General features: G+C 42.1%; 1 protein-coding gene across 1 annotated transcript; it reads right to left on the minus strand.

Moving 5' to 3' along the window:
• Positions 1–1,538: 1,538 nt before the first annotated feature.
• LOC126168709 (protein obstructor-E-like) lies at positions 1,539–90,304 on the minus strand. The gene is made up of 5 exons (XM_049920580.1): positions 90,186–90,304; positions 25,729–25,947; positions 21,903–22,097; positions 10,070–10,259; positions 1,539–1,792 (listed from the first exon to the last, which is right to left on the minus strand). Exons 1-5 carry the CDS (start codon positions 90,232–90,234, stop codon positions 1,708–1,710), a joined length of 738 nt encoding a protein of 245 aa, XP_049776537.1. The 5' UTR covers positions 90,235–90,304; the 3' UTR covers positions 1,539–1,707.
• Positions 90,305–144,179: the final 53,875 nt, after the last annotated feature.

Raw genomic sequence — 144,179 nt, forward strand, 5'->3', positions numbered from 1 at the left:
GGGAATTAGATTAGGAAATGAGACACTTAAAGTAGTAAAGGAGTTTTGCTATTTGGGGAGCAAAGTAACTGATGATGGTTGAAGTAGAGAGGATATAAAATGTAGACTGGCAATGGGAAGGAAAGCGTTTCTGAAGGAGAGAAATTTGTTAACATCGAGTATTGATTTAAGTGACAGGAAGTCATTTCTGAAAGTATTTATATGGAGTGTAGCCATGTATGTAAGTGAAACATGGACGATAAATAGTTCGGACAAGAAGAGAATAGAAGCTTTTGAAATGTGGTGCTACAGAAGAATGCTGAAGATTAGGTGGGTAGATCACATAACTAATGAGGAGGTATTGAATAGGATTGGGGAGAAGAGAAGTTTGTGGCACAACTTGACCAGAAGAAGGGATCGGTTGGTAGGACATGTTCTGAGGCATCAAGGGATCACCAATTTAGTATTGGAGGGCAGCGTGGAGGGTAAAAATCGTAGAGGGAGACCAAGAGATGAATACACTAAGCAGATTCAGAAGGATGTAGGTTGCAGTAGGTACTGGGAGATGAAGAAGCTTGCACGGGATAGAGTAGCATGGAGAGCTGCATCAAACCAGTCTCAGGACTGAAGACCACAACAACAACAACAACAACAACATATTACCATTAATGTCTATTTTTGGTAGTAGTAAACTGTTTTTACATACCCAAAATCACATAAAATTGTCTTTTTGATTTTTGGAGAAAAATGCATGTCATGGCTACGGATTATCGCAGTAATAGACACTCTTAACCAGTGTTCACAGTGGTTACTCAATGTTGCTCATAAGACTCGAGCATAATTGTAATTAGAGTTTTAAGAATAGTTTGTGATATTTTAAACCAACCTCTGAATTGTCACATAAGCAGGCACCTTGAAGCAGAATGAAACTTTTTGTTTTGTGGATGTTTTTTTTATGAAAAACTGGACATTATTATACAAATATTGAGTGTCATTTAACATGTGAAATGACATAGTGTGACAGAATTTCTCATTTGGAGGCCAATAAACAATATGTTATATTTCACAAACATACCAGACATTTCTCTTCAGCATGCTCTGTATCCAAACCATAGAAAAGAAATTGTTATTCTATTGCACATTAAGGTGTATACAAATGCAGGACAGCAGTACAATAAATGTAGCAGTTAAAGGAGCTTGCAAATCAAACACTGTTATATAAAATGCCATACATAGTGATGTACTTAGTTTATGTGAAGGAGATGTGTCCATTATCACTTCAAAAATGCTGTTTTATTGTGGACATCAAATAACATTTTTTATAGTACATAGTCTTAATATTGTGTGATACTATACAACCATAGAAATAATGTTTATATTCATCATTCAATAAATTATGATATCACCATACATGTAACAGTTTAATTTTGACATATGTACAGTATGTCCAGTTTTAGTTTGGGCCACAGATTTATGTTCAGTTGCTTTGCAGAACATACGTGCTCATGAATTGCAAGATAAAAATCAGCACTAATTATATATAAAAAATTGAAATACAATTTATATTTTGTTAAATTTATTCAATATGTAGAGATCTTGATACACAATGTTTACATATTGATGTTTAATCAGTAATGGTTGTACTGATGCCCAAATCAAGAGGATGTTTATAATGGCTCATTGTGCTATGTTGATGAATGCTTGATGGAAGATATGTCACATAGAAATTTAGCCTTGCTTGTATTGATACTGTGTTGGCAGTCCTATTGGTTTTGCTGTTGTTGTTGCAAGACGAAGATTTTGCTGATTGTTGCTGTGGAAAAATGTACTGTTATTTTATTTTGTAGCTTTACAGAATCTAAGTTTTCTATAAATCTCTTATAACTGCAGATATTTGTAAGCATTGATGTTAAAAATACAGGAAACAAAAGTGCTTGAAATTCTGTACATATTCTTAATATGCATTTTGACTGCTGAGAAATATGTTTCAGATTAATAATAAGAAATGGCAACTGATGACACTGACATAGGAGGAAGGGAACATTCAGTCGACACAAAAGTCATCATTAAAAGTGACCAACAAGAGAAATAAGATGTAAAAATGTTGGAGAAAATTATGTTTTGTGAAAGAAATAAAGAAAAATAAATTGTACAATGAAAGGCAGAAAGATTGCCCGGCTTGAATAATTTAAGAGTCCAAGAATAGAGCATTGCACATGCGCAAGTTCAGAAGTGCCGGTGTTCACAACTCTAGCGGTCTGTGGAGCTTCAGCTTGGTGTTTACATCATCAAATAGGAACAAAGTAATAGTTAGGATAAGTATATGTCGAGATTCATTGCAAATTAACTCACATATCACCTCTTTGGAAAATCTTATTTGAGCACATAGAAATGATTGAAATATAAGAACTCCACTTCAGTAGAATTACTACGGTGATGAGCATTTCGCGTCTTTTTCGATGGCTGAGTGGGTAGGCGGGCATTTTACAAACATAAAGGATGAGCGTTAGAATCTAACTGGAGTAAACTGCCTTTTTTCTTTATTTAGTCCTGTGCAGGTAATATTTTAAACTTTAATCACTACAAATTGTGCAGTTGTAGGTTTTTCTAGGTTCCGCATTCTTTCAAAAGATTTCATTTTATAATAGTTTAATCTTTAAACAAACATATAAATGATCACAGTAAAAATATTGAAAATGGATGTATTTATTTGTAATTACTTCGACTACCATCTGGTGGTGTCTGTAGTTTCAGCTAAGAGAATCAGCTGATTGGCTTTTTTTTATTTAAAGCCATTATGCACAGTGTAAATGAGCGACGAATGTGCGTCCCAGTATCTGTTATTTCCATTTTAATGTGTGTTCAACTGCAGTATGCTTATTTGACTGTTACATTAAAAAGCAGAGCTCTGTAACTATTTGGTAATGTGTTAGCTCATTGAACTGGTAGCTACAGTATGTGTCAGATTGAATCTCATCGCAGCCCTTTTTTTTTTAAATGTCATCATGCTTTATTTACTTTTTGTTATTAAATTATATTTTCTTTTTTCTTTACTTTTTTATCATTCTCTTCAGTGAATTGCTAGGTATGGTTTGTGAATTTGATATCTAAAAATAATCTTCCTAGGAATGTATTATTTATCTGACCTCCCACAAAAATACAAATATTGTAGTAGCAAGTAGATTTGTATTTTGAAATTGATATTGTAGGGCTAATAACCATTTAGGCCTTTTACAGAAAAATGAAATAAAATAAAATGAAGAGTAGGCTATGTACAGCTTCAGTATTTTGTACACATGCCATTGGCATCAAGAACTGCTTGGATCCTTTGATTCATAGAATTGACAAATCTAAGGGAAAAGTCCTCATCCCTCGCAATTCTGTCACACGAAGAAGGACCCAAATGCCATAGGGCATTCACATTCACAGCTCCCAGAGGGGGAGGGGGAGGGGGGGGGGGGGGTCTGGCAATTGTCTCGCAGAGTCTTCTTAAGCTGAACCCATACATGCTCTTTGGGATTGAGGTCAGATGACTTTGGAGGCATCAAATAATATTCTACCTCTTTTGGAGCCGGCTCTGAATTCTAATGGTAGTGTGTGATGGATGATTGTCATGTTGGTAAGTGAGACATCATGCAAGGTACCAAAGTCAAGCTCCAGGGATGATTACATTTTCGAGGAAAGTTCATAGCATGCTGATTTGAACGTGCCAGATATGTTCGAAAGTTCCTACACCCATCACAAAGTGCACGTCATATCATTGCCCATCTATGCGATAAACAAGAGCAAGACCTCTGCACATGGACTCAGTTGTGCGCTCATAGGAGAAAATGATTTTCCTCCAATCGTCATCTTCCCAGGAAATCACAATTGCTCGTCTGTATAGGGCTTGTTTGTCAAACAATGGTTATGTGATGAGAGTGTGACAGGACCTGATTCTGTGGTCCTTTAATCTTCTGAGAGCAGCTCTCGACAAGCCTGAGTAATGTGAAGCTCTCCTCTTAGTTCTCGGATGAGTGACAAAGAAGCATTCTGGGACACCTTGACCAATTTTCCATCATGTCTCCGTATGGGTACTGGATGTCTCACACCCTCACCTTTATCTTTAAATTGTGTAATAGTTTTCCTTGCTGTGGAAGCGTAAACACCATAACGACGTCCTGCCCAACACTGTTTTCAAAGAGAGCAATTGTTCACTCAAGAACATTCACATCAGTCCTTTTGAAGCAGACCTATGACATATACCAGTTGGCTGGTATGTTTCCCTTAGCTGAAAACTATAGACACACTAGGCAGCAGTCGAAGCAGTTACAAATAAATACATCCATTTTCAATATTTTAATATGACCATTTGCCTGTCTGTTTAAATATTAGACTATTATAAAATGGAATCGTTTGAAAGAAATGGAACATAGAAAAGCCTATAGCTGCACAATTTGTACCGATTAAAGTTTAAAATACTACCTGCATAGATCTTAATAAAAAAAAGACTATTAACTGCAATTTGATTCAAATGCTCATCCCTTGTTTGTAAAATGTGAGCCTACCCACTCAGCCATCGAAACAGATGTGAAGTGCCCGTCGTCGTAGTAATCTACTGACATGTAGTTCTTATATTTCAGTAATTTCTATGTGCCTCAAATAAGATTTTCAAAAGAAATGATATACGAGTTAAATTGCAGTGAAGCTCAACATATACTGCATCATAATTATTATATTGTTTCTATTTGATGATGTAAGCACCTCTAGAGTTGTGAACACTGGCACTTCTGATCTTGGGCATGTGCAATGCTCTGTTTTTGGACACTATATTATACAGGCTGGGCAATTTTTTTGCCTCTCATTGTACATAGTTAACTTCATAAAGAGAGGAATGGGCTGGCCAGTGCTTAGGAGTTCAGTAGGTGCAACTCCAAACGTAGCTAGTGGAAACATGAAACAATACTCTTAGCTTTCAGCACCACTCATTTCTTCTTGATGGAGGAAAATTAGACCTGGAAGAGGGGCAGGTGCCAGAACCACCCTTTTTAGCTACATTCAGGTGTTTGTATTGCTTGTTCTGGGATCTGTCCTTCCTGAAAGTTAAGTACTGGCTGGCCCATCTAAACATTCTGGAATTAAAAATTTACTGAAAGAAATTACCTTTCTTGTACAATTAAGTCATAAATTGAACAATGGGAAATCAAGGATGGAATAGCAATATGGAAAGTATAGATTGCTGCTCAGTACATAAAGGTGGTGTTGGGTAACAGACAAACACAATGAAAAAGAACTTTTGAAGTATTCAGTTATCAGGGAACGTTTGAAGTATTCAGTTATCGGGCTAAGTCCTTCAAAAAATATAATATGGGCAGTTAAAAAAAACATCTCACCATGTGGCTGCAGGAGACAAGAGAAAACACATGAAAGATATGGAAACATATGAGCTTTTAGAGACAGTGGCTCCTCCTCCTTGCAGAAGGGATGAAGGGAAAGGAAGAATGATGAAAAAGAGTGGAACGGTTCAGGTACACGCAAGAGTTAACGAGAGCAGAAAACTAAATGCATTGTCCGTGAAAGACAGTTGAGGGGAACAATACACAGGTCAGAAAGTAAAAATTAAAACGAAGTGAAGAAAAGGAATAATTACTGAGAAGAAATTCTCAAGCCACAGAAATTAATGTAAATTTAGGTGTGTGGTGAGAACCAAGCACATGAAGCCAGTTTCCACCTCTGAAGTTTGAGGAACTGGTATTGGGAAGGAGACACCAGATGTCGTGTGGTGAAACAGACACCGAGATAAAGACTGTCGTGTTGTAGACCGTGCTCTCTAACAGATTAGTGTGTGTTGCTGATGTACACCCTCTGCCCTATGACCATTCATCCATGGATAACTTGGTGGTAACCATACCAATGTACTACTCAACCACAATGTTATTGCACTTGGCCATTATCAGAAACACTCAATGATGCTACAATAAACAAGTGCAGTGGTGAGTAAGGGAAAAGTGTGCTATTGTCAATGCTTTCAGATCAGTTGTGCATATACTATCAGCCCTAATTATGCGCTGACTCGTGATAAGGCGACCGAAATGTCCTGACTCCTAGATGCAACAATACGTGGTCTAGTAACGGAAGCCTGAACAGTGTTTACATAACAGTGATATGTACCAGCTGGTACATGACATTGTTATTTAAACACTGTTCAGCTGGTACATGACATTGTTACATCACCTGTCTATCATGTATAATGCACTTAGCTTTCTGTTCTTATTAAAACCTGAATGCTGTTTTATCAGTAATACCTGTGTTTTTTGTTACTCTATGTTTCAACTTTAAGTTCTCAGGTTTTCAAATCTTTTCCGTTGTGGGTATCAACAAGTAATATTTCTTTCTCACGCAGTCCAGGAAGTCCCCTGTCTCATGGTTCACACCAGTTGTTTTCCTTTATCCCTCTTCTTTTTCCTTCAATCCTTCTGCCGGAAGAAGGAGCCACTGCCTCCAAAATTGCACATTTCTGTTTCTGTTATGTATTTTCTCCTGCCGCCACTTGGTGAGTGGTTTCTTTATCTGTCCATATTATTTTTTTTTTATTCATCTGGTTAAGGATTTGGTTTTTATATTTTGACTATTTCTAGCTTCATTTTCATTGTGCCTGTCTGCAACCTGACACCTTCTCCATGGGGTGAGTAGCAATCTGTGCTTTCCATATTGTTGTTAAGTAATAAATTGATTAGAGAAAAGGATGTGGAAAAGAAAGGAAGCAGTTGCAGTATACGAGGCGGGACCCAAAAGGAACCGGACTCCGAGGGCACTGCCACTCGTAGACGTAGTGCAGGGTTCTCACACTAGATGGTGTTAGTAGAGACCTTCATGAAACAGCTGTGCAGACGGCGTCAGTGAGGAGCTGAATATGCAAGTGTGGTACTGTGTTTCTCTGACTGTTGGCGGGTTACCTCTGCGAAGTCATTATGGCAACTTTAAAAGAACAAAGAGTGTGTGTGAAATTTTGTTTTCTGCTTAAAAAACCTGCAATGGAGACACACCAAATGCTTCAGGAAGCTTTCCAGGAGGACGCTACGAGCTGCACACAGGTTTTCAAGTGGTTTGGGCGCTTTAAACGTGGTGAGATGTGTGTTGAAGACGAAGCTCGTTCTGGACGCCCTTCAACATCGCGAAATGAGGAGAACATTGAAAAGGTCCGCCAAAAGATCAACAAGGATCGTCGCCAAACGATCGACCAAATTTTAGCAGTGACAGGAATCAGTTGGAGCTCGTGCCAGCGGATTTTGAGTGAAGATTTTCACATGAGATGTGTTGCTGCTAAATTTGTTCCGCGCCTTGTTACACAGGAGCTAAAAACCATCCGCATTAATGTGTGTCAGGACTTGAAAACAGAGATTGCATGTGATCCAAACTTCTTGAACAAAGTCATTACAGGGGATGAGAGTTGGTGTTACGGGTATGACCCAGAAGCCAAGCAAGCGTCAAGCCAGTGGAGGACTCCCAACTCTCCCAGACTAAAAAAAGCAAGGCAAGTGAGGTCAGATGTGAAGATGATGATGATTGTCTTTTTGGATGTTTGTGGAATTGTGCATCGGGAATTCATCCCCCCTGGCCAGACTGTTAACCAGCACTTTTACTTGGATGTATTAAGGTGTCTGCGAGAGGATGTGAGGAGGAAACATCCGGAACTTTGGCGATTAGGTGACTGGTTTCTGCATCACGACAACGCTCCAGCACACACGGCCTTACAAGTGACCCATTATTTGGCATCTCAGAGGTGGTCTCGTTCCCCACACTCTGTATTCACCGGACCTAGCCCCGTGCGACTTTTTCCCATTTCCACAAATGAAAAAAAAAACACTGAAAGGGGAGCGTTATGACAATGTGAAGGCAGTAAAAACAGCTTCGCAAAGGGCACTGGACAATATCAAACTTGAAGAGTTCCAAACATGCTTCCAACAGTGGGAAAAGAGACTTGACAAGTGCATCGCATTTAATGGAGAGTATTTTGAAGGTGATTGAAGTAATTTTGTAAAATGGTTCATCAGTAAATTTTTTATGACAACAACCCAGTTTCTTTTGGGTCCCCTCTCGTATATTTGAATGTAAACATCAGCTGATGAATGGTAAAAATTGGAAAGTAGCTGGCCTTTTTTTCCCCTCCATAGTGGTATCCTGTTTTAGTAGTTTCCTGTATTTTGTGTAGAAACAGAATATATGTTTTTGATATCTATTACAAGAACAAACTATCATTAATTATACATGGTAGTCAGCATAGTACACACAGGGTGAACCTGAACTTCATTGGCACAACTTCAGAAGTTGTGTAGGTATGTTTTCCGAGTATTTTGGTATAAGGAATCCATGGCCTCCAGTGGTCATTACTGAGTAATATAAATAATGATTTATTCAGTTTATTAGTTACCTTCTTCACAACGATGAAAAAGCAATCCATTACAAGATGGAAGCATCTTTTTTCACAAAGGCACCTATGTATAGGTGCAAAATTATTGTGATGTAGATACTGCTGTGTATCGCAGTTAATGTACACCTAACACTGCCAGAAAAATAAACCATAAACAGAATTGAGCAGTACTGGAAGCAAGCTTTAAAGTGATCTGTAATGGGCACATTACTCTTGTTAACAGCAATTACCATGAGTGAAAGGAACAAGTTTGTTTCCAAACAAGACACAGAGCAGACCATCGGCATTTGCATAGTTGTGTAGATATTTTCAGTGCAATACAGATACAGAGATAAGGTACGAAATCAAATGAGATGAAAATACTCAGTAACAAGCCAATGGAGTCCACAAATTCCTTATAGCAGAACACTCAGCAAATTTTCCCAAAGAAAAGATTTTGTTGATGGGAGTTTGGGTACATCCTGTAGAACCAATTTAAAGTGGCCAGTTTTCTCCACTAATATAATCCTTTGCACATATGTAATTTATGGGATTCTTTATATGTGAATCTGTTTAACACAGAGCATTGATAAATGAATGTCGATAACAGGAAGCTGTGTATTTGTGATTTGTTGTGATCTATAAAACATATCATCTATATTTTTGACTGTAGGAGATGGCTGAAATACTTGACTAAATATTTGTTGTTCACTTCAGCAATGGCACAATATTTGAATCCTTAAATGCTTGAAGCTATTAAACTACTGTTACGTGGAGTGTCTGCAAAGAGGAAAGGAATTCTGGACATATTTCATTCATTTGGCCTTACTTAGATGAAATATGGGAAGACTTGGACAGGATCCTTGAATGATCAGTTAAAAAGCTTACAGATAAGTATTGGACAGTCTTAACAAGTTGACTGTCATGAGGCTGCTGGAGGTGCAACAGTCACCTGCTGTGGCCACTAGAGGCCACATGCTAGTCAATATGTTGCACGTAGCAGAGACTGCAGTTCTGCAAGGGATGAGCATTTTGGAAGCTATTCAACAATAAACAATGAGTTTTAATGAAGGAACATTATGTGGATGTTATGTTCTGTTGTGGGAGGTCAGCTGTGCAACATGGGACTGAGCACTGCAGGTACATAGTATCTAATAATATATGAGTCATCTAATATCTAATAATAATGCACAGTTGAGTTGGGCAAACAGGACTGATTCTCCACAGAAGGTATAGTGGTTCAGATGTCACTCTTAAACTACTGTGTTTCTTCCAATAACAGAAGTCCATACCAGTTATGTAATAATAATTCCCAAGTTAAAACATCTTCTAATGCTAATGGCAGTGATTAAAACAAAGATTAAGTTTAATTTACCTGTTGATTAAAGAAAATAGGAACATGATACTGTAATCAATACCTAAGGTATTCTTTTGTTGAAAATTAGTCAATGGGAAAGAAATGACTGCAGAAAATAATAATAATAATAATAATAATAATAATAATAATAATAATCAAATTATATACTTATAAATTTCTGAATGAATGAACAAACAAACTTAAATACATGACACAGATACAGTGATGGAAAAATTCTTTGAAAATCATTGTAAAAAAGAGTGTACCTGCTGTGAAGAACTAGCATCAAAAGAAGAATGTTTATTACATTTAAATGTAAGATTTAAATAAAAATGGAAACATACCATGCTGTGACATTCTCTATACCATCACAGCCTCCAAACTCTTCATTAAATGCATCTCCGTCACCACAGCTGTACAGACGAGGTCGACCATTGACACATATGAAATACTTCTGGCAATCTGCTGGACTTCTAAAGAACTGGAAGTCATCATATCTCCCATTTGGTTCAGGACACCGAAAACCAAGGAAGGCTGTGAGGATCAATAAAAACTGTAGATTTGTGCTTCTGTGCATGTCATCAATACAACAACATATAAATTACATAAGCAGCAAAAAAATTATTTCAGTCAGAGATGTACAGGGTGACCCAAAAGTCTTAACATTTCAAAATGCACTAATTCAAGGAGTAATGTAGGTAGAGAGGTAACCTTCGACACACATGCCTGAAATGACATGAAATTTTACTGAAATCAAAAATAGAGTGCAAAAACCAGCCAACAGATGGCATTGGACAGCAACATGTCAGTGATGCTACATGATGCTGCAAGGTATGCCAAAACATTACAGAACCGCATCATCTATAGCCTGACTGATAAACACCTGCGGGCAGGTATAGGTATGACTTTCATGCACGTCAGCACTCCACCTCATATGGCTACGTGCGTGAGGTATCATGTACACATTTTTGATGATGATTGCTTGCCGAGCTGTCACTTCCGTCGTGCTTGGCATCACACATCTCCATACCTCAATTTGTGTGATTACTGGTTGTGGGTGTTACGTGAAGTTTCAAGTCCAACTGTGTACATTAAAAACTCTTATGTTGCATGAATTCTCTGTGATTGGCATCAGATTCAGAACTGAGATGGAAAAAAAGAGTTCAGATTCTTGTCCTATATCCTCTTAAGTTTCCGTCTTCATACTAACGCATTTCAGGTGATAATCCACATTGTCCATTTAGTAGTGTCATGATAAATTCCTTCCTCTATTTTAGCTAGAGTACTGTATGTATAGGTCTCACTGTCAATGAAACTGTTAAATTTTGTGAAAGAATAGTTTTTGGGTTCCTGAAATATGCACCACTGTAACTATGCTGTTTTGTTGAAAACAGCTTATTAGACACTGTTTCTGTGTAATATTTTTGAAGCTGAGGCACTGAGAACATAAGGGCCTGAAGCACACCATCATAAATTTTAGATTTTAGCATATATGCATGCTCTGACATCTGTTGAGCTGATGGTGAACCAGCTTTATATTTGTAAGCCCACATATATGTATGACATTCATATAAATGTATCTCATCACTTTCTTGGATATTCATTTCCATTTAGGTGCAAAGCATATTGTTGTTGCTCTACACAGCTCAGTTGTTATCTAGGTTGCCAACATAATTTAGTGTTTACATTCCATTACATTACATACTTTGTAATAGTACTTTGTAACTGGAGGTAAGGCAGTTTTATCTGAATTTCTAGCTACAGAGTGTGCTTAGTGAAAATAATGATAATGAGGATCAAGACGTGTTGGAATAGGTGTGTGTGTGTGTGTGTGTGTGTGTGTGTGTGTGTGTGTGTGTGTGTGTGTGTGTGTGTGGATCTATCTTTCCCAAAAATGTGTGTCTGTGTTTTGGGCCCTTGTGGTCCAGACTCTCAATTATAAAGTCTGCTATCATATGCTCATGTGTTGTCTTCATTGGTGCAGATTTACTCGAACTAGTTGCATGACCAGTATTTGACATTCTGGAGTTAAAAGATGTATCCGTCTTTTTGCTGATCAGTAATGTATGCATCACATTCTCTCATGCCAATAACATACCCTCTTTCAGAGTCCATTATTTGACTGTACGTTTCATGTGTACGTCTACAAGGCATCCTGCATGTTTGCTCAAGTCATATTGATCCATTACCTTCGGTTTATAGTGACAACGAGAGCCGAAGGGCATTTTACCATTAGGTCGTGTTGCGCTGCAATATAGATGTTGACCTTGGACCAGCAGGCCGACGTGCTTCAAATGCTAATCATTTCTGCAGATAATACTAATGTACATGTCCTTTGAATACAAATGTCCTGTCTAGTCATTCAGGGTGTTCTGTTTTTTTTTCTGAACATGAGTGTAGTTTGCTGCTGCTGTTTGATGCATACACTTCTTGCATGGCATTTTCTTCATTGTAGATACTGTAAGGAGATTACTGGTAGAGTGTAAATAATTTTTGAGGAAAGGATACGACTTATATATAGCAGAAGGGTTGAGTCGTCGACACACACACAAAAAGTATAAAAACTTATTTCTGTGGAAAGTACATCCTCCATGCCAAAGAGAGATTTCTCACTTTTACTAAGAACAATGGCTCTTTCTCTCTCATTTGTTCAGAATTTTAATGATGATACGCATCTTGTATAGTCATTAATATTTGAATCTGCTTATGAGTATGTTCATACTGGTAAGCCATAATGTTACATGCAGGTGGTTTAAATAACCCAAATTTGCAATTTTCGTGTTACTGTCACTGTTTAATAGGTACCAAATAAACCAAGACATTTGGGGAATTTACATCACTGTGACATATTCTACTCAGAATTGGAAGCATTTTGATTTAAATGCAATTCTAGTGTATAACTCCTGTAAATCATTCACTGAGAATCCAGTGCGGTACATTTAAAAAGGCCGTGACAACTTATTTCATAAAATGAAGTGAAATAAACATTCATGTTACCGATCATAAGAGCAACTGAACAGTCATCTGCATAGTCAGTCAGATACATTTTCCCGTACTACAATTTTGCCATTCCATAAGTTTTTCAAACTGTATGTATCTTCTTCTCTTTTCCATCCATATATTCCCCCCCCCCTCCCCCCCCCCCCCCTCTCTCTCTCTCTCTCTCTCTCTCTCTCACTCTCTCACTCTCTCTCTCTCACACACACACACACACACACACACACACACACACATCCCTCTTCACTTCTGTCTTTATGTTTAGGATAATATGAGGAAGTACTGTAGGGATTTTGATCCAGTTTTGACTAATGTATAAATTCATGAGGAAGATTTGTGTGTAATTTATAAATATTTTGTTGATATTGGTTGAACTATGATGAATTAAAGTCTGCTGCTGCTGCTGCTGTTGTAAAAATGATGGCATTGCCAAATAGCAGTACAGCAACCAGAGAACTGTGTAGCTTGAGTGGAATCTAAGTCAGTCCTTGTATTGCATTGGTAAAGCAGCTGTCTGAAAACTGAAAGGTCACGGGATCAAATCACAGTCAGACCAAAAACTTTTCACTCTGTAATTTAACCTAATATTCACCTCATAACCATCTAGGCATTCGATAGAAGCGAATCATGGTTTGGATTCCATGCTGAACTATAGTCTGTGTTGCCACAGATCCATATTGAAGTTGGATGTGGTAGTCTAACAGCAAAGTGATTGCCAGGTAAGCAAAAGATTCCGATTTTGAATTCTGGTCAAACCACAAGATTTTTATATCATGACTTTTTAACCTAGCAATCACCCCTCAGTGATTTGGAGAGACACCAGAAACAAAACGCATTTTGGATTCCATATTAAACTGCAAGTCACATTTCTCTGGTTAGATAACTGGCTTGGGTGATGCTAGTCAATGAACAGGTGTCTAGTTGAAAGAACTGCGTCAGAAGAATGACCCACATAAAATTATTATTGTCATAATCTCTGAAAATGATAGGTTTGTCTTCTAGCAGTGACTGATATTCTCTAAGGAGTGTGTAAAGCCATGGGTCTACTAGAAGTCTATTCTCACTGGCATGAAACACTACATGAAGCCGTGAAATGCTTTACAGTAAAATCAGTCAGACATTTATTTGTATCATTACTTTGTTTCGTGCAGTTACTGTACTCGACATTCCTTTGGCAGAATCACTGCAAAAGCACATACTGCATCATAAAGGACAAGAATTGTCATCAGATGATGTAGAATACAAACAAAATATTTTGATGAAGCTTGTGAAGGTTGAATCTCTATCAGTTAAATATGAAACACATTTTGGTTTTTCTTTACTGATAAATTGAAATATAAATACACCAACCAGTAGGTAGTATTTGCGAGGAACAAATTACAATCATTCTCGCCTTTTACAGGCCATTGAGAATGAGTGTTAGTTGAATCACGAGCAAAACAAGGCTTTCGACTTGACATTGTCATCGTCAGTCAGTGACTACAAAGAGACATTTTTTTTTAGATGCACCTGACAGTGTTGGCAAGGCATTTTTAAGTAATCTAATACTCACCAAATCAAACAATGGAAACTCCAGGTTGGAATTTCGACAATGTTAGGAAAAAATAGCATGCTACTCACTGCAAAGATGGCATGTTGAGTTTCATATAGGCACAACGAAAAATGTGTTACTCTTTCAGCTGTCTTCAGAAAAGAAACCTCACACAAACAAGCGCACATGACCACCATCTGCGGCAGCTCTAGTCGATACTTTTCCTAATATTATAATACTCGCAAAAGTCAGATATGGCAGAAAAATTGACCTCACTGGGCAGGGCTTCTTCTGGAGGCTAAAAGCAATAACTTTTTTTCAGCTTTCTACACAAATGTGATCATTACTAGAATTTTGAATTAATATTCAGCTATCTAATGTTGTTCTCTGATTTTTTTAATGACGACTCTATGCAGCGTCCATAAAGAAAATAACCACTGCATCAGACAATCATTCAAGCGTAGCTACTTAGTGCTAATCGTAGCCCACCCGGTTGGCCGTGCGGTGTAATACACGGCTTTCCGGGCAGGAAGGAGCGCCTGATCCCCGGCACAAATCTGCCCGGCGGATTTGTGTCGAGGTCCAGTGAACCGGCCAGTCCGTGGATGGTTTTTAGGCGGTTTTCCAACTGCCTCGGCAAATGCGGGGTGGTTCCCCTTATTACACTATGTCAGCGATTGCTGCGCAAACAACTTCTCCATGTATGCATACTCCACCATTCCTCTACCACACAAACATAGGGGTTACACTCGTCTGGTGTGAGATATTCCCTGGGGCAGAGGGGGAGGGGGGGGGGGGGATCCACCGGGTGCCAAACTGCACAATAACCCTGGGTTCGGTGTGGGGTGGCGGAGGGGTGAAGTGGACTGCGGTAGTCGTCGTGGGGTTGTGGACCACTGAGGCTGCGGCGTGGACGGAGCCTCTCCGTCGTTTCTAGGTCCCCAGTTAACATACAATACATACAATGGTGCTAATCGTGCATAGCTGGAGTGGGTCACTGGTATTTAATATTTCTTAATCTCTCTTATGCCCAATCATTCATTATTGTATCTTTAACAAATTCATACAATCAGCTTCGTATATCCTCCTCCTGCCACTGCTTCATTAGCTGTACCTTCAGCCTGCCATTATTCGGGCTTAACCATGTTTCTGTTATCTCCACATCTGTAGAATCTCTTATAATTTCTGTCGTATATCTATCTTTCTGATCTTGAATAGTGGACTGTTTCATAATTTTTATTTCAGTCTGTCTCGCCAACGTTATCATCATTTTACATTTGATGTAAGAGATTATTATAGTTCATCCTTTAATTCGTTAATTTTTTGGCTGTCTGTTGACAAAACACTAGAGAAATTTTATGGAAACTTGAAATTTGGATCTTTAGCACCTGTGGTGCTACAAACTACTGCATCTCGGAAATGCATTATATTAGTAATCTCTTATATCTGAGTTCATGTTACTCTTTACATAGAGTTTTTTGTTTTGTTTATAAATTCCATATGTTTGTCATACATAATTTTCCTAATCTTTCTAAAATTCAAGAGGAAATTGTAATGGGCCTTTAGTACACTACTGGCCATTAAAATTGCTACGCCACGAAGATGACGTGCTACAGACGCGAAATTTACCCGACAGGAAGAAGATACTGTGATATGCAAATGATCAGCTTTTCAGAGCATTCACACAAGGTTGGCACCGGTGGCGACACCTACAACGTGCTGACATGAGGAAAGTTTCCAACCGATTTCTCATACACAAACAGCAGTTGACCAGCGTTGCCTGTTGTGATGCATCGTGTAAGGAGGAGAAATGCGTACCATCCCGTTTCCGACTTTGATAAAGGTCGGATTGTAGCCTATCGCGATTGCTGTTTATCGTATCGCGACATTGCTGCTCGCGTTGGTAGAGATTCATTAGCAGAATATGGAATCGGTAGGTTCAGGAGGGTAGTTCAGAACGCCGTGCTGGATCGCAACAGCCTCGTATCACTAGCAGTTGAGATGACAGGCATCTTATCCCCATGGCTGTAACGGATCGTGCAGCCACGTCTCAATCCCTGAGTCAACAGATAGGGACGTTTGAAAGACAACAACCATCTGCACGAACAGTTCGATGACGTTTGCAGCAGCATGGACTACAGCTTTGAGACCATGGGTGCGGTTACCCTTGACGCTGCATCACAGACAGGAGCGCCTGCGATGGTGTACTCAACGACGAACCTGGGTCCACGAATGGCAAAACGTCTTCGTCTTTTTTTTTTTTTTTTTCTTCTTCTTCGGATGAATCCAGGTTCTGTTTACAGCATTATGATGGTCACATCCGTGTTTGACGACATCGCGGTGAACGCACATTGGAAGTGTGTATTTGTCATCGCCATACTGGCGTATCGCCCAGCGTGATGGTATGGGGTGCCATTGGTTACACGTCTCGGTCCCCTCTTGTTCGCATTGACGGCACTTTGAACAATGGATGTTACATTTCAGATGCGTTACAACCCGTGGCTCTACCCTTCATTCAATCCCTGTGAAACCCTACATTTCAGCAGGATAATGCACGACCGCATGTTGCAGGTCCTGTACGGGCCTTTCTTGATACAGAAAATGTTCGACTGCTGCCCTGGCCAGCACATTCTCCAGATCTTTCACCAATTGAAAACGTCTGGTCAATGGTGGCCCAGCAACTGTCTCGTCACATTACGCCAGTCACTACTCTTGATGAACTGTGGTATCATGCTGAAGCTGCATGGGCAGCTGTACCTGTACACGCCATCCAAGCTCTGTTTGACTCAATGTCCAGGCGTATCAAGGCCGTTACTACGGCCAGAGGTGGTTGTTCTGGGTACTGATTTCTCAGGATCTATGCACCCCAATTGCGTGGAAATGTAATCACATGTCAGTTCTAGTATAATATATTTGTCCAATGAATACCCATTATTACCTGCATTTCTTCTTGGTGTAGGAATTTTAATGGCCAGTAGTGTAATTTACATTCTTTCCCAATTTTTTTTATAAATTGAAACTGAAGTTTTCAATACATCTGTCCCAGCTACACACAGGTAGAACTAAGTAGTTGCAGCTGGACAACTCGTCTGGTATAGCAGTACTAAGTCTTATAGGTATAACAGTACTAAGTCTTATAGCGAAATCTTCCTCCTGAATGGAGGTATTTAATTGTGAAAACTGTATAAAATTCTCAAGGTAGTTCCTGAGATTTGCTTTCACACACAGGCATAAAACATGAGGGACTTCAGTTAATCATAGTTCAGCCAGTTTGCAAATGATAAGACTAATATGTTTAGAACCAATGTAAATATTCTGTGTTAATTTGTGTGTGTGTGTGTGTGTGTGTGTGTGTGTGTGTGTGTGTGTGTGCGGCTTTTTCTTTTCTTTTTTTTTATTTATTAAAAAAATGGCATATCATGTATCAGAGATGGCCTTAGTACTCCTGTTGTGGGAGGCACACTTGATCTAGTTGTTTAACTCATGACAGCACTCCTCGTGCAAACCTTAGTATGCACTGATTCATTGTTGAGATTCATTGCTGCAATTTTATTTTACTGGCAGACGTTTTCACCCTGACAAAGATTCATGTTCACACCTTGGTTTGAATGAAGGAAAACAGAAAGCTGAAAGTTTAGTCACCTGCTGCTGCACTGCTGGAAAGAAACTGTCTATGTAAACAAGTGAAAGTTGCATCCCTTGCTGATATAGTTCCTCAGAAAATGTTATTTTGTCAATAAAAAAAGTAAAAACCACAGATGGTTTTTTTCCATGCAGTTGTTCTCAAAGGTTTTCCTTTGACATTTCACTGCCTGTTTTTTTCTAAAATAGTAGTCTTTTTTCAAAATGTGTCCCCAATCACATGTAGATTAGATTAGATTAGATTAGATTTACTTTCATTCCAATTGATCCGTAGTGAGGAGGTCCTCCAGGATGTGGAACATGTCAGAAAAACAACAATACATGACAAATATTTACAACTAAAACAAATAAGCTAATGTACCATTCCACAGGTCCCAAGTGGAATGATCGTCATTTTTTAATGAACACTAAGAGTCATTTTACAAATACTAATGCACTGAATTTAAAATAAAAAGTTTTTTATTTATTTATAAGGTAATAAACATGTAATACAACTACTGTAATACTTATTTACAATGAACACATTACTGCACTGAAATGGTGCAGAAGTTAGATTATACTTACACACACACACAAATTTTCAGTGAACACATTACTGCACTGAAATTGTGCTGAAGTTATGTTGTACTTATATACAAATCAGTTGGTTTTACTACGAAATTCATCAATGGAGTAGAAGGAGTTGGCCACCAATAAATCCTTTAGGCTTCTCTTAAACTGAATTTCATTGGTTGTTAAGCTTTTTATGGCTGCTGGCAAGTTACTGAAAATGTGTGTTCCTGAATAATGCACACCTTTTTGTACAAGACTAAGTGACTTTAAATCCTTGTGAAGATTATTTTTATTTCTAGTATTGATTCCATGAATTGAGCTGTTGGTTTGAAAAAGTGATATATTTTTAATGACAAATTTCATTAAGGAATAAATATATTGGGAAGCTGTAGTTAGTATCCCTAGTTCCCTAAACAGGCTTCTGCAGGATGTTCTTGAGTTCACACCACATATAATTCTTACTGCACGTTTTTGTGCCCAGAAAACTTTAGCTTGGCTTGATGAATTACCCCAAAAAATAATCCCATATGACATTATGGAATGAAAGTAAGAATAGTATGCCAGCTTTTTCATTTTTATATCCCCTATGTCTGACAAAATTCACATTGCAAACAGAGATTTGTTAAGACGCTTCAGCAGTTCTGTGGTGTGCTCCTCCCAGTTGAATTTATTATCAAGCTGTAATCCCAAGAATTTAACACTGTCCACTTCTTCTATCTTCTTGTCATCGTATGTTAGACATATACTCTTGCGACACCCCTTACAAGTTCTGAACTGCATGTAGTGTGTTTTTTCAAAGTTTAGTGACAAAGAATTGGCTAGGAACCAGTGATTAATGTCCACAAATATTTTATTGGCTGATCTTTCTAAGACTACACTTGATTTGCTATTTATTGCAATGTTTGTATCATCAGCAAACAAAACAAACTTGGCATCTGGTTATGTTACTGATGAAAGGTCATTGATATACACAAGGAAAAGTAAGGGCCCCAAAATGGAACCTTGTGGGACCCCAGTTGGATGATGCCTGATAGCTTGATGCATGTCTCTAAGTCTTTCATAATGATCTGTAGTCATCTGCAAGGAATTTCTGAATCCTATTCCATCCTGCATATTTAAGGTGTCAAGAACACTGTGCCCAAGTTTGTTTCCTTGTTGAATTTATTAATATTTATGAACACGTAAAAGTGAAATTTGTTAACCAGTCTTTATTATAATTTTGGTGTCCATAGATTTAATATGTGAATATGTTAAGTCTCATTGACGCAGACCACACCAAGCCAAACACATGCTACCTGTTGTCGGTATATCAAAAGGAAGCAGTGTGTTCTTGTGTAATCAGTTTGACCATGGCTGCATCATACTGCATAGAACTGTGGTCCCAAGTGCTGTCATTCCGCCCTAGAAGCCAGTGGCATCATTTTCACAATGGTAGGAGTCTAAGTTATTAAAGTTCTGCAAATTTATGTGAAATATTGACAAATTACAAGCATGAACCCTCCTTGTGAATTAGTCTATCTATCAGTGGAAACCAGATCAAAAGCCCAACAGTAAGTCCTGAGATAGCCCAAAAATACAGACAGAAGAGAGCAGGCAACTTCAGTTTGCATACAGGGTGGTCAGGAACAGTCTGAAAAGCTTGGAAGGTTGTTGCAGAGTAGGTTGTGCTGAGAAATAACTGTCAAGAAGAAAAATCGATGTTTGCATGATTTCAGAGATAATTAGCATTGAAGTTAGCCAATGAGCCTGCTGTGTGTGCAAATTCAAGCAGCTCGCTAGAGACCCCATTCAATTTCCTAAAACTGAACAAGAGAGCGATACAGATATTGGACATAGGACAGTAGTAAGAATCACACCCGTGCCAAATGCTGAGCAGTCTTATGGGCTATCATCTATGCCATGAGAACAATGGACAGTAATTGTATCTGGCAGATGCTTGAATTTGCGTGCACCACAGCCTGAATAGCTAACTTCAATGCTAATTGACTCTGAAATGGCACAATGTATCAAATTTTTTTCTTAACTATTATTTCTCAGCACAACCTACCCTGGAACACCCTTACAAACTTTTCAGAGTGTTTTTGACTATCCTGTATAGAGAGAGGAGGAGAAGATTTATCGTTACGCATTCTTTTTTCTACTCGTGTTACTTTATATTTGTAATAACATTGGTGTAATTCAGGTGAGGAAACTATGCAAGTCACACATTTTATAGAATAGTCTCTTCTCTAGGCATGAAACCCATATTCTCCTTATTATCCAGCTGTTTGTTCTAGAATTGCTCCTTATGGTTACAATTTTCTATAGAAATGCAGCGTGTGAAACTTATGGTTTAATACAGTTATGAAGGTGTAACATTTTCATTTAGGTCATTAATATTATAAATGTGTGACAATTTTTAGTTGTTTAGTAATCTGTTGAAGTAGTTTGTTTCCTTACTGTGTCATCTATGTTTGGTTCTTAGAGAAATGTTCGTCCCAGTACAGCAGTTTACTTATAGCATTGTGTTTGAGCTAGATGATCATTTAAGCCTGCAATTAAAATTTTTGCTGAAATATTGTTTAAACTCATCTTGACTAGAAACTGATCTAATGTTGTTTTGCAAATATTTGTTATATTTGGTAGTGCATTTAAATTACAGGATGTAGCAAGATCGAAAAGGCCCTCTTTGTTTACACTCTTTGTTAGGAAGTCAATGTTAAAGTCTCCACAAATTATCAAATCATATTCTATTTATACAGTTATTTGTAGCAGTGATCCTAGTTTATTTAACTGTAGCAGTACGTAAATTGAACTTGATAATTTTTATAGCTGAAGTATCACAGTTTTTTCATTCAAATTAAGTCAGATTAACAGTAAAATCTATATTTTCATTGAAATAAATTGCTATCATACCCTGTCTGTTACTTTTTTGGCAATAGTGGAAACAGAAAATGAAATACATTATTGTGTATGTTGAGTTAATTCAGGGTTAGAGCAGTGCTCTGAAATACTTGTTACTGATATATTCTTTATCTCAGCTCCTTCATTTGGGAAAACATATTTGTAAAGTACAAATATCACATTACTCAACCACACTACAAATAAAATATTCATAATTTAGAATGTTTATTAGTACTCCAGTGTGTATTACTAAATTTGGCTTTTTCCCTCTGATTCTTGAGGTGTCTAATCCAGCCAGTTATATGGAGATCTATGATTTAAATGTGTAGTTTGCAGCTCGAAACAAACACTATATTTCATAAACAGCTTTCATAAACGCAAATTCCATATAAACTTTGTTTTACATGGTACAGTTGCTTAAATGTAGTCACATAATCTAAAATCTGTCTTGGGAAAATTTTTACTCAGAACTCAAACAAAGTGAAATTCTATTGCAATGAGCAATATTCTGTCATATTTTTAATTTATTACTAAATATTTCATTCAGCAGAAGTTTTATGTGCAATACTGACCTTCTGCATCACAGGTTGGCACTTGGTCAGGCCAATCACAAAGAAGGGTATCTGCATTAAATGCTAGGCCTTCCGGGCAGTCAAATTCATATCCAACACCAGCGGCACAGTTAACAAACTTGCCACAATTTGAAGTATCACCGCGAAGGAAGTAGCCGTACTGCCTTGGGCAGTCCTCTGTTGGTTGTGGTGGCTCTGTATGAGAACATTAATTTAAAAACCTTGGAGATGATTATTGACATGAAACATGGTCTCTACAATAATTTTGTTAAAAATCAAACTATTCCTTAGTGTTTTATGAAGTCATTATTCTACAATAATTCCACATTGCATATTGATTTCATTTTTTTATAAAAGTCAATGAAAATTGTATACTTTTGCTACTGAACAAAACTACAATGCTGAGAAAGCATTTAATGTATTCAGTGTAAACAGTATATTTTGCATATCATTAAGCAGGCCTACTGTCAGATGGGGTGCTTTGACTCCGTGTTTTACTTTGACCAAAAATTATGAAAAAGTTTCAGTGGCTCACTTAAATTTCTGAATGTAGTCAAGCACAGTCTTGTTGCTGTCTTTCTACATGTATTCACTTGATGTCAGCACAAAATACATCCACCAAAAGCATTCATGTCCAGTCTTAGCTGGCAGATTTATTGGATGTTACATTCTCTTTACTTTCATTGCCTAGCTAAATCTAACTGTATCAATAACATAAAATGTGATTTCCCTGGCTGTTATAGTGAGTTAATGTAACTAATGATAATAATAAATGTAGTATTTTGTTTAAAAATTGATGCATAAAATGTTAAAATTACATTTTATTGAGCACTGCATGTTTGTTAGGTTTTGTGGATGATGCCTTGACTAGTAGTCAGTGTATCCCTGTCACACAAAAAGAACCATTTCAGTGGCATTCCTGATGTCCAGGCAGAGCTTCAAGGAATCCTCAGAACCTTAGGCCCCCTACAAAACCTTTCACCTGACTCCATCAACCTCCTGACCCCACCGACACCCCGCACCCCTACCTTCTACCTTCTTCCTAAAATTCACAAACCCAATCATCCCGGCTGCCCCATTGTAGCTGGTTACCAAGCCCCCACAGAACGTATCTCTGGCTACGTAGATCAACACCTTCAACCCATTACATGCAGTCTCCCATCCTTCATCAAAGACACCAACCACTTTCTCGAACGCCTGGAATCCTTACCCAATCCGTTACCCCCAGAAACCATCCTTGTAACCATTGAAGCCACTTCCTTATATACAAATATCCCGCACGTCCAGGGCCTCGCTGCGATGGAGCACTTCCTTTCACGCCGATCACCTGCCACCCTACCTAAAACCTCTTTCCTCATTACCTTAGCCAGCTTCATCCTGACCCACAACTTCTTCACTTTTGAAGACCAGACATACCAACAATTAAAGGGAACAGCCATGGGTACCAGGATGGCCCCTTCGTACGCCAACCTATTCATGGGTCGCTTAGAGGAAGCCTTCTTGGTTACCCAGGCCTGCCAACCCAAAGTTTGGTACAGATTTATTGATGACATCTTCATGATCTGGACTCACAGTGAAGAAGAACTCCAGAATTGCCTCTCCAACCTCAACTCCTTTGGTTCCATCAGATTCACCTGGTCCTACTCCAAATCCCATGCCACTTTCCTTGATGTTGACCTTCACCTGTCCAATGGCCAGCTTCACACGTCCGTCCACATCAAACCCACCAACAAGCAACAGTACCTCCATTACGACAGCTGCCACCCATTCCACATCAAACGGTCCCTTCCCTACAGCCTAGGTCTTCGTGGCAAATGAATCTGCTCCAGTCCGGAATCCCTGAAGCATTACACCAACAACCTGACAACAGCTTTCGCATCCCGCAACTACCCTCCCGACCTGGTACAGAAGCAAATAACCAGAGCCACTTCCTCATCCTCTCAAACCCAGAACCTCCCACAGAAGAACCACAAAAGTGCCCCACTTGTGACAGGATACTTTCCGGGACTGGATCAGATTCTGAATGTGGCTCTCCAACAGGGATACGACTTCCTCAAATCCTGCCCTGAAATGAGATCCATCCTTCATGAAATCCTCCCCACTCCACCAAGAGTGTCTTTCCGCTGTCCACCTAACCTTCATAACCTCTTAGTTCATCCCTATGAAATCCCCAAACCACCTTCCCTACCCTCTGGCTCCTACCCTTGTAACCGCCCCCGGTGTAAAACCTGTCCCATGCACCCTCCCACCACCACCTACTCCAGTCCTGTAACCCGGAAGGTGTACACAATCAAATGCAGAGCCACGTGTGAAAGCACCCACGTGATCTACCAACTGACCTGCCTACACTGTAATGCATTCTATGTGGGAATGACCAGCAACAAACTGTCCATTCGCATGAATGGACACAGGCAGACAGTGTTTGTTGGTAATGAGGATCACCCTGTGGCTAAACATGCCTTGGTGCACGGCCAGCACATCTTGGTGCAGTGTTACACCGTCCGGGTTATCTGGATACTTCCCACTAACACCAACCTATCCGAACTCCGGAGATGGGAACTTGCTCTTCAATATATCCTCTCTTCCCGTTATCCACCAGGCCTCAATCTCCGTTAATTTCAAGTTGCCGCCAATCATACCTCACCTGTCATTCAACAACATCTTTGCCTCTGCACTTCTGCCTCGACTGACATCTCTGCCCAAACTCTTTGTCTTTAAATATGCCTCCTCATTAGTTATGTGATCTACCCATCTAATTTTCAGTATTATTCTGTAGCACCACATTTCGAAAGCTTCTATTCTCTGCTTGTCCAAACTATTTATCGTCCATGTTTCACTTCTATACATGGCTACACTCCATACAAATACTTTCAGAAATGACTTCCTGACACTTAAATCTATACTCGATGTTAACAAATTTCTCTTCTTCAGAAATGCTTTCCTTCCCATTGCCAGTCTACATTTTATATCCTCTCTACTTTGACCATCATCAGTTATTTTGCTCCCCAAATAGCAAAACTCCTTTACTACTTTAAGTGTCTCATTTCCTAATCTAATTCCCTCAGCATCATCTGACTTAATTCGACTACATTCCATTATCCTCATTTTGCTTTTGTTGATGTTCATCTTACATCCTCCTTTCAAGACACTGTCCATTCCGTTCAACTGCTCTTCCAAGTCCTTTGCTGTCTCTGACATAATTACAATGTCATTGGTGAACCTCAAAGTTTTTATTTCTTCTCCAGGGATTTTAATACCTACTCTGAATTTTTCTTTAGTTTTCTCAAGATACAGATTGAATAACATCAGGGAGAGGCTACAACCCTGTCTCACTCCCTTCCCAACCACCCAGTATCATATGGCATGCATAAATATAAGATGCCTGTAGTATACAGAACTGGAAATTGTTTTGCAAATATTATTTTAAAATATCCTGAAGCTTTAGCAAGTTGTTCAAAATTACTTAGATCATTCTGCATTCTCTTGTCCCTTTGGTTCACCTATTTGTGCACATTTTATTTAGCCAGTGTAATGTAATTTACTCTTTTTTCATAATTTTACTATGGTGTATTGTCTTTCCTCGTAATTTAAGAGTAAACAATGTGACACAAAATTTAGTGCACTCATTCCATATTTCTGAAACTACATTTTCAGTTTAATATTTACATTTTGTTTGTGTAACTGTTTTTGCATTAAGGAAATATATTTTAACAGCAAAAGTATGAAACAGTCAAACCCAAAAGCTTAAAACTAACACAAAAAATAGATAGGTAGATAGAGATAGATAGAGAGAGAGAGAGAGAGAGAGAGAGAGAGAGATACTCACGTAGAGCTGATCTTCCTTCACAGTCAACATTTACAGGATATTGACAGGGATATGCGAAGAAACGTGCCTTTGGATTAAAAAGGAGCCCATCTGGGCATAGTTTTTCTGTTGCAACACCTTCTTCACACTCAATATATGCATCACACTGCTGTGGACTTGGAAATCGTCCATTCTTTTCTGGGCACGTGAACCCACCACCTCCACGCAGTTGTCCTAAAACTGTGGAAGAGAGAGGAACTGAGATCAGTGAAAGATAATAACTAACATGTAAACTGTACAGGGTGGTTCATGAAGATACACAGGTATTTTAGTATGTTATTCTACAAGTAAAACTAAAGAAAGAAGTTCATATAAACATAGGTCCACAAATGTTTAGTTGTGGAGTTATCAACTTTGGTAACATGATGACATGATTTTTGTGTATGGGGATGAATGAAAGACATAGTTTATCAGGACAAAGTCAATACACGTGAGGCATTACTTGCTCGTATTATGAATGCAATACACAAAATTAAGAACAACCCTGTGAAACTGAAACGAGCAACAAAATCTGTTCACATGTGCAGCTAAATGCATTGAACTTGATGGAGACATGTTTGAACATTTATTGTGAATGTATCATAAAATTGTATGTACACTGTATAACTTCCATAACACTGAGCTTTGTTTTTACCTGTTTAACATGAATTCGCATGTGCTATGGTATTAATAAAAGCAGATTATCTGATACATTCATACAGTTTCAGTGAACATTATTACCATCATTTTTCCAAAATTAAATTCTCTACAACTTCTCTTTCAAACTTTGTGCAGTTGTCTGTAATTAAAAAAAAAAAAAAATTGGGCCAAGCAGTTAATAAATTAAAAATTTTATGAACTTACATCTGTGCTTCTCTGGATGTTCTGGCAAACTACTGCAGATACATGTCTGGGACATGTTTTATTAGATTATCCACATCAATAACAACAAGATAAATGGAAATTGTGCCTTACTTTAATCTCGTACAGTTTTGCGATGGCTCCATATTAGTGAAGTTGCTAAATTTCAAGCAAAAGCTTTTATTAGCCGTAACTCCGTAACTAAATATTGGTGGACCTATGTTTACATGAATTTTTCTCTTTACTTTTACTAATAGAATAACATAAAATATTTGCATATCTTCGTGAATCACCCTGTATATCAAAACGAATATCTTTGTGAAATACATTTATAAACAATTTATAAATATACTCTTAGACAAGAAATAAAAACATCTTATCAGGCACTGTAGCAATGAATTGAGATTTCTGATCATGGACTTTGATAATCCTACTTAGCATGAGCTTCCCTACGATTTTTCCCATCATACCGTAAGGAAGAGTGCTACTGCATGCCATATTACATTTATTATACATTTCCATACAAAACTGAAGACTGTAGAGATACATGGAGGGGAATAAACTCTACTTGTGTCCAAAGTAACATGCAGTATTGCATGCCTTCCTTGAAAATGGTGAAAACAGATTGTAAATTTTCCTGTGCAGTTCACTTTTGCCAGTCATAAATTGTTGGCAGGACAGAATGACTGGCCACTGTTGACCTCATATTACTGGGTAGTTCTTTTTAAATGAACACAGTATTTGTAATTAAAACTTACAAGAGCTTCTAATATACTTTGAAACTATTCAGTTGCAGCTCATCCCGTCTTGAACAGTTGGAATTTTGGGCATGTATATGAGATTGTTATGTCAAAGGAATAGGGAAAATAGAACTTCAATATTGTGGGAAACAAAAATGGAAGAAAAACAATTATAGGTTTTTGATTGTAAGCTGAAAGTTGATTTTGAAAAATTTCCAGCAAAAGTTGGAATTTCATTTAAATAATTCCACCTTGAAATTCAATTCAGATGAAGTATCTGAGATGTTTATTTTATGCTGAAGGCAGAATTAAAACTATTTGAATCAATGAATATATGAAAATCAAAAATAGTGTAATTGCATTTCAGTGGTGAAAATTGTTAATTGTAATATTTTCAGAAGTTGAGTTGTGTTGCATGAACTTGAGCCAAATAAGTAATGAGAATTTGATCTAGTTAACACTAAAACATTACTGAAGGTATCCACAGCATGGACAAATAAAGGTATGTGAGTGCTAAACAAGTGGAACAAAATGACTGCCAGGTAAGATCGAACCATTACAAGGTTGCAGAATGTCTTGAGGTAGCTATGTACAACTGGGCATTGTCTAGCGAAAACCTCCTTGCAAGTAATAAGGCCAACAGTGTGGAAAGTGTCTGACCTAATTTATAAACATAGTATTCTTTTAAGGTATCTGGAATCATTGTTGACATAGTACCATCTCTTCAAGCCATGTGTGAAAAATTATACACAGTGGTAAGATTACCCGGGCACATAAATTTGCTGGTCATCTATCGCTAGACAGAAATGGATGATTTGGTATTTGTAGTAGGATAGAGTGATGATGGTATCTATGCTGTGATACAGGGTGACAATTACTGAACTAAATGATATAAAATCATCACAACTTCTGAACAGTTTGCGTTAGGACATTCAAACTGCAGGGTTGGATATGGGGCATGATAGGAATTAGTGTGCGCATGCGCATGTGCCTTGTCATCAGCCATTTCCACGTGAAAACATCATGGTACAGTGTGCTTTTGCCTCTAGCAGCTATGAAGGCCTACTATGCGAGCAATAACAGCCTAGCTACAGCTCAAAGGAGGTTTGCGACCAAGTTCAAGCTGAAGACAACCAGTCCAAGTGTGCTAACAATCAAGAATGTCAAGAAGACGTGCCGTGTTTCAAACCAGCCCCAGCAAATCGATCAGGAACCAGGAGACACTGCGACAAATTGTTTTGAAGACCTTCCCATACAAAAATTCAAACCCATCAGGCACTAAGCCCCAGGGCCGTGGAATAGCAGTTGTGTTTCGCCAACACTATTGTCCAAGAATTGACAAACAGAACTTGAATGTGAATATGGTTTGGTTTAGTGCCAAAGCTCATTTTCAAATGGACGTGTTCATCAGTAAGTAAAACGAGCACATCCGGGGGGCTGAGAATCCGCATTTCATGGTCAAGAAGTCTCTTCATCTTCAACAGATGACTGTGGTGTGCAATGTCCAGTCACGGAATAATTGGTGCAATATTCCTTGATGGCACAATGACTACCAAACAGTATGTGAAGGTTTTGGAAGATGATTTCATCCCCATTATCTAAAGTGACACTAATTTGGACAAGGTGTGGTTCATGCAAGACGGATCTCATCCCCATTGAAGCAGGAGAATGTTTGGTGCCCTGGAGGAACACTTTGGGGACCACATTCTGGCTCTGGGGTATCCAGAGATCACTGACATGGGCCTCAGTTGGCTGCCATATTCTCCAGATCTGAACACGTGTGACTCCTTTTTGTGGAGCTAAAGAAAAGATGTACAGCAATAACCCCAAAACCATTGCTGATCTGAAAAAAACCATTCATGAAGTCATCGACAACACCTGTGTCCCTACACTTAAGTGAGTCATGCAGAATTTCGCTATTTGTCTGCGCCATATCATCGTCAATGATGGCAGGCATATCGAACATGTCAAAACCTAAATTCGAACATCTGTAGTGACGTTTACATGTTGAATAAAGTGTGTGCATGCTGTAGTTTGTAACTAATTTACTTTTTTTCCGTATAGTTCAATAATTGTCACCCTGTACACTATCATCCAGTTTGACACTTCAGAAAATAAAGAGAAGTATTGCTGCCATGTAAAAAAGCATGACAATTTTTTTTAAAACTCAAGATAGAATCATATTAACAAAAAAAGTCCAGTTGTCATCACCCTATATGTGTCTGACATGTACATATATCTTTTACAGCAGGTTGTGTAAACTTTTCAACACACATTTTGGAAAAATGAACTCGCAAATTGCGATTATGTTCCTGCATGAGCTGCAGAATATTTCAGAAGAAATGAAGATTTGTGCTGGATTCGGACTGGATCCCAGATTTGCCAAGCGTCACGAGCTGTCCACTTCATCATTTTAGCTATCCAACACATACTTCCAGGAATGGCCCAAATCTCCAATTTTCTTGGTTCCTGCACAGGGTGACACTGTTTTCTGTTGTCATTGCCGTGCTAGGGCATGAAATGTTACAGCTGTTACAAAACCATAATTGCAGTTTGCGAGTTCATTCTCAGTGCAGCTGTTGATCGTTGATGTAGTGTCTCAGACACTGCACTGCAAAAGTTTTGAAGTTTTGGTGCCAGACAAACATCTGTGATGATGATGATGATGATGCAGTTGGGGTGTATTGCTATGACTTATGAGTTGTCTCAACAATCACCACTTGTTAGGGGAAGCTGTAAGTCCTAGTGTCAAATGTTAACTGATTCTTCCATTACTTCTGGGTGGTACAACTTATAAATGAAAAGCACTGAATTGAGGATGTTCTAAAGTACTGATTTATTTTGTTAACTGGTTTTTTACTTACAAGGCCATCCTCAGACTTTTAACAGTTGAAGTCTGATAACGGTGTTATAAGCCAAAACCAAATTAATGAAATAAATTAATACTGAAGAACACCAAAAATTAAGTGCTTATCATTTATAACTAATGTAAAATCCAATAGTGGAAAGTCCAGCTCAGAATATCAACAATTATGAAAAAGATAAATTGCTATTTACAGTAAAGCTGACACAATGAGCAGCAGACAGGCACTATGAAAAAGACTGTTACATGCTAATCTTTTGGCTGGTGTTTTCTTCAGTAGGGAAAGGAAAAGACACACACATTCATACCCTGCAGGCACACACATGCATCCACGGCCACTATCTCCAGACTGCAACTGTTGCATGGAAAAAAAAAAAAAAGCAGCAATCAGGAGTTGGGCAGGGAAGAGGGAGGAATAACAGAGGGCGGTTGGGGGAGAGAAGAGAGTTATCTGGCATAGCATGCAGGGACTACTGTAGAAGGCAGGGTTTGGGAGAGAGGAGATGGGGGGGGGGGGGGGGGGGGGACGGAATAGAAAAGTAGGAAGGAAAAGACTGGTGGGTGCATTGGCAGAGGGGTGACGCAATGAAGATGAGGGGACATGAATTTGTAGAGGTTACAGGACAGAGGGGGCAGAAACTATTGGGTGAAGGGTGTGGGGACAGTAGATTGAGATTGTGATAATCTTGGGAGCACAGAATATATTGTAAGGGTAACTCCTGTCTGTGCAGTTCAGAAAAGCTGATGATGGAGGGGAGGATCTAGAGGATCCAGTATGTGAAGCAGCTATTAACCCTCGAGTGGGTGCTCCTATGTACAAAGTGCGCCAACCCCTGTTTTGTAGCATTGCATTGTTATTTTACAATTTCAAGCCCATACCTGTTCCTTCATCATTGTTCAACTAACACTGTGATAATTTGTTTTGCCATACGTCCAAGTGAGCAGCAATAATATGAAATAAACAGCAAGCTGTCTGCCTACACACCCACCTGTCTTTTCCTCTTCTCTGCACCTTTCCTTTACTGCTCCCCTTTCCTCCCCATCCCACCCTAACAGTTTCCTGATGTTGCGCTTGGCAACTTTTTCCTGCCATCGTCAAGTGCCTGCACACTCTGCCAGGTAGTGCTAATTTCTCTCCCCCTGCTATCCATCCTACATCCCCACCCAACTTCATATTGCTGTTTGTGTTCGACATGACACAGTTGCATTCTAACCGAAGTGGCTGGAGATAGTATAGCAGTCATGTATGCATGAGGTGTGCTTGCTTATGTGAATGTGTGCGAGTTTTTTTCTGAAGAACTGAACTTTCCAGTGCTTCAGTGATATTTTTTATATTTACAACAGATTGGTGGATGTACTTACACGGTGTAGTTAATATCACGTGTTTTAAACATACCTTTACAATGGGCTCAGCTACTGTTTTTGGTTATGGCTCTTTTATGTTGTTTGTAAACCATGTTAATATTTTGTGCATCTATTCCCCAAAAAAGAATTCCATAGCTAAGATTTAGTGTACATGTGAATAGTCTGTAACTGAAAGACACTGCTGTTGCACACTGATGAGAAAGGATTCTTAAGGACATAACATGCTGTTAGCAAGTATCCTTGTGCCACAATGCCACTTCAGCTTAGATTCAATATTCATTTCCAGATACTTTGAGTTTGTTATGCACTCTGTATAGGTGCCATGCACATTTAATTTAGCAGCATTGTTCTTCCTTGTCAAACTAAAATTCATTTCATTTGTTTAATTTACTTTCAATGTCACTTTATTGCATATTGATTAATTGTAAACTTCATTGAAGGTTTCTTTTTCTTTTTCCGGAAGGAGTTCTCTTTTTTCCTCAGTGGCTATAATATGGTATTACTGTCATCAGCAAAGAGAATATTTTCCCTGTGACTAGCACTATTGGGAAAGTCATTGATAGTTTAGATTTATTTAAGGTTTGTGTTATCTCTACTTATTGCACTCTGTCTGCTAGGTTTCATCACAGTCAGTCATTAGCTATGTGTATAATACACTTGAAATTAAATTTATTTTTCAGTATGAATTAAGGTTTTGTTGATATACAAAAACAGATCAGATTGATCATGTTCTCATACATCGCAAACAAAGAAAAACGTTTAGTGACGTATGATTCTTCCGAGAAGCTGAAATGGGGTCAGATCATAATCTAGTAATAAGCACAATGAAAGTCAAGCTGAAGGCAGCACCAAAAGTGAAATCCAGACCTGAAAACATGAACAGATTTGATTTGCAAAATGTGATAGGAACAGAAGGAATGATGAAGTACAAAGTTGAAGTTTCAAACCGGTTTGAGGCCTTAAGTAATATGGTAGAAAGCCTTGAAATGACCAGTGATGAATACTGGAACACTGTAAAAGAAGCCATCCTCACAGCTGCTAATAATAACTTGCAGAGAGCTAAGAAAGTCAGGAATAAATGGTTTGATGAAGAGTGTGAAGAAGCTGAAGACAAGGTTATGAAACAACAGAAAAAATGGTTGCAAACAAATAAGAATCCTGAAATAGAACTTGCTTATCGGCACCCTCAAATGCAGACAAACAACATTAACAGAAAGAAAAAGAAACAATTCCTAAAACAACAGACTGAATCTATTCATGAACATCATTGATATAACATCATCTGGAAAATGTATGGCACAACAAAATTAGAAAAGGTTTTAATTACAAGGCCAACAGCCTTGGGCATCAAGGCATCAGGGCATCAAGATAGCCTATGTCCTTGGGTTGAGAAATAATCCACAAAGGCGGAAGATCCAAAGATGGACAGTGGCATAGGACACCAAGGGTAGGTGGGACACTTTGAGCCGTAGTGAAGGCAACTCCCCTAGGAGAAAGCTACTCTGATCACGTAGTGGGTGGCACAGAACCATGGATGGCAGCACCATCATAGCTCAGGTTCAGAAAGCCGATAACCTAACAGCCTTAAATTATGAGATCAAAGAAAAAGGCAAAAGATAGTACCAGACTGATCAAAATGTTGATGACAATGGAATGCTTGGTTTGCGAATTGGAACTTGAAATATTAGATCATGACAGGAGAAATGAAACAATTGGACACAGTACTAGGCACCTATAAGTGCCTCATAGCAGCTAAATAAGAAACAAGAATCCCCCAAGGAATCATGAAGGTTGGAGATCACTACACATTATTCAACAGCAATGAGGATTGGCCAAATTGGTTCTCTGGAGTGAGATTTGCTGTTCACAACAATATGTTCCCAGCAATTAGTAAATGACCAACAATAATGGTATTAGGCTGATAAATTTTGCTGACCTTAGAAGAATGATCATTAGTAGCACATACTGCCCATGGAAAGAGATGCATAAAGCTACATGGATATCACCAAATGGTAAGATGAAAAACGAGATTGATAATGCATTGGTGGATGGAAGGCATTGTGGATGCATCGAACAAGTACAAACATACCATGGTGCTGATATGAATTCAAACCACTTTTAAGTAGTTTTGAATATCTGTCTAAAAGAGCAAGTAATACAGCAACACTAAGATAGTAACTGGCTCGCTTTTGTCAACAGAGGCCCCGGATAATGTAGAAGGAATATGGACACAATTGATGGAAGTGGTTATTCAGAGTGCAAAGAAAGAACTGGGATGACAATCTAAACCTAAAAACAAACCATGGTTTGATGATGAATGCCAATTGGCTGTTAAAGATAGAATGGAGAAGAAATTAGAGTGGTTAAATCACCAATCAGAAGATACACAAGCAACATACTCAGAAGTGAGATGACTGACAGACAGGTTCATTACGAGGAGGAAAAGAGAATATGGGAAGAAACTATTGGTGGCAGTTGAGGAATCGAAGGAGACACCGCACTCCTTTTTCAAGTTGACATGTTTTGTTTGAGGCAATTATAAACAGCAGACATTAATCCTAACAGATGAAGGGAACGTGGTACCTTCTATGGACCAAGCAGATCAGTTTGGAAAGCATTCCAGAAGGACTTAAAGAACAAGATTGGCAGTTAAGTGCAGAGGAAGAGGAAGTACCTGAAACTGAACCTGGAAGAGATAAGAACAACTGTAGTCACTCAAAAACAATAAAGTGCCAGGTGGTAGTGGTATTAGTGCAGAACTGGTTAGAAATAGAAGGGAAGTTTTATTGGAGACACTAAGACAGCCTATTGTCAAAATCTAGTCATCAGAGGAGATCCCGGTTGAATGGAAGAGAGCAATTGTGTGCCCAATTTTTAAAAAAGGAGATGCCACCAAAGTAGACAATTATCGACGAATCTCGCTACTTGAGATAGGTTATAAAGTCTTAACCTCCCTGTTACTTAGTCGCCTGAAACCTGTTGTACAAGAGATCATAGGACCATATCAATGTGGACTCATGGCAAGGTGCGCAACCATAGATCACATCTTTATGCTACGACAGCTAATGGAAAATTACTATGAATTTGATAGAGAATTACACCTCATATTTATAGATTTCCAACAGCATTAATTGGACTGTATTATGGAGGATAATGCAGGAGCTGGGCATCACAAGAAAATACATCAAAGTGATTGAAGCATGTTATGCAGATACAAGCTGCCAAGTATGGTTTGGAAACAAAATGTCAGAGCCTTTCACTGTTTAACACAGTTTGAGGCAAGGAGATCCTTCGTCCCCAGTGCTATTCAACACTGCATTGGAAAAGGTACGATGTGAAATTGGTAATGACAGGGAGATGGATATGATTGGAACTGCCACAATCTTGGCCTTTGCCAATGATGTGGTGATTATGGGAGACTTACTTAATCAGATAGTGTCTGATACCACCAGGTTCATGAAAGAGGCAAGCAAAGTCAGATTAGTTGTCAATGATGAGGAAATCAAATATATGATTATGTCACGCTAACAGGATTTCCCTACCCCTATCAATATAGGTGGACACAATTTTGAACGAGCAGAGAAATTTAAGTACCTGGTATTGATAATATCTAATAAAAGTGAGATTGGGAAAAAGATTCAACAGAGAATAATTAATGCTAATTGCACCTTCTTTAGTCTCAATAACTTATTCGAGTCATGGTTGGTCTCACAAAACAGCAAGGTCAAACTTTACATGGCACTGGTAAAACTGGTTCTGTTAGTGAGACATGGGCGACTTCACAAACACTTGAAGAGCACATTTGCGCATTTGAAAGGAGAGTGCTCAGAAAGATCTATGGGCCTACATTCAACAGAGAAAATGGAAGATGGGAAAGGAGGGAAAAAGAAGACTTGTACCAACGTTTTGGAAAAAAACCAACGTTGGTAGGACCATCAAAGGATGATGACTCCAGTGGTTGGGACATGTCGTAAGAGCTTGTGAATCTATCCCCAACTGAGTGTTGAATTCTCAGCTGACTGGAAAATGTCAGAGAGGTCATCCAAGGACTAGGTGGAAAGATAGGATGACAAGGATGTTGCAGAAGGTAGAACCATCTCCGGAAGATGCAGTGAACAGAAGAAAGTAGACCAACATCTGCCAGAAATACCTACAAACTGTGATCATGACAATGTTCCTTTCTGTGTCACTGATTGTGTTAGTGATCTTTGTATAGCGTATTATTCTGTTTTGTAATATTTATTTTGCTTTCTGTCATGGGCCTTTATGACCTGTTATGTACAATAAATGATGATGATGATGAAACAAAAGTAATGAAGGCTTTAACTGGCAATATGATGATTGAACCAACAAAAAATTTAGTGACAAGCAATGAGTATTTTGACAACCTACTGAATTGTTCTGATCCAGAAGCACCAATTACTAGTTCCAGCAACAGTAACAACTGTGAGGAAATTCCAGAACCCACATATGAGCAGGTGGTAGAGTGTATCAAATGCCTAAAATTGGTAAAGCAAATGGCAGTGACAGCATCCCAGCTGAGATACTAAAATGTGGAGGAGATGCATTGCACAGACGTTTATTTCATCTTATACAGATAATCTGGAAAACAGAGAACATTCCAACAGAATGGAGAGAGTCATTAATAGCCCCTATACATAAAAAAAGGAGACAGGGAAGATCCTGAAACTGTAGAGGAATATCATTAGTCAATACAGGTTATAAGATCTTATCTTGTTTATTGCTATGCCGCTTAAAACCATGCGCGGAAAATATAATTGGGGGTTATCAAAATGTGTTCTGCAAAAACAGATCCACCACTGACAACATACGTACAATCAAATCAATATATGAAAAAGTTTGGGAGTATAAACAAAATATACATTATCTGTTCATTGATTTCATGAAAGCTTATGACTCCATCCATAGACAAAGCTTGTAAATGTAATGACTGAATTTTGTTTCCCAATTAAATTGATAAATCTCTGCAAAGTATGCTTGGATGAAAATACAAGCAGGGTTTTACTAAATGTATTAAAGTCTGGCCATTTTAAAAATGAAACTGGATTAAGACAAGAAGTTGCTTTGTCACCTCTTCTCTTTAACATAGCTTTAGAAAGAGTTGTGTGAAAACTCAAACTGATTCCTGCTGGGATCCTCCATAAAAGCAAAATTAACATGTTAGCATATGCAGATGACATAGTGCTCATTGGAAGCAGTGAAATAGAGATTAGGCAATTATTTGTGGAGCTCGCAACAGAAGCATCAAGACTGAAATTAAATGATGAGAAAAGAAAATACTTGATAGTTCAAAGATTTAGAGATCAATGGGATAACCAATCACATCGTAATAGTTGGTGAACACAAATTCAAGCATGTTGAACATTTCATATTTCTGGGATCAGTGATAGATGAACAAAATCAGAGACAGGCAGAAACAAAAGCGAGACTGCAAAATGCTAACCAATCCTATTATACAATACAAAATCTCTTAGGATCCAAACTGCTGACTAGGAAAACTAAAATAAAGTTATATAATACAGCCATCAGACCAGTTCTAATCTATGGGGCAGTAACATGGAGCCTAACAAAAAAAAACACCACCATTTATAAGTGTTTGAAAATAAAGTTTGTAGAAAAATCTTTGGTCCACATTATGACAATGAATCACAATGCTGGAAGAGAAGACACAGTATAGAAATCAATGAGCTATCACAACAACCAATGATAGTAAACATAATAAATGCTAGAAGATTGCAATGGGCTGGACATCTGACAAGAATGAAAGACGGTCAAATTGCATTAAGAATATTCAGGGAGAAGTCATATGGCAAAAGACCAAGGGGGAGACCAGGAGTACTTGGCGCAATGAAATTGATTGCATATGTGAAAGATTGGGAATAAATAACTGAAAAGAGGCAGCACAAGACAGGAGCATCTGCAGGAATCATGTGAGATTGGCATGGAAGCTTTGAGTCCCTTAGAAGCCTACTACTACTACTACTACTATTACTACTACAGAAAAATGACAACACTTGTCTATTATGTGGGAACAGTGTGTCCACTGGCTTATATTTCTTTTATCTCTCCTCCTTAAAAGCATCTAACATAGCTTTTTCTCTTATGAATTGCCTGTTGTATGTCTTGATGAGTGACCAACAATGATGTTGTCTTTCTACCACACTGATGTAAGAGCACAGCCAATGTTTCTCACCGAATTTACCAACATTTTCTGGAAAAAAATCATGGTGAATGTTCAAAAATTGAATCTCGAGACTCATCTAATAGCCAAGTTCTTGAACTTTTCCAGTGTATTGATTACAACAGAAATATTGCAGATCCTTTTTGTTGCCTAAGAATTTAGTTACAACTTCCTTTTATTACACCCAGATCTCCATCTCACTCAGTGAATCCAAATGTGCAAAATATGTAGAGCAGTAATATTATGTACAGACTCAGTGGCATATTCTCTAGTGTGACAAGAAATGTTAATATTATATGAAATTCAGCCAATGATAGGCCAAAAGTTGAAACTGAAGCGTTAAATTAATTGCCAGTATGCATTCTTGTATCAGAGGTCACAGTATGTTCATATGAGTAAGTTTAAGCAGGGCAGAGTGGTTAATCTCCTCAAAATAGGTTTATCATGCCGTGACATTTTAGTTTGCACAGGAAAGTGTCTATGGAACCACTGGATGGAAGGAGGTCACATGCAGTGGTGAGTGGGTATAGCATCAAACAATCTGACTACAAGACAGAATGACCATCCTATTGCCCTCATGTCCCTGACAGATCAAACAAGCTTAATTTACAGAGGTAACTCTGTGTTGGAGCACTGTAACAGGTGTGGACCTATCTACAACAATAGTTCAGCCTAATCTGATGCGAGTTCAACTGGTTGCATGCACACATGGTCACCATTATTGAGAAGTCACAACAAACACCATAAAGTCATACTTTAGCACTCCAGTCGATACAGTGTGTGATTTTGACTCGTACATTGAGGGTAATCAGAATAACTACATATTAGAAAATTTTAGAGTCCATGGTATTGATTGCTTTCAAGGCAATTCCATGTGTCATATTTCAGTACAATAATGCACAGTAACCAATGCAGAGAAATTCTGAACATGTTTAGTTGGCAATGTGTGTGTCATAGTCCTGCAGTAACCTTTGTTGATGCTGTGTAGGTTCTCATGCTATGGGGAGAGATTCTGCAAGAATATGCTGGAACCATCATTCTTTCCCAATTTAGAGGCTTCAAATGTAGACTGGGTTTTCACACTATGCCAGAATGTATTCTCAGAATCATAGATCATATGCCTTTCAATAACCTCAACACTATCAATTAGTGCCACATTAATGTTTTGCTACGTAATATATGATGTGAAAGTTGAGTTCATTCACATGTAACCACCTTGGTTTTGCAGTTTTCACTAAGTTAGTGTATTTCATAACTGCATATGCTTCTGTGGTAAAAGTCAATTGGCATAAAAGTGAACAGAATGAAAAAGACTGAGGTCCTAAAATATTGAAATGGGAATTGGAGAAAGCATTTCTGCAGCTCCAAGAGGAGACAGCATTGGGCTGTGACAGAATACCATGGGAGGCAATGAAAGTTGTGGGTCCTAATTCAATAGCTAGAGTGTGACTGAGATAGTGAATGGAATTTTTGACACTGGAATTTTTGCCTCAAGATCTACTTAAGACCATTCTAGTCCTCTTAACCTAAAAAGTGAAACTCAAAAGAATGAAAAGACTGGGGGACAATTAGATTTATCAGTCATGTTACAAAGGCTGTAACAGGAGAAATGATGAATATATTGGGGAAGACCAGTTTGGATTTAGAAAGGATCAAGTATGCTGCTAAAAATTTGATAAATATTGTTATAGACTGGAAAGATAGATGGTTAGTAAAGGAGATGTACACAAGGCAAAAAGTGATGGTAAGACTAGGGAATGAAGAGATGAGCATTAAAGAGATGTAATGGAAGGACACTTATTGTTACTGAAGCTGTGCAACAGAAGTGGAGAGTAATTGATAGGCAAGGACACACAAGGCAATGTAACTGGAGGAAAAAAGGATAAACCCTACAAAATACACAGATGATCGAGCAGTACAGGTGCAATCAGAAGAAACAGTTGATGAAGAGTGTTGCAAGAAGGGGAAAGGTGTATGAAATGAAGATAATTATAGGAAAGACAAAAGTGATGAGAATCAACAAGAAGGAAGCACCAGTTAACATATTGTTTCTTCTGTTTTAATTTAATAGCAGCCATTGTTGAATTCCATGCGGCGCTTAACTGAAAACCTGCATCCATGTTAATAAGATTGTCTACCTTACGGATATGTACGGCCTCTAAAAATACCGTCCCATAAATACACTCCTGGAAATGGAAAAAAGAACACATTGACACCGGTGTGTCAGACCCACCATACTTGCTCCGGACACTGCGAGAGGGCTGTACAAGCAATGATCACACGCACGGCACAGCGGACACACCAGGAACCGCGGTGTTGGCCGTCGAATGGCGCTAGCTACGCAGCATTTGTGCACCGCCGCCGTCAGTGTCAGCCAGTTTGCCGTGGCATACGGAGCTCCATCGCAGTCTTTAACACTGGTAGCATGCCGCAACAGCGTGGACGTGAACCGTATGTGCAGTTGACGGACTTTGAGCGAGGGCGTATAGTGGGCATGCGGGAGGCCGGGTGGACGTACTGCCGAATTGCTCAACACGTGGGGCGTGAGGTCTCCACAGTACATCGATGTTGTCGCCAGTGGTCGGCGGAAGGTGCACGTGCCCGTCGACCTGGGACCGGACCGCAGCGACGCACGGATGCACGCCAAGACCGTAGGATCCTACGCAGTGCTGTAGGGGACCGCACCGCCACTTCCCAGCAAATTAGGGACACTGTTGCTCCTGGGGTATCGGCGAGGACCATTCGCAACCGTCTCCATGAAGCTGGGCTACGGTCCCACAACCGGTTAGGCCGTCTTCCGCTCACGCCCCAACATCGTGCAGCCCGCCTCCAGTGGTGTCGCGACAGGCGTGAATGGAGGGACGAATGGAGACGTGTCGTCTTCAGCGATGAGAGTCGCTTCTGCCTTGGTGCCAATGATGGTCGTACGCGTGTTTGGCGCCGTGCAGGTGAGCGCCACAATCAGGACTGCATACGACCGAGGCACACAGGGCCAACACCCGGCATCATGGTGTGGGGAGCGATCTCCTACACTGGCCGTACACCACTGGTGATCGTCGAGGGGACACTGAATAGTGCACGGTACATCCAAACCGTCATCGAACCCATCGTTCTACCATTCCTAGACCGGCAAGGGAACTTGCTGTTCCAACAGGACAATGCACGTCCGCATGTATCCCGTGCCACCCAGCGTGCTCTAGAAGGTGTAAGTCAACTACCCTGGCCAGCAAGATCTCCGGATCTGTCCCCCATTGAGCATGTTTGGGACTGGATGAAGCGTCGTCTCACGCGGTCTGCACGTCCAGCACGAACGCTGGTCCAACTGAGGCGCCAGGTGGAACTGGCATGGCAAGCCGTTCCACAGGACTACATCCAGCATCTCTACGATCGTCTCCATGGGAGAATAGCAGCCTGCATTGCTGCGAAAGGTGGATATACACTGTACTAGTGCCGACATTGTGCATGCTCTGTTGCCTGTGTCTATGTGCCTGTGGTTCTGTCAGTGTGATCATGTGATGTATCTGACCCCAGGAATGTGTCAATAAAGTTTCCCCTTCCTGGGACAATGAATTCACGGTGTTCTTATTTCAATTTCCAGGAGTGTATGACGCTATGGATAATACTTAAGGCTTCTCATAAAACATGCTATGTCCCATGTCCAGGCAATTCTCTGTTACCACTGATTTATCAGGGCGCCCCAGGCGTCTATGACGATGGCATTGAACACAGCGTTCTTGCACGGTTCGGTATATCTGCCCAGTATGAGATTTCCTGCAGACATCGGGATCTTATATATGCCACGTTTCCTAAGGCCAAGATTGTCTTTGTCTGAACACAACAAATTCCTCAGTTTTGCTAGTGGCCAAAAAACACACTTGATGTGGCTCTTGATGATTCTTTTTATTCTTGAACACATGCCGTCAAAATACGACAAGAATGCAGTTGCAAAGCGTGACACCGCATCTTCGTTTACATCTCTGCTCTCAACTTGCTTAGAACGGAATGCGTGGCATATCTATACCCCCCCCCCCCCCTCCGGCAGGGATCACTATGAACGCCGCTTTCCTCCCAACTGCAAGCGTTTTCCTGCACACGTGTATCAACAAAATATTGTGGGATTTGCGCAACTGATCCGGCAGCAAACTCTAGAACTGTAGTTAAATTTTACAAAAGACATTGGTTATAATTTTCGCACTTGAAGCTTCTTTGCTCGGTATGAGAAAAGTACTTACGTCATTTACAAATAAGGACCAATTATGCCTCCTTATTTAAGTAAAATGGCCGATCATTAAGATAAGTAAGAATAGTGGTCTCATAGTGGAACTCTGTGGAATGCCCATTGCAGTTTCTCTCCCTGCAGATGATGTGCCATTTCTTTTGTGAATTACTTGAACGGTCCATAGTTTTTCGTCATCCTTTTCCTAAACAGTAACGAAGCCACGCATATGCTGAACCATGTATTCCATGAAGATGTAACTCCTCTAACATAGACTGTAATCATCGACACAATAAAATGCTTGAAGAAGGTAGGTGCCTTGATCATGATATGGGAGTAAGATGAGTGGATTACGCCCACTTTCAGCGTGTGAAGCTCGAAAAATCGTGGGAGATCTGTCATATCTGAAGCCGCGCTTTCTTGGCGTTGTTCCCGACGGCTAGCATTGCTAGAGTAATGGTTGGGCTTTCCAATTTAATTTTGTTGGGTGCTTTCCCTGCTCATCATTCTTCGATTGTTCTATATACTGATTTTGTATTTATGAATTTTCTTTTACATTGTCCCCGGTGGTCAACCCTAAAAATTCCGTTGCACTATTGCATTATTCGAAAATCAGGTACTGGCTTGGACTCTTTTTATCAGGCTTCATCTGCCATAAGAAAATTTCCCACCTCTGCATAGACGACGTGAAACGAAAGAGGACGAGAGATTTTTCCGCTGTCCATAAAAAAAAGCCTTCTCTGGGATTGGTTTCAACGGCTATTTCCGACGCAGTGGACAGGTCAAGGATTGCGGGTTCCTCTCACTTACTGGTCACGGCTACAGCCACTCATCTGCTTCGGCAGCATTCTTACTTCCCAAGGACAGCGGACCTCCCGTTTCTGGAGACGTATTTAATTGTTACGTGCAGAAGCTCCAGCTACAGAAGACAGCGACAGTTAGGATTACCATTGCCCCTGTATGCACCTGTTATCCATGCACATCTTTATTCCCAACCTGATATTCGCCATTTCCCAGTATTCTTACCTGGTGCATTCTCTTTAAATTTCCTTTTCCCAGAACTCGCTATATCAGAAAACGTCTGTTTGCACATCTACAAATTCTTCTTCTATCTACCACTATTATTATTGTTATTAATGTCACAATTATTGTCATTACTACTATTACTACTACTACTACTACTACTACTACTACTATCACTATTAGTGGCAGAAGCTGTAGCAGTACAAGTAATGCCAGTATCAACTTCATCAGTTCATAGTACAATTTACTCACACTGCAACTTCAGACATGCAATTCATTTTCATACTAATTGTCATATTAAAATTGTTATTTACTAGGTAACTATGATCTAATAGATACTGTACGTGTGAAATCCTGGTCTGAAGGAAGAGAGATCCGGGGGGCCCTAATCAGATCATTAAATAAAAAATAGAAGGCACAGGCAGATGCTCATCATCTGCTGAATACTGAATTCAGCGGAAATCGAATGTTTTGTTACACTGAAAGGTATTTGGAATAAACGCCGTTATTTCGATTTGAAACTATAGTTTAGTATAACTTGAATGAAGCTTACAATTTGAAACATATTGTCCTATCTATATGTTTCAGAACATTGTCGAAATATGATTTTGTGAAAATTGCCATACCAAATACACACATGACTGGAATGAACTTCGACTTGCAAATTAGGAACATGAGAGACTGTGGTCTCTACATCATCTGGACGTCCAACTTGTGCTGTATCAACGAGCCAGCCAAGGATCACCGGACTAGGTTGCCGTCATGTTGTAGCTAGGCAAAAACTGAAGTCATCAGAATACGAAAGGAAATACTTTTCGAGTCCGCACTCTATTGAATCTATTAAATAAGACGTTCGAGATTTCTAGAGATAGCAAAAGAACTAAACAGTGACAGTTGTGCTATGTCATTTCAAGCATCCAATATGATACAAACATTAACAGGCTGGTCAGAAAATTCTGCTTCATTTTCAATTATTATTTATCCTTTCATTCCATTGCTGACCAAGAATTTCATCATATGCAGTAGAAATCGATAAATTAGATGTGATGTTAACTATACCTTTGAATGCATGTAATTCCAAAATAAAGTGTTCCAAGAATGCAGTCACCTCTTGAACAAAGTTGACGTCGTTTGCTAAGACATGTCACTACTCGTGATAAAAATTACGAATGAATATGCAGATACTCTTTAAGGTAGATGTCAGCATGTGCAGTGACATCTAATTCCCTCTTACAGTGGATGGGCATGAAGGATAATCCTTTCTGTGACAGGCAGAAAAAAGAAGAAGTAGATGCAAATCATTTGCTGTTTTCCTGCAGTTTCTTCGAAGCACAGCGAAATCTTGTAAAATGGAAGTTGTCCATTCCAACAAGTACTCCTTTTTTATTACACATTTCACAACAAAATTAAAGGATCGCTTTTTCGGAACACCGTAATTGTCTTTCATTGCAATACTTAAGTTTGTAATTTGGCTCAAAGTTGCCTACATCCTTCTGTAAAGGTGCAAAAAAGTACGGCTCCCTGTGAAGTCACCCTCGGGCTCAGCGACTCTTTAAACAGTAAGGTATAGATCGATACATGCTACAAAAAGACCACAGCTCAGAAGTTCATGTGACGTATAAGGGAGGTTGATGATGTCATAATGCCACAAAATTTCGCCACAATTCTGCCCAAAGCCATCGTGGACGTGGGGAGTTCGTCAAATCCCCTTTCAACAAGAACCGCGACAAACGGAATTGAAATCACACAGTTTTCTTATGGGTGACCGGGAAAGACATTTCAGACACTCCGCCGCTCAAAGTCGACACAAAAAGCCCTCAAGAGGTGGCATAAAAGGCGTCAATGCAAACTACCTCTTCCCTTGGGGTATTGATTCCCACACACCGGGGTCGAAAACGACAGTTTGGAGTGCGGTGAGCAACAGAACAACGTTCTTGATACCTTTATACACTGTTGCCACTCGTTGGAGTATTCAACACTAAGGATATCGTTGCGTTGGAGCCCCATCGAACGTGGTCAGGTCCCTTTGAAGTGTAGCAAGATTCCAATTTTCGCTCTGGTATACAGAGTGGAACCAATAGGTGCGGTCAACGTCAATCTTCATCTATATCCATACTCCGCAAGCCACCTGGCGGTGTGTGGCGGAGGGTACCTTGAGTACCTCTATCGGTTCTCCCTTCTATTCCAGTCTCGTATTTTTCGTGGAAAGAAGGATTGTCGGTATGCCTCTGTGTGGGCTCTTATCTCTCTGATTTTATCCTCTTGGTCTCTTCGCGAGATATACGTAGGAGGGAGCAATATACTGCTTGACTCTTCGGTGAAGATATGTTCTCGAAATTTCAACAAAAGCCCGTACCGAGCTACTGAGCCTCTCTCCTGCACAGTCTTCCACTGGAGTTTATCTATCATCTCCGTAACGCTTTCGCGATTACTAAATGACCCTGTAACGAAGCGCGCTGCTCTTCGTTGGATCTTCTCCATCTCTTCTATCAACCCTATCTGGTACGGATCCCACACTGCTGAGCAGTATTCAAGCAGTGGGCGAACAAACGTACTGTAAACTACTTCCTTTGTTTTCGGATTGCATTTCCTTAGGATTCTTCCAATGAATCTCAGTCTGGCATCTGCTTTACCGACGATCAACTTTATATGATCATTCCATTTTAAATCACTCCTAATGCGTACTCCCAGATAATTTATGGAATTAACTGCCTCCAGTTGCTGACCTGCTATATTGTAGCTAAATGATAAGGGATCTTCTTTCTATGTATTCGCAGCACATTACACTTGTCTACATTGAGATTCAATTGCCATTCCCTGCACCATGTGTCAATTCGCTGCAGATCCTCTTGCATTTCAGTATAATTTTCCATTGTTACAACCTCTCGATATACGAAAGCATCATCCCCAAAAAGCCTCAGTGAACTTCCAATGTCATCCACAAGGTCATTTATGTATCTTGTGAATAGCAACGGTCCTACGACACTCCCCTGCGGCACACCTGAAATCACTCTTACTTCGGACGACTTCTCTCCATTGAGAATGACATACTGCGTTCTGTTATCTAGGAACTCTTCAATCCAATGACACAATTGGTTTGATAGTCCATATTCTGTTACTTGTTCATTAAACGGCTGTGGGGAACTGTATTCGACGAAATTTGAACGTCATCCGAAGCAGCAAAGTATGTTTATGCTTTCTCAGCTGTCCCCCCACCCCCGTTTCACGTCCTCCTGCGGCGTGATCGCGGTCTAGCGCCTGAGGGCAGGCAAACCCACTAAGCCCGTAGAGGGAGTATGACAATCTTCCCATCGTGTCACAATGATGTTGGGCAGAATTATGATGAAATTTGGTGCCAACGTGACATCATTAACCTACTTTACAACTCAGATGAACATTTGAGCTGTAGCCTTTTTTTTTTTCGCGGATGTCGATATCTTGCTGTTTGAAGCGTCACCGAGCCTAAGGGTGACGTCGCAGGACGCCACGATTTTGCACTATTACGGAGGCAGGGCACCTTCGAGCCAGTTTTCAAACTTATACGTCGCAATAGGAGACAAAAAAGTGATCCTTTAGTTTTGTTGTGCGTAGTATACTGAAGTTCCTCAAAACACAAAGCCCTTTCTTCAGATACAGTGGAATTACAGACATGGCCTGCCAGCAGGCATTGATTGAATTCAATGAGGAAAGTTGAAAATCTGTGTCAGACCAGGATTCGAACCTGGCTCTCCTGCATGCTACGCGGATGCTATGATCACTAAGCTATCCGGACACTGTGGTCATCGCACCTGCTCTAGCATGGTCGCTGCCAGACTCAAATTCTCAACTTATCCACACACTACTAATATAGTGCCCCTTGTCCATTATCCTTGTTACTCGTGGCATTTCACAGATTCCTGTAACAAGAGTTCGAGTCCGGTGTGTGTCGGCACCAAAGACTCCATTGGCCATCTCGCCTTAATTGTATATGTTCTTTCGGACATCCAGCAGCCATTCTCAATTTCTAGCATTATATACACAGCGTTCCAAAAGACTGGAAAAGGGCACAGGTCATCCCCGTTTTCAAGAAGGGACGTCGAACAGATGTGCAGAACCATAGACCTATATCTCTCACGTCGATCAGTTGTAGAATTTTGGAACACGTATTATGTTCGAGTATAATGACTTTTCTGGAGACTAGAAATCTACTCTGTAGGAATCAGCATGGGTTTCGAAAAAGACGATCGTGTGAAACCCAGCTCGCGCTATTCGTCCACGAGACTCAGAGGGCCATAGACACGGGTTCACAGGTGGATGCCGTGTTTCTTGACTTCCGCAAGGTGTTCGATACAGTCCCCCACAGTCGTTTAATGAACAAAGTAAGAGCATATGGACTATCAGACCAATTGTGTGATTGGATTGAAGAGTTCCTAGATAAAAGAACACAGCATGTCATTCTCAATGGAGAGAAGTCTTCCAAAGTAAGAGTGATTTCAGGTGTGCCGCAGGGGAGTGTCGTAGGACCGTTGCTATTCATAAGATATATAAATGACCTTGTGGATGACATCGGAAGTTCACTGAGGCTTTTTGCGGATGATGCTGTGGTATATCGATAGGTTGTAACAATGGAAAATTGTACTGAAATGCAGGAGGATCTGCAGCGAATTGACGCATGGTGCAGGGAATGGCAATTGAATCTCAATGTAGACAAGTGTAATGTGCTGCGAATACATAGAAAGAAAGATCCTTTATCATTTAGTTACAATATAGCAGGTCAGCAACTGGAAGCAGTTAATTCCATAAATTATCTGGGAGTACGCATTAAGAGTGATTTAAAATGGAATGATCATATAAAGTTGATCGTCGGTAAAGCAGATGCCAGACTGAGGTTAACTGGAAGAATCCTAAGGAAATGCAATCCGAAAGCAAAGGAAGTAGGTTACAGTACGCTTGTTCGCCTACTGCTTGAATACTGCTCAGCAGTGTGGGATCCGTACCAGATAGGGTTGATAGAAGAGATGGAGAAGATCCAACGAAGAGCAGCGCGCTTCGTTACAGGGTCATTTAGTAATCGCGAAAGCGTTACGGAGATGATAGATAAACTCCAGTGGAAGACTCTGCAGGAGAGAGGCTCAGTAGCTCGGTACGGGCTTTTGTTTAAGTTTCGAGAACATACCTTCACCGAGGAGTCAAGCAGTATATTGCTCCCTCCTACGTATATCTCGCGGAGAGACCATGAGGATAAAATCAGAGAGATTAGAGCCCACACAGAGGCATACCGACAATCCTTCTTTCCACGAAAAATACGAGACTGGAATAGAAGGGAGAACCGATAGAGGTACTCAAGGTACCCTCCGCCACACACCGTCAGGTGGCTTGCGGAGTATGGATGTAGATGTAGATGTATACAACTTTACACTTTTAATTTAAATTTAATTTTAATTTTCTGTTGCTATTTGTAGGAACAAAACCACAATAGAAACTGTAAAATTCGTAACTTATGTGAAGAAAAGAATTATTCTGTTTATGTGTGGGTTATACAATGAAGTATTGCAGTTTTGTGTTGATCCAATAGTTTTCACCTTCGGATACTGTTGTCAATGACGTGAAGTTTGCAACCAGAGATTAGTAAATAGTGCTTGATCACATACAGATTGATCGAAAATTTTTTGCTAACTACAGTACGAAGACGACAGCAATGTGCAGGCACGTCTGAGTTCTACGTTCCAAGGACGGTGTTCTCCATCTTGATAGAATAAAGATCAGTGATAATAGCACACACAAGATAAGAATGAAATTTTCACTCTGCATTGGAGTGTGCACTGATATGAAACTTCCTGGCAGTTTAAAACTGTGTGCCAGACCGAGACTCGAACTCGGGACCTTCGCCTTTTACGGGTAAGAGCTCCTTACATACGAGATTGTCTTTGACTTTGAGAATTTTGGATAGTGCGAAACCCTCACACATTGTAATAAAATAGTACGACATCAAATGGGACCTGGATATGTTTGGGGGGAATATCCCTCCAGTTGCTTTTGTATGCATGTCCATAAAGCTTCAAGAGTGGTCGCTTTTCGACTAATCAGATCCCAGATCATTCAACGGGAAACATGTCAAGTACCAGGCAAGCAATGACATCCACCGTGCTTCGAAGAAAGCTTGCTCATTCATCTCCACATGTGGTTGTACATTGTTGTATCTGCGAAATTCCGAACCTGTAGTTTTATTTTGGACCGTCCGTTCTTCGAGCTGATGTAGCAGAAGAGATAGTATGTTGTATCCAACGCCATCCCAAACCACAGCTCTTGAAATTTGACCACTATGCTACTCATCAATACAAGCTGCCTGACTACCATCACAACGATAGCAGCCAACACACATGCCATGCAGTCGTAGCAGGATAGGTTGAAGACAGACTTATTTTGTCCTCCAGCACAGGAACAGTATACACGTTTCAATTGTTGTCCAAGGTGTTCGTGGTTCCTAAGCAAGGGAAGCTGATGCAAATGGCATGTGCACCACCAGTGCAGCTGCCAACAGACTGCTTAGAATTAACTTTAATTTCATCACTGGTGTTGTACCTTTAAATGTCCGGAACCGCATATACTGCGTTCTTTTATTTATTAAGACAGAGACCAGCTGCAGAAAACTGGGCCTATAATTATTTTAAATATATTATTTACAATTTTCTTTACTGCTGCATGTCTATTGGAATCGATTATAATATTTATGTTAACTCAATAAACAAAAAATTCTGCTTCATGAGTATTAAATGGAAGATCATTTTACAAATATGAGAACCAATAATCGACCACCGCGCGAGGTGGCGCAGTGGTTAGCACACTGGACTCGCATTCGGGAGGACGACTGTTCAATCCCGTCTCCGGCCATCCTGATTTAGGTTTTCCGTGATTTCCCTAAATCGTTTCAGGCAAATGCCGGGATGGTTCCTTTGAAAGGGCACGGCCGATTTCCTTCCCAATCCTTCCCTAAACCGAGCTTGCGCTCCGTCTCTAATGACCTCGTTGTCGACGGGACGTTAAACACTAACCACCACCACCACCAATAATCGACCTAATATTGAACGTTGTGTAAATCCATTAATTATTTCTCCTCCGTCAAGAAAATATTCTCCCTCTACTTTTATTACATTATATAATACAACGTTCTCGATTCTTTTTGTTAAGTATAACGTGAAATTTATCGTTAATTCCATAAAAACTCAATTTTTATAACAAAATATTGCGGTTTATGTTGACAAGTGCCCTTAGAAAATAATAGCTGGTGCGGTTTTGTTATTTAATGTTCTTGAAATTTGGTGGACAAATGTGTAAATACGATGCGTATGAGAAAAGTAAAGCTTTCATTCCCAGAATGATTTTCACTCTGCAGCGGAGTGTGCGCTGATATGAAACTTCCTGGCAGATTAAAACTGTGTGCCGGACCGAGACCTGAACCCGGGACCTTTGCCTTTTAGGGGCAAGTACTCTACCAACTGAGCTACCCAAGCACGACTCACGCCCTCTCCTCACAGCTTTATTTCTGCCAGTGCCCCGTTTCCTACTTTCCAAACTTTACAGAAGCTCTCCTGCGAAAATCCTCCAGGCTGTGGCTAAGCCATGTCTCCGCAATATCCTTTCTTTCAGGAGTGCTAGTTCTGCAAGGTTCGCAGGAGAGCTTCTGTAAAGTTTGGAAAGTAGAAGACGAGGTACTGGCAGAAGTAAAGCTGTGTGGACGGGGCGTGAGTCGTGCTTGGGTAGCTCAGTTGATAGAGCACTTGCCCGCTTAGGCAAAGGTCCCGAGTTCGAGTCTCGGTCCGGCACACAATTTTAATCTGCCAGGAAGTTATAAAGCTTTTATTTTTCCAAATAACACATTGTTTCCTTCAAAGTAATCTCCTTTGGCATCTATAAGTGGGCAGAGTCGTCGTTCCCATTCTCCGTAGCAGTGCTGAAAGGCTTCAACTGGTAGGGTTTTTAAAATGTCAGTCACAATCTTTTGCATGTCGGTCACATTCTTTTGAATATTCTCCACAGTTTCAAATTGACGTCCTTTTGAGACATTTTTCAGTTCCAGGAAAAGAAAAAAGTTGCTAGGATTCAGATCAGGTAACTAGGGGAAGAGGGGGGGGAGGGGGCTCTGGAACAACAGGAATGCCGTTTGAGGTCGAAAACTTCATGAAGGAAGTGGCTGTGACGTTGCGCATTGTCATGACGCTGCATCCACTTGTATGCAATGTTCAGTCTCACTCTGTTCACCCTTTTCCTTAGCATTTCAATCACATCTTTGTAAAACACGTTGCTGACAGTTTGTCCTGGAGGGACAAATTCTTAGCTGCGCGGGTAGCCGCGCGGTCTCGAGCGTCCTGCACGGTTCGCACGGCTCCCCCCGTCGGAGGTTAGAATCCTCCGTCGGGCATGGGTGTATGTGTTGTCCTTACCGTAAGTTAGTTTAAATTAGCTTAAGAAGTGTGTAAGCTTAGGGACCGATGACCCCAGCAGTTTGGTCCCATAAGATCTTACCACAAATTTACAACAAATTCTTTATGCACGATATCCGTACTGTCAAAAAAGCAAGTCAGCATTGTTTTGATCACTGATTTGATCAATTGAGCTTTCTTTAGTCGAGGAAATGTCTCAGTATGCCACTCCTCACTTTGCCGCTTTGTTTCATGATAGTGCTAAAAAATCGAGGATTCATTACCTGTGATCACGGACTGAGCCATTCATGGTCATTGGACGTCTTCCATTGTCCTTCTGCTGAGTTGTGAAATTTTTTGGCACAATTTTGGCAGAAACATTTGGCATCAGCAAATCTTTGATCAAAATTTGAGGTATGGTGAAAGTGCTCAAATTTAACAGGTCACCCACCATCGTTGTTAAACGTTGGTCTGATCTCACAAGGACATGCATACATTCGACGTTTTCAGCGTTTTTAGAAGTTGAAGATCTACCTGAGCGAGGATCGTCTTTAAAGTGTTCTCAGCGTGTAAAAATGATTCGTGCCAGCGAAAAACTCTTGAAAAGGAATGTTCCCCATAGGCTTGCTTCAGCTTTTCATATGTCACTCTCATGGTATTCCGCAAGTTTAATACAAAACTTGATGGCGTAACATTGCTCTAAATTCCACTGTTCCATTTTCATAACACACAACAAAAACACAATTTCACTGATGGCGGTCTCAAAAATCACGTGATGGCTTTACAGAGCTGAAACTCGGACTGAGCATCCGAAAAGGATGAACACACCGGTTTTCACTGGGAGAAGAGCACAACATTGCCAGATTGCTTGCAAGGTTGGCAGTCTACTTTTCTCTCACAGCTCGTAGCATTATCAGTAGAGGAATCATTCTGAAACTAATTCGTAATGGGTTTTAATAAAGTGAATCATTAGGAGTTATGTGGATGAGACATGCACTCTTATAAATATTTTCGAACAGAACTGCCGACAGTCATCTAATTATTACCAGATGTTAACTACGTGACAGTGCTCCAATGCCAGAGCAGACGCTGTTGTTGTCTCTTTCTCTGTATTTCTCGCTGAAAACCTGGCGCGCTACTGTTGGTACTAGTTAACCTCCACTCTGCACTGTAACAGTGGCTTACGGAGCATAAATGGAAATGTACTCGTAGGTGCAGATGCAAATATAAGTGTAGACAGTTCTGCCACTATGACTGGGACAGCAGTTCGCCTTGCCGGGAAATAATTCGTCCGATTTGGATGAATGTAGTGAGTGCATATAGTGTTTAATGTCGTATTTGTTTTCTTAATGATGGCAATGTAACAGAGAGACTGCTGGAAAACAGACAAGTTTGAAAAGTTGCGTGCCAGCCTTTACTAGAGCGGGTCCAGCGGAGACACAAGAAAATTAAACTGTAACGAGATAGCACTCAACCTTATAACAGCGTTTCTTTCCGTTCAGAGGTACAATGGCATGTTGTGGAACAAAGCAAAATCTGTGAATTTGCAAGTGAGGCACATAACAGTGGTGATACTGTCAGAATGTAAAGACTAAATCGTGTTCTGAGGAAACTGCTTATTTTCGGGAGAATCCAACGAAAAATCTCATTGATTTGGACAGAAGTGGAAGTAAAGGGCATGTCGATCGCAGGACTGTTTATTGTGCCTCCTTGACACAGAACGTCCGTAATGGAAGAACCTACAGCAATTAAGTGACCTCAACAACAGAGGTTTCTCAGAATGAAGAGAAGTGAAACATATGACTCTTGAACTTCAGTTTCCACGCCAACGTCTGGTTTAAAACCCCACATATGTCATTACTGATAATACATTGTGGAATAGAGCACTTGACGAGACTCGTAATAGGCAGGGGCCGTAAGAAGTGGGGACCTCAATTGGTGTTTCTTCAGAGAATGACTGGAACGACAGTACTAAGCTTTCTGAACATACTTGTACTACCACGAATCCGAATTGTTACAGTTAAGTCATAATCTCTCACATAATTCATCAGCAGAGATACACAATACATATAGTGTGTAAACCCTCTTAGTTACACGGCAAAAATTCCATTTACAGTCCCTCACAATGACTACCATTAATGGGTGAAAGCAAACCGCAAACTTACATTGTTTTGTTAAGACACGACAACTAATCTTATTGATTAAGAAGATAGTAGTCCAGTACATGACAGATTAAGATGGAACACTTTACAGAATGAAAGTGCTATCTTGCCTCTTAGTTATTCACAGACTCTCTCGCAGTGCGTAAGTTCCTGTTTCCGGATCAAATTACCCTTGGCGCTCATTTTTCTGAGTGCAGGGTAGGGATGGCGCTGCGGTAATCTTCTGTTATTGAGGTGCAATGAGAAAATATTTTCGGAGACCTTCTGCTCTAGACGAAAACATGCTGTCCGCGGTTGCTTCACGTTGTCTCCGTTACATTGCTTTGTTCACGCTGCCTCCCAGTACATCATGGGAGAATCATCGTAACTAGAACCACGAGGCCCTGAAGAACGGAGGATTTGGAATTGAAGTTCTATAACAGCGAGGTCATTAAAGACGGGGCACAAACTTAAATCGGGCAAGAACGTAACAGAACATCCACCAGGGCCTTTTCAAAGGATTCATGCCAACATTCGCTTGGCTAACGAAAGTTTGTGCTAAACCGTGACGTTGTTGTTGTTGTGGTCTTCAGTCCTGAGACTGGTTTGATGCAGCTCTCCATGCTACTCTATCCTGTGCAAGCTTCTTCATCTCCCAGTACCTACTGCAACCTACATCCTTCTGAATCTGCTTAATGTATTTATCTCTTGGTCTCCCGCTGCGATTTTTATCCTCCACGCTGCCCTCCAATACTAAATTGGTGATCCCTTGATGCCTCAGAACATGTCCTACCAACCGATCCCTTCTTCTAGTCAAGTTGTGCCACAAACACCTCTTCTCCCCAATTCTATTCAATATCTCCTCATTAGTTATGTGATCTACCCGTCTAATTTTCAACATTCTTCTCTAGCACTACATTTCGAAAGCGTCTATTCTCTTCTTGTTCAAACTATTTGTCGTCCATGTTTCACTTCCATACATGGCTACATTCCATACAAATACTTTCAGAAACGACTTCCTGACACTTAAATCTATACTCGATGTTAACAAATTTCTCTTCTTCAGAAACGCCTTCCTTGCCATTGCCAGTCTACATTTTATATCCTCTCTACTTCGACCGTCATCAGTTATTTTGCTCCCCAAATAGCAAAACTCCTTTACTACTTAAAGTGTCTCATTTCCTAATCTAATTTCCTCAGCATCGCCCGACTTAATTCGACTTCATTTCATTATCCTTTTGCTTTTGTTGGTGTTCATCTTATATCCTCCTTTCAAGACACTGTCCATTCCGTTCAACTGCTCTTCCAAGTCCTTTGCTGTCTCTGACATAATTACAATGTCATCGGCGAACCTCGAAGTTTTTATTTCTGCTCCATGAATTTTAATACCTACTCCGAATTTTTCTTTAGTTTTCTTTACTGCTTGCTCAATATACAGATTGAATAACATCGGAGAGAGGCTACAACCCTGCTTCACTCCCTTCCGGACCACTGCTTCCCTTTCATGCCCCTCGACTCTTATAACTGCCATCTGGTTTCTGTACAAATTGTAAATAGCCTTTCGCTCCCTGTACTTTACCCCTGCCACCTTCAGAACCATTAGGTTATCTGAGCAGAAGTCAGTGAAGTTGCAATGATGTGAAATATCAGCGAAATCTGTTCAGAAATGCGCAACCTGCGACCTAATGAATACGTCATGTCAAAAGAATTTAATCCAGTTAAAATGCAGCCCTCTGACGTAGTAATACACCGTTCTCCACAAACTCAACTGTTCCAGTCGCTCTGTCGCCACGTATCAAATGGCTCTGAGCACTATGGGACTTAACAGCTGTGGTCATCAGTCCCCTAGAACTTAGAACTACTTAAACCTAACTAACCTAAGGACATCACACACATCCATGCCCGAGGCAGGATTCGAACCTGCGACCGTAGCAGTCGCGCGGTTCCGAACTGCGCGCCTAGAACCGCGAGACCACCGCGGCCGGCGCCACGTATCCTGTGGGAGAAAATCTTGTATTACTATTCGCAAGTCATAGGAGCAAATATCAGGGAAAATGAAAGTTTTAGTCAGTCTTGGAGGCGTGTCCAATAACGTATTGGTAGAGGCAACTGCTCACGAAAAGCAGAAAATTCTGGGTCGTTTCCCGGTGTCATACTCATGACATATTCATTACAGTGCATGTTCACTGATATAATTTCGTTTCATTTAGGTTTCATTGTTTTCATACCCATGCATTTATTCACTACCTTTCGGTGAGTCTAATTCAACTGCTGGACACTGTCTGAAGACAAATATCGGGGCATCCCTCTGCTACGCGTAACTGACCGCTAGATGTCACGAGAAGCGGCCCCGCCATTATGAAAGGATTTGTGTTGACAATAGAGATTCAGTAACAGCGGATTGGGTCGGTCAGGAGAGTAGCTCAGTGACTCCGAACGCGGACTAGTCCCTGGATGTCACCTGACGACGGAAACTTCCCATCGCACCCCCCTCAGATTTAGTGATAAAATGGCCCAGCGGACAGCCCGCTAAGAACTGAGCACAGATCAAGCATAAAAACAGGAAGAAAGTGTACTGAACTGTGAATAAAGAAGAAAAATACTTTGGTGTCCGAAATTAAAGCAACAAGCGGAAATTTTGCAAGGTTGTGGTTATTTTGCCACAAAATGTCATAAACAAGTGATAATAAAGTAGAAACAATGCAAAGAATGCACAACGTATACAACTGCCATATGCTTAACGGTAGACAAAAATGTTTTTTGTTTTTTCAACTTAACGGATTTGCACACACGTTCCGACAACTGGTTAATGTGCTCTGTATGGGGTGCGACCGCCTCTGGCAGCAATAAAGGCCTGACAACGGTAGGGCTTGCTGTGAATGTTATCATCAGTCACATATTGAGGCAATAACGCCCATTCTTCCTGGAGAGCTTCTCACAAGCCATGGAGAGTGGTTGGTGGACGCTTAAATAGTGCAATCCGTCTTCCTAGTGCACCCCAGACAAGATCTATGGGATTCAAATCGGAAGAGTGAGCATACCACGTAATGCGTTAAATAACTTCCGTTTACAAGAAAACATCAACAGCTCTTGCTCTATGAGGTCGATCATTATTGTCCATCAGTACGAGGTCTGGGCCTTCACCACCTCGCAATAACCGCACGTGAGGTCCCAAGATCTCGTCACGATACCTGTCAGCAGTTAAACCTAGCCGATTCACCTATACACTTACATGAATAGGTGTCCATGTGGTCAACATAATCAAAATGGTTCAAATGGCTCTGAGCACTATGGGACTTAACATCTGAGGTCATGAGTCCCCTAGAACTTAGAACTACTTAAACCTAACTAACTTGAGGACATCACACACATCCATGCCCGAGGCAGGATTCGAACCTGCGAGCGTAGCGGTCATGCGGGTCCAGACTGAAGCGCCTAGAACCGCACGGCCACACCGGCCGGCTCAACACAATCCCTGCCCGCAACATTAGGGCCACATCGGTCTCTTTCCGGTCCCGAAATCGCGTTCCACGTTCCCTCCAGAAGCGAACGCGTCGAGAATCACTCTCCAGACCAAATCGGGACTCATCTGTGAAAAGAACAATGGCCCACTGTTCTACCGCCTAGGAGGCATGTTGACGACTCCACTCTAGACCTTCCCCCAAGCCACTGGGCCTTATCAGCTTGCGACTGTCCTGCTACTATTCTTCTTATGGCCCTCCGCCGCAGAGAGTCTGGTAGGCGTCCTCTTTGTGCCGTACTGCACCTTGGTGAGTGTATTCACAGCGATTGTGGTTGTGGGACTATACGGCAAATACAACCCCGTTTGATAGGTGCCCTGACGTCATCGTTGACGTTCCCAGAATGAGATGTTCACTCTGCAGCGGAGTGTGCGCTGATATGAAACTTCCTGGCAGATTAAAACTGTGTGCCGGACCGAGACTCGAACTCGGGAACTTTGCGTTTCGTGGGCAAGTTCACTACCAACTGAGCTACGCAAGCACGACTCACGTCCCGTCCTCACAGCTTTACTTCCGCCAGTACCTCGTCTCCTACTTTCCAAACTTCACAGAAGCTCTCCTGCGAACCTTGCAGAACTAGCACTCCTGGAAGAAAGGATATTGCGGAGACATGGCTTAGCCACAGCCTGGGGAATGTTTCCAGAATGAGATTTTAACTCTGCAGCGGAGTGTGCGCTGATATGAAACTTCCTGGCAGGTTAAAACTGTGTGCCGGACCGAGACTCAAACTCGGGACATTTGCCTTTTGTGGGCAAGTGATCTACCATCTGAGCTACCCAACCACGACTCACGTCCCATCCTAACTGCTTTCGATTAGATGTTATGATAATCAAGTTTTAAAAAGCGAATGTATAGGTCACGTCCAGAAGAGAATGGGGACTCGACTCTGAACATTCGAAAAACTAAAAAAACTTGGTGGAAAAGGCAAACTCGCAGAGTCATTAGTGAAAAAGCTCATCACTTATTATGAACTAGCGATTCGAAGACATATAGATAGTGTGCAAGACATGAAAAAAGTAATTATGGCAACATACTATCATGTGATTTCCACGGATGAAAATCCTCGACACGAGTAGTGCACAGAGGGAGAAGACAGCTGGTGCGAGTGGCAGAAACGAACAACCCTTGGAATGCAACATGAACCGCACCCTACACCATTAAACCCCGACGCACAGAAGGAAATTCTTCCAATATATGAAGATTCATCAAGTGATGAATTACTAGAGAGATGTTTAGGTGGCCACACGCAAAATGCGAATGAAAAGTTTTAATTCCACTATTTGGTGGTTAGCTCCTAAACACTTGCACTCAGGACTAAAAGTCGTTGAATTGGCATCGTATTTAGCAGAGGGCTTATTCAATGAAGGAAATTCGTCCCTATTGATGGTTATGAACGAGGCAGGAATTGTACTAGGCACGCAAAGCTTCAGTTATCCCAAACAAATGGACAACCAGCGCGTGAACCGGCAGAATCGACGTAGTTCATTGGAATCGAGGGAATGTCGGAAAGCTCAGAAAGCACTGTTGCAAGTGCAAAACGAAGCCTATGAGGAAGAAGAAGGATTACTATATGGTGCTGGAATCGCAGATTAATCGGTAAGTATTTTACGGTATTGTTAACTCCCTTGAAGTTCTAGTTTTCAAGAATTTATTTTTCAAACGCGTTTATCTCGAAATGATTTTTTTCACATTTGCATGCAGTGTAACTAAAAAAAGTATAGAACCCATAATTATGAAAACTGATAGTATAATTCTTTATAAAATTACGAATTATATGAACCAGCTTATGAGATGATATCATGATTTAAAGTGTATTTTTCTTTGCATAATTAGAGAAAACATCGTGAAAATCGAAGTAAATTGTTTCAACACCTACAAAATTTCTAATTTTCATTACTTTCACCTGCTTTGAGGTTCATATTCTTAGAAAATAAGTTATTAATGTAAAATCAAAACCTGTTTGATTTCAGATGAAAATCGGAATGGCTACACTGCACGCAATAGGAGAACTATACTCACAACCTTCAACGGACATCACAGCATAACTTCGTTATTTTTGGCTGAAATTATTCAAAAAATTTCACAAAAACTGTCCGAGATATGAATGAAATAATGTCAAAATTTTATTAAAGTCTAAGTAATTCTTCCCATCAAAAAAAAAAAAAATCCCAAAAAATCAGTATTAAACAGCCTCCTAAAGTGGTTTCTCCCCTCAACTCAGCTTGTGAAGCTAAGAATACCACAATACCATTTCTCGATAAAAAATTCACCCACTGGGGTACACACAGTTGGGCATACCTTATACAATAGTGTTCGTGAGGCTCCACGTATGACCGACAAAACGCAGTAAATAGAGTAAATCAAGATACAAAGGAGAAGACCGTCCAATAACTGAAAAAAGAGGAAAAAATTTGACTTCCTTGAACGGAAGTGGAGATGCCTCAAAGAAACCGAATGCCCACATTTACACACTTACATAGCTGCAGACTATAGTCTTCAGACGTTTCTTCACAGTCACTCTGTGAAATAACAGCAGAAATCAATGTGGGACGTACGACGAACGTATACGTTAGGACAGTGCGGCGAAATCTGGCGTTGTTGGTCTATGGCAGCGAGTGCCTTTGCTAACGGCACGACATCGCCTGCAGCGCCTCTCCTGGGCTTGTGACCATATCGGTTGGATCCTAGACGACTGGAAACCCGCAGCCTGTTTGGATGAGTTCAGTCATGAGTAAAGAAGGTGGTATACTTCGGTTTATGGATAGAATACTGGGGAAGTGCATCAGTCTGCAAAAGAGATTGCTTACAAATCACACGTGCGACCGGTTCTAGGATATTGCTCAAATGTGTAGGACCCGTACCAGATGTGACTAGCAGGGGGTATTGAACGTATACAGAGAAGGGCAACACGAATGGTCACAGGTTTGTTTAATCCGTGGGAGAGTGTCATAGAGATACTGAAGGAACTGAACTGTCGGAATAAAGGGAGAAATAATATAAAAATAAATATATTTAAGCCATATCAACAAATAGATGTATACAGCACGTGTCTTCCAGTGTTTTATAAATTAAAAAAATGTTTTTAAAAGTTAAAAAAGTTTTACCCACCTGACGTAATTTAAATGTTTTAATAATAATAATAACGGATTCACAAGGGGTGACCATGGAAATTTTTTTTACTTGATGATAAATATGAAATAAGTCGGACGACAACGTAAGAATTTTACTTATGTTCCATTTTATGTAATTAAATTTGAAGCGGTTTACTTCCATTGACGTTTATACAGTATGTAGCTCACGTAGATGGCGCCATCTAAGAAACCGATGTGTTCTCCACACAGTCCGCCTTTCGCAAACATTAGTATTCAATGAACTGTGGATGAAGTCCGACCAACAGGCATTACATGCATTGATCAAAAATGATAGTGGCGTGTAATATACAAACCATATGAGTTAAGCCATTAACTGCAACTTTTTTATGACATCATCTAACTATGTACCTGTTGTATTCTTAGTATTGAGAATGGCTAGTTTCTAGCTGAAATCTAGATCTGCCAATAAAATTTCAAAAGGACGACTGATAGCTGAAATCTATTATTTACAAGTGAACTGTCGGACTCTTGAAGACAGTCTATTAACAAACTTTCAAGAACTGGCTTTAAATGGTTGCTCTAGGGATATAGTACAACCCCCTATGTATCGTTCACTTTGGGATTGTGAGGATAAGATTAGAATAATTACTGCATGCAAAGAGGCGTTGAAACAATCATTCTTCCCGCGCTCCATACTTGAATGGAACAGGAAGAAACCCTAATAACTGCTACAATGGGATGTACCCTTTGCCATGCACCTGCCGGTGGTTTTCAGATTATAGATGTACACGTAGATGTAGATTTCAGTTGGTAACAGCTGATGATAAAGTTCGAGTGTGGCGCAGACCGCACAAAGCCATGGACTCAAGTTATCAATAAGGCACTGTGCAAGCTGGAGATGGCTCCATAATGGTGTTGGCTGTGTTTACATGGAATGGATTAGGTAATTTCGTCCAACTGGATGGATAGCCAACTTCGGCATCTTGAAGACCATTTGCAGAATTCATGGACTTCATGACCGAAAACAACGATGAAATTTTTATGGAAGACCGTGCGCCATGTCACCTGGCTACAGTGTATTCACGACTGGCTTGAAGAACATTCTGGACAATTCGAACGACTGATTTGGCCACCCAGATCGCCAGCATAAATCCATCGAACATTTATGGGACATAATGGAGAGGTCAGTTTGAGCACAAAATTCTGCACCGCAATACTTTCTCTTATATGGACGGCTCAGAGGCAGCGAGGCCCAACATATCTGCAGGAACGGCTTCTCGAGTCCATGCCAAATCGAGACGCTGCACTACGCCGGGTAAATTGAAGTCAGACACGCTATTAGGAGGTATCCCACGACTTTCATCACCCCAGCGTGACGCACAACACAGTTATTGGAACGTTCTTTTTTGCTAAGCTCACCATTACAGTAACAGGTTAGTTGGACATGTTGGAAGTTTACATTGCACCTCAGTTACAGGAATTTCAACCATTGGTATTATTTCAACAAGACGGTGTACCGCCACACTGTTTTTTTTTTCTTTTTTTTCGCCAGTTCTTGGATGAAATCATTCCGGAAGGATGGATCGGCGGGGACTGTCGAACGACGTGGCCACCACGTCCACCAAACATAATCGCTATTTACCTTTTCTGTGAGATTGCTTTTAGGAACAAGTGTTCAGTTCACCAGTTCCTGGTGTGCAGATTCTTACGGCACGAATACGAGACTCTGTAGTGGCGTTGACGGGAGGGATGTTAACAAAGACATGAGGAGAAACTGATTATCGCCTAGACGTTCTACGGGCAACAAACGGAACACATGTAGAAAGGGCATACACAAATATGACTTTAGCTGCCATTGGCAACAAAGCGCTTAGCTATATCTACTATAGTTCTTTAGAAATAAATTTTTGTTCAAAAATGGTTCAAATGGCTCTGAGCACTATGGGACTCAACATCTTAGGTCATAAGTCCCCTAGAACTTAGAACTACTTAAACCTAACTAACCTAAGGACATCATACACACCCATGCCCGAGGCAGGATTTCAACCTGCGACCGTAGCAGTCCCGCGGTTCCGGACTGCAGCGCCAGAACCGCTAGACCACCGCGGCCGGCCAATAAATTTTTGTAATTAGAGAAACATTTCATCCTCACATTTTAGTTCTTAAAGCAATTGCTAACACACAAACTTCTCAGGCTTTCGGACTTTTTAAAGTATCATATTTTTTATGCGTTGTAATTATTTGCAAGCCAAGCAAAAACACTAATCTAAACATGTTACTACTGCATGAAGATGCACAAATTATTATTTTATTACAAAATTTTATGTATTTTACTGCTAGAGTCCCAGGCATGTGTAGAACATTAAAGGGAATAGCGACAGCAAATTACATTAGGAGGTGGGGAGGAGATGAGAGTTAAGGAAGTGAGACCCCAGTGACCCTCCCCCCCCCCCCCCCCTTGCCTCCCAAACACAACCCTGGATCTGCCTGCGCCTGCTTTCCCAATGCATTGGTGTTACAATTTGTGAAAATCAGTGGTAAGGGATATTTTTTTACGTATTGCTAGAATTTAACGTGTCGTCTACGGCAAGTTGATTGGAGTCGAAAAGGTGCCGAGTTTATCGAAGTCAGCGGATGCTGGTGACTGGAAACCAGGCACCATTTCCTCGTTATTGAAGAGTGATGTTCTACTAATATATAACAGCTACCGCAGAATAGCCTCGATGGATATGAGGTATTAAGTACTACCATTAAGTCTACTGAATCGGATACTGCCAGCAGCTTAGAGTACCACTTCGAAATGAGAAGCAGTTCTATCTTCAACCACCTCTTTACACTCTAATAACATGTTGGAATAAAATGGGTATTTTCTACTGACGCACATCTCCTCTTTATAGATTTCTGAAAAGCATATGACTGTGTGTAAAGGCAGAGTGTACTGAAAATGTTAAGGGTATAGCAAATATAGGCTGGCTTGTTAATAATAATATGTTTACCACGAACATTCTGCACTGCAGCAAATTCAGAGCTGCTCGAGGTTAAAAATAGCCGGAGATAAGGAGACGTCTTGTCCCCAACAATTGCTCATCTCAAATCAGAAACAGAAAATTTTGACCGGAATTTCAAAACTGACAACCAAGGGAAATAAATGTGTGTGCAGAGTTTCTCCAAAGTAACTGGACACAGAGAAAACCTCTGAGACGGGTAACTCACATTACCGTGTCCAAGATTACGTGGTCAGTGAACGGAATATGGTGAACATACAGAGCAGAAATGTGTACAACGAAATGTTGCTTCTATAGCGGATAATCTGATATTCCGAAGAACAGACAACTTTAGTCACGTGGGAATAGTTCTTTGTGTCGAAATTAAAGCGAGGAAATCAACAGTTAATGGGGCACATTTTAGTTTCACATACGTACTGACAAATAGATCATTTGGATTTTTTTCTTAGTTTTTCTACAAAAATCGAGCGGATTGACGAATTAGAGAAAAGTGGGACTGAAATCCCTGTCCAGCAATCTGGATTTAGGTTTACCGTAGTTAACCTGAAATCAATCAAGGCGAGTGCCAATGTCGTTTCTTTGCCAAGGACACGGCCGGTTTCCTTCGCCACCCTTGTAGCTTGTCTCAGTTTGTTGAACAGTCTGTAAGGATATCGTCGCCGACTGGACGTTAAACTGCAATCTTTCCTTCTTCCGCAAAAGCAGTAATCTGCTTGCTATTGATGCGAAACGCTAAATGTCAGTAGGCCAAATGAACAAAAGTTGCCTGTTTTTGAATGTGAACTTCTGAGAAGAGGGTTGACATTGTACCAGACCTCGGAGGTCAAGAGTGAATACCGTTAGGTGATGTGAATAAAATGAACCAGGCAAAAGTAAGATGAGTAGGCGTTGTGACAGGAATGTCAACAGGCAGAACTATATTAAATACATCAAGCGGATGGCAGTAGGTAGCGAGAGAGACGCTGAAGATGATGCAAGAACAACTATTATAACAAAGACAGTGACGAGATGGGACTAACGAAAACATTTGAATAGAGGCTGTCATTGATGGGAAACTACGGAAAGGGTCTATAGACTCGTAACGAGGAACATGTGTATCCGGACACTTGGCTGAAAATTACTTACAAGTTAGTGGCGCCCTCCATCGGTAATGATGGAATTCAGTTTTCAATGAATTGTGGATGAAGTCCGACCAACAGGCATTACATGCATTGATCAAAAATGATAGTGCATTGAGAATGGCTAGTTTCTAGCTCAAATCTGGATCTTCCAATAAAATTTAAAAAGGATGACTGATAGCTGAAATCCATTATTTACAAGTCAATATAACAGTCGCTGAATGCAACAGCCTTCTGAATGGAAGGTAACCTGATTCAGTATGGTGTTGGCCCACCCTTAGCCATGATGACAGCTTCCACTCTCGCAGGCATACGTCCAGTCAGGTGCTGGAAGGTCTCTTGAGGAATTCTTCACGGAGTGCTGCACTGAGGAGAGGTATCGATGTCGGTCGGTGAGGCCTGTCATGAAATCGGCGTTCCAAATCATCCCAGAGGTGTTCTATAGGATTCAGGTCAAGAGCGAAATGCGGTTGGCATCCTCGCACACGCCTTTGTTTAGTGAGTAACTGCCGGAAGTTTCATTGCTGTATGTCGTTAGTTATTGTTCAGCGCTGTACTGAGTAGAATGTTGGCGCACCACAGTTTGCGAATCTCGAGAGAACAGTGTTTTTAGAGCATCAACACGATTGCATTAAATTTTGCGTGAAATTCAAAAAAACCTCTACAGACACACCAAATGATGCACGAAGTCTGCGGTGATAAGTGCATAAGCGGTACTCGGTGTTACGAATGGTTCACACGGTATAAAAATGGCCGGACGGAAGTTAAAGATGACCCTTGTTCAGGATGCCCTTCGACATCTACCGACGATGCTAATATCAGAAACGTCAACGGAATTGTGCGTGAGACTCGAAAACTGACTATCCAAGAGACTGCAGAAGAATGTAACATTTCAATTGGATCATGTCATGAAATACTGACACGGCGTCTTGGAATGCATCGTTTTGCCGCCAAGATCGTTCCACGACTCATGCGTCAAGACCAGAAAGACCTTCGTCCGCAGTCTGTAATGATCTTTTGCATCGCGCAAATGAGAACGAGATGCTGCTTAAGAGAATCATAAATTATAACTGGTGATGAGACTTCACAGTGGATCGGGATAGGTTCTCCCAGACCAAATAAAGCTCTTCAGGTCAGGTCAATGTCAAAACCACACGGTTTTCTTCGGCTTTGAAGGATGAGTTCATCATGAGTTTTTGCCACAGGGGAAAACTGTTAATCGGTGTTACTATCAGGACGTTTTGCGACGCCTGCGTGAAAATGTGAGTAGGAAACGGCCTGAAATGTAGCGAGATAAGACATAGCTCTTGCATCACGATAAAACACCTGCACACTCATCCCTGTTGGTGCATGACCATTGCACAAAAATGAAATCACCGCGCTGCCTCAACCTCCGTACTCTCCAGACCTTGTCCCTGAGAACCTTTTTTTTACTTCTAATGTTGAAAACCCCGTTGAAAGGACGAAGATTTGCAACGAGAGACGAGATGAAAGAAAATTCGCTGACGGCGCTTCGTGCGATCCAGCAAGAGGCGTACCAACACTGCTTCCGGAAGTGTAAACGGTGTTGGGAACGGTGTATCAATTGTGGAGGAGAGTATTTAGAAGGAGACCATGCACAATAAGTAAATGATATGCGTAGAAAAGTTTTGTGGACAAAGTTCCATAATTTTTTGAACAGACCTCGTGCGTGTATATGCAGGCAAAGGAAAGAAAAAGTGCTTAATTTTTTCTATGTGATAATTTATGAGTGTTCACCGTACAATGGCTGTGACACGGAAAATAAACTGTGTGTATATTTGTCTGGTGTTCCGTAACTCTGAAAGTGAAAGCTGCGAGTCGTGACAGAGGATGCGGTAACGCACGCTAAGAGTGCACCGCCTGCTGCTGTTATTAGCGCCGTAAGGAGAGAGTGCTAAAGCGATGCGCGAGCGTGAAGGCCGTACCTCGCGGCGTACACACTGGCCAAGTCAGTCATCGGCATTAGCAGCTTCCTCACACCTGCTTGAGGATGCCGCCGCTGGTGCTTCCTTGGCATACTCGCAGAGTTACGCATCTTTCGAAGAGTCACACTTGTGACTCTCGCAACTGCTTTGAGGAAAATACTGTAGTTGCCGTTACACCTTTCGATTAACAGAGCGCATCCGCAAAAAGGGAGATGAAGAACCAAGAAGATTAAGAAGCAGTTAGGGACTGAAAGAGCCCTAAAACAGCTTTAATACTTCTTCGTGGGTAACTCAACTATTTCACTTCAAGCATGAGCCTCCCAGCGGTAGGAAATCGATTAAGTTCCTTCGGACTTTCCTCCAAATCGCTTCAACTGAACGATAGAAGGCCTCATCTGACAAGAAAACGGCTGATGAAAGTCTCAAAAAGTTGATTTATTTGATCTATTCCTGCATTATATTTTAGGGTTAAGAAAAAAGTGTTTGTTGCTCAGAAGAGTCTTATAAGAACAATCTGTGGAACCCACACTAAAACCTCTCCCAGACAGGTCTTTATTCATTTGGGCATACTGAAAACACCCTCGAAGCACGTTTACTCTTATATGAAGTTTGTTGTCAACGATCAGTCACAATTCGAAGACAACAGTAGCATTCCTAACATACACAAGGACTGTGTTCGGTGGCACCAGGGTATAATTTGTGCACACTGACAAGGGAAACAGGTGTGAACTATGTTACAATGAAGAAAGTCAAGCGCCAAAACTTCTAAAACGGAACCTAAGGATCATAACATGTGGTACTCATGCAGAACATACAGGAGGTGCGTACGTCCGGGGATCTCTTCCATATACCCCGTTATTGCAACGGACGTTACACCACGACATAGACACAAATTTGAAAAAGGCGAACAGACACGCTAATGACCGCATGGACAGCTTATAATTTTGCGAGAAAAAAAGGAGCCCGAGTCAGATTCGAACACGGATCTCCCCCTCCGGAGTCCAACAGCTTGTCCACACAACCACGACAGCGCTGCCATTTCAGTACGTTCGATGTCACACATCCTGATGATGTTTGGTTTGTGGGGCGCTCAACTGCGCAGTAATCAGCGCCCGTACAAAGTCCCTATTTTTACACAGTCTATTTTCTTTTCACAATCCACTCTCACAAATGATGATGATGAAATGGTGAGGAGAGCACAAACACCCAGTCCCCGGGCAGAGAAAATCCTCAACCCGGCCGGGAATCGAACCCGGGACCCCGTGATCGGGAGGCAGCAACGCTAGCCCCTAGACCACGATCTGCGGACGTTACCCATCTTGAGATTAGACCTTCACTATATGTATTTTTCTTCTTTTTTCACAGTTCAGTACACGTTCTTCCTGTTTTCATGCTTGATCAGTGTACATTTTTTGACGGGCTATCCACAGGGTCATCTTACCTCTAAATCTGAGGGAGATGTGACGGGGAGTTTCCCTTGTGAGAGGCTGTTGTGCTAGCGATTCATTTTGTCCCGCTCTTCGGCGATCAGATGACGCTCAGTACGATTACAGTGATATACACTCCTGGAAATTGAAATAAGAACACTGTGAATTCATTGTCCCAGGAAGGGGAAACTTTATTGACACATTCCTGGGGTCAGATACATCACATGATCACACTGACAGAACCACAGGCACATAGACACAGGCAACAGAGCATGCACAATGTCGGCACTAGTACAGTGTATATCCGCCTTTCGCAGCAATGCAGGCTGCTATTCTCCCATGGAGACGATCGTAGAGATGCTGGATGTAGTCCTGTGGAACGGCTTGCCATGCCATTTCCACCTGGCGCCTCAGTTGGACCAGCGTTCGTGCTGGACGTGCAGACCGCGTGAGACGACGCTTCATCCAGTCCCAAACATGCTCAATGGGGGACAGATCCGGAGATCTTGCTGGCCAGGGTAGTTGACTTACACCTTCTAGAGCACGTTGGGTGGCACGGGATACATGCGGACGTGCATTGTCCTGTTGGAACAGCAAGTTCTCTTGCCGGTCTAGGAATGGTAGAACGATGGGTTCGATGACGGTTTGGATGTACCGTGCACTATTCAGTGTCCCCTCGACGATCACCAGTGGTGTACGGCCAGTGTAGGAGATCGATCCCCACACCATGATGCCGGGTGTTGGCCCTGTGTGCCTCGGTCGTATGCAGTCCTAATTGTGGCGCTCACCTGCACGGCGCCAAACACGCATACGACCATCATTGGCACCAAGGCAGAAGCGACTCTCATCGCTGAAGACGACACGTCTCCATTCGTCCCTCCATTCACGCCTGTCGCGACACCACTGGAGGCGGGCTGCACGATGTTGGGGCGTGAGCGGAAGACGGCCTAACGGTGTGCGGGACCGTAGCCCAGCTTCATGGAGACGGTTGCGAATGGTCCTCGCCGATACCCCAGGAGCAACAGTGTCCCTAATTTGCTGGGAAGTGGCGGTGCGGTCCCCTACGGCACTGCGTAGGATCCTACGGTCTTGGCGTGCATCCGTGCGTCGCTGCGGTCCGGTCCCAGGTCGACGGGCACGTGCACCTTCCGCCGACCACTGGCGACAACATCGATGTACTGTGGAGACCTCACGCCCCACGTGTTGAGCAATTCGGCGGTACGTCCACCCGGCCTCCCGCATGCCCACTATACGCCCTCGCTCAAAGTCCGTCAACTGCATATACGGTTCACGTCCACGCTGTCGCGGCATGCTACCAGTGTTAAAGACTGCGATGGAGCTCCGTATGCCACGGCAAACTGGCTGACACTGACGGCGGCGGTGCACAAATGCTGCGCAGCTAGCGCCATTCGACGGCCAACACCGCGGTTCCTGGTGTGTCCGCTGTGCCGTGCGTGTGATCATTGCTTGTACAGCCCTCTCGCAGTGTCCGGAGCAAGTATGGTGGGTCTGACACACCGGTGTCAATGTGTTCTTTTTTCCATTTCCATGAGTGTATGTTTGGTGAGAACCTTGCATTTAATAATTTATTAAGTGTGGAGTTTCCAACAAATATACATCACTGCACTTGTGCCAATACAGAACACGTTTATGTTCATTATGTTCAGACAGACTCTTAGGACAAAATGGTTAAAATGGCTCTAAGCACTAGGGGACTTAACATCTGAGGTCGAGGTGTACGAGTTGTTCCCTGAAGATATTCGAAAACATATTGCTTTCAGTCAGTGGTTCTCGTCATTTATAGTGCTAGACGAGAAAGAACACTACGATTCGTTTTGTTGTGACGAGATATGATTCCACCTCTATGGATAAGTGGAAGCACAGAAGTCACGCCGGCCAGTGTGTCCGAGTAGTTCTAGGCGCTTCAGTCTGGAACCGCGCGACCGCTACGGTCGCAGGTTCGAATCCTGCCTCGGGAATGGATGCGTGTGATGTCCTTAGGTTAGTTAGGTTTAAGTAGTTCTAAATTCTAGGGGACTGATGACCTCAGATGTTAAGTCCCATAGTGCTCAGAGCCATTTGATCATAACTCAACGCCGGCCTCTGTGGCCGAGCGGTTCTAGTCGCCTCAGTCTGGAACTGCGCTGCTGCTACGATCGCAGGTTTGAATCCTGCCTCGGGCGTGGATGTGTGTGATGTCCTTGTCTTTAAGACAACGACGCCATTAACAACACTTCACTTATTTGGAACGAGCAAGTATAATAGAGCTACGAGAAGCTGTATGTTCTTTCTCCAATACTGCAGAAGGGCTTGCCAGGAATGTAGCCACTGTTCATGGTGGCAAGAAGACTGGACTCTGAACGGCAGCTTTGTCCTTACCGGGAGGGAAGACCGTCGTGTTCGGCGTATGGCTGTGGCACACCGCACTGCATCTGCAGCAGCAGTTTCAGCCGTATTTGGCACCACAGTGACACAGTGAACTGTTGCAAATCGGTTACTTTAAGGACAGCTCAGAGACAGGCGCCCTGTAGCGTGCATTCCACTGACCCCAAACCACCGCCGATTGCAACTTCAGTACTTTCAAGCGAGTGCTCACTGGAGGGTGGAGTGGAGGTCTGTTGTGTTTTTTGATGAAAGCTGGTTCTGCCTTGTTGCCATTGATGGCCGTGTGTTGGTTAGAACGACGCCAGGTGAGTACCTGCAACCAGCCTGTCTGCGTGCTATACACACCTATACCTGGGGTTATGGTCTGGGGTGCAATTTCGTTTGACAGCAGGAGCACTGTCGTAGTTATCTCACGCAACCTGACTGTAAATTAATACGTCAGTCAGGTGGTTCGACCTGTTTTGCTACCATTCATGAACAGAATTCCAGGGGATGTTTTCCAACAGGATAACGCTCGCCTACATACCGCTGTTGTAACCCAACACGTTCTACAGAGTATCGTCATGTTCCGTTGGCCTGCTGGATCACCAGATATGTCTCCAATCGAGCACATCATCGGACGTCAACTCCCGCATCACTCACAACCAGCATTAACCATCCCTCTATATATTTACAAGTATATTTATCACTTATTTAGGAAGAAGCATACCTACAGCGTACTACGACTAACTGAAGAGCCAAAGAAACTGGTACACCTGCCTAATATCGTGTAGGGTCCTCGCGAGCACGAAGTGCCGCAACACGACGTGGCATAGACTCGACTAATGTCTAAAGTAGTACTGGAAGGAACTGACATCATGAATCCTGCAGGACAGTCCATAAATCCATAAGAGTACGAGGGAGTCGAGATAACTTCTGAACAGTACGTTGCAAAGCATCCTAGATATGCTCAATAATGCTCATGTCTGGGGAGTTTGGTTCCCAGTGGAAGTGTTTAAACTAAGAAGAGTGTTCCTGAAGCCACTCTGTAGCAATTCTGGACGTGTGGGGTGTCGCATTGTCCTGCTGGAATTGCCCAAGTCCGTCGGAATGCACAATAGACATGAATGGGTGCAGGTGACCAGACAGGATGTTTAAGTACGTGGCACCTGTCAGATTCGTACCTAGACGTATCAGCGCTCCCACATCATTCCAACTGCACAAGCCCCACACAATTACATAGCCTCCGACAGCTTGAACAGTCCCCCGCTGACATGCAGGGTCCATGAATTGATGAGGTTGTCTCGATAACCGTACACTTCCATCCACTCGATACAATTTGAAACGAGACTCGTCCGACCAGACAACATGTTTCCAGTCATCAACAGTGCAACGTCGGTGTTGAAGAGCCCAGGCGAGGCGTAAAGCTTTGTGTCGTGCAGTCATGAAGGGTACACGAGTGGGCCTTCGGCTCCGAAAGCGCATATCGATGATGTTTCGTTGAATGGTTCGTACGCTGACACTTGTTGAATTCACTTAAATCTTGATACCATGCCATTATAGCAGCAATAACCGAACTGCGTCAGACACTTGTTGTTTTATTTAGGCGTTGCCGATCGCAGCGCCGTATTCTGCCTGTCTACATGTCTCTGCATTTGAATACCCATGCCTATACCAGGTTATTTGGCGCTTCAGTGTAATACCACATTACTCAAAACGCAGCAGAGAAATACTGCTGCTCCATGGAACGGCTACGCGTTAAGTTGCATCGCAAATGCTCAAAGATTCTAGGAAGAATTCGCATGAAATCAACTTTTCCTGGAGGGAAAAGCATGACCAAGGTTGCTGTCATCCCGTAGCGGTGACTCAGGCCTGATTCAGCACCGTCGTTACAGGCGTGAATGAGATGTCGCCTTTAGTCTCAAACGCGCGAAATCGGATTTTCCGCTCCTTCAGGGACGCTGCTCGAGGACGAAAGTGTCTCGCTGTGTGTTTGGGGACGCTCTGCGCGGCATGCTAAGGAGTTCGTGACCTGCCTGTAACGCGGGGTTCTAGAGCGGGCTGCTTAGGGCGAACGGGCGACCGTTCTGGGACATCTTCCAGCGATGCAGAATGTAAGACTATGAACAGTTACGTCATTATGCACGCCGTCCCGCGTCGCTATATGGGTATAATTTAATAAAATTATCATTAACGACCAAGATGTTGCTTTGAGGCTATAAGCCTACTTTCTAGTTTCGACCGAAAGAGTATCTTTAGTTGATCTATACATATACTGAAACAACTAAGTCAAGAGAATTTTCTTAATTTTGGGAGCCACAGTTCATGTAGAATTGTCTAAATGATAACATGAGTTCCATTTGACTTTTCTATGGTTGCCTTTAGGAAGCAACGAAATTGAACAACAATTATATGGCTAAAGTATTATCATTTAGACAATTTACATAAATGTTAGAGAAATAATGAAAAATGTCACGTTACTATAAGTATATATTGACATGCAAGCTGAGAACTAGAGAATACTTTCTATTTATTTATTTTTATTTTATTGTCCATCTCCAGCGACACTCTGCATTAAAGCGTGCAAAATACCTTTCACAATTATGTCTAGCAAATGTTTTGTAATAACTAATGTAAATGCTATTTTTTGAAGTATCATAATTTTACTTTTCTCTTTGTATACTGGGTTTTTGTCAAATGCCAAACACACTGGAGATAACATTCGAGTAATTATTCAATTATATGAGCGTTGGTAATCAATATACAAGGTTATTATAATTAAAGTTAAACTTACAAATCGCTGTGGAAATATCACTACTGGTCAGAATGACGTCAAATTGCAACGGAATATTATCGGAGAAGAGGGAAAACGTATGGCAGAAGAAAAATAAATAGTTACAAAATATAGCAATAAATGGCGCTGTAAGCATCATAATTTAATAATGGTCGACTACAAATGACAAATGAATCATAGAACAGTGCCTAAGGTGTCCGTTTGACGTTCAACAAACTCAGTGTGCATGGGTGTACAGGTGTGATGCTGTTAGTTACGTAAGCCCATCCACCATGGGAAGGTCATATCACACCGGATGAGAAAAATCAGTTTTTAATTGTCCTGAAGCCAAAAACCGCATAAAAAGTATCACTCGCATTGGTTTTTAATTGTCTTGGGGCCAGAAATCGCATAAAAAGCATAAATCATATCAGTTTTTAATTGTCCTGAGGCCAAAATTCGCATAAAGAGCATCAATCAAAAAGGGGACTGATGACCTCAGATGTTAAGTCCCATAGTGCTCAGAGCCATTTTGTTACCGGGATCACGTTCAGAATGTATTGCGCAATGTGTCTTCAATGCAACTAAGTTTGCAATCGGAACACTGAACACAACATCTATCAGATAGCCCCACAGCCAGAAGTCGCACGGATTAAGATCAGGTGATCGTGACGGCCAGGCTGTAGGGAAATGGCGGCTGATACTTCTAGCATTTCCGTAACGCCGCTTCAGCAGCTGCTTAACAGGATTTGCAATATGCGGAGGTGCGCCATCTTGCATATAAATGATCCCTTCCACACATCCACGCTGTTGGAGAGCTGGAATGATGTGATAGCGCTTACCAGTGACGGTACAGGTAACAGGACCGGAAGCATCTGTCTTCGAAAAAATATGGCCCTATAAAAAATGATGCCGTAAACCCGCAATACACGATGACCTTTTCAGGATGAAGTGGTACTGGTTGATTTGCGTGTGGATTTTCCGTTGTCCATATTCGGCAATTTTATGTATTTACATATCCTGTCAGATGGAAGTGGGCTTCGCCTGTCCACAAAATCTTCCGCAGCCAGTTATTGCCCACTTCAATGTGAGCAAGAAATTCTAAACCAAAGGTTTGATGGCAGCACAACAGGAAGCAACTCGTGCACATGGGTAATTTTGAGTGGAAAGCAAAGAAGAAAGTCTCGTAGGACTTTATGCACCGTGCTCATGGTTATGTCTAATGTTCGGGAAATTCTGCGTGCACTACACGTTTGCACACACCACTCGTCTCCTTCTGAATTGCTGAGGCAACTGCTTCTACTGACGCTGAATCATTCGTTTCTTCCCTCCACTACGTTGCACACCAAAAGAACCCGTCTTTTCGAATTTCCGAATCATTTTCTCCAGACCCACGCCATCGGACCAACGCCTTTTTTCAAATCTTTCAGTGTCCGGAACTTCTGCAGAGCAACCTGTGCACAGTCATCATTCTAGTAATACAGCTTTATAAGCAGAGCGCGATCCTGCATTGAGACAGTCATGGCGAACGTCGCAGACGCGTACCCAGCGTGTTTATACCAACTTCCATGGGTCGTGCGCATGGTAGGTGTTTTCATTTACGTATTCTGACACATACAGCGCCATCTATGGATCAATTTTCGCACTACCTTTTTCCTTTTGCCATACGTTTTCCCCCTTCTCCGACAATAATACGTTGCAATTTGACGTCATTCTGACTAGTGGTGTTATTTCTACAGCGTTTCGAAAGTTTAACTTGAATTGTAATCGACCTGTATATTATAAAAGTAAGTAAACAATGTGCGTGCCGCTCAAACTCAGAAACGAGTCCCAGTAGGAGCAAGGTAGTTATACAGGGTGAGTCACTAACTATCGCCACCAAGAATAACTCCGAAAGTATGATAGGAGCTAAAACGTTTGTGGGACAAAAGTCGCATGGGACATAGTGCAATAGAATCCATTATGTATCTCTTTATTTCGATGACTCTAGACCTCAGATTACAGTTAATGATAGCTTGACTTTGGCAGGGATTTGGTTGTAGCAGTCAGAGTACAATCGCTTAATTACATCTCTGATTTTAATACTTGCTATAAATTTCATTACCTTCCGATGCGTCCGTCATTGTTCTACAATTTTTCCTCAAGCGTTGTACACAAAGAAATGTCAGTGAGATGTTTTTAATGGCAGGCTAGTGGAAATACATGCGAAGATGTCATGAGAGATACGACTGTGGTCCACGTGGCCATCAGTAAACCAGTTTAAATCTTCCTCGGCACCAGAGCATTGCAGAAATTATCACGGGAAACTAACAACGAATAAGATAGTTCTCACACTTAGTGCATTGTGGCCGAAAAATAATCGCTCTCAGTGAATTAATGTGGTTGCCCTCCGGTTTTGCAAGCTTCCGTGTACGTGCAACATTCAATGGTCCACTAACAGGAGGAGGAATTTCGTGAACGTAAAGCGTATTTAAATAAGCGACCTAGCTACTTTGCTATTTTTATTTAAAGTTGTCAGCAGTCCGGAGATTGGTTTCGCTACAACAGTGCTTTACTAGCCAGGGTCCAATAAAGGGGGTATGCCGTTGCCTTCCTCCGACCTTCGATCTGACAATAGGAGGAACTACTGTCTGACGTTGACTCCGAAGCGTTGCGAAACGTGTAATTTTTCACATTGACAGTTGCTCACCAGGGGTGGAAGAAGTGAGTAGTAACAGAAACAATCCCTAATACACTGGAGTCCGAACCCCGCATGTTTGTATTTACCTTATAAATGAGTTAACGTTTTGAATATTCGACTTTAAGCAATGTAACCGAGAAAAAGTTTATCAGAAGTAGGAAGTTATGCTTACAGTTGTTGGAAGTCGCTAAATGCTCTCATTATGAAACACTGGATAAATATGGCTTAGATACTTTGTCGGCATTTTAAGCAAAAGCAAGTTTTTCACGCATCTCAATGTTTATGACGTCATATCTCTTGAACTATGTGTCGTATAGTGATATAATTTCGGAGGTTCATTTAGTGATATGTGAAGATGCCTTCTGCAAAGTGAATGTTAAAGAAGTGATAAATTAAAACATCTTGCGTGATTTTAAATTTTTACCGCGCGCCGTTTTAAGCAACAGCAAGTTCTTCATGTATCTAAATTTTGATGACGTTATACCTCCTTAACTATGTGTCGTACAATAATATAATGTTGCAGGTAATTCAGTGATATACGTGGATACTGTCTGCAAACAGTGTTGCGACTAGAGTAAATAAGGAATAAATTCAAACATGATTCATCCTGGAACTTGACTGCGTGAACAGCGAAAATGTAGTAAGCGATAAACTTTCTTCCTTTCATCATATTGTGGGGGATGTCAGCGAGAAGAAGTATCAAAAATGGTTCAAATGGCTCTGAGTACTATGGGACTTAGCATCTGAGGTCATCGGTCCCCTAGAACTTAGATCTACTTAAACCTAACTAACCTAAGGACATCACATACATCCATGCCCGAGACAAGACTCGAACCTGCGACCGTAGCGGTCACGCGGTTCCAGACTAAAGCGCCTAGAATCGCTCGGTCACAACGGCCGGCGAGAAGATGAATTACAAATGTTTGATATTATGTGTAAAGGTTGTTGGGAGTACTCTCAGTTTCAAATACTGCATAAATAAAATCCGTGTATATGCGCGCCGTCAGTTATGCTGCCGCAAGACAATTACACAGTTTCTAACAGTAATACTTGTCTCATTATGTTAAACTTTGAACACAGGATTATACCTCTTAATGAGTAGATTATGACAGCATTTTAAATTTTAAATTCTATCAATAATTACGAAAAATACTGAAAATCAGTTATTCCCCTATGTTTGCCATAGATAGGCAACCTGCAACTGGAGTGGGGTTCCAGGATAGCGATTGAGTGTTAAAAATTCTTCATTGGTCCATAAAATGGGGCGTGCTCAAAAGAGGACTTTTATACGATACAAGGTGCAGATGGAGAGACTGCCAATTGACCCTGAACGTAAATAAATGTAACTTCCTGGCAGATAATCTGTAAATAAGTGTAACTTAACTGCGCTTAAATTGCCGCTGTGACCCATTACTGTCCAGGAACACTCTTAGAGATAAATCACTGAAAACAGTAACTACCGAAAAACATTAAGAAGTAACCGCCCGAAGTGAATTAAAGAGGTATGACTACATGAACTAAATGTGGGAAAACGGATACCAGACTGAGATTCATTGGAAGAATAACTGAATGGAAATAATTTGCCGGTCGTTGTGGCCGAGCGGTTCTAGGCGCTTCAGTCTGGAACCGCGCGACCACTGCGGTCGCAGGTTCGTATCCTGCCTAGGGCATAGATGTGTGTGATGTCCTTAGGTTAGTCAGGCTTAAGTAGTTCTAAGTTCTAGGGGACTGATGACTTCAGAAGTTAAGTCCCATAGTGCTCAGAGCCATTTGAACCATTTTTAGAAATAATTCATTAACGAAAGACATGGTCTGCTAAATATTTGATAGAGCGATTCTTGAGTATTGTTCATCAGTCTGAGATCATTAGCACGTTTAATGGAAGAATCAGTGGATATGTAACGAAGAGCGGCGTGTTTTATCAAGGGTTCGTTTAGTAAGCGAGGGAGCGTTACGGTGACTGCCAACAAACTCCAGTGGTGTGGAGTTGTGTACCACGGAGAGGTGAATTCCGATAGCGTACGTTGAAGCCGGTTGCTGTGGCCGAGCGGTTCTAGGCACTTCAGTCCGGAACCGCGCTGTTGCTACGGTCACAGGTTCGAATCCTGCCTCGGGCACGGATGTGTGTGATGTCCGTAGGTTAGTTAGGTTTAAGTAGTTCTAAGTCTAGGGGACTGATGACCTCAGATGTTAAGTCCCATAGCGCTTGGAGCCATTTGAACGTACGTCGATGAAGAATTGGGCAGCATATTACTTCCTCCCACATAGATCTCACGAAATCGCCACAACGAGAAAATCAGAGAAACTGGAGCTCATAGGGAGGTTTATCGACAACTGTTCTTCCCATGCGTTATTCCCGAACGGAACAGGAAAGTGGGGACCATATAGCGTTACCAGAAGTTCTCTCCGATACACTTCGTAAGGTGGCTTGTGGAGTATATATGAAGGTGAAGAGGAGGCCTTTCTGCAAGTTATTTTTCGCAGTTGTTCATTTCTGTATGGATCAACGATCTGAAAATGGAGTAGCTGCACGCCGTGTTTGAAATACTAAAAGTTACGGAAGCCTAGATTATTACGCCAGAAAGACTATACAAAACGACGTGGATGGTGCTATAAGTACTGATCTCGTATGAGAAAGATGTCCATGGTTGCTCTTAATCACTCTAATTCAGTTTTTAAAGCCATGAATGAAGTAGGACTTGAACCGTAGCAATAAAAAGGAAGACCGAATAGAAGATTCGGATCTGTGTTGATTTTCCAGGAAGCAGACAAGTGTGACAGCGACAGGCGCGACAGGGGAGGCTGGTGCAAGGCAGATGTATGTAAATGAAGACGAGCCGAGTGTCGAAACAGCCGGGTGAAAGTTGTGTGGGCGAGGGCGCGGGTCGTAACTGCTGATTTCTCCCGTACGGCCGTCTCCTGACCTGTCCTTGACGTTAAGCCGACACGGAACCCGTTATGGAAGACTCTGGACGCGTCCAGGAGTTGACCGCCAAAGCCCGCACGTGCTTCCAGCACTCCGTGGGCCCTAAAGGCGCGAGGTCCCAGGCAGGTCACCAGTAACTCGGATAAAATTTCGGCGGCTTACGGGCTGAAATGGTAAACGTTGCTTTAAGCGCCACGCTTAAAGTGCACATTACATACCTTCGTCACTTTTATACAAATACATTGCAATTAAAATTATTTGGAATCGGACGTTTAAGGGTGAGAATAGTGACGTTGTCTGCAGCCAGCCACAACAGCGATGTGGTCTCCGGTGAAATCGAAATCACTTTAGAATTTCTATCTCCTACTATAATCCCGTAATACATTTGCAATTCGTGCATGATGTAGACTTCTATAACGTCGCTAAGCGTATAAAAATTGATTTTAATTGTAATTAGAAGCAGAGTTAATTTAACATTTTTGAAGCAGGTGAAATTTTCCCATACGATGATCACACATCTCTGTCGCATCTGTTATTGGTTTTGACTCAGGTAAAGATTTAGACGTAGAAATTATGGCTAAATACTGCCACCAGTGAGAAACTGTGGCAAGGGAAGCATACAGTAGCATGCTCTAAAAATTATAATGGCTGAAGTGGGGGCATGGAGGCTGCTGGAGGATGTTCATCCAGATCTGAGGACCAGTACGGTGTTAGATACACTAAATACCTTAGTGAGGAGGACTCCTCTTGGTTCAAAGCTGTAACAGATACAAAACAGTACAATACAACAACAGAAAAGTTGGAATGTGTTGGACACATCCAAAAGAGCCTTGGTAGTAGGCTTCGTCGCTTACTGAAAGAGATGAAAGGTGAAGTACTTCAGGATGGAAAACCACTAGAAGGAAAAGGCAGACTTACTCTGAAAGAAACTGATTCTCTTCAGTTATTTTATGGGATAGCTATCAGGAAAAACACACACAGAGGCAATGACGTGTGCTGTGCGGGCAATTTTTTCCCACCAACTGTCCTTTGACCAAACACTAATGAACACTCTGTGTCCGAAAGACGATTGGTGTAATTTCAACAAGCGAAATGAGACGTATTCACATAAACACTCATTACCAGAACCTGTTATGAATACAATTGTCCACATTCAGGTTTCTTGCAAACCCTGATTTATTGAGGAAGTGTCTTCACGGAAAGACACAAAATGCAAATGAAAGCCTCAGTAATTTAATTTGCATTAGATGCTCAAAAAGGACATTCTGTGGGCCTGAAGTACTCAGAATAGGTGCCTATGATGCAGTTTTATGTTACAATAACGGAAATAATGGCAGAATTGAAATGCTGAAGAGAGATGGTATAGATCCTGGTGTGTTTACAACAGGAGTATTTTACACCATCGACGAGACCAGGGTCAAGAAAGCTAACAGATCGGCGTCTTACCCGCAAATACAGGCCAGGGAGGAGGCCAGAGGAGGAGAGAAGAGAAACCTGGAGGATGAGGAGTATCATATGGAAGATTTTAAAACTGAGGTAAGCTTATTACATGTAGAAGTATGAGAAGAAAATCTTTGAATCTCATTTTCCCTGTTTTACGTATTTTACGTTATTGGTAGCATTTTCTCAGTGTATATGCGCTAATGCTATGAAATTTACAGGAGTTGTTCGCAACGTGTAGCTTTCTCCCTGGAAATGAAAAATACGAGATTCTGCAATTACATTCTGTTTTCTAGATGAATGTACGTAGAAAAAAAGTTGATTTTGGATGTGCAAAATTAAAGACTGTGTTAATGCTACAATTTTTACCACAAAATAATAACTGTAGTTCAGTGATCTTATAACCTTCTGAGGACACTACAATAAAATTTTCAGATTAGAATAATTGGAATTTGAGTTATGGCTTTTTATAAAAAAGACAATAAAAAATTAAAAATTCAGATTTCTGGCAAAATTTTAATCCTGCATATTTTATTATATTATTCCTTAAAACGCAGCTCTTTTGATTTACACATGCAATATTTTAGATTTGTACATTATTCAATCTGTATATTGAGCAAGCAGTAAAGGAAACGAAAGAAAAATTCGGAGTAGGTATTAAAATTCATGGAGAAGAAATATAAACTATGAGGTTCGCCGATGACATTGTAATTCTGTCAGAGACAGCAAAGGACTTGGAAGAGCGGTTCAACGGAATGGACAGTGTCTTGAAAGGAGCATATAAGATGAACATCAACAAAAGCAAAACGAGGATAATGGAATGTAGTCGAATTAAATCGGGTGATGCTGAGGACCTTAGATTAGGAAGCGAGACTCTTAAAGTATTAAAGGAGTTTTGCTATTTGGGGAGCAAAATAACTGATGATGGTCGAAGTAGAGAGGATATAAAATGTAGACTGGCAATGGCAAGGAAAGCGTTTCTGAAGAAGAGAAATTTGTTAACATCGAGTATAGATTTAAGTGTCAGGAAGTCGTTTCTGAAAGTATTTGTATGGAGTGTAGCCATGTATGGAAGTGAAACATGGACGATAAATAGTTTGGACAAGCAGAGAATAGAAGCTTTCGAAATGAGGTGCTACAGAATAATACTGAAAATTAGATGGGTAGATCACATAACTAATAAGGAGGTATTGAATAGAATTGGGGAGAAGTTTGTGGCACAACTTGACAAGAAGAAGGGACCGGTTGGTAGGACATGTTCTGAGGCATCAAGGGATCACAAATTTAGCATTGGAGGGCAGCGTGGAGGGTAAAAATCGTAGAGGGAGACCAAGAGATGAATACACTAAACAGATTCAGTAGGATGTAGGCTGCAGTAGATACTGGGAGATGAAGCTTGCACAGGATGGAGTAGCATGGAGAGCTGCATCAAACCAGTCTCAGGACTGAAGAGAACAACAACAACAACATTAATAAATATGGCTGTTATAATTTTTTAAGTAAATGTTTACATTTTCAGTTACATCCCGCCTTAAGTATTACTCATCAGTCTAAAACGCTTACCATTTTGGATTAACAGAAGAACTAGAGAAGATCCAACGAAAAGCGGAGCGCTTCATCACACGATCACTTAGTCCGCGCCAGAGAGATACGGAGATGATCAACAAACCGCAGTGGCGGACGCTGCAAGACAGACGCTGTGCATCACAAAACGGTTTACCACTGGAATTACAAGAGAGTTCTTTCCGGGATCAATCGGGAAACATAGTACTTCTTCGCACAAAGGCTTCGTAAAATGACCACAACGAGAGAAGCCACAGAAACTCGGAGGTTTATCGACAACCATTCTTCGCACGTGCCGTTTGCGGATGAAACAGGGAAAGAGGGCAAAGTAATTGGTACTGGAAGAACCCTCAGCCGCACATCGTAAGGTGGTTTGTGGAGTACAGACGTAAATGTGTGGTCAGCTTTTGGTCGTCAGGTAGCCCTTCAGTTTCAAAAACCCATACGTCTTGTCTAACGTGAGGCGAGGATATTCTACTGAGCCACACTTAGTCAAGTTTATGTCATCAATCGTGATATGGCGGTTTGGGTGCTTGAGCCTGATAGTGAATAGAAGTGCTTGGCATTTGTTGTGGTTTATTTCATCTTCCTGGAAGATTTTGTCCGCATGTCTTTGGAGGTCCCTGACACACTACTGGCCATTAAATTTGCTACACCAAGAAAAAATGCAGATGATAAACGGATATTCATTGGACAAATATATTATACTAGAACTGAGATATGATTACATTTTCACGCAATTTGGGCGCATAGACCCTGAGAAATCAGTACCCAGAACAACCACCTCTGGCCGTAATAATGGCCTTGATATGCCTGGGCATTGAGTCAAACAGAGCTTGGATGGCGTGTACAGGTACAGCTGCCCATGCAGCTTCAACACAATACCACAGTTCATCAAGAGTAGTCACTGGCGTATTGTGATGAGCCAGTTGCTCGGCCTCCATTGACCAGACGTTTCCAATTGGTGAGAGATCTGGAGAATGTGCTCACCAGGGCAACAGTAGAACATTTTCTATATCCAGAAAGGCCCGTATAGGACCTGCAACATGCGGTCGTGCATTATCCTGCTGAAATGTAGGGTTTCACAGGGATCGAATGAAGGGTAGAGCCACGGGTCGTACCACATCTGAAATGTAACGTCCACTGTTCAAAGTGCCGTCAATGCGAACAAGAGGTGACCGAGACGTGTAACCAATGGCACCCCATACCATCACGCCGGGTGATACGCCAGTATGGCGATGACGAATACACGCTTCCAACGTGCGTTCACCGCGATGTCGCCAAACACGGATGCGACCATCATGATGCTGTAAACAGAACCTGGATTCATCCGAAAAAATGACGTTTTGCCATTCGTGGACCCAGGTTCGTCGTTGAGTATACCATCGCAGGCGCTCCTATCTGTGATGCAGCGTCAGGGGTAACCGCAGCCATGGTCTCCGAGCTGATAGTCCAGGCTGCTGCCAACGTCGTCGAACTGTTCGTGCAGATGGTTGTTGTCTTGCAAACGTCCCTATCTGTTGACTCAGGGATCGAGACGTGGCTGCACGACCCTTTACAGCCATGCGGATAAGATGCCTGTCATCTCGACTGCTAGTGATACGAGGCCGTTGGCATCTAGCATGGAGTTCCGTATTACCCTCCTGAACCCACCGATTCCATATTCTGCTAACAGTCATTGGATCTCGACCAACGCGAACAGTGATGTCGCGATACGATAAACTGCAATCGCCATAGGCTACAACACGATCTTTATCAAAGTCGAAAACGTGATGATATGCATTTCTCCTCCTTACACGAGGAATCAGAACAACGTTTCACCAGGCAACACCGGTCAACTGCTGTTTGTGTATGAGAAATCGGTTGGAAACTTTCCTCATGACAGCATGTTGTAGGTGTCGCCACCGGCGCCAACCTTGTGTGAATGCTCTGAAAAGCTAATCATTTGCATATCACAGCATCTTCTTCCTGTCGGTTAAATTTCGTCTGTAGCACGTCATCTTCGTGGTGTATCAATTTTAATGGCCAGTAGTGTAATTTGTGTTGCGGCAGTGCTTGAAAAAAGCGACATCATTGGCGTACAGAACAATTTCGCATCCTGCTTTTCTTGGGTATGTCGTTGTGTATAGAGTAGAGCACAAGTCGTAGCACAGAACCCTGAGGCACTCCGCATCTCGGAGCCTATGTTACGGGGAAGATTTGATGCCCACAGGCGAAAGCGCTGAATCCGATAATTTCAAGAAGCCAGAGTTACAAGTGAACTAGTGTTACTAGCAACTTCCAGAGAAGGGGTACCGAAATATCGCCTGACACTTGACCACTGCAAAAATGGGATTGGTTTTGTATAATACCGATAGCCTTTTTGTTAAAATTGAATCATTTATATGGCATTAATGTTACGTAAATTCCTATAATTTTACGTTGAAAGTGTGATATTCTTGAATCTTCGCCACGTGCTGTTGAAGTTCAATGAACAAGATTTCAAGTAAGTATCACAATTTAGCTGCCCTTAGTTTATATAAATACGTTCTCAAAATCACGCCCTTCCCAGTGAAAGCTGTCAAATGTGACCCGATCATATTTTCTAATACTGCAAGTTACATATGTCTTTTTGAACCGTGTCCATAGTTATTAGGATCGAATTTATAATTTTGTATTAAAAGTCGAAAATTTCAAGCTGATAACGTTAACTTTACCAGAAGCCGAGGACAACGTGAGAAACGTAATACTGATTTCGTATAGGAATGCTTAAACTTCGCAGCGAATGTCTAAGGTTCCAGAAGTAGCACATCACAAGACAGATAACTGAGAAGGATAACTGAGCGTTTCAGGTGAAATAGCTCTGAAGCCAGTGGTAACGTCGGGAATTCGTATCTTAGGGGTATTTAACTCTGCGCCTGCTCCTTATGCTACTTGCAAACTTCATTCCTAAAGACTCTCTCACGTCCTAGTCGTTTTATTTGCAGCGCACAATAGCTTGCTGGCACTGATGAGACAGGGAGAAAGATGGTCGGCACATCCTATGCGCTAAGCTGTAGTCTATTTAGTAACATGCTCTTACGAACCATTGAAAAGGGGATTTCATCGCGAGCGAAAGTTTGTTTCATGTCCATGATTTATACTAGGAGCGCTGTAATAGATGAACGCTTGAAAACTAATTTTAAGCTTCACTAGAAGGAAGAAGGAAGGTTGTGGTTTAACATCCTGTCAACGCCAGCGTTATTGGAGACAGGACACGTATTCCTATTGACACGAAGAAACGATGCCTGGAATGATTAGGAAAACTGTGGAAAATCTTAATCGGGCTGGAGGAACGGGTATTGAACAAAACGCACTCCCCAAACGAGCGAGGTGGTGCAGTGATAAGTGGTCCGAAGATCGGTGGCTCAAACACCCATCCTACCATCCAGATTTTTCTGTGAGTTCCCTAAGTCTTTTAAGGCAGAATGTGGAGATGGTAGATGTGAATGGACACGACTGACTTCGTTTCTATCCTTACTCAAATAGACTTGTGCTTCATTTCTAATTACTTCGTCATCCACGGAACTTTAAAACCTTTATCCTCCTTCCCTCCTTACTAGCTTTCCAAATACGTGTCCATCTTCTTGACCAGTATATACCACTATCGACAAGTGAAACCGCCGTCGATAAATGACTCTACTACTTACGGTACGGAATGAAAGACAACCACTTAGGTACACTGACCAGTCAAGATATGGACTTTGGATGGCTTTTCGCGTTAGTTTTGCCCAGTGTTGTACGTTTATTCTTCTACATGTAATTTAAATAATATGGCAAGAGAGTCCAACTAAGTTGACATATTATTCCCGTCGTGTTTAAGACAGTGGCTTGCAGCATAGCCAAAATGACGGGTCGTCTAAATAATTTCGAGAAGAATGAAATTGGCAATACGACTGAAAAGACTGACACATTTCCTTTTAACAGCAAACACTTTGACTTGGAACTAAAACAAATCACATATCGATCAAGGTGGCGCGTTTGTTAACCCAATGGACTAGAATTAGGGGCTTTGGAGGATTCCGATTCTCATATGTTTCCCTGAATTCCTCGAGGCAAATGGTTGAAAGAACGCTGTACCTACACCACTGATTCCCTCCAGTGATCCTCATATTGTCGACGACGAAACTGTAAAGTCTACTTCGAATTATTCTTTCTGACTCGCATGCACTTGCCCCCTGCGCAGGAGGAAAACTGAAGTTTGGCGTCCCGCAGGTACTGAGGTCATTGCAGGCGGAGCTCACAGTGATGACGACTCAGAGGCAGGAAACCGACATGGAAGCATTCCGTCATCCACCTGAAGCGACATTGGGAGCCACGGAAAACGCAAATCTGAATGAACAGACAAGGATTTGAGCTCTGTTTCTCCCAGCATCCCATTCACCATGCCCATCACTTTTTGGGTGCAAATGAGTACGATAACGTGCCCTAGGCGGTCAAGTTAGTATCACCATGTGTGTGGAATCTATGAGAATCAGTCAGTGACAAGTAGAACCATACACATTTTGGTGGAAAGTGGGAGCTATAGTACAAAATGCTCTATTGTTCAACAGATTTTCTTCGTTGAAATCCACGTTAGTGGATCTGCTGGCGACGTATTGAATAGTGCTTAAAGTTATGGTTCAAATGGCTCTAAGCACTATGGGACTTAACATCTGAGATCATCAGTCCCCTAGACTAAGAACTGCTTAAACCTAACTAACCTAAGGACATCACACACATCCATGCCTGAGGCAGGATTCGAAACTGTGACCGTAGCAGCCCCGTGGTTCTGGACGGCACTGCCTAGAACCGCTCGGCCACAGCGGCCGACCCTGAAAGTTATGAGCACGTTGAGAGCAGCGAGGACAGGTGAAGCAAGAGCAAACTTCCAGTGCCCTGACTTTATGTCCTCCAACTCGGACCAACAAGCTTAAAATGTCTGAATCGATAGGACATACCTAAAGCACACAAACAAAAAAGAATTACTGCCACGATCTCAATTTTATGCTTTTGGGAGGTATGGGCTTAAATTTCCTGCATTAAAACTGTGTGCCAGACCCGAGCTTACACCTGGACTGTTTACTTTTCGCGAGCAATGCTCTTGCCTTCTGAGCATTTCCATCAGGCCTCAAGGTCTTATTTGAAATTTGCACCAGCTTATACCTCTCCCTGATCCACCAAGTCAGGCAGAAACCCTTATGCTTACATTGGTTCAAATGGCTCTGAGCACTGTAGGACTTAACTTCTGAGGTCATCAGTCCCCTAGAACTTAGAACTACGTAAACCTAACTAACCTAAGGACATCACACACATCCACGCCCGAGGCAGGATTCGAACCTGCGACCGTTGCGGTCGCGCGGTTCCAGATGTAGCGCCTAGAACCGCTCGGCCACCCCGGCCGGCTATGCTTACATTATTAGGCTGCCAGTCCCCGGAGAAAGTACATGGCAGAGGATAAACCCCAGTCTAGGGACTGTTTTCAAAATGAATCTTTTACACTCTAACGGAACGTATGCTGTAAAACAACTTCTCTTCCGGGTTCAGTTGGTGGCACACACCACTTATTACATTACGAAAGCAGGTGTTTTATGATCACAACGTCGCACTTCTCTCCACGAGGTAGCTGAACACATCTGTTTACCACACTAGACACTGACATAACGCGAGACCTCTGCGGTCATGTGCACAGACATTTTAAAAAATGGATCAATGATGTATATTATTTGCATTAGCGTTATCCTATAGAATTTTTACAGGTTTCTTACATCGGATAAGAAAGACTGTTTACTAAAGAAAACAAGTAACACTAGCTTCTTTAAAAATTTCTTATCGAAAAAAAATATCCGAAAAACTAATTTCAGAATCGGATGTAACGTCCTTTGCATAGAAGTATTTTTAAAAGGCGCAGCAGATGACATGAAATGCCGTATTACGGACGTAGGAACACTACGTACACATCAGAGATCGAGAAGTTTACTACTGCTGCAGACGCTTGACTGAAGCATACGGTTCCCCTATCAGCTAGGGCAGGAAGGCAGGCAGGTATGCTTTGGCTCGGAGGCAACTCTGTGGAAGCAGAGCTTGGCCGACTGCCGCCCCTTTTAAAATAATTGCAAGCATTAGTTAACCTCGTATTTCAGAAAAGATATAAATTGTACATAAAAATTCTGACTGTCCTGGAGTGTTGCACAAAAACGATTAGCGGGTCGCTGTTTACCCACACCTGAGCTAAGCTGTTCGTGTAAGAGCTCTCGGTTTCGGGCGCGTATTTGCTTTCTTTTAGTTCTCGAAAAAGGAGTTCTCGATTCCTTGTAGTTCTAGACTCTTCCCATCCCTGTCTGAGAGTAACAGAATGGAATACGAAAACTTCTCACTCGGCCCAGTCGGCTACCAAAAAATGTGGGGAGGAAACATTACAGTGACTAAACGAATTCCTTATTCCTGGTCATTGACGATAGGTACAATCAGAGTGACAAATTGGAACCAAATACTGCGTGGAAAGAAAATATGCGAGTAACAAAATGTACTAATGGCCCCACATATGAACAATTGATTGATGTCAGTCGGTTGCTCTCTTCGACGCCACCACATACGAACGATTTACCAGTTAACTTCAACTATTAGTATTATTTTGAACGACTATGTGCCGTGAAGTCTTGCCGTGGTAAACGTACTGCTATGTTCAGCAGAGGTGATAGCTAATCACATTATGTCACTGATTAAGAAACTGGAGTTGAGATACATTAAAGTTATGTTGGAACGCTTTTCTTAGGGACAGTACGCATTTTTACGGAAAACGTATTTTTCTTTAACGGCAATCCGTTGAGTACATCCTTCCAGTTTGTCTTGAGTTTCTCAGTTTCTTCTCAATTTATTAGTCTTATAACGAGTATTTAAGCTATGATAGCTGTCACATGGAGGACCCGGGTTCGATTCCCGGTGCTGCCAAGGGTTTTTCCTTGGTCGAAGGACTGTTAGGGGTGCACTCAGCCTCGCCAATTGAGGAGCTACTTGACGGAACACTGCCTGAAAGGTCGGCAAAACGGCCGGGAGAGCGATGTGCTCACCACATGCCCTACCATACCGCATCCGCATGACACCGCAAGGCAGAGGATGACAGGGCGGCCGGTAGACATCCCCTGGGCCTTCACGGTCTGTGAAGGAACTCGTAGGCAAATAGCTGGCTGGCTTCGGTTCATTCGTACAACACTGGGAAATCAATCTAGAAAGGAGACTGGTAACAAAACACACGTGTTACCCATCCTAGAACATTGCTCAAGTGACTGGAACCCGTACGCAATAAGACTGACAGAGGATGTTGAAGCTGTACGCGGAAGGATAGCACGAATGGCCACAGGTTTGTTTCACCCATGGAAAGACGTGATGAAGATACTGAAATGGCAGTCGCAAACTACCCCGCAAAAGCCTACTTAACAAGTTTTAAGTACCAGCTTCAAATGATGAACGTGGAAATATACTATAAGCTCCTATGGACCGCGAAGACAATATTTAGACACACTAACAGCGCCCGCCAAGGAGTTTAAACCATCATTCTTCCCGGGCTTCGTATGTGAATGCATCGGGAAGACGCCCTTACAAGTGATACATCAAAAGTACGCTTTTTCATCCGTTTCCAGTGGTTTTCAGAATGTAGATGTATATATATCTCTATCCCTTCTTAACGTTACGACTCCTTCTTTGACTTCCACTCTTGAGAGTGGTCGTGTTCCCTGAACAGCTCTACAAATTCTAACGTCCTTACTGCATGAGGCCATAGCGCAAGTACACAACCTCGCTTAATAGACAAACGAGTCGCTGCAAGCTAGCTATATAGCCAGACAGACGATACGTCGCTTGAGATTCGTCGATCAGCGACCACTCGCTACAATCTGCACACACACACGTGCGATTTACGCACAGATTACTGCGATCTGTTCTCATATGAGGGGAGGTGGGGGCTTTCAATAGGGTGACCAACATTTGATCATGGTTTTTATGAGATGACCAACATCTGGCCATGATTTCAAGGGACCTTAAGGGAGATTCAGTTGCAATAAATGACAACTGTAGAATTACATCGCTTTTTTCTCTGAATGGGTAAAAAAAAAAACTGGCATGATTGGTTTTTACGTATCAGTTTTCACTGCGCGAGCACATTATGTGATGAAAACTGATTCATTTTAGACGCAAATGAAAACGTACGTGAGAAATAAATAATGTAACGAGTGAACGTCTCTATAATCCACTTTAGCGACTCCTTGTTACTTCCTTGTGTTATTTATACCGCAGCTGCAGATCGGTACGAGGTGAGCGCATCCGTGAATCGCCAGTACTGGCCGAAAAGCAAGTAAATATTCCCCCTACCATGGCTCTTCTAGACGCGTAGGCTATGTCAGTTTTCCTCCGCCCCTAGCATTCCCTTAAGCCAAACCGTCTTCTTTCCGTAGAAACACGAACAGGAAGACGACTAAACGTCGACAATCGTATCGATTATCATACGAAAAACTTTTCGAGATCTCTCGGTCAGGGAATATCAACTATTGATAGGTCTAGTAATTCACGGGATTCATATTTATAATAGTGAACACTGGCGAAATATATGTAAGGAACAAGCGGTCAGTAACGGAGCCGGGAGAATTAAAAAAAAAGTAGTGTAATATACGAGAGCTGGTCTCGCTAGCCTTTAGGGAGTACGGAATAGTGCTTGTGCTCGAAGCGTCGCAGAATGGCCGTTAGTCGCAGCAGCGCTACTGCAGGGGGACGTGACATCTTACCCTGGGCGGCGAGCGCCACGGCTACGATCGCGACCGTCCGCCTGAACATCTCGTCGGCGACTGTCACCCGTCTTCCCGCGCGCGCCGGCGGTTACTTAACGCAGCTTCCCCCAGGGGCGCTGGCTGCGTTATCCAACCGCGGCCGGGAAGGCTAACAGGTACCGCACGTGCGTTTCTCTTCTCATCCCGTGATTCATGGACGTCTCTGCACTCCACGTGTTTTATTTTCTTCCCGCAACCTCAGCTCGTGGAACCGTCTGGTGACCACCAGGCTCCTTCAGACAGTAGAGAGGCTTTCTTTATGACTACGCCTACAAGTCAGCTCCTACGCCTGTTACAAAATACAGTCGTTCTGGCGAAGACGAGTCGTTTCTATTACCTATCTTTCATACTAATGAAGACGATAAAAAAGTATGTCGACGGAAGGCTGTGGCTCCACATTCCATCCGCTGGCTGGTGACATTTGTGTTAACATTTTAAATGTCAACTACTTCTTTCAAACAGACGGGCGGCTCTAGAGACACTTATAAAAAAAAAAAAACGTTCTGATCTTGATGAAGAGATGTTAAGCAAAATTTGCACAGGACGGGTATTCGCGTGATAGATAGAAAGCTTAATATTTCTGTGGGAAGAACCAATGTATTAGTTTTGCTTAAGAAGTGGAGTTTGTGACCTCCACGAACGACAGGGCGACAACTACGTTGCAAAATAGATCGTTGGCTCTCTGGACTTTGGCAGTTCACGACCTATCAGAGATTGAACTTCCTTGGCTGATTAAAACTGTGTACTGGGCTGGGACTCGAATTCTACACCGTTGATGTAAAAAGTTCCAGCACTGATTTTATTCCTGGCACATAAGCGACATGAGGCCGTAGTATGTCAACTTTGTTGTGTCGTAAATCGCAATGAAGCTACATCTCTAGGTCAAGTGTTCAAGACAATTTCCAGAATGTTTTTAAGCGAGAAAAATGTGTGCAAAATTTGTCTCTCATATTTTGACTTCTGAACAAATATGACGTGTGGACGCCTGCTGTGACTCGATTGAAAGGCAAAATGCGGACAATTCTTTCCTGGAAAAAGATCATCACAGTTTGGTATTATCAAAACGAACCTGCTACGAAACTATATACTGCAGATATTCACATACAGGTTCAACGCGTCGACGACACCACCGCCATTCAAGCCAATGTGACGCCCGAGTTGAACAACATCCCAAAGACAGACCTTCCTGACAGTTTCGGCCAGCTGGGGTGGCCAAGAGTTTCTAGGCGCTACAGACTGGAACCGCGCGACCGCTATGGTCGCAGGCTCGAATCCTGCCTCGGGCAAGGATGTTTGTGATGTCCTTAGGTTAGTTAGGTTTAAGTAGTTCTAAGCTCTAGGGGAATGATGACCTCAGAAGTTAAGTCCCATAGTGCTCAGAGCCATTTGAAAGTTTCGCATCTTTGTATGAATACTCTGTGCCTTGTACTCAAGTCTGGGAGACTATGACAGTATGGATCTTTGTATATTTGTGAATTCAAAAGATGTGACTCTCGTCGGTATTCGTGGGACATATGGAGACAGTGACGTAAGTTCTCTGTTCTTCAGTCACTGTGGTGTGATGAATGTTTCAGCAGACTGATGTCATGTTTGTATTGCTAAGGATTGTGTAGAAAACCGGAGAGAGTGAGTGAATGTGTCGGCACACACACACACACACACACACCTCGAGTAACGAAAGGCAATGCCCCACTTGACAGACGAGGTCTATCAACAAAGTCATACGCCATTACTTCATTAAGAGGTGACACTGCTTTCCATAGAGAGCCAATATTTTGATAATCTTGTCACCTAAGCTTTCTACGGCTACAGTTAAATACAGTTAAATTTATTTCCTCACGAAGTTTTGTTTCTGAAATATGTCATGGACGAGGAATACACTCAAAGGGGAGAAAAAACGATGAACCACGAAGGAATTATCTAAATGGGACGGAAATAGGTGGTTGTAATATAGAAGAACAGACAAACAAATGATTACAATTTCAGAAAAAATGGGTGGTTTGTTAAAGTCAAATTACTTCACAAATTGAGCAAATCAATAACGCGTTATGGATATCGTTCCAAATTGAAGTGTTACGAGTGGGGACCCAAAAGTAACTGGAATCGTAATGCTGCACATCGTGTACTTGTAGTAGCACGTTGCGCCGCTAGGAGGTTGTAGTAGGAGCTCTGCTGAGTCATTCTGCGATGCGGCGTCACCCAACAGTGAGAAGTATGGTTTCTTTGGCAGTTCTTTGAGTGTGCGTACCATGCAGACGTGACACGAGGAAATGGCTAGTTCTTACGCAAAACGTGTAGCAGTGAAGTTCTGTTTCTTGCTCTGCAAGAACGCAGCAGAAACTGTTGCGATGATTCAGACAGCCTACAAAGACCGTGTTCTTAGTAAAACGCAGAAGTACGAATGGTTTTCTCGGTTTAAAAAGGAAGAAATGGTGGTTGCAGATCAGCCCCGTTCCGGTCGACCTTCAACTGCTCGAAGCGAAGACAACATCGACAAAATCCGTGATCTCATCAGTGAAGATCGACGCAGGACAATCGACCAACTCGAGAACTTGTCCGGGTTGTCCTGGAGCTCAATTCAGCGCATCTTGACCATCGATTTGGGGATGTGAAGAGTGGCAGCAAAATTCGTGCTGAAGCTTCTTACTGGAGATCAAAGGGATCATCGCGTTCAAGCCTGTCTCGAAATGAAGGACGCGTTCAAAGATGATCCACATTTTTCAACAAAATCATTACAGGTGATGAGTCATGGTGCTATGGGTACGATCCAGAAAGCAAACAACAGTCATCACAATGGAAGTCACCTGGCTCACATCGACCAAAAAAGCTTGACAAGTGAAATCGAATGTGAAAACGATGTTGATCTGTTTTTTTTTTCTTTTTTTTTTTGTGACACCAAAGGGATCGTACACTCTGAATTTGTCCCTGAAAACCAGACAGTAAACCAACAATTCTATTTGGAGGTTATGAAACGGCTTCATAGAAGTTTGTCGCGAAATCGTCCGGCTTTGTGGGATTCTGGCGTGTGGTTCCTGCATCACGACAACGCTCCCGCGCACACGGTTCTCAACGTTCGCCAGTTTTTGGCCTCAACGAAGACGACTACCTTGACCCACACGCCCTATTCGCCGGATTTAGCACCCTTGGACTTTTTCCTATTCCCCAGGATGGAAAGGAAGGCGTTTTACGGATGTGGAAGACGTAAAACGCAATGTCATGAAAGTGCTAGCAAGTATCAAAAAGGATGAATTTAAAAGGTGTTTCGAACACTGGAATGAACGTTTGGACAAGTGTATTAATGCTAATGGGGAGTACTTCGAAGGAGATTAAGGTCGTATTTGAAAACAATAAAGTATATGCTTTCTAGAAAGAAATTCCGGTATTTTTGGGTCCCCACTCGTACATCGTGAAAATCCCGAGATGGTTGGAGAGACCTGCCCAAAATGCTCCAAACGTTCTAAGTTTCGGTGACCTTGCTAGCCAAGGTAGGGTTTGGCAAGCACAAAGACAAGCAGCAGGAACTCTCTACGCGTTCGGGTGGGCATTATCTTGCTGAAATGGAAGCCCAACATGCCTTGTCTTTAAGGGTAACAAAACGGGAAGTAGAATATCGTCGACGTACCGCTGTGCTGCAAGGGTGCAGGATGACAACCGAAGTGGTCCTGCTATGAAAAGAAATGGCGCTGCAGACCATCACTCCTGGTTATCAAGCCGTATGGCGAGCAACAGTCAGTTTGGTAAGCCACGGTTGTCCGGGGCGTCTCCAGATACGTTCTCGGCCTGGAATCTCGTTGAATGAATTGTCTTCAGTGATGAGCCCCACTTCGAATTGAGTACCGATGATCAGCGAAGACATGTCTGGAGGCGTCCCAGTTGTCAGTGGGATGCCAGCCTGACTATCGCCTGTCGAACGGCCCGACAGCCACCACTGATGGTCTGGGGTGCCATTTCTTTTCATAGCAGGATTCCTTTGGTTGTCATCCGCGGCAGCCTAACAGCACTTTGTTGCCCTTCTCGGCAAGCCATGCTGGGCTTACATTCCACCAAGGTAATGCCCGTCCGCACCTGGCGAGAGTTTCTACTGCTTATGTTTATGCTTTCCAAACCCTACCTTGGCCAGCAAGGACGCCCGATCTCTACCCAATTGAGGGCGTTTGGGCCGTAATGGGCAGTGCCCTCCAACCAGGGGATCTAACACCAAAATTTTAGAGAATTTGGCACGATATCCATCAGAAGGATATCCAACAACTCTATCAATCAATGCCAAGCCGACTTGCATAAGAGCCACAGGTGTAGCAACACATTATTGACTTGCTCAATTTATGAAAATCTTTCTCGTGAAGAAATCATCCATTTTTTCCGGAATTGGAATCATTTCCAGAATGCGCAGATGGTAGAGCACTTGCCCGCAAAAGGCAAAGGTCCCGAGTTCGAGTCTCGGTGCGGCACACAGTTTTAATCTGCCAGGAAGTTTCATATTAGCGCACACTCCGCTTCAGAGTGAAAATCTCATTCTGAAAACATCCCCCAGGCTGTGGCTAAGCCATGTCTCCGCAATATCCTTTCTTTCAGGAGTGCTAGTTCTGCAAGGTTCGCAGCAGAGCTTCTGTAAAGTTTGGAAGGTAGGAGACGAGATACTGGCAGAAGTAAAGCTGTGAGGACGGGGCGTGAGACGTGCTTGTGTAGCTCGGATGGTAGAGCACTTGCCCGCGAAATGCAAAGGTCCCGAGTTCGACTCACGGTCCGGCACACAGTTTTAATCTGCCAGGAAGTTTCATTTTGTAATCATTTGTATGTCGGTACTTATACATCAGGTCTACCGATTTACGTCCCATTCGGATAATTCATTCAGGATGCGTGTCTTTTTTTTCTGGTGGAAATAGTATTTCGATCGAGACATTCCTCCGTATCATCAAGTTTTCCATTTTGGACAGGTTTAATACTCAATGTGGGAAACAGACGCGGTGCTGTAACCAGGAGCTACAGCCTACCACGTCTCATGCCACTGTTAACAAAATGCTGATGCTGAAAGTATCATCCACCATTGGCTACTCTAGAGCTGAGGTGTACGACATTTCTGATTTTTTACTTATCTCAGATACCAAGGTAGTTTCACACCCAAGGGAGTGTGCAGTGAGGAGCTGGTGAAATCAGTTGCTCCCGCTTCTCCCTAGTAAAACGTCTTCAACAGCAGGAATCGCATCAGTTCAGTACCAGCTTGCAGAAAAAAAAAAATGGTTCAAATGGCTCTAAGCACTATGGGACTTAACATTTGAGTCCATCAGTCCCCTAGACTTAGAACTACGTAAATCTAACAAACCTAAGGACATCACACACATCCATGACCGAGGCAGGATTCGAAAAAAATGTTCAAATGTATGTGAAATCTTATGGGACTTAACTGCTAAGGTCATCAGTCCCTAAGCTTATACACTACTTAACCTAAATTATCCTAAGGACAAACACACACACCCATGCCCGAGGGAGGACTCGAACCTCCGCCGGGACCAGCCGCACAGTCCATGACTGCAGCGCCTCAGACCGCTCGGCTAATCCCATGCGGCGCAGGATTCGAAACTGGGATCGTAGCAGCCGCGTGGTTCCGGACTGAAGCGCCTACCAGCTTGCAGAAAGTCCGAATATATAACAGATACGAGTATGTAACAGTGACAAGTCTATCCCGAGCCTTGTTTCATGAAATCTAAAAATTATTTCGTTATTCATCGTGAAACTATAAAGAATTGAAGCCCCCTCATCCTTTGGGCGTGTCCATATCACTGTTCCGAAGGCACGACAGTTTCAACTGACTATCGCCTGCCGACTTGTGCGCCTAGAGCATACTCGTTGCCGTCTCTTTACTGCATGGCATACCACCACACTCTGTGAAGGGAATGTTTTCTATAATCAGGCACATGTGACTATATACAATTCCATTAAATTTTTGTTGGAAGGGGCAAACAGACAAATGAGCAAGCAAAAATATTATTAAAAACTGTACTTGAGAAGATTTCATAAACCAATCGCTCGATAAGAGAATAAAGGAGGTGGAAAATGTAGCTGCAGGTACGTCCCACGTCTTCAGTACATGTTGTCAGTGAACTTACACATAATTTCCATTTCACATACGTCCTTTATTTTACATTGCCAGTGTTCTAGTAACCGATGTTGTGTGCTACGGTATATTTTTTACCCTTTTTTTACGGTTTCGTACCTCAGTCGGTAAAAACGGAATCATTATACGATCAATTTGTTGTAAGTCTGTCTGTCTGAATGATAAGAACCCTTTTTCTCAGGAATAGGTAGAATATCTAGTTCAAATATATGTCACATACTAAGACCTATGGTCCCCTGGCGTTGTGAAAAATTTTAACTTCTAAGTCAAGTTAATCAAAAGATATGGCCATTTATGTCACATATTTTGACACTCGCTGGCTCACTCATCAAAACCCCTAGATCTAGAATCATGAAATTTGACAAGTGCAAATAAAGGGAAGTATCCGAAAATTGGTTAATTGTAATTATTTAACACAAAGCTATTTTTTGCTTTTACGAACTTACATTGCATTGGTAATCTGCCAAAACTTAGCCCAGTCAAATGGTGGCTTTCCTGTAACAAAACTGAGAAATTTTTTTGTTCAACGGTTCTGCTTGTTTCTTGCGGTGTGAATCCGAATTTCATGTTTACTACCTTGCAGGACGTCGGCTTCAAAAAGAATACGCAAACACTTCAAAAAATTATAACACATTTTCTCAGTTTCTCTCATATTTCTAAAACAATACGTTTTTCAAAAGTGAGATGACCACTCGACACAAAGTTAAAGTGCATAAAATTCCCTACAAAATCCACAAGGCAAGTTTGACTTTTGGAGAAGCAGTATCAGCGTTACAGCACGCTGAAAAACTGCGATTTCTTGGCCCTTCTGAAAAAATGTCAGAAATGCCCACTCCCATCCTCCAGAATACATGTTATCAACAAAAACTCCACACCAACTGAAAGTATATTAAATTTCCTACAAGAGACTACTGCACCATTCAGTTTTCTCATAAGAGGGAGGGAGCAAAGAACATTGCGAAAAATGCCTTCTGCGCCCTACACCCAAAACCCTGCCTCTCTCTCTCATCGGCGCTATACTTCCAGTGTATTATGTTGAATAGAGGTTGTTGTAATGAACTGAAAGGGAGAGCGTGCTGGATGTAGATACTGACAAATTGTATTCACAACATATTAGGTACACGACACTGAATAGAAAGATGAATATGAAATCCTTTTGCAGTAATCCGCATGCGTCATGAAATGAGTGTGCCGAGCCCAGGGTTGGATCTTCACTTCGAGAATAAGACAGCATTTACTGGTAGAATATAAATACAGAGTTAATTTGTATAGTGAACTATCTATGCATGAAGAAATAACTGTACAGATGCCAGGCGCACTGTTGTTTCACTCTTCTCCGTTTGATTGTTGGTGGTTGAGGCAACATTTCTTCGCACTAGAAGGTTCGGGTGAAATGGGGAAGAGCGGGTCCAGGCAAAGCGTGGGGGGCTGTGTAAGACCCAGACAGAACATTGAGTTGTTGGTGTTCTTCAACTGAAAAAGAGTAACTGAATGATTAATGTTTTTGATAGAGAAAATTGATTAGTAAAGATGCATAATGTTGCAAAATATTACACTTATTAATAGCTTCTGTCGTCTCAGCTGAATCACACATTGATACTGCAAGGGGCTCTTCCAGGTCATTCGTCTTCTATTTTAAAGTATTGTCGTCGATGTTGGAACACGACCCTTGACATTGCAGTGTTGCTCGCCTATATCCACATCTACCCTGGCAATCTGTGTGCATTTGCAAGATAAAAGCTGAAAAGTCTCTCAGCTGTCAGGGCCTTTCAGTAGGGTAATGGTAGACCAACCATTCTTTTTGTTAACTTCCATCCTCATTGCTCTGGATCCAAGTAGTTTCTGATCCACTGCTACACCTGATGTACCTCCTGAAGCTGCTGGTGTGGAAGTCGTGTTCACTGATGCCTTGTAGGCTGGTGTCACATACTGTTTATAAATATTCACTGAAGCATTCCACAGAACAATTTAACATTTGTGTAATAACAATAGCCCTATGTTGTATGGCAAGCTGTGCCGTTTTCTTCTCCGGAGAGTTCCGACAAGTCTTACCAGTAATCGCAACAGGGACGAGAGCAGAAGAAATCAACGAACCTATAACTACCATGTTAATATAACTCGAAAATTAATAAAATAAATGAAAAATTGCAACAGTGAACACAAAACCAAATAAAAAATTTAAGCTTTAAACCTAAAACATTCTCAAAAATCTTGGGATTCCCAGGACCGATATCATGCCAGACCCATACCGATAACAGGCAAAAATCTCGAGGCCCTCGATTCCCAGTATGTATTAACTATCTACATACGAGCGTAGTTTGAAAAGTTCTCGGAACGGAATATAAAGAAAGTACTTACATCACTGAAACTTTTTTATCTTTTATTTAGTCTCCTTGTAGATTAATGCGCTTGGTCCAACGATATTCCAGTGCCTTGATCCCATCTCGAAAATGAGTTTCCTCCAGGTCTGCAAAATAGTTGTCAACTGCAGCTATCAATTCTCTGTTTGAAGTGAATCTTCGTCCACCAAGAAAAATTTTAAGTTTTGTGAAGAGATGGAAGTCTGACGGAGCCATATAAGGTGAACAAGGCGGGTGTGGCAGCTATGCATATCTTACTTCGTGTAATTTTGCCATGCGACGACATATGTGTACGGGCGCTCATTGTCTTGTCGCGGGACCCATCTTGCAGATAATTTTTTCATTTCTAATTCTTCAGTTAAAATGTGATATACCCTTTCAGATGACACTAGCAAGCGTGAGCAATTTCACGCACTTTCAGTCGACGATCATCCATGTCCATTTTGTGCACTTTCACAATGATTTCTGGAGTAGTGACACATCTTGGCCGACCACTGCGCGAATCATGATCTACGCTTTCCCGACCACATTTAAATTCATTTGTCCACTTCGCAACAGTTGAATATGAAGGAGAAGGAGCAGAGTCCTCCAGTATATTCTGGAAATCGGCAAGAATGTCCTTTGCTTTTGTACCTTTCTTTACGAAGTACTTAATCACTGCTAGAATCTCGTCTTTTTCCATCTTAGCAAATCACTACGCGGAAACAACAACAGACCACGTCACCGCCGCGGTTCTCTTCCATGAGCACTGACGTGGCACATGTTTACAGGAAAGAGGCAACAGTCCAATGAATATCACGTGAACAACTCGTTGCGCTAGCCCTGACCTCTTGTGGTGATTCCGAGAACTTTTTAAACCACCCTCGTATGTCATTAAGTTTGTACGGAACCCTTGATGCGCGAGTCCTACTCCTACTTATTTATAGTCTTTGTTTTAAAACATTTTCATATGGCAGCACATGGTGGGACTTGTTTTGCTTCGGTTGGTCCTTTATTTATACGACTATTCCTTGTTTGGCACTGTAGTGAGAAACTATTGACTTTGAACGTCTATACAGGCTCCTCCAAAATGGTCTTCACGAATTTGATCAAGCGTACTTCAGAAATGGGGATAGGAAGAATAGTGCGGTTTGCGCTGTAATGTTCACAAACATCTGAAGTTTTTTCCTACTTAATGACGAATATGGCCAGCCTCCAGCAGATGGCACAGAGAATGGAACAGTTAATAAAGACCAAATCTGTCACCCAAGTCCAGCACAATGCGAAAGCTCACCAACATCACGTCCAACTCGGACAATGGTACACGAGGTTCAACGAATCCAGAAGTTTCACGAAGCAGACGAGTACTGGATGTCCAAACGCGTGTGTTGCAGATGTGGAACAAGCATAATAGCCATTTATCCAGAACCACGCCAAATCAATACATCAAGCATCTCAGCAGCTGCAGCTGTCAGCAACCACGGTGCATAGATTTCAACACAAAAGAATGAAGTTTCATGCCTTTAAGGTGCAGCTGGTGCACGTGCTTCAACCTGACGACAGGCGAAAGCACACAGCATTTGGCCGGCCGGTGTGGCCGAGCGGTTAAAGGCGCTACAGTCTGGAACCGCACGACCGCTACGGTCGCAGGTTCGAATCCTGCCTCGGGCATGGATGTGTGTGATGTCCTTAGGCTAGTTAGGTTTAAGTAGTTCTAAGTTCTAGGGGACTTATGACCACAGCAGTTGAGTCCCATAGTGCTCAGAGCCATTTGAACCACACAGCATTTGCATTTGAGATTCTGATTCGTATCAACAATGACTCAGACTACCTGAAAAAGGTACGAAACTTGCTTTCATTTGTCTGGGAAGGTAAACCTGCACAATGTAAAGATCTGAGACTGAGAACACACAGCACCCACGTGGAAATTGTGTGCGACAGTCCAAAGCTAAACGTGTGTACGCTCTGATTCACTATCGTGTGGTGGGACCGTTTTTCTTTGCAGACTGTTTATCTGTGCGTGCTGGAACAGTTTGCATTTCCACAGGCCAAAGAACTGCAACGTCACATCATGCGGCAGGAGGATGCTGCCCTTCGGTTTTGGACGAAACACTTCCAGTTCGCTGGACTGGCAGAGGAGAGCCTATCTCCTGGCCCCCAAGGTCTCCAGACATAGCCCCATCAGATTTTTTTCTGTGGGGCTTTGTGAAGGATGCTGTTTAGCAGGCGTCGATGCGCGACTTGCAGGGACTGAGCTCTCCGCAGAGCAGCAATTTCGCGCGTTAATAAGGACTTGCTAGGCCGGACATGGGAGGAACTGGAATATTGATAAGATATCGTGAGCGCTACTGATGGCGCACGCATTCAGTTGCGACCGAACCGCCGAATCTTTCCATCAGTAAATGGGGTATGTTCTCAACTGACTCGGTTGTTTTAACCCCCTCCACTGACGGAACGACCCGCTTCCTAATTCCGGATGTATAAAACCAATACGGACTTGTAGCTGTCACGCCTTTGCGCTTACTGCTACGTATTTTAACTGTAAATAGCTCAGTCCTAATGGTAAGAGGTAGTAGTGAATTCACGTTGTTAATATTTGAATACAGCACAGCTGCCACAAGCTCAGCTCACTTTTACTCCACTCCTACCCTCGCCATTGCACCACATTAACTAGGTGCTACGTGGACCTTGCTAAATTCACTTGCGTATACATTTTTGACCGTTACTCGCCAGTATTTACCTAATGATTAGTACACTCCTAACCGGACTATTTCCCTAAGAGCTGTGATGATTGAACGGGTTCGATCCACAGCCTACAGTGCCCTACAGTTCACACGGTAACACTGCCTACCTGACCCACTTAACTTGGTAGTGAGCTTATGTATCCAATCACCACTGCTAGCAGCAGTGGATAATCCTATCAGCACGACGAGAGCAGCAGACTTACCGTCGAATCCTCCTGAAAATACTTATAACTACGGTCGCCAGCTCTGAAGGAGCAAAAGAATAAATCAATTTTTGGCTCGTTTCAAAGTGAAATGGCTTGAGTTGAATTTAAACTTAATTCTGAATATTACTATTTCTGATCATTCTAGATGATTCTACAAAGCAAATACTCTCTCAATTTCTGTGAGTTGGCTTGGTAATTACTACCAAGACAGTTTATGCAACTTGGGTTAACAAAATTCTATCCTTCAACTTATTTAATGATTTTGGATCTTACTCTTTGGACAATTGATACAGAATTAGTTAAGTGACTTTACTTGAAAGGTTACTCAGAAAAATTTAAGTAACTATAAATAGGCGACTCATTCTGGTGTGACCATTGCTCTTTTCAACATTCTTATACGCTAAAGTATTCTACAACCAAAAGAATTGTAAATGAAAGAGGCGATGGTGGCCTCAGTCTGATTTCACTATACTATGTTTGAGGTTACTACACTTTACAATGAACAATATGCGTCGTAATTTTACTCATAACTATATTCTGTCCTCTGCACTTGCATAAAAGAAAACTGGTATTCTCCTTTTACATGTATACAAAGTTCGACTTAACAATTGCAATCAGTCTTGCCTTGGGTAGACGTGTCGGTGCTGGTGGTGAGATGCATGTGGCTAACGCAGCTCTTCACACCTCATGCCCTTAATAGCGGCTGGAACTACGAGCTGTAGCACTCGTATAAGCTACTGCACGTCCGCCATAAAATCTGGGCGCAGGAACTCTTACAATCAGCCCCAGTGGCATAGAGGCGGCTTCAACAACCATTCGTCGCGTTTTACTCCAAAAACGGCGACGATATTCGCCTCTTCTCTGTTGCACAATCACTTTTGCGTGAGCACAGTTACGCACGTCCGATCACGTCAACACTCCCCAGGCCATTCCATTGTTTAGTCCCTGTGTCTCCAGCTACCCCTAGCTACACTCGTATCACCAAGAGTGGGGGTGTTCCCCTACCACCTTTTTACCGAAATCATTTAGTATTTAAGAATATTTATATTTACTACCCTGGAGTTCATACCAGTCATAATAATTTACTACTAGCGCTTTACAACATTAAATTATACAGTAATAACTTATAATTACCAAGAAAAAGAATACATTTGACTCCGAGAGCTTAGTGCATTGTCTGACAGATAGCGCTAATTCCCAGTTTCGCCAATAGATGGCATCAGGGTGCACTCCCTGGCAGTCTCACACAAGCGCGCCCGTTTCCGACGCGCGGGCTCCAAATTACTGTCAGCCCACCATCATTTCAGTTCCGTTACAAGCTCTATTAAACGACTACTTAAACTTTACATATACGTGAACATTATGCAGCAACCCGACCTTTCTACCCATCCCCACATCTGAAAAACCGGTAATTTCCAAGAGTGATTGCTTATCGAAGTCGCTGGGTCCAAACGATACATATCGAACGTGCGATCAAAAATCGATCATGCGACTCCGGTGGCAGGCGTTTTGATCAATTATTTGTGATCGTCATTTTTACCTGTTTTCCGTTTTTCCCTTATTTGCTCTAAATTACATACCTTCACGAATTATTTGTGCGTTGCTAGGAAAACCCAGACGATTTATGTCGTTAGTGAGTGGGATGTCTGGTGTTCTTGACGTTTCTTCAGCGGATCCTCTCAGATGGAACTAATTCCATGTTGATCCAGCGTAGAAAATTGTTCGACATTTTGTCGCAAATATGGAGTACAACCGGACGAGGAAAGAAGGAACTGTGTTGACTGTGGTGGTGTAAAACTTCGTAAGAACAGTTTCGATGCTGAAATACCGTTACAATTTCATTGCGGATGGTGCGGAAAACGAACGAGTATCAGGAAGAATACATGGTTTGACTCTTCCAAATTATCCATCCAGACCACCGTAATGGACTTTCACGTGACAACACCGACGACGTGCAAGGTATGTCGTCTCCTTTGCAATTACTAGTATTTTTGTAACGCTCTTCTTTTGTTGTTGCTGTAGTGACCAACGTAAACATACTCATAAGGCCCGCCACCAGAGTCGTATGATCAATTTACGATCGCACGCTCGACATGTATCGTTCGGACCCAGCGACATCGATAGGCAATCATTCTTCGAAATTCATCTGTTGCACATATCACGTTACGCATGTAAACAAGAAACAGTTTAGAAAAGGTTTGAAATTATGATTAACATTTGTTGGAAGCCGCCAAGTGCTCTTATTGTGAAACGCCGAATAAATGTGGTCTGGATAATTTGCGCTCCATTGTAAGCAAAAACAAATTTCTCATGCATCTCAATGTTTATGATTGTAAAATGCAAACTTTCACTGCCGGAAATGTCATAACTAACTAAAAAATGTTTCGGGCTATTATGCCTTGGTCGAATGGATTTCACGTTACAACCCGACGTTTCGTCCCCATCTGCGGACTACATTTTCAGTAAGTAGTGAGTCAGGGTGCGAATCGGACATTCAAAGAAGCTACGATCCTCCTTGAAAGTATCCTCCGCAGATCGGGACGAAATGTCGGGTTTTAATGTAATCCCGTTCGATCATGGCGTAATAGACCCGACAGTTTTATTAATTGTGAATGCTTATGAACTATGCGTCATGCAATAATGTAATTTTCTAGGTACATTCGGTGGAAAGGAAATGAAAACAAGTGACCGCATGGCACTGGTGACCGGGAGTCCCCCCACCTGTGAAAGTTCGTCCGCCGACTTGCAGATCTACTCAGTTGAGATCACACTGTGCGTCTTGCTCATCCATGATGATGAAACGATGATGGAAACGACACAGCACCCAGTCCTCGAGCAGAGAAAATTTCTAACTGGACCGGGAATCGAAGCTGGGCCCATTGCGTGGTAGTCAGGAGCGCTGACCACCCAGATAAAGGGGTGACACATCCAGTGATATGTGTAGATACTGTCTGGAAAATATGTCGCGAATAAGTAGTAAAGAAGTAATAAATTAATACGTCACGCCCGCTATTGAAATTTTACTGTCCGCCATTTTAAGCAAAAGCTAGTTCAGGCATTTAAAATTCTATGACAACATACCTCCTGGACTCTCTGTCGTATATAGATATAATTTTGCAGATACATTCAATGGTGTATGTGGATATCGTCTGCTAAATGCGTTGCGACTATAGTCAGTCGTAAAGAAGTAACAAATTAATACGTCAAGTATGATGCTGAAGTTTTACTGCGTGAATATGCGAAGATGTAGTACGTGATAAACTTTTCTCTTTTCATCATTTTATGGGAGTGTCAGCGAGAAAAAAATTAGAAATGGTTTGAAATTGAGTGTAAATTTTGTTGGAAGTCGCTGAGTTATCGCACTCTCAAACACTGGGTGAATGAGTCCGGGTATTTGGCCGCCGACAGTTCTGCTACCTCACGATGAATCCATTGTTTCTAACTTAACTTATCTCATTGTATTAAACTTTTAACATAAGATTATACATCTTAATGAGTAGATTATGATAGCATTTTAAATTTTTAAATTCGGTAAATAATTGCACGAAATATTGAAAATCAGATTTTGTTGCCCCTGGAAGCTGTTGACAGACAATTTGCGATGTACTGTGTTTTGGGTTTCTGGATAGTCGGTTAGTAATACTGTATGATACGTTATAAGAATTGTAAAGTTTATTTTGGAACATCTTTATCGAATTATTGGTCGTAATAAGACGATCTGTTAGTACCATCGTTTGCACACTCGAAAAATGGTTCAAATGGCTCTGAGCACTATGGGACTTAACTTCTGAGGTCATCAGTCCCCTAGAACTTAGAACCACTTAAACCTAACTAATCTAAGGACATCACACACTTCCATGCCCGAGGCAGGATTCGAACCTGCGACCGTAGCGGTTCCAGACAGTAGCGCCTAGAACCGCTCGGCCACCCCGGCCGGCGTTTGCACACTCGCTGGCTATAGTTAACAAGTTATACGAGATTTGCATACGTTCGTGCACAGGCTTCGAACAGCACCTCCCCTATCGCGTTATGGTCGTTCACAGTGCAGCCTCCCACATACCGCTGTCCCCTCCCATACTGCGCCATCGGTGCAGCTGTGGTCCAAGTTATTTTGTGCGCACCCTTCGCTTTTGAACAAAGTATTAATGCTTTATGGCATTAAAATCATTTTATGCAGTGTGGCACAAAAACAGTATCTTGCCAGGCCATTATGAGTTCCTTAGAAACTTGTATATGCCAGAATCAAGAGAGTAATATTAGGAGCAGCTGGAGTAGAGAAACCTTCTATACGTACAGAACCTCCTTCCATCCCACTGATGCCAGCAACGCCTGCAGCACGAATTTCATGAGACTGAAAGCGTTATGGTCCGATTCTGATTTATAGCAGTCCAGCCCCCTCCACAACTCATGCAGATTTACTGAATCTGAGTTCAAGGCGAGAACATCGAGAACATATCGCTCAACGGCATCATATATATATATATATATATATATATATATATATATATATATATATATATATATATATGTGTGTGTGTGTGTGTGTGTGTGTGTGTGTGTGTGCCTGGTGGTATAAGTCCAAAGTCCAGGTAACTTGGGTATAAATAAACCCACTTTCTGGTACAGTTTGGTGGCGATGGGATAGTTCATTATCTTGTTGGTGATACAGGTCGCCTGCTGCATGCTGAATACTGGAAACATTCTTAGTTTTGTCTGACTACTCTACACCTGATTAATTTACCCTGCATTTATTCATTTCAAATACCGTACTAGTTAGCCTTTTTTCGTTCTCCGTGACTGTCCTTTGTCTCCTCTGTTGTAATTTTTCCTCGCCCGCCTCGCTATCGCGTGACCACCACTGTCGTATACCGTCCTCCAAACTCAACATCTACGTAGACACGTATACTCCGCAATCCATCTTAAGGTGTGTGGCCGACGGTACTTTGTGTACCAGTATCACCTCCCCCTATTCATGTTCCAGTCGCGTATGGTTCGCGGGGGGAACGATTGCTGGCACGTCACGGTGTGGCTTCCCTCTTGATGCTCTTTCCGCGAGAGATACGCAGGAGGAAGGAATATATATTGGTCGGTCTTCAACGAACGTACGCTGTCGGAATTCAACAGCAGACCACACATAACATCTTTCCTGCAGCTTCTACAACTGTATTTGGCCAAACACCTCTGTGACGGTTTCGCGCTTGCTACGTGAACCCCTCCTCTCTCCTCCTCCCCCACCCCCTCCCCCTATCTCCCTCCAGCATCTTTTCACCGTACATCTCTTATCTCATACTCTCTCTATCCTTCTCCTCCCTCATTTCTATGTCCCTATCCTTCTTTGTATTCATTTTCTCCCCCCCCCCTCCACTTTTCTACGTCCGTCTCCTCTTCCCCCTCTCTCTGACCTTATTTACTGTTATTGCATCCCGCGTCCAGCCATCCTGATTTAGGTTTTCCGTGATTTCCCTAAATCGCTCCAGGCAAATGCCGGGATGGTTCCTTTGAAAGGGCACGGCTGACTTCCATCCCCGTCCTTCCCTAATCCGATGATACCGATGACCTCGCTGTTTGGTCTCTTCCCCCAAAACAACCCAACTGTTATTGCAAAAGTTCATTGGTGGTAAGTTCCTATGGGACCAAACTGCTGAGGTCATCGGTCCCTAGGCTTACACACCACTTAACCTAACGTAAACTAACTTACGCCTAGGACAACACACACACCCATGCCCGACGGAGGATTCGAACTGTAAGTAGGCTGTTTAGGTTTTTATGTTGGTAACGCCATGTAGCGCTCTGTATGAAAATTACAGACTGTGCTGTGTGCAGTCTGTGGCTGGTTAGCATTGTTGGAATATTTGCTATATTGGTGTTCTGTGATTGTAGTGTTGGGCAGTTGGATGTGAACAGCGCATAGCGTTAGCGTTGCGCAATTGGAGGTGACCCGCCAGCAGTGGTGGATGTGCGGAGAGAGATGGCAGAATTTTAAGAGCGCTCGATCTAGACGTGTGTCCGCCAGAAAGAGTAAATTTGTAATACTGGATATCATGAATTGATATATATATATATATATATATATATATATATATATATATATATATATATATATATATATATAACTTTTGAACATTATTAAGGTAAATACATTGTTTGTTCTTTCATTTGCTAACTATGCCTATCAGTAGTTAGTGCCTTCAGAAGTTAGAATCTTTTATTTAGCTGGCAGTATTGGCGCTCGCCGTATTGAAGTAGTTCGAGTAACGAAGATTTTTGTGAGGTAAGTGATTCATGAAAGTTTTAGGTTATTGTTAGTCAGGGCCATTCTTTTATAGGTATTATTGAAAGTCAGATTGAGTTGCGCTAAATCTATTGTGTGTCAGTTTAGTAATGATCAGAACAAGTAAAGTGAGAAATGTCTGAGTACGTTCAGTTTTGCTCAGCTGTTTGAAAATAAAATAACGTAAGGGGTTTATCAGCACAGTAATTCATTAATTTTTCTAAGAGGACGTTTCAGAACCTGCGCGAACCGTGGCAAGATGCAAGACCGCGCGGCTACACTGAGAGAACTTTCCTGTTGCTGGATAGGTGAAGATAGAAGCTTTAATGACAGTATTTCTCATGGTTTTAATCTACGGACAGACAGGATTACAAAGTTTGCCATAAACACAACTTTCCTGTTTCATGGTAAAAATGACTGCGAAAAGGAAAACAATATCACACATTTTCACAGCAATTCTTAGCATGTTCTTTCTCGCAGGCGATTTAACGGAAAGTGTTCATTGTATCCACGCGGGTTAGCCGCATGGTCCTAGAGCGCTTTGCCACGGCTCGCGCCGCTGACCCCGTCGGAGGCTCGAGTACTCCCTCAGGCATGGGTGTGTGTGTGTGTGTGTGTGTGTGTGTGTGTGTGTGTGTGTGTGTTTTGTCCTTAGCGAAGTTAGTGTAAGTTTGATTAAGTAGTGTGTAAGCCTAGGGACCGATGACCTCAACAGTTTGGGCCCGTATGAACTTACCACAAAAGAAGTGGCTTAGGCCGTGCTTGTCTGTTAGGCAATCAGTTGGTCGAGAAGGGATTCATCAATCGAATCTTTCCTTGAATTTGTATGAATTGGAACAAAACAGTTTCAGTAAGATCATGAATTTAATGAAGTGACATAAATCGGAACTGTCAAGCCGATAATCACATATCTTTCATTGAGATTTTCATACAAAAATGCCATCCAAATTTCCGATTTCTCCAGTGGATTTTTCAAACATCTTCTCTCATACAAACCTTGTTCTGGCAATTACGAAAACAACAACAACAACAACAACAAAATTGCCAAGTCGGCCAAGCCGTTCTCAAGTGTTTGTCTTTCATAGATGCGGCAGCTGATTTTTATTTATACATATGGTGGTCGAACAAGAGTTTTGTAAGCTACTTCCTTCGTTGATGGGCACCACTTTCTGAGGAATCTTCCAATGGATTACAGTCTGGCATCTGCCTCACTCGCGATTAATTTTATGTGATCGTTCCACTTCAAATCGCTTCGAGCGCATACTTCTAGTTATTTTATGAAAGTAACTGGTTCCAGTGATTGTTCTGCCATTTTGCTATCATACAATGAAAGGTCTTTCTGTCTAAATATTCGCAACACGTCACATTTGTTTATGATAAGGCTCAAGAGCATAATCGTAGCTGCAGATTTAATCATCAGGAAGATCCCAGGTGCATCTCGGAAATATGACAGCAATGGTATGCCACGGAAGCTACTTCTACTTAAGTTGTCGACGAGGGGACCAAGATAAAATTCAAACACAACCTTCAATAAAAATTTACTACTTTGTACACTGTAAACTCAAATCAAACGTAAGTAAACGCACACATAGCAATCGGTCTTCGACTCCAGGTTGTTATAATGCTATTCGATTAGGCCTTGAATGCGTATCAGGTATTTCGTTGTTACTCTAGCGCGAACTACACAGTGAGGCATACCAAAGCGCTGGATTTTGTTAGCTACTATGCAAAACGTTTAACCCATGAAGTTATTGTTTTAGATCTCATTGGACAGTCGCTTTCTCTGTTACGCCAGTCGTGGTATGTAGTATGGGGTCTTGTCGCCTGTATGTGCTGTGAAATTGTATGAAATTGTCTCGCATTCAGGAGTGAAAAGTAGCCGCGAGAAATCGTTGGAAAAAGACGAGATACAGCTTTTAGTTAATATTTTCGAGAATTTTTAGGAAAAAAGTTGTTAGCGGTATAACAGATTGCAGGAATTACATCTGAGTTTGCCAGAGTTTCAGTATGGAGTATGTTAAGCCTAAAGCTCACCTAGCACGGAACCCTTCGGCTGAGAGGCAGCACCGCAGCTGCAGGCTAGATGGGCTACTGAGGTAGAGCAAGGTCCGCGAGACAGCAGCACAAACGTACTCTTACAATTGCACGCGACTGTACCCAGGCAAGGAGTTCTGCGGGTAGAAGAATCCAATTACTTCATAACAAACGCAGAGGAATACACAGCGCAATGTTGGCTTCCACGAGACATTTACGATGAGCAGATTACAGTGGGAAATGAAGGATCACCTCAGTAGATATGAGGTAAAACTCTTCTGTGGATGGTAGATTCGCTTTGGCCTGATATAGGACCGACGATGAACATCTTTTCTTGCGGGCGTTAAGAGGTGGTCATGATTCGCGAGTCAGCAACCCTCTTGTGCAGTCACTTCTGAGAGTCGTTTGTTATTTGAGCGTGAACTGATTCGGATCATTCTACGGGGCATGTTTGGCCGTGCCTTTATGTGGATTAGCATTCTGGCGATAAGAACATGTCTAAATCAATTATTTGACTGTAAGGGGATATCAGTTTCAGAGGGTGTATGTTCTCTGTATATTCAAGTTTCAGTGTCTGCAATTTCCTTTATTTAAGTGCCTTTTGTATATATTTCCTTATTTTGCTTCTATGGGCCCAAATGGACTCAGTTGTATGCCCTCATGTTTCTGTTGTTGTTGGGCGTCCATGTACTGCCTGCCATTCGCTTGGCGTGTAAATTTAACATGTATCTGAGTGTATGTTTTACAATTTGTCGAGCAACTTTCTGGAAGGTCGACCAAAATTGAATCGTTACTGTAATTGTCTAAGTCATGTGCTCTAGGCCCTTCGGCTGCCTGGGATCTTGTTGCTCGTAAAAGTGGTTGGTAAAGTCCTCAATCTGCTTCAGAGACGTGCACATTATTTTACATTTTTTGCTTGATGTCATTATGCATATTAGTGAAATAGTGATTCTCTTTGGCTGCTTCACAGCCGTGTATTTAAAGTTTTAAAAAATCTTTAAACTAATTTGGCATCTAGGTGACTGATATTCGTTAATGCAGAAATGGACGTTTCAAATTTCTGCATTCCTTGATTATAAAAACTAGTGGGACAACAATCCCGTCAGGTTGCTTTACAGCTGTGCGTGTACATTTTTTAATTTTTACTGGTAATACTGTCTACGCGTTTTGGAAATTATTGTTATTATACTCTCCCCTGTCTGCTGCAGAGACGTGTGTATTATTTCAAGTTTCAGGCCTGCGTATTACTGAAATCGTTGTTAATTGGAATAAATAATTTCTCTAAATTTTTTGCTGCTTCACAGTCACGTACGTAAATTTATTACTGTTCATTCTTTCACCTGCGTGGTTTGATACTTGTAGATACTATAGTGTATTCTATCTGTCTCAGACATGTTTATGTTATCTGCAGTGTCAACTGTCTGTTGACGTATATTACAGAAACTATTGTTTGAGAAATTCTTGATAAAATTGGGGTTTGATCAAGTATTACTTGCTTTTGTAAATTAAAAACCGGCCTTTGTGATAGGTAAATAAATAATTTTCTTTCAGACATTTTATTTTCGCTCAGCGCCTTATTACTCTCACCAGATCCTAGCTACCTACCAGTCCAGTTGATGTATAAATGTATGCTACCAGTGTATTTAAATGTTTGCATCGTCGCTTTTTCTGTTGTCGTTTGTTTGGTTATGTGCAACTGTTAGAGGGTCAACTATGTATGAATCGGAAATTGAGGAAGGGTTGCGGGCTTTTGCAGTGCAAGCACCTGACTTGCGGGTGAGCCATGCTGATATGTTTAAGCAAGTAGGGGCTGTGTATGCAGATCATGCGCCTATAGCGAATAAGAAGAAAATTGAGAAGGCTGATGAAGGGAACTGTATATGCACTTAAGAGCCAAAGAAACTCGTACACCTGCATAATATCGTGTAGGGCGCCTGCGAGCACGCAGAAGTGCCTCAACACGACGTGGCATGGACTCGACTAATAGCGTAGTACCGGAGGGAATTGACACCATGAATCCTGCAAGGCTGTCCATGAATCCATAAGAGTACGAGAGAGTGGAGATCACTTCTGAATAGCACGTTTCAAGGCATCCTAGATATGCTTAATAATGCTCATGTCTGGAGTGTTTGGTTCCCAGCGGAAATGTTTAAACCAAGAAGAGTGTTCTTGAAGCCACTCTGTAGCAACTCTGGACGTTTGGGGTGTCGCATTGTCCTGCATGAGTTGTCCAAGTCCGTCGGAATGCACAATGAACATGAATGGATGCAGTGATAAGACAGGATGCTTACGTGAGTGTCATCTGCCAGGGTCATATCTAGACGTATCAGAAGTCCTGTATCACTCCAACTGCACACGCCCACATCATTACAGAGCCTCCACCAGTTTGAAAGGTCCCCTGCTGCCATGAAATGTCCATAGATTGTCTCCATACCCGTACATGTCCATCCGCTCGATACAATTTGAAACGAGACTCGTTCGACCAGACAACATGTTTCCAGCCATCAACAGTCCAATGTCGATGTTGACGGGTCCAGGCGAGGCGTAAAGCTTTGTGCCGTGCAGTCATCAAGCATGCACGAGTGGGACTTAGGCTCTGAAAGCTCATATCGATGATGTTTCGTTGAATGGTTCGCACGCTGACTCTTGTTGATGGAACAGCACTTAAATCTGCAGCAATTAGCGGAAGGGTTGCACTACTGTCACGTTGAACGATTGACCCCGTTCTTGCAGGGTTTTTCCCGGCCGCAGAGATGGAGATCTGATGTTTTATCGGATTCCTGATATTCACGGTACACTCGTGAAATGCTCTCACGGGAAAATCTCCACTTCATCGCTATCTCAGAGATGCTTGTGCGCTGACTATAACACCACGTTCAAACTCACTTAAATGTTGACAATCTGCCATTGTAGCGACAGTAACCGATCTAACAACTGCGCCAGACACTTCTTGTCTTATGTAGGCGTTGACGACCGCAGTGCCGTATTCTGCCTGTTTATACATCTCTATGTTTGGATACACACACGTATACCAGTTTCTTTGGCGGTTCTGTGTAGTTTTCCCGCTCCTGCAGTGTGTCCGACTACCAATGACCGCCGGCCGTAGTGGCCGTGCGGTTCTAGGCGCTACAGTCTGGAGCCGAACGACCGCTACGGTCGCAGGTTCGAATCCTGCCTCGGGCATGGATGTGTGTGATGTCCTTAGGTTAGTTAGGTTTAAGTAGTTCTAAGTTCAAGGGGACTGATGACCTCAGATGTTAAGTCCCATAGTGCTCAGAGCCATTTTTGAACCACCAGATTGTGGTTTATGGGACGAAACTGCTGAGGTCATCGGTACCTAAGCTTACGCACTACTTAATCTAACTTAAATTAACTTACTTAAGGGCAATACACACACCCAAGTCCGAGGGAGGACTCGAACGTCCGACGGGGGGAGTCGAGCGAACCGTGACAAGGCGCTCTAGACTGCGCGGCTACCACGCGCGGCCCACCAGATGGAGTAAGTGTGTGCTGTACGGAAGCAAATAGGTGTGTGAATAGCAATATGGGTGATATCTACGCCACTGGGCGATAATGGGTGTTGATTTTAGGCTCTGAAGCCTGAGCCAGATGAACAGGGCAGTGCGTGCGCCAGTGATTTCTGGGTGGCTTAGAGTGCCACTGCACATGATACGGTAGATACTATGGATGCTACCGATGACGTAAGTTGCGTTGCGAATGTCGGTGATGACGGAATAGTAGAAACGCATTTACTTCCAAAGGACACAGATCCGTCGCCACTTAAGGTTGCGTTGCCTCGTCCTAAGAGGGAGTCCGCAGCTCGTGCTCGTGCGGTAGCGTTCTCGCTTCCCACGCCCGGGTTCCCGGGTTCGATTCCCGGCGGGGTCAGGGATTCTCTCTGCCTCGTGATGACTGGGTGTTGTGTGCTGTCCTTAGGTTAGTTAGGTTTAAGTAGTTCTAAGTTCTAGGGGACTGATGACCATAGATGTTAAGTCCCATAGTGCTCAGAGCCACTTGAACCTAAGAGGGAGGGAGGAAAAGACGGACGAGGGAAACTGCTTGTACGGCTAACGATCGAGCCGACAAGACTGAATGCTTTCACGAATGTGAATACTTGTAATGTTATAGGTAATGAGAGTAAGAAAAAAACTTCGTGTGATTATTCTTAAACGTGCAGTCAAACGCGGGGAGATTTTGTTTCAGCCGAAGGAGACAGATGCAAGTGCTATATTGTCGCCAGGATCTATTACCATTACTGCGTATGGCATGGCTAAGAGTCGACGCACGTGGTGAAGTGCCAAAGACTACAAGGAAGTTGGTTGTGAAAAGAACCGCTATAAGATAGCACGGTATTGCAATATACAGTCAGTCTCTGAGTAGTCGTAAAATGACTACTGAACAGTATGATGGATGCGGTGATATTGTAAGTATTCTTGTGTAAGTTTAGTTCTAAGGATATGTGTGTTGATGAGACGTAAGGGAAACTTCTGTTTCGAAGACAAAGTTCCAGATGACGCACCGAAACAGCGAGTCAAGGAGCCACCAGAGACCGAAGGAAGATGCCAAAGGCAAGATAAAGTTAAATGGAACTATTTCCTGTGGAATGATTTGCTGATGAGTAAGAATTTTGTAATTTTATTGTAATTGTTTTTGACATGTTGCTTTGACGGTGTCATATCTACCTACATATGGAAATGAGAGAAGTTGATTGGTTTATCAGTAGCGCCTTAGGAGTAATTAACAGAAAGAAAGAGTAATGGATTACTTACGTCCTCCCCGACAACTGAGTGGCCAGCGCGACGGATTGACGTCCTACGAGCCCGGGTTCGATTCCCGGCTGGATCGGGGATTTTGTCCGCTCAGGGACTGGGTGTTGTGTTGTCTTCATCATCATTTCATCCCCATCCGGCACGCAGGTCGCCAAATGTGGCGTCGAATGTAATAAGACCTGCACCAAGGCGGCCGGACCTGCCCCGCAAGGGACCTCCCGGCCAATGATGCCAAAGGCTCATTTCCATACATTACTTATTAACTGAGTGAGGAATGAGTGAGATTGTAAAGTAGAGTGTGTTTGATTATGCTAATAAGTAAGCAATGACTTAGAAAACGTACCATTTAAGAGGAATCGTCCTGGCATTTGCCTGGAGCAGTTTAAGGAAATTACGGAAAACCTAAGTCTGGATGACCGGACGCGGGTTTGAAGCGTCGTCCTTCCGAATGCGAGTTCAGTGTGCTAGCCATTGCGTCACCTTGCTCGGTTAGCCGAAACCAGAGAACGTAGTGATGTTGACGGTGGTATCTGGAGCAATGTCGACTTTCTAATGCCTCCCAAAGAAGTTCCATTGGGTTCAAGCCGGTTCTCTTGGCAGGGCAGTGCATTTCGGGACTGCTACTGTCCACAAACCATTGCCTCACAGGTGCTGCCTTATGACAGTGTGCATGGTCTTGCTGATACAAACCGTCATCGTATCTGAACTGTTCATTTACAGTTGTTGTTGTGGTCTTCAGTCCTGAGACTGGTTTGATGCAGCTCTCCATGCTACTCTATCCTGTGCAAGCTTCTTCATCTCCCAGTACCTACTGCAACCTACATCTTTCTGAATCTGCTTAGTGTATTCATCTATTGGTCTCCCCCTACGATTTTTACCCTCCACGCTGCCCTCCAATACTAAATTGGTGATCCCTTGATGCCTCAGAACATGTCCTACCAACCGATCCCTTCTTCTGGTCAAGTTGTGCCACAAACTTCTCTTCTCCCCAATCCTATTCAATACTTCCTCATTAGTTATGTGATCTACCCATCTAATCTTCAGCATTCTTCTGTAGCACCACATTTCGAAAGCTTCTATTCTCTTCTTGTCCAAACTATTTACCGTCCATGTTTCACTTCCATACATGGCTACACTCCATACAAATACTTTCAGAAATGACTTCCTGACACTTAAATCTATACTTGATGTTAACAAATTTCTCTTCTTCAGAAACGCTTTCCTTGCCATTGCCAGTCTACATTTTATATCCTCTCTACTTCGACCATCATCAGTTATTTTGCTCCCCAAATAGCAAAACTCCTTTACTACTTTAAGTGTCTCATTTCCTAATCTAATACCCTCAACATCACCCGACTTAATTCGACTACATTCCATTATCCTCGTTTTGCTTTTGTTGATGTTCATCTTATATCCTCCCTTCAAGACACTATCCATTCCGTTCAACTGCTCTTCCAAGTCCTTTGCTGTCTCTGACAGAATTACAATGTCATCGGCGAACCTCAACGTTTTTATTTCTTCTCCATGGATTTTAATACCTACTCCGAATTTTTCTTTTGTTTCCTTTACTGCTTGCTCAATATACAGATTGAATAGCATCGGGGAGAGGCTACAACCCTGTCTTACTCCCTTCCCAACCACTGCTTCTCTTTCATGCCCCTCGACTCTTATAACTGCCATCTGGTTTCTATACAAATTGTAAATAGCCTTTCGCTCCCTGTATTTTACCCCTGCCACCTTTAGAATTTGAAAGAGAGTATTCCAGTCAACATTGTCAAAAGCTTTCTCTAGGTCTACAAATGCTAGGAACGTAGGTTTGCCTTTCCTTAATCTTTCTTCTGAGATAAGTCGTAAGTTCACTATTGCCTCACGTATTCCAACATTTATACGGAATCCAAACTGATCTTCCCCGAGTTCGGCTTCTACTAGTTTTTCCATTCGTCTGTAAAGAATTCGTGTTAGTATTTTGCAGCTGTGGCTTATTAAACTGATTGTTCGGTAATTTTCACATCTGTCCACACCTGCTTTCTTTGGGATTGGAATTATTATATTCTTCTTGAAGTCTGAGGGAATTTCGCCTGTTTCATACATCTTGCTCACCAGATGGTAGAGTTTTGTCAGTACGCAGTACAAAATGCTGTAAAAGAATGGATTCATATCGTTCCGCATTTAGCGTTTTTTTAAGCGTAATAAGGGGACCACACCATAACCACGAAAAAAAACCCATGCCGTGAACCACCTCTATTGCCAGTCATCCACTATCAAGTGGTTTCGCTCTTTACACCGCCTCAAGCATCGCTTCGCACTGACTACTGCAATGTGCGGCGTTTGAGGAGTTGCTCGCTCATTGTGTGCCATTGTTTTTAACTTCCTACGCACAACCAACGTGTTAGCTGGATTGCTGGGAGCACTTTGGAACTCACGAGTGATTCCTGCTGTGATTTCATGTGATTCTTGCAGCCACCCTCCGCATTGCTCGACAGTCTCTGTCCGTCAGTGTATGACACAGGTGTGGTCTCGGTTTAGCGGTGGCCGTTCCTTCGCTTTTCCATTTCGTAAACACATTACCAATAGTCGACTTGGCCAGCCGTAGAAGGGTTGGAATATCCCTGATGGATTTGTTAATCAGATGATATCCATCGATTCGTCCATGTTCGAAGCTCTCCTGACCGACACGTTCTTTTATACTGTTAAGTCCACTTCTCGTGACATCTAGTGGTCACTCCCGCATTACGTAGGGTGTCCGGATACTTTTGATCACATAGCGTATCATTGTTGGATACGGTAGACTAAGGATGGCGCACGCGGTCCTCACCATAGTCTTAGAGAGAAACCGAGTGAGGTGGCGCTGTAGTAAGGCAGGCTCTTATTCAGTAGAATGCAGTTTCAAATCCCCACCTGACCATTCAGATTTAAGTTTTCAGTTATTTCCCTAAATCGAATAAGACATATATCGGTTTCTCTGAAAGGGCATGTGGTATTTACTTCCCCAAACCGAGCTTTTACTTTAGTTTGAATGACCTCATCGTCGACGTGAAGTTGAATCCTAATCTTCCTTCCATCTTCTGGACGGAAGCAGCTCTCAGAAAATAGGCATGGACTGTTGCTCCAGATAAGTATCCGTTGCTAACTGCGTAACGACCGTAGCACAGTCTAGGATCCATGTTGCACACACACTGCTAGGATTGTCGGGTATCGTATTGTGACATTACAGCCTTTATCACTGCGATTTTTAACAAGTAAAAGTTTTTTTCTGTATTCGCGTCAGTATGTGCGAACTTTTAACATATACCAATGAATGTTGTAACCAGATATCTTTGGCGCGCTCCTGAAAAGCGCAGAATATCACGATAGCTATAAACTGTTATACGCTGCTATCGATCAGTAAAAAAACGATGCACCTATGTTTCAAAATAACAATTGCCAATTTTTACTTCTTTAGGGAGCCGCGCCGCTCTCTAGCTGTTCTTCTGTGAATGTGTTGCGAGTCGGACGCAAAAGTATTGTGCTCCATACTGATATAATCATTTTATTGTAAATTTATTCGCTCCACCGCCACAATGGGTGGCCATGTTAATGTAAGTTTCCGTTTCATAATATAATACTTGAAGCCTTGAAGTTTATTTAATTTCAAAGAAAATCTCTCAACCTTATTTTCATTAATTATACTTGTGATAATCTTTTCTGTTTAAAAGATTTATGCAGCTTATGATCCAGCGTGTGTTCTGTCGGAACAGGAGGCTGTCGTGACGACATCGCTATAGTATTTATTCCAAGTTCTTTCAGTTCCGTTTATATGTTCGTACAAATCCAATTAGTTGGTCCCTTGGGTTTCTTTCATGTAACTTCTGTCTGTTTTCTCCGTGCGATCTTCCTCCGAAAAAAAAAATCTGTTCATTTTTTAGTAATTTTCGATATCGCGAATGAGAAAAGACAGCCGCCTCCAGCTCCGAACGGAACACCACGACTTTTCTAACGTCGGAGAGTACCGCACGAATTTTCCGCTAAAAGGTAATAGAATTTCTTAAAGCTGGATCAATTACACATGTTGCTGCTGTTCTCCGACAAATCTGGTGTGATTAATAGTCATTTATTCTGTCACGACAAAAAGAACCAATTTTATTTTTACCAAAGCAACAAAACTTTCAATTAAATTACTAAAAAAAATCATACCAGAGTATGAAGGAAGTTGGGATATGAGGAAATTCGCTCCTCGTTCCAATTTCTCTGGCGTCTCCCCACCGTGTAGCTCGTCCTCGATTGTGCACAAAAGTTGCAACATGGGGTTAAAAACTGCACAGGTGTGTTTATCGATGAGAGTACATCCTTCCTCGGAGTCTGCGAGAACAACGTCAAGCAGGAGAGTGGTATCTACCAGTGCAGGCTAGGCACTGAGGCCAGAATCAATCACGTACATCGTGGCACGTACTAGGGGCCAGGAAGACTTTGGTTCTGAGCGTAAGCGGTGGCTGTTAGGAGTCACAGCTTAAAGACACCTAACACAGCTTGACCCCGCTGTCACCTTCACGGAAGTGGCTTCCATTGCTGTTGCGTAACGCCCTCCTTCACCATACAAACAACTCTCTCTCTCTCTCTCTCTCTCTCGAGTTCAGAACATGACCACGCATCCCGTGCGTCGCTGTTCTTTTTAATATCTAACGACGGCTGTAAGCCGAAAGCCAGTGATCATTTTAAATACGTCAGCGTGGTCAAGCTTATGAAGTCTTCGCCGGCCGGTGTGGCCGAGCAGTTCTAGGCACTTCAGTCTGGAACCGGGCTACTGCTACGGTCACAGGTTCGAATCCTGCCTCGGGCATGGATGTGTGTGATGTCCTTAGGTTAGTTAGGTTTAAGTAGTTCTAAGTCTAGGGGACTGATGACCTCAGATGTTAAGTCCCATAGTGCTCAGAGCCATTTTTTGAAGTCTTTCAAATTCTGAAGGTTGTTATTGTTGTTATGGTCTTCAGTCCTGAGACTGGTTTGATGCAGCTCTCCATGCTACTCTATCCTGTGCAAGCTTCTTCATCTCCCAGTACCTACTGCAACCTACATCCTTCTGAATCGCTCCCTGTATTTTACCCCTGCCACCTTCAGAATACTTTACTGTATTCTGAAGGTGGCAGGGGTAAAATACAGGGAGCGAACGGCTATTTACAATTTGTACAGAAACCAGATGGCAGTTATAAGAATCGAGGGACACGAAAGGGAAGCAGTGATCGGGAAGAGAGTGAGACAGGGTTGTAGCCTCTGCCCGATGTTCTTCAATCTGTATATTGAGCAAGCAGTGAAGGAAACAAAAGAATAATTCGGAGTAGGTATTAAAATCCACGGAGAAGAAATAAAAACTTTGAGGTTTGCCGATGACATTGTAATTCTGTCAGAGACAGCAAAGGACTTGGAAGAGCAGTTGAACGGAATGGATAGTGTCCTGAAAGGAGTATACAAGATGAACATCAACAAAAGCAAAACGAGGATAATGGAATGTAGTCGAATTAAGTCGGTTGATGCTGAGGGAATTAGATTAGGAAATGAGACACTTAAAGTAGTAAAGGAGTTTTGCTATTTGGGGAGCAAAATAACTGATGATGGTCGAAGTAGAGAGGATATAAAATGTAGACTGGCAGTGGCAAGGAAAGCGTTTCTGAAGAAGAGAAATTTGTTAACATCGAATATAGATTTCAGTGACAGGAAGTCGTTTCTGAAAGTATTTGTATGGAGTGTAGCCATGTATGGAAGTGAAACACGGACGATAAATAGTTTGGACAAGAAGAGAATAGAAGCTTTTGAAATGTGGTGCTACAGAAGAATGCTGAAGATTAGATGGGTAGATCACATAACTAATGAGGAGGTATTGAATAGGATTGGGGAGAACAGAAATTTGTGGCACAACTTGACTAGATGAAGGGATCGGTTGGTAGGACATGTTCTGAGGCATCAACGGATCACCAATTTAGTATTGGAGGGCAGCGTATAGGGTAAAAATCGTAGAGGGAGACCAAGAGATGAATACACTAAGCAGATTCAGAAGGATGTAGGTTGCAGTAGTTACTGGGAGATGAAGAAGCTTGCACAGGATAGAGTAGCATTGAGAGCTGCATCAAACCAGTCTCAGGACTGAAGACCACAACAACAATAGTCTGTTTGTATATCAGTGTCATCTGTCTTCTCCAAAGGCCCAAGTGACCTCATTCCACCATCCTCCATCGCGAATTAACGTCCTGACCTGCAGGCAAAACAAGTAATACGTCTCTAGTTCACATACGAGTATAATGTTTTGGGGAGTCCTTCCTGTGGCGAAATTGCCCGCGTTGCTTTCTCCATGTATACGGAATGTGGGTAGCTCGGGGTACTCTTGGACATACTCATCACAAACCATAGACTACAATGAAAGTAAATCTGCAGTGTTTGTTGAGAGGATACTGAGATATATAGGCTACATCCAGTATCATCAGGATAATTTGAACTGCCAGCAGGATCACACACAGAGTTGCGCTCTACCAAAAGTACCGTCTCGTAGTTTTGGAACAGTACGTAACTGACGAAGTAAATTGTAGGATCACCGATAGTATTGGTAGCATTGGTAGGGAAAGAAGCAAGAGAAACTGGGAGCCGACGACATGTTTTTTGCGTGTTTGTTTGTTTGTTTTGCACATTATTAGAACCGCGTACCGTTCAGTGTTAGTCCAATGAGTATTTTATGCTCCTACGAAACATAAACTGCATTTTACAAGTAACAAAAATTAGTTGATCACGCAACTTCTGCACTTTTATGTAACTGAAGAGATTACTTTTGATGCAAGTATAGTTCTCAAGCACAAACATAAAAAATCTACACTCCTGGAAATTGAAATAAGAACACCGTGAATTCATTGTCCCAGGAAGGGGAAACTTTATTGACACATTCCTGGGGTCAGATACATCACATGATCACACTGACAGAACCACAGGCACATAGACACAGGCAACAGAGCATGCACGATGTCGGCACTAGTACAGTGTATATCCACCTTTCGCAGCAATGCAGGCTGCTATTCTCCCATGGAGACGATCGTAGAGATGCTGGATGTAGTCCTGTGGAAAGGCTTGCCATGCCATTTCCACCTGGCGCCTCAGTTGGACCAGCGTTCGTGCTGGACGTGCAGACCGCGTGAGACGACGCTTCATCCAGTCCCAAACATGCTCAATGGGGGACAGATCCGGAGATCTTGCTGGCAGGGTAGTTGACTTACACCTTCTAGAGCACGTTGGGTGGCACGGGATACATGCGGACGTGCATTGTCCTGTTGGAACAGCAAGTTCCCTTGCCGGTCTAGGAATGGTAGAACGATGGGTTCGATGACGGTTTGGATGTACCGTGCACTATTCAGTGTCCCCTCGACGATCACCAGTGGTGTACGGCCAGTGTAGGAGATCGCTCCCCACATCATGATGCCGGGTGTTGGCCCTGTGTGCCTCGGTCGTATGCAGTCCTGATTGTGGCGCTCACCTGCACGGCGCCAAACACGCATACGACCATCATTGGCACCAAGGCAGAAGCGACTCTCATCGCTGAAGACGACACGTCTCCATTCGTCCCTCCATTCACGCCTGTCGCGACACCGCTGGAGGCGGGCTGCACGATGTTGGGGCGTGAGCGGAAGACGGCCTAACGGTGTGCGGGACCGTAGCCCAGCTTCATGGAGACGGTTGCGAATGGTCCTCGCCGATATCCCAGGAGCAACAGTGTCCCTAATTTGCTGGGAAGTGGCGGTGCGGTCCCCTACGGCACTGCGTAGGATCCTACGGTCTTGGCGTGCATCCGTGCGTCGCTGCGGTCCGGTCCCAGGTCGACGGGCACGTGCACCTTCCGCCGACCACTGGCGACAACATCGATGTACTGTGGAGACCTCACGCCCCACGTGTTGAGCAATTCGGCGGTACGTCCACCCGGCCTCCCGCATGCCCACTATACGCCCTAGCTCAAAGTCCGTCAACTGCACATACGGTTCACGTCCACGCTGTCGCGGCATGCTACCAGTGTTAAAGACTGCGATGGAGCTCCGTATGCCACGGCAAACTGGCTGACACTGACGGCGGCGGTGCACAAATGCTGCGCAGCTAGCGCCATTCGACGGCCAACACCGCGGTTCCTGGTGTGTCCGCTGTGCCGTGCGTGTGATCATTGCTTGTACAGCCCTCTCGCAGTGTCCGGAGCAAGTATGGTGGGTCTGACACACCGGTGTCAATGTGTTCTTTTTTCCATTTCCAGGAGTGTATATTCTATACGACACTGGTGACGGCATGTGCGTCACATGTCAGGAATATGTTGTCGACCCACCTAACTTGCACACCTGGCGAATGGGTAAAAAAATTCCTCTACCTTGCCCAATTTAGGTTTTCTTGTGGATGTGATAATCACTCCCAAAAAAGTGATGAAAACACAAGAGTTTGTCACATAAACTGCAACAAATGAATGCAAGAGTTTCACAGTCGCACAGTTTTCCCTGTGCTCTGTCAAAACATATGTTTTTTTTACGTTTTCAAATGTTTCCGTGTGTAGACCGTCAAATCCTGCATATGTCCAAGCAAATCTGAACATGTCCTGGAATTTTGGAGAGCGAAGTTGATTATGTGTGAGTGCCTGAACTTTGATAATTGTCTGAAAATAAAAAATTAAATATTTTACTCGGGAGAAAACTTGAACCAAGGACCTCTCGTTCCGCAGCTGAACGCGCCAACCACGGGACCACGGCGCTGATTAGCCCAGATTCTCCTTGATGTTGCCTACATTGCGCATGGACTACTCAGTTTGTATATTTTGCTTATTTTTTTCATAGTTCCACACAACTTCTTCCTGTTTTCTCGATTGATCTGTGTTCAGTTTTTCAAGGCCTATCCTTGTGCCAACTTATAACTAAATCTGAGGGGGGTGCGATGGGGAGGTTCCCTTGTAAGTCTAGGGGACTGATGACCTCAGATGTTGAGTCCCATAGTGCTCAGAGCCATTTTTTGAAGTCTTTAGTCTGTTTGTAAATCAGTGTCATCTGTCTCCTCCAAAGGCCCAAGTGACCTCATTCCATCATCCTCCATCGCGAATTAACGTCCTGACCTACAGGCAAAACAAGTAATACGTCTCTAGCTCACATACGAGTGTAATGTTTTGGGGAGTCCTTCCTGTGGCGAAATTGCCCGCGTTGCTTTCTCCATGTATACGGAATGTGGGTAGCTCGGGGTACTCTTGGACATACTCATCACAAACCATAGACTACAATGAAAGTAAATCTGCAGTGTTTGTTGAGAGGATACTGAGATATATAGGCTACATCCAGTATCATCAGGATAATTTGAACTGCCAGCAGGATCACACACAGAGTTGCGCTCTACCAAAAGTACCGTCTCGTAGTTTTGGAACAGTACGTAACTGACGAAGTAAATTGTAGGATTACCGATAGTATTGGTAGCATTGGTAGGGAAAGAAGCAAATGAATGTTTCAAAGAGAAACTGGGAGCCGACAATATGTTTTTTGTGTGTTTGTTTGTTTTGCACATTATTAGAACCGCGTACCGTTCAGTGTTAGTCCAATGAGTATTTTATGCTCCTACGAAACATAAACTGCATTTTACAAGTAACAAAAATTAGTTGATCACGCAACTTCTGCACTTTTATGTAACTGAAGAGATTACTTTTGATGCAAGTATAGTTCTCAAGCACAAACATAAAAAATCTATATAATTACTGTTGTTATTTTGTACTCATCAGAAAGTTCTTCATCATGATCAAATGCAAAAGTTTCCTGTTATTATTGATAAGTGCAAAAGTTGTTTATGAATAATACAAACAGGTTTAATATAAGCTCGAAAAAGTATTGAAGCGATGTATGATAGTCTATGTTTTTGTTCTGCGTTTTTTTTAATTTTACCTTTTCTTTAGGAAATTGTGTTTTCTAGTGCTAATTGATAAACCTGTTTTTTACAAAATTTTACTACTACTACAGCCCTCTGTTTCACGTTGCAAATTAGCAATTTTCGAATAAAACCAGAGTTCAACATTGATAATTGCAATTTTGCTATAAATACTGTTTTTTAAGTACCAGACAGGAGGATAACTAAATAGAACAGAAATGTTTCCTAGGTTAAACGATCCTTTATATATCCTCACTCAGTTTCTAAACAGTTCACTGATTCCGGTTTCTAGGGTAATCCAGTATGAGACTGGTCGCATACGCAAACAAAGAGACTGAAATGAGGTAATGCGGATAAGTAGGCAACACACCTAACGTATAGGTAACACGGTGACGATCTTAATTGACAAAAGTTACTAGGAAAAATACCGTAGTCTACACTTACTTACGATAGTCTACGATCGTTTTACAACTCTGTACGCACACTTCCGCTTAACCCAATGTACTTTCCCAGAAGTTTGTTGACTCGCCTGACCAGCACGCTGATAACACAGATCTTCTGCTGAATAGCTACGGGACGGTGACTGAACCATCTGCATTTCTGGCTATATCACTTCACCAATACTGTAACAGGTAGAAATAACGGAGAAGACTGTGCGGGAGGAGACATGCAACAGATCTACAATCATCTCTATGAACGATTGTAGAATACCTTGAGGAGGTCATACAAATGGTTGTACCTGAGAATATGTCGCTAGAGGAATGACCCTGTGATCGTAAAGAGTGTATCACATTGACAATATGTGGGTAAAACTTCAATCACAAGGACTGCTACTGTAGACTGACCGTTTTTCATTTTCAAGAAGTGTATTTGTGTTGATCTATAGGTTTCTGTGTTTCGCCCGCATCTCGTGGTCGTGCGGTGGCGTTCTCGCTTCCCACGCCCGGGTTCCCGGGTTCGATTCCGGGCGGTGTCAGGGATTTTCTCTGCCTCGTGATGGCTGGGTGTTGTGTGCTGTCCTTAGGTTAGTTAGGTTTAAGTAGTTCTAAGTTCTAGGGGACTGATGACCATAGATGTTAAGTCCCATAGTGCTCAGAGCCATTTGAACCATTTTTCTGTGTTTCGTTGTAAATACGTCCAAAATAAAAAACAATTGTTTGGATTTAGTGCTTGTGACTTTAATTTTTACAAGCAAATAAATGTGATGAGTCGCTGTGTGCATGTGTCAGGGCCATGACACACTGCGGGAGACAAAATAAACGTTACGGTCGAGAGTGCTAAGTCAGTGCAGTAAGTGGAGGAGTCGAGGTCACTTCCAACCCATCGAAGGACGAATACGTGACTGCAGCAGTACTGCCAAGCCCACTGATTGGTTAAATGAATGGGGACTCTGTCTGAAGAGGTCCAAGCACTGCCCTGAAGTTCGTATGTAATGCCACTGAATAGAAAATATTTCCTCGTTTCTGAATATTCAATAACAAATACTCAAGTATATAAGTAATCTTATGTAATTATTAATATTTTTATTTCTCGTATCATTTTTATTGATCAAAAGAACTTAAATATATCTTGACATTCATCTAGGGAATAAGAAGTAACGAATATTGGATATGAATTATGGTAAGTTACCCGTTTCTGTTTATTGATGTTTGGATTCTGGATAAAATATTCTAACTATTACAACGAAACATAAATTACATATCTTCAGCTTTTATTTCAAATAGATCTTATTTTCACATAACATAGTTTTAATGTTATAAGCCCACTTTCTAGTATCAATCTCACATTTAATAACGACTTTTAATGCAATTTCAACGACAACTAATTAAAATATGACGCTACTATGTAAGAATGAGATTATAATGTGAAATGATTTTCTCGAGATATAACATGGTTCTGTAGAAACTGTGACAGAGTATCAGACTGAGGCCCAGAATACTTTTACTTGTAAAGCCGTAAAAACACAGACACCTGTACGTAACGACGTTTTTAATGGAAAGAAAGGTGTCCTGACAAAGATGATCAATTATAGCGTGCAATAGAAAGGAAATATAACGCAAAATTTAGAAGACGAAGCTGCAGAGGAAAAAGAAAAAAGGAAATGATTATGCTGAAGAAAAGATAAAGAACTGAAAATGGTTCTCTTAATGAAACCAAAAAGTGCCAGGTACAAAGCATACGTTTAGAAAGTGAAGGATGCTCTACTACAGGTGTCAAGTATACGCCTATTATATGCTAACTGATCATTTAGATATGAAGAAGGTTTGACAATGTAGCCGCAACTTTAGTATCAAATGTACTTAAGTGAAAAATATTGTCTGGACCGCTAACTGATTTTTTTATTTGCAATTAAATTCATAATAGCATAGGGCATATTTCAAAAATTGAGTTCCTTTATCAATAAAACAAACGGATTATTTCGTGGTTTTCTTCACATTGCAATAATTCTGACAATGACAGTTGTTTCAGTCGCTAGGGATTCATCAAAGTATTCTTCTTCTTCTTTCGCTAGTGCCGTTGTCCCACATTTTGCGCAGGGTCGGTATGGTTAAGGTCGGATTTGGCATGGTTAATTTTAAGAGGTGGCCAGATACCCTTCCTGTCGCCAACCCATACTCCTGGGATGGAATGAGTGTACCCCAGATGCCTGTAACTAGTTTAAAACATGAAATAGTGCGAACGTTTTTCAAATGTCTCCGAGACCTGTAACTGAGGCGGGACGTGGGGACCATCCCGGTATTCACCTAGTGGGATGTGAAAAACCGCCTAAAAACCACATCCAGGCTGGCTGGCACACCGGTCCTCGTTGTTAATCCGCTGGGCGGATTCGATCAGGGGCCAGCGCGCCTACCCAGATTAGGAAGCAGCGCATTAGCGCTCTCGGCTAAAAAAATGGTTCAAATGGCTCTGAGCACTATGGGACTTAACATCTATGGTCATCAGTCCCCTAGAACTTAGAACTACTTAAACCTAACCAACCTAAGGACATCACACAACACCCGGTCCTCTCGGCTAACCTGGCGGGTGGATTCATTAATGTATTGCATGTCGGTAAGCCGTTTTACAATCGTTGTGAGGTTTATCTTTGAAGTATAAAGTGAACCTTGTTTAGTATCTCGAAGAACTCGTTTAGTATAAGCTGTAGCATCTTTTGATGACTATAAAGGAAGGTCCCACACAGTACAGACAGTGAACTGAATCATAAAGCACATTTCTCCATATCTCACAGTATTTGTGAGTGCCGTTTGTACTGGAAATAAAATAGGTCTGTGTGCTTAGTGGAAGACCAGTCAGATGACCTTGCGTGCCAATGGATAGTGTCAACACGCCAGCTGCGTGACGTTGACTGAACAGGCACATCTGTGTCCTGTCGCGAAACAACTTTGGGTATACAGAGCGAACTTTCACAGTGGTTTGGCACATTTGACTCGGATTCGGGAGTACGGTTCGTATGATGTGGGTTTTCTGTGGTTTCCCTATATCAACTCAGAGAGGAGATAGGATTGTCCCTTGAGAAGAGACCATCTCAGCGTTCCCTCCCACCCTGTTCTAACCTCTGTTCCGCCTCATAACCTCGACGACAGGTCCTTAATTTTAATCTTTCTCCTTTGCATTTGTTACAACAAGGGACGCAGGTTAGGTTTTAAGTTCAAGCCGGCCGCGGTGGCCTAGCGGTTTTGGCGCTGCAGTCCGGAACCGCGGGACTGCTACGGTCGCAGGTTCGAATCCTGCCTCGGGCATGGGTGTGTGTGATGTCCTTAGGTTAGTTAGGTTTAAGTAGTTCTAAGTTCTAGGGGACTTATGGCCTAAGATGTTGAGTCCCATAGTGCTCAGAGCCATTTGAACCATTTTTTAAGTTCAAATGGTTCAAATGGGTCTGAGCACTATGGGACTTAACATCTGAGGTCATCAGTCCGCTAGACTTAGAACTACTTAAACCTAACTAACCTAAGGACATTACACACATCCATGCCCGAGGCAGGATTCGAACCTGCGACCGTAGCAGCAGCTCGGTTCCGAACTGAAGTGCCTAGAGCCGCTCGGCCACAACGGCCGGCATGGGTTTTACGTTCCGTCGATGATGAGATCATTAGTGATGGAGCTCAAGTCCAGATTGAGTGTGCGTGGGCAACGAAGTAGACTGTCCTCATTTCAGAGGAACATCCTAAGGGATACCTTACACGATGTAGGAAAACCACATAAAACATAAATGTGGATGTCCGGACAGGTATTTAAGCCCCTGTCCTCCAAGAGTTAGCCACTGCGCCACCACGCCTGGTTATGTCGCAAGTGGAGGACACAGCACTTTCCTGACATTTCCATGTCTCGTCGATTGAAAAAAAAAAAAAAAAATCAGAATGTGTACAACATAACTGATAGCAGTTTATACCCTAACGCCAGGTATGAATGAAATTCCCAAAACCATATCAAATTGTGGTGCTCTCCACAATCGGCAAAGGAAGTGATATATCTAGCGTTCCCCAAGGAAGAGATATCTGGCGTTCCCAAACGAAGTGTTATAGGTTCTCTGCTGTTCCTGATCTATATAAAATGATTTAGGAGACAAACAGAGCAGCTCTCTTGGATTGTTTACAGATGATGCTGTCATTTACCATTTCGTAAAGTTATCAGAAGATCAAAACCAATTGCAAAATGATTTAGACAAGGTACATGTACGCTGAGGAAAGTAGAATTGAGTCTAAATAATGAAAACTATGAAGTCATCCACATGAGTGCTAAAGCCAATCCGCTAAATTTCGACTACACGATAAATCACACAAACATAAAGGTTGTCATCCTAACTAAACACTCAAGGTTTACAGTTACGAGGAATTTAAACTGGAACGATCACATAGATAATATTGTGGGGGAAGCGAACCAGAGGCTGCGTTTTATTGGTAGAACACTTCGAAGATGCAGCAGGTCTACGCAAGAGACTACCTACACTACGCCTGTCCGTATTCATCTGAACTATTGCATTGCTGCATAGGATCCGTATCAAACAGGGCTGGCACAGAACATCAAAGAAGGACACTTCGTTTTGTATCATCGCGAAATAGGAGAGACTGTGTCACGGATATGATACGCGAGTTGGGATAGCAGTCATTGAAACAAAGGCGTTTCTCGCTGCTACAGGATCATTTCACTAAATTTCAATCACCAACTTTCTGCTCTGGGCGCGAAATTAATTGTTGGTGCCCACCAAAGAGAGTGGTTTGATAAGTCTGGTAAAACAGCAAGAAAAATGTTTGTTTCGTAAACAACTCACCTTACTTCTCGACATAGTCTCCTGTGAGGGATATACACTTGGTCCAGCGATCCTGCAGATTTTTCATGCCATCGGAAAAAATAGGTTGACTGCAGCTATCACCTCCTTGTTTGATGAACATTTCTTCCCAGCAAACCAAAGTTTCCAATTAGGGAACAGGAAGGAGTCACTTGGGGCTAAGTCTGGTGAATAGAGTGAATGAGGAGCCCAATTCTGAATATTCGACATTGTTATCGCTCATGTGCGAGATGGTGCGTTAACGTGGCTGTTTGCATGTCAACCTTGGTCTTTTTTCAGCCAACGCAGTTTTCAAACGATCCAAAAATGAAGCGAAATAGGATCCAGTTATGGTTCTGCCTTTTACTAAGTAATCTATGAGGATTATTCCTCGGGAAGCCAAAAGAATAGTAGCCATCACCTTACCATCTGACAATATGGTCCTTGCCTTCTTCGTTGCTCATTCACCAGCGTTTGTCCATTATTTTGATGGTCGCTTGACTCTGGTGTGTAATGATGAATTTAGGTTTCATCAACAATCACAAATGGACGCAAAATGTCTTGCGGATTGTGATTAAACATCTCTGGATATAGTGTTGAAATATTGTGCCGGATGCGCATCTGGTCAACTGTGAGCATTCGTGACACCCACGCTATCTCACGAGTTTTTATTCAGCGGTCTTGAATTTTACTAACGGTTACCCCTGTGGTGATCTCAACTGGACGGCCGGAGTGCGCTTCATCTTCGGTGCTCATCCGACCACGCTTAAATTCATTAATCAAAACGTAAATGGTCTTCACTGATGCTGCACAGTCAGCGTAAACTTCATCCAGGTCTGTTTTGGTTCTTATTTAATAAGAGCACGAAACTCGGTTTTCTCCATTTTCAGTCGCAGTCGGCACACTGCCCAGTTCAGACGGCTGTCAACAACGAACTGTATGCTGTAAAAGGTCGAAATTCTTTATACGATCACCGAGCGAGATGGCGCAGTGGTTAGCACACTGTACTCGCATTCGGGAAGACGACGGTTCAATCCCGCGTCCGGCCATCCTGATTTATGTTTTCCGTGATTTCCCTAAATCACTTCAGGCAAATGCCGGGATGGTTCCTTCGAAAAGGGCACGGCCGACTTCCTTCCCCATTCTTCCCTAATCCAATGAGACTGACGACCTCATTGTTTGGTCTCCTCCCCCAAAACAACCAAAATGTTCAAATGTGTGTGAAATCTTATGGGACTTAACTGCTAAGGTCATCAGTCCCTAAGCTTACACACTACTTAATCTAAATTACCTTAAGGACAAACACACACACCCATGCCCGAGGGAGGACTCGAACCTCCGCCGGGATCAGCCGCACAGGCCATGACTGCAGCGCCTGAGACCGCTCGGCTAATCCCGCGCGGCCCAAAACAACCCAACCCTTTATACGAATCTTGGAATAATCAAGCTCACCAGCCATGAAGACGCAACAAAAATGTTCCATTCTTTCATGGAAATTTACCATACTTATGAAACTACCCTCGTACATAGGGAGAAATGATAATCGTAATAAAATAAGAGAAATAAGAACTCGCACGGAAAAACTGAAAAGTCTGTTTTTCCCGCTCGCTGTTCAAGAGTGGAACGTTAGAGAAATAGATTGTGCGATGAACCCGCAGCCAGCCATTTAATTATGAATTGCAGAGAAGTCATGTGGATGTCTCAAAACACAATGTGTCGTCGCTTCCGCGTCCAATTGTGAGGTCAGCTGCAGAGTTGTTGATGTGCCAAAGGATTACTGTAGCGTTACTCAGGGAAAGCAATGCTGGCAATTGGGACTCATTCAAACGGCAATCGGCGCTCGTGGTTTACCGCTGCAGAAGGAGTGAAAGCCTCCAAGGCCGCAGCATCTGTATGGACGTTGCGCCTCCTTGTGGCAGCGCGGCGGATGTGATGGTCTTTTCTGGCACGCAGAGCGCGTATCTTCTCCAGCGTGAAGTCCACGTGACTAAGCCTCGTCTGTATCCGTGGATGAGTGCATCGCGTCGTACGGTGGCTGTAATATCACTACCGAGGTCTATATCACGATCTAACCAGCAGAATTCACCTTGAAGTCTTTGTACTGCCGTTGTTAGTATTTTAGAATTTCGCAAAGCCCCATTCAGTGTTTTGTTTGCGCTAGCGTAGCCAATGTCGAAATGAGAATGGATAAAGTTTGAATAATGTTTCTTGTTGTTATGGTCTTCTGTTGGTTTGGTTGATTAAAGGGAGGGAACCAAGCAGCAAGGTCATCGGTCCCATTGGATTAGGGAAGGATGGGAAGGAAATCGGCCGTTCCCTTTGAAAGGAACCATCCCGGGATTTGCCAGAAGCGATTTAGGGAACTCACGGGAAACCTATGTAATGCGCCAAACACTTTTGTTACGATTTTTTCGTTGCGCATTACGTTATAGAGCCGACTCAACTTCGTCTCGACAAGGAAATTGATGCTTAGACGTTGTAAAGGATGTTTTAGTATATATTCGTTTGACATGTTATAGTATCTAAAGACCGAGAGAAAAAGCTGACGAAAACCAGGTTGCACTCAGAGATATTCCATCACCAGAGCGAGTTGGTAGCAGCGCGAGTCAGCGACGCTATATAATCACCGTTCTAAGATTGTTCTAAAATTGGTTCGTAGTTCGATCCTCGATGAAGGAAGCGTGAGTAGTCGCTATTATGACGCAGACGGGTAACGGTCGGTCGTAGTGGTGTATAACAGGACACTGACGTGTCATAGTTTAATTCTGAATTCTCGTTCGTCATCGGTAATAATATACTCCGACAAGCTAATTTAAATTAATTTGTTCAAGATTCGGCAGCCAGTCTTGAAATCGGGAATTTAATCATTGGACTAGTACTGAGAAGTGTTGGTGCCTGCGTGGCAGCCCAACGTGATTGCTATATGAGCGCATAATAATTTAGATTCGGAAGATAGCTAGGTGGGCGTCCATGTAACAGTATGCACTGTTGACTACGCGATTGACCGTACGCGATTATATTGTAGATCTGTTGATGAATTTTGAGGAATAGTTGCTTGTACCGGCTATTAGATGTTGTGGAGGTTTCTTTTCTTTGGTTAGGGGTTTATGTGAATGTCGGAGAACTCATCCGTTAACTATCCAATATTTTGGATAGTTTGGAGTATTGATGCGTGCACCATAGAAAGTGACACAGCTGATGTAATAGTGGGTGTATAGGAATACGGAGTGAGTATCGCCAATGAGAATTATTATTATTTCGTGTTCTAAGGAATTTGAACAATGCTTGAGAACCCCACGACCACATACTGAGGTGAGATTTCCAGTTTTGAGGTCCAGACGGTGCAACTTTACGTCAGTGTACATTAATATGTTGTACCATATATCGCGATTGTCTTTGGAAACAGACTATCTTCCTATATTTTGATAGAGTCAAGGCAGCAAACGATCCAATCAAGAACCATTTAAAGGAGGGACGAACGGTGGTTATCTTTTACGATTCAGGCGCTGTAATTGATTTAGTAAATTCAAGGTGTAGGGGGTACGCGAATGTCACGCGTGAAGAGGTCTGAAATTTGCTAAAATCTTAAAATAGAATACAATGTGGCGGTGACACTTAGGTTTTTTTGTTTTTTTTATTTTCAGGTTTGGTTTCCGATTCGAAGGGGAATAGTTTGTAAACATCACTTGAACCAACCACTATAAACTGTAACCACTGAGATTTTCAAGATAAACAAAAGTTGTTTACTTATTTGAAAGTTTAAAACCGTGTTCTGCGTATGTCATTTGTAGTACAGAGAAAATACTAAAGAAAGTTTTCATTCTTTTAGTAAAGAGAAAGAACGAGGTAAAGAGCCTAAGATAAAGAAAGTAGGAGAGAGAAAAGGTTTTTTTTTAGTTCCTTTAGGGAAAGCTAATTAAAATAAAGTAAATCCCATTTATTGGACTCGGGAAGAGCCAAGAATATAATATTCAGTAAATGTAGAAAACCAAAGATTTGCCTTTAAGTTATTTGAGAAATATATGATAATAATGGGATTGAGCCGGCCTTGGGCAAAAGAAGAAATAGTTGGAAAGCAAAAGATAGTACAAATACGAAAGGAGAAGCAACATTACGAAAAAATAGGTTCGCAATGGATTTGGAATATTGGAATAAAATGATTAATTCTCAGGCTGCGAATAATACAGTCGCTGGTTCGCAATGGTATGTAAATAAGACGTAATAATAATATCGCTGCTTCATCAGAAACTAATGGCATACAAATACATAATATTTCATGAAAGTATAATACGCCTGTAGCACTATTAAACAAGGTTGTGTGTGCTCACATTGAACCGGAGTAGTACTCCATTGGTGACTGTCAGTTTGCTTTCGTTTTAGAAGGACGTCGTTGTTTTATTTGTGCGAGTGTATGTCCCAAACTTAAGTTTAAGCAGACAACAGTATTGTGGTGGAATCAGCCAGAGTCAAAGTTAGATTTTATTGTCACTAGTAGTCAAAGTTTGTTAGTGGATGTGGTGCATACTAAAGCTCAGCAATGGGAGATAATAGAATATTAACTAATGCTGTTGCTATAGTGGCCAGCACGAAAACAGGGCTTCAAGGTCATCTCGCCGTCTTGCAGCATTGCCAGTTTTTTATAGTGATAATTTCAAATGTTTGTAAAAATTTTAAAAAAATATTGGGCAATTCTATTTTTAGTCTAGAATATGATGGTCCTCACTAGCTGCTAGGAAAAAAACGAAAACTAACGTTACAAGAAATATTGGAGGAAAATAATTTTTTACTTCAACCTGTGGTAGTAACAGAATCACTAATGTAATTGGACTGAAAAAATATATGAACATCCCCAAAGCTTACAGATGCAAATGCTGTGTCTTTTATTTCGGAAACATAAAAGTATTCTGAGATAAAAAATAAAATAAGAAGTGTGAAACTGTGCCGACTGCGTAGCGAAAAATGTAGTCGCTTATGAATTTTCGTTCTGTAGGACTGTGAAGAAACTTCCCACGAGAAAGTTGTTAAGAAAACTACAAAATTATTTTTGGTAACATTTCAGACATCGTAATTGCATCGTATCACGTACAGAGGCATATTACTTCCGCGATATTCCGTGCGCAGCAGTGCGCGAATCGTTGTAGGCCGTCGCCAAGAGTTTTGTTCGGACGGCTCGCTTTAATATGACCGAGAATATTCCCTACTTCCCGGAAATATCTTACTGGCTGCTAATACATATCTTTCGTCATTACACCCACCACTCAAAACGCCAATATACGCTACGCAAAAGTAATTGTAGTTATTTTGAAGCCAATATTTTCACTGAAGTCCAGCAAAGTATTTGTTCGAAAGGTTTGTGAAACCCAAGTTTTTTCTAAATTTGCTGTAAGCCTATTATTCTCAGCACGCAATACGTGCTTGGTACGCAAAAACCTCGTTCTTACTACTACAATGTACCTGTCTTGTGTTACATATTTCGCCCATCATTACAGTTTCTGAATTAAAAACCAAATGGGTGGAGAAGACAGTGCATTTAAGTGACTGGACAGAATAATCAATTTTATCATGGACATTACCCTGTATTTCTCTAGCCCTCGGATACTATCCTCTGTCATACTATAGTAATGCAATTCTACGTTCTAGCTTTTTGTAAAAGTCGTCAAATATCATAGATTTCTAAGCTCTTCTCGGAGAACCAGAATAAGTGCCAGGATTGTTCTGATATTACTGCACTGTTTATATACACAGTCGATACAGAAGCACCACAACGTTTTGTCATTTTATCAACTTCATTACCCTTACTACGCAACAGCCAGTAAATCCTTCCATGAAAAAAAGGAGTTGAATTTTGAAAGTACAAGTAAACCGAATGCAGTAAGATTATATCCGAATGTAAAGATATTCGATACAGGTTTTTAGGAAAAATTGTTGTTAATTAATGCAGAATTGACAATCTTATTTTAATTGACAGTTACTGTGGAGTAAATGAATCGCTACCACTTGTGATAAATTTGTCAGACGTCTACTGTATGTTCTCTATAACTGAAATGAATAGACAAACATTTAAATCAAGTTAGCTTTTTACATAGACGGCACTTGTCTAAACTAAAGGACCTTCTGGTTCCGTGTCTTCAGATTCACTGTTGCTTGTTGCGCCGGGTGTCTCTTAAACCCTGGTTCAAGAAATCAGTTTCTTGCAATGCTTCTGCGTGTTTTACGCACCTCTCCCAGTCCTGTTGAGTAGCATTGTCAAGAGCTTCGTGTGTTAGCTTCTCGAATCAGCAAGTTTGAAAGTAATATTTCTTTTCGCTACTTCTCGCTTTTATTGGGCCCATATCAGTTCAATGGGATGGTAGACGTACTACTTGGTGTCCCATTTCGTTTGCCAGTTGATCTAATTCGTAAGTCTTTTTGGCACCTATAATTACTTCCTTAGACAGGAGTTCAGCCTTCGTTTCATCGACTGAAAATGAAACATTCTTTCTCTTTAACCACTCCATAATATCTGCCTTGCACCAGTTTGAACGTGGCAGCTATTCTATCTGAATGGAGTAGTAGATCGCGTTATCCATCACGATAATTGACACTTCTCCCAGCGCACACAACAGTCAAATAAATCAATTCTTAAAAACTTCTCCGTTCATTTCTGAATGGTAATCGGATTGGCAAGAACTTTTCCCACCATGAAAAATAGGTTTGGCCTCTGGTATGAAGCCTGTGGTTAATGAACCAGCATGGGCGATGATTAATCGGCCACCTGTACCAGTAGGCACTTTCAAACCGCCGTTTGCTTTGGAGTCGTGCTGTGCCGCGACCACCCAGGTCCGAACACAGTCTCAAGTATACTTACGGTGTACTCAACGAATGTGACGAAAAGCGTGTAAGATTTTACCACTTTAAGTTACTGATATTTACGCCTTGCAAGAGCGTGAATAGAGCACTTATTTGGCGGAGCAGACACAAGAAAAAATCATGATAATACGAGGAACCTGAATCTATACTTTCGTAAAATAATTGTCTGAGTTCTGATTATTCAACAGCGCGCGACTCACCGCCTTGTTAATATAGGATTGCGTGAGGTGCTTTTAGCATTTGTTAAAAATGGGCTACGTGGAGCGTCCATACTGACAAAAGAATGTAAACCTAATCTCAGGTATTGTATTTCAGTTATCACATTAAAATATTGCTGCAGGATATCTTTACTGTAGTGACATTTAATTAAAAGAAACCTTGTAATGAAATAAAGTATTTCCCTTTTTATTAACGTAAAAATCTTCGTCTTGCCGAGAGCCGGCCAACATCTGAACTTAATGGAATGTTCTTATTAAAAAAAAAAAAAATGTTCAAATGTGTGTGAAATCTTAAGGGACTTAACTGCTAAGGTCACCAGTCCCAAAGCTTACACACCACTTAACCCAAATTATCCTAAGGACAAACACACACACCAATGCCCGAGGGAGGACTCGAACCTCCGCCGGGACCAGCCGCACAGTCCATGATTGAGCGCCTGAGACCGCTCGGCTAATCCCGCGCGGAATAGTTTTTCCTTTCATACAGCATAAAATAGTAAATTCACTTTCTTTGCCTTAATAATTATGGTGCAAGTATTTTAATGCGTCCGTTGATGACGGAACGCAATGAAATTTATAATGAAATTTTTCCTACGCAAGGTGTCTGCCAAGAATGGTCGATTGTTCAACCGTTCTTGTCTTGTATCCAGCGTGCCGAAGACCTTATAAATATCATTTTTATTTCTGCATGAAGCTCACTAGGCATATGAAGGAAAAAATACACTTCAGCATAAATTATCACATATTACTTAAAATTTACAACTTACAATGCGTAATAGCCGCCTTAGCCTGTGTTAGCGTCGAGACTAGAACAAACAGTGAGTAACAACGCCGGTCTTCTTTGTTTCTTTCGACAGTGAGTAAAAGAATAATCTATTGGCATAGAGATACTATTCAGTTATCCTATGGAGTCTGTACCATTATTATTTCATTTTGTTATAAATTACCAACATGAGAGATAATTGCACGTGGATTTTCAGAGTTTTTTACTATTTTTATTTTATTTTGTTTTGTGTCTGATTTTTCGTCGCACGTTGTAGTATTTTGTTCAGTATATCGGTACAGTGCCATATATACTTATTGGTGTGGTTCTGTGAAACCCAACTTTCATCCAAGTACACTACAGGCCTGGTGTCTTCAGCACGCAAGAAGTGCATTATACGCAAAAACTTCGCTCGAGCTGCTGCAATGTCTCTGCGTTCCATTAAGAATTTCCGTCCGTCATTACACTTCTTGAATCGGAAACCAGCGGAGCGGAGAAGATGAAGAACAGAGGTCTCTGAGCCCGAGTAATTAATTTTTTCGCGGAGGCGAGGCCTGTATTCTTTTAAGCAGTTGGATACTCCTCTGTCGTAATATCCAAGTACAGTTCCACGCACGAGCTCTTTGTTAAAATCGTCAATTCGGTTGATTTCCGTTCACTTTCGTATTCTTTTCTTGGAGAATCGAAACATTCATTCACGTCTGGAGAGTCTGCCATTGACACAGATTTGCTAATACGCCCTACAATTGACTTGGAGACACCACATGCTTTATGAATTTGAGCAAAATTTAAATTATTTCTCGCTTCTTCATTGTCGGCCAGATCAGTAGAAAACTTAAGTACGAGGTGCATTCAAGTTCTAAGGCCTCCGATTTTTTTTCTCCGTACTGGAAAGAGATAGAAACATGCGCATTGTTTTAAAATGAGGCCGCGTTCATTGTCAATACGTCCCAGAGATGGCAGCAACGTATGGCAGATGGAATTTTACCGCCAGCGGCGAGAATGAGAACTGTTTTAAATACTTAAAATGGCGACGGTTTCCTTACTTGAACAGCGTGCAATCATTCGTTTCCTGAATTTGCGTGGTGTGAAACCAATTGAAATTCATCGACAGTTGAAGGAGACATGTGGTAATGGAGTTATGGATGTGTCGAAAGTGCGTTCGTGGGTGCGACAGTTTAATGAAGGCAGAACATCGTGTGACAACAAACCGAAACAACCTCGGGCTCGCACAAGCCGGTCTGACGACGTGATCTCTAAAGTGGAGAGAATTGTTTTGGGGGATCGCCGAATGACTGTTGAACAGATCGCCTACAGAGTTGGCATTTCTGTGGGTTCTGTGCACACAATCCTGCATGACGACCTGAAAATGCGAAAAGTGTCATTCAGGTGGGTGCCACGAATGCTGACGGACGACCACACGGCTGCCCGTGTGGCATGTTGCCAAGCAATGTTGGTGCGCAACGACAGCATGAATGGGACTTTCTTTTCGTCGGTTGTGACAATGGATGAGACGTGGATGCCACTTTTCAATCCAGAAACAAAGCGCCAGTCAGCTCAATGGAAGCACACAGATTCACCGCCACCAAAAAAATTTCGGGTAACCGCCAGTGCTGAAAAAATGATGGTGTCCATGTTCTGGGACAGCGAGGGCGTAATCCTTACCCATTGCGTTCCAAAGGGCACTACGGTAACAGGTGCATCCTACGAAAATGTTTTGAAGAACAAATTCCTTCCTGCATTGCAACAAACACGTCCGGGAAGGGCTTCGCGTGTGCTGTTTCACCAAGACAACGCACCCGCACATCGAGCTAACGTTACGCAACAGTTTCTTCGTGATAACAACTTTGAAGTGATTCCTCATGCTCCCTACTCACCTGACCTGGCTCCTAGTGACTTTTGGCTTTTTCCAACAATGAAAGACACTCTCCGTGGCCGCACATTCACTAGCTGTGCTGCTATCGACTCAGCGATTTTCCAGTGGTCAAAACAGATTCCTAAAGAAGCCTTCGCCGCTGCCATGGAATCATGGGGTCAGCGTTGTGAAAAATGTGTACGTCTGCAGGGCGATTACGTCGAGAAGTAACGCCGGTTTCATCGATTTCGGGTGAGTGGTTAATTAGAAAAAAATCGGACGCCTTAGAACTTGAATGCACCTTGTACATTCGATATGATAATTTTCGATTGTTTACAAATGTCTTTCCGCCCTTTACGCACACCGACCGTAGGAGTACTACAAGTAGGCTGTTGCTCCTGCATTGTTGTTCACCACCGAACAGACGTCAGAGCACCTTTCTAAAGACAGTAAGACACCGATATCAGACGTGAACACTCGATATGGCACAGTGACAGGGAGATTTAAGCTACTCTGACCTACCGCACCACTAACGGTACGTACATGGCAACAAAGCTGAGAGGCGGCAGGCAGCAGCAGTGACCTTGAGGACTCTGCTTTCGTACCGGCCACTATAATACTGATTATACTTTTCGTCGTTGTGACAGTGTTAACAGGTAGTTCTTTTTTCTTCTTTTTTTGAAAGTGAATAGAGCTATTGGTAAACTTCATATCAGTCGATTGCTATTAGCGCGTGTTCTAGGATCTACTGCATGATAGGATAGCAATAACAATAAATACCACTGCATGACAAAGTGAACTTCATTGTATTGAGAAGCACTAAACCACAATCCTAATAGTTGGCATGGATAGATACCTGAGGTCGCTGAAAACATACGTACAGCCTAATCACTTCCTATATGGCCACACACAGCAATGCCATCCCCTTGTACGCTACCAAAACCAACGCTCAGAGGCTGGATAAAACTTATGCCATGACCGCAGCCAAAGTCGTGGATGCACTCATCTGCCACAGTGCACCACTCCGTCCATGGAGGGCGTCCAGGCCTACTTGGAGTGGTAAGAATTCGGATGTTATCAATGTACCCAGCACCAACACTTGCAGTGATCTATATTGAATCGCTTTGTTTTCTCCAGAGGATACATGCACCATATGTGATAGAGACAGCCATACATTTATTAGGGTAAATCAATTATACACTCCTGGAAATTGAAATAAGAACACCGTGAATTCATTGTCCCAGGAAGGGGAAACTTTATTGACACATTCCTGGGGTCAGATACATCACATGATCACACTGACAGAACCACAGGCACATAGACACAGGCAACAGAGCATGCACAATGTCGGCACTAGTACAGTGTATATCCACCTTTCGCAGCAATGCAGGCTGCTATTCTCCCATGGAGACGATCGTAGAGATGCTGGATGTAGTCCTGTGGAACGGACATCGATGTACTGTGGAGACCTCACGCCCCACGTGTTGAGCAATTCGGCGGTACGTCCACCCGGCCTCCCGCATGCCCACTATACGCCCTCGCTCAAAGTCCGTCAACTGCACATACGGTTCAAGTCCACGCTGTCGCGGCATGCTACCAGTGTTAAAGACTGCGATGGAGCTCCGTATGCCACGGCAAACTGGCTGGCACTGACGGCGGCGGTGCACAAATGCTGCGCAGCTAGCGCCATTCGACGGCCAACACCGCGGTTCCTGGTGTGTCCGCTGTGCCGTGCGTGTGATCATTGCTTGTACAGCCCTCTCGCAGTGTCCGGAGCAAGTATGGTGGGTCTGACACACCGGTGTCAATGTGTTCTTTTTTCCATTTCCAGGAGTGTATATTAAGATTGCAGCCCCTGTCTGGTGACATTCGAAATGAATGAAGTATTGCAGATACCTCCTTCTGACAGCTATGACTCTGGGACGAATCTCACATTGAAATATCAATATCTATATCCTACTTATGACAGGACATAATTTTCAACATAAAATCTTCCATCGCCCTCCCGGCTATCGATCGGCTGAAATCGCAATTTTCAAATGGAATCCACATCTCCCTTACGACTGAACATAGTCATTTTCTTCGCACATGTCAGAACAGTAACCACAGTAACTTTACTCCCCAACACACACTTTGTAAACCTGACAGTCACAGCGAATCTATCACACAGCCCCTACTTCACCTGTAACTGAATGCAGTTGGCAGCAAACAATATTGAAAGAAAATGTGCGATTGATTGAAATGACTCATTTGTTTTTCTTGCGAGTGGTACCAGCGTGTCTTAGGGAGAAGGAAGTAATCGTCTTATAAGCGAACATCTATTAAATACATAATCGCAACGACTACATTACCCTGCGTAAAAATCGGTCTTGTTTCTACAGTCACACACAAGTATCGCTAACAATATCCTTGTCAAAAGCTATACACGCTTTGTAAATCGAGGAATGGTGTTGGTTCTGAAGGAAGTGCTATTCCACACAATTACCGCGAAATTGATTATGTATATGTGATCCCAGGGGTGTGTATTAACAGACTGAATGTGTGGACGCACGTCGCCAGCGGTGTAAGCTCGTAATACAATCACCCTTATTACCGAATTTTTAAAGTGATTCGGCTAAGGATATTAAGCCAATATTTACAACTCCCTCATCCCGCTGCATGATATTTCCCATGTTAACGCATTCTATCTCAGTACTATGTAGAGTGTAGACTGTGTAACAGAAGTTCTGTGACATATCTATTCGGCTATAGGCAAGGGAGGATGATGGCTGATTGAGAATGATCACATACAGTATATGGTGTGCTATGTGAGGAATCACTTAAAAAATGCAAGTATAGATTGAAGTCGCATGAAACAAACAAAATCCTACGGCCGATACACTGGCTTCTTTATCTATAGTGTTCCACTTTGTAGTAGAAATTCTGCCTGCAATTTGGCATAAAGTCTCACCATTCAAACACACATTTGCGTTGAATTATATGGAGATGTCTTTTAATGATTACAGCCACTGATGATCATATTTGTGACACTTTCATATCTCGAAACGAGTCACTTTTTTTTAATCTATCTGCTAAGGGTCTCATACAGCACAACTACAGTGTGGTTTTAGACAGTCTGTCTGCATCCTGTAACTGTTTCTCAGTCTCTGCCGCACCCTCCCTGCAGCTTCGTCCATATGATTGTTCCAATTTAAGTCGGAACTGAACGGAAGTCGAAGAGTGGTGTATCTATCACCTTCTCCATCCCATAGAGAAAGTCGGTGAGCTGAGTTAATGCGACAGGACCATGTTTTGACCACTTGGTGGAAATGGGAACATGTTATTGTAGCTCCGCCAACCTTTTACAATATGTAAGCCCAGCACATACCCAAACTTTATCCTGTAGTGCGAGGTAGATGAAAAGACAGTAGGAGCAGTTGCGGTGTTTTTTATCAGAAAAATTAGGAAGACTCCACATCACGTGGGAACTGAAGAAGGTCGAGGATTTTGCTACTGCACTGTAGTGCATTTTGAAACTACATACAGGTACGGCAGACCAAAGCAGATTTGTGTGTCAAAGGGTGCATTCATGTTTGTCACTGCCAACCATGTACAGTGTGTAGGCTCAGTGCAAAACGAAGCTTTATCTTGCAACTCGAAGTAGTAGGATGGACGGTACAAGCAATTACGGTTACGATATTACCACATCCCTCTGTTCTGATATATATGAAAACAAATATTGTCTGCATGCTGACATCGAGCCTACATGGTGATCCTATTAAATAGACAGATATTGGTCCAGTGGAACAGGTGGCCAGTGATCGAAGCTGCTTGCACAGACCAATGTAAAGCATCATCGCCCGCACTGTAGGAGGACCATACTCCATCGATCATCAGTCACACTAGAGGATTCCTGTGTGTTTCCTTCATAAGCAGTCTGATACATTGTTCTTCTGTTGTAACATATCCAAGCAGTGTATGGCTACAGCTTAGTACACCACCTCACATTTTGTTTTTCGATCATGGCTTTGAGGTCTGTATTAGGTGCTAAACTGACATTTACACATTTACAACCATTGGCTTTCACAGAAAGCTGGACATCCCATGGTGTAAACTATGCTGCTCCCACAACACACAGGATGGTTGAAATAAAAGACAGTGTTTCTTATTGTCAAAACATGTTGAGGACATTGCAACATATGGAAACTGGAAGAGTTTGCCGCATTTTAGATGTTTCCAAACAGCTATCCAAAGGTAATGATTTCTACATTTAATCCCATCTTCAACAGTGATGGGGTAGCAGATATCCAGTTTTTCCGTTTTGTGAAGAGGCCCAGGGTATTGATTCCTCATATTGGAGGTTCAAGTTGCACTCAGGTATGTGATCGCTGTTTTGGTATCCTAGGTGGTACGCATCCTCACCTTCAAATGTTTGGATACTGCGTCTTTAATTTTTATGAGTTACAGTGCACAACTACATGTGGAACAAGGGGGTATTCTGCATGACTTAAACCCATAGAGCAGAGATAATATGCACCATGAGTTGCCTGTCCCACCAGTGGAGGAATGGAATGAATTTTACACACCCAGGCGAGCATGTAAGTACCTTCATCCCTCTACATTTTTTGTCGTATTTTGACCAATTTACCGTATTTTCCATCAATT

Source organism: Schistocerca cancellata, chromosome 1, assembly GCF_023864275.1.
Source record: "Schistocerca cancellata isolate TAMUIC-IGC-003103 chromosome 1, iqSchCanc2.1, whole genome shotgun sequence".
Taxonomy (NCBI): Eukaryota; Metazoa; Arthropoda; class Insecta; order Orthoptera; family Acrididae; genus Schistocerca; species Schistocerca cancellata.

Bases quoted from the DNA above. Each gene is read 5' to 3' on its own strand.
- LOC126168709 (XM_049920580.1), bottom strand. From the start codon at position 90,234: ATGTTCAGGCGGACGGTCGCGATCGTAGCCGTGGCGCTCGCCGCCCAG. The intron at 22,098-25,728 runs GTGAGTATCTCT...GTTCTCATACAG, and splicing joins TGAAGGAAGATCAGCTCTAC to AGCCACCACAACCAACAGAG. The intron at 1,793-10,069 runs GTATGTTTCCAT...ATTTTTCCACAG, and splicing joins ATAGAGAATGTCACAGCATG to CAACAATCAGCAAAATCTTC.